Source organism: Sapajus apella, unplaced genomic scaffold (assembly GCF_009761245.1).
Source record: "Sapajus apella isolate SASKATOON/1434 unplaced genomic scaffold, GSC_monkey_1.0 scaffold40, whole genome shotgun sequence".
NCBI classification, from domain to species: domain Eukaryota; kingdom Metazoa; phylum Chordata; class Mammalia; order Primates; family Cebidae; genus Sapajus; species Sapajus apella.
Window position 1 is genome coordinate 1064826 of NW_022436980.1, and position 133005 is coordinate 1197830.

The window sequence follows — 133005 nt, forward strand, 5'->3', positions numbered from 1 at the left end:
AAGTACTCCCTTATCACTTGAACCCAAATCTGGGCCGGTATACCTCAGACATGGGTTGCCAGGCAATTGAGGGCTAAATGATGAGGCTGGCTAATCATTCCCCCAAAGCCCAGGCCTGCTTTGACCAGGCCATTGGGCTGTGACCAGAGAGGTAACTGGGGCAGTTGAGGTCATGCAGATTGATGACCTATAGACAAAACTGCTAGGCCCCTTCCTTGTGTCTTCTTCCTTTGGGTTGCAGATTCCTATTCAAAAATGCCTCAGTATGTTTATTTTTTATCCCATAATAAAAATAGTGAAGTAGAGAAGAGTGTTAAATCTGTCAGTCATCTATACTTTATGTTGTCATTGGGAAGAAATAACTTGCGGAAACGATTGCCCTGGGAAAGTCAGTCTTCTGTCCTGCAGTGAGGAGCTTTGTAGAGATGTAGAGATTAGCCAGAAATCTCTACGTAAAGATTAGCCAGAAAGCTCTGGAGTTCTGATGGTGAAAAGGGATTTCCTGGGTCAAGGATAGGAAAGGGCAAGAGAGGACCTTCACTTTTCTGCCCAGGGCTTTGCTGGTTGGAATTGCTATTCTGCTGCCATGGGTAGCGTGGGGTTTCAGTGACTTTGAAAACACCCCAGGAAAGTATGCTCTGGGTCTTCATGTTGCCATCCGCCTACACTGAAATGTCAGACCACTAGTCAGCACTGTCAGCTCTCCATCTTGATTTTCTAAGACTTGTTGGGAAAATCTTGAAAGGGAAGGCAGAAGTAGATGTCTTAATTAGGGAAATGCCAAGGGCCTAAACATGTGGTCTAGATTGAAGGTGTGGTAAGGGCCTTAAGGCACTGGTCTGTCAGGACTTAAGACCAACAAAGCCTTTCTTGGCTCTTATGAAAATATTCATGATTTTCTGTGTGAGGTGGAATCTCTGAAGTGCTGTGTTAATTAGTCTTTCGGCTGAACAGGTAAATAGGGTGCATGCTTAATTGAGTGTCTTTTTTTAAAGTTTCAGCCTCTATTTTACATTCAGAGGATGCATGTGTAGGATTGTTACATAGGTAAATTGGACCCAGGTCATAAGCATAGTACTCAATAGGTAGTTTTTCAACCCACAACCCCTCCCTCCCCGCTCTGGTAGTCCTCAGTATCTGTCATTCTTGTGTTTATATCCATGTGTGCTCGATGTTTAGCTCCCACTTATAAGTGAGAACATGTGATACTTTGTTTTCTGTTCCTGCATTAATTCACTTAGGATAGGCCTCCAATTGCATCCACATTGCTGCAAAGGACACAATTTCATTCTTTTTTATTCTGTGGTGTTTATGTAGCAAATTTTCTTCATCCAGTACACTGTTGATGAGCACCTAAGTTGATTCCACATCTTTGCTATAGTGAATAGTGCTGTGATGCACGTATGCATGCATGTGTATTTATGGTAGAATGATTTATATTTCTTTGAATATACACCCTGTAATGGGATTATTGGGTCTAATGTAGCTCTGTGTTTAAGTTTTTTGAGAAATCTCCAAACTACTTTCCACAATGGTTTAACTCATTTACATTCCCACCAACAGTGTGTAAGTGCTCCCTTTTCTCCACAGCCTTGTCAGCATCTGCTGTTTTTTGACTTTTTAACAACAGCCATTCTGACTAGTGTGAGATGGCATCTTATTGTGGTTTTATTTGCATTTCTCTGATGATTAGTGACACTGAGCATTTTTTCATGTTTGTTGGCCAGACTTGTATGTCTTCTTTTGAGAAGTGTCTTTTCATGTCTTCTACCCACTTTTTAATAGAGTTATTTGCTTTTTGCTTGTTGATTTAAGTTTCTTTTTTTTTTTTTTGAGGCGGAGTTTCGCTCTTGTTACCCAGGCTGGAGTGCACTGGCGCGATCTCGGCTCACCGCGACCTCCGCCTCCTAGGTTCAGGCAATTCTCCTGCCTCAGCCTCCTGAGTAGCTGGGATTACAGGCACGCGCCACCATGCCCAGCTAATTTTTTGTAGTTTTAGTAGAGACGGGGTTTCACCGTGTTGATCAGGATGGTCTCGATCTCTTGACCTTGTGATCCACCCGCCTCAGCCTCCCAAAGTGCTGGGATTACAGGCGTGAGCCACCGCGCCCGGCCTGATTTAAGTTTCTTATATATTCTGGATATTACACCCTTGTCAAATGCATAGTTTATGAATATTTTCTCCCATTCTGCAGGTGATTTACCCTTTTAATGGTTTCTTTTGCTGTGCAGAAGATTTTTAGTTTAACTAAGTCCCACTTGTCAATTTTTGTTGTTGCAGTTCTTTCTGGGGACTTGGCCATAAATTCTTTGCCAAGGTCAATGTTGTTAAGGGTATTTTCTAGGTTTTCTTTGAGGATTTTTATAGTTTGAGGTCTTACATTTAAATCTTTAATCCATATTTAGTTAATTTTTGTGTATGGTGAAAGGTAAGGGTCTAGTTTCATTCTTCTTCATATGGCTACCAGTCCCAGCACCATTGCTTGTTTTTGTCAGCCACATTGAAGATCAGATGGTTGTGGGTATGCAGCCTTATTTCTGAACATTCTATTCTGTTCCATTAGTCTCTGTGTCTGTTTTTGTACTAGTACCATCCTGTTTTGGTTACTCTAGCACATTCTTTGAAATTAATGAAAATAGGGACACAATTTACGAAGACCTCTGGGATGTAGGCAAAGCAATGTTAAGAGGAAAGTTTATAGCCATAAATGCCTTCATCAAGAAGTTAGGAAGATCACATTAACAATATAACTTTGCATTTAAAGGAACTAAAAAGAAAAGGGCAAACCAACCCCAACTCTAGCAGAAGAAAAAAAATACTAAAATTAAAGAAAAGCTTAATGAAATTGAGATACAAAAAAATCCATATGAAAGATAGTGAAACCAAGAATTGGTTATTTGAAAAAATAAATAAAATTGAAAGACTGCTAGTGAGGTTAATAAAGTAGGGAGAAAGAGAGGAAGGGAGGGAGGGAGGGAGGGATCCAAATAAGTATGATTAGAAATACCAATGATGACATTACAACTGATTCTACAAAAATACAAAAGATCCTTGGAGAGAACTATGAACAACTCTATATACACAAATTAGAAAATCTAGAAGAAATGGATCAATTCCTGGAAACAATCTCCCAAGACTGAACAGGAAGAGATTGAAGCCCTGAATAGACCAACATCAAGCTATAACATTGAATCAGTAATTAAAAAAAAAAAAAAAAGAAGAAGAAGATCCTGCCAACCATAAAAAATCCTGGACCAGATGGATTCACAGCCAAATTCTACGATATATACAAAGAAGAACTAGTACCAATCCTACTGGAACTTACAGAAAATAGAGGAGCAGGGACTCCTTCCTAATTCACTCCATGAAGCCAGCATCAGCCTAATACCCAAATCTGGCAAAGATATGATTAAGAGATATGATTTTTTGTGTCTGTGTTCAGAACAATATTCCTGATGAGCATAGACACAAAAATCCTCAACAAAATACTAGTAAACCAAATTCAGCAGAGCATCAAAAAGTTAATTCACTATGATCAAGCAGGCATTACTCCTGTGATGCATGATTGGTTCAACATACACAAATCAATAAATGTGATTCACGATATAAACAGAATTAAAAGAAAAAAACATATGATCATCTGTGTCATCTCAATAGACACAGCAAAAGCTTTTGATAAAATCCCAAATCCCTTCATAATAAAAACCCTCAATGAACTAGGCATCAAATGGACATATCTCAAAATAATGAGCGCTATCCCTGATAAACCTGCAGCCAACAACATACTGAATGGGCAAAAGCTAGAACCATTCCCCTTGAGAACTAGAACAAGGCAAGGAAGTCCACTCTCACCACTCCTATTCAAGGTAGTGCTAGAAGTCTGAGCCAGCACAGACTGGTAAGTCAAAGAAATGAAAGGCATCCAAATAAGAAAAGAAGAAGTTGAACTATCTCCCTTTGCTGATGGTATAATTCTATACTTAGAAAACCCTGAAAACTCTTCCAAAAGGCTGCTAGAACTGAAAATTTTAGCAAGGTTTCAGGATACAAAATCAATGTATAAAAATCTGTAGCATTTCCAAATACCAATAACATCCAGTCTGAGTCAAATTAAGAACATGATCCCATTTCCAACAGCCATAAAGAAAATGAAATACCTAGGAATACAGTCAACCAAAGAGGTGAAAGAATTCTGCAAAAAGAACTACAATACACTGCTGAAAAAAATCAGAAACAACACAAATAAATGGAAAAATATCCCATGCTTATCGATTAGAAAAATCACTATTAAAATGACCATACTGCCCAAAGCAATGTATATATTCAATGCTATTCCTATAAGACTACTAACATCATTCTTCACAGAATTAGAAAAAAAAATACTCTAAAACTCATATGGAGCCAAAGAAGAGCCTGAATAGCCAAAGCAAGCCTAAGCAAAAGAACAAAACCGTGTCATCAAACTACCTGAGTACCTTTTCTGAACAGACATTTCAATTATTCTGTGATTGTTCATGAGCCAGTGATGGCTGCCTGCTTTTGGATGCTGCTAGGTTAAATGCAGAAGATCAGAGCAAAGAGGAAGAGGAAAGCATAATAGCAGGAAAGAATAAAAGGGAAGAGAGTAGTAACATGCTGAGATCACAGAGATAGTGGGTACCCAGTTATCTGCAAGTGGGAAACAGGGATAAAAGATGATCAAATAACCGCCCACGGGAATCTTTACATGCGAATATTGCCGACTTCCAAGGCAGCTGTGAGGAGAAAGGAAGGGAGGAGACACAAAGGCAGCTGTCACAGTCAATCTGAGGAATAGTAATATAAACTTGACATAAAAAACACATGGCCATATCACAACAGTATGGGTCCCAGCAAGGATGTCTGTTCAGACCCCTCTTTCACATTTCCATATATTCATTCATAATAGTAGGTATTTTGGAAGACATTCATTTGCACTTGCAAAGATACACAAATGCAGAGAACTTAAAAGGGTAAACTATCCTAAAATATTAGTGGTGACATTATAAATGATTACTTGTATTTTTTCAACTTACCTGTATTTTCCATGATTTTAAGAAGTGTGAATTTCTATGATAATCAGAAAAACATTAAGGAGAAAAGAGGTTAAATAGGGAAATAGAGAAAGAGGCATGGGGTGGCGAGAGAAGACTGTAGAAAAGAAAAATATGTTGGAAGATGCATGAACAATTTACAAAGTGAATGTTTCACAGACTGCTAGCTTATGCATATTTTTTCTTTATTGTGGAAAATCATGTTTACCACCCTCCGAAGATTTGGAAGTATCGATTGGCATGAAATTGAATTGCAAATACTGAGTTAAGTATCACCTCTAAGACCACTGCCTTGACCAATGCCATTTTGTGTGTGACAGGTGGCTTCCAGTGGTGCTCAGAGTATTTTCCACCAAAGGCTAATACAGAACACTTCAAACCTGGGCAGCAGCATCTCTCCCACAGAGTTTAATATTTATTCCTGCAGCAACTGGGCCAGCTTTGTGTTTCTCATCTCTGAAGTATGGAACAGGAGCCAACAAAGGCTGTCAATAGTTGGAGTAGTGGGATTTTCCAAGACAAAAGCGTGAGTTATTATTCTCTTCCATGGGTTTGCTGGCTTCTCACTGGCTCAGGCAGCCCCTTGGGAAGCTCTGTGGCTGAAGCTTTGGATTAATAGATGTAGTTTTAGTTTCACAACTGCTGACATTTCCAGAGGCACTGTTGATTCTGGGCTTTAATTGGCTTCTGTTGAGTGACACAAGGTGAGCCCTATCTCCAGGAGCAGAAGCTGCTATCTGCCATTAACCACTAGGATCAATTCGAAGCAAATGCCAGAGGACCACATATCTCACTGAACTCTGGGATCTGGGGTTACTTGTAGTTACAAGTCTCAATAAATACTTTTTGTATTTTAACTTTATGGCATTTTTAAGTTGTAAAAGTCATACACACTCATTGTAACAAGTCTAGTAAGACAGCAGTATATAAAGAAAATATAGCCATGTGCAGTGGCTTACCCCTGTGGTCCCAGCACTTTGGGAGGCCAAGATGGGTGGATCACTTGAGGTCAGGAGTTCAAGACCAGCCTGGCCAAGATGGTGAAACCCCATCTCTACTAAAAATATAAATATTAGCCAGGTACAGGGCAGGTGCCTGTAATACCAGCTACTTGGGAGCCTGTGTGGCAGGAGAATCGCTTGAACCTGGAGGTCAGAGGTTGCAGTGAGCCAGGATCACACCACTGCGCTCCAGTCTGGGTGACAGAGCTAGACTCTGTCTCAAAAAAAAAAAAAAAAGTCATAACAGTTCTTCCAATTCAACTGGTATAAGTTCTAATTCACATGCCACCTTACTCGGCTAATGGTAAACATTTTTTGTAGAACCGTGGCCTCACTGTGTTGCCCAGGCTGATTTTGAACTCCTAGGCTCAAGTGATCTTCCCACTTCAGCCTCCCAAAGTGCTGGGATTATAGGCATGAGCCACTGCACTCAGCCCCATCACTTCTTTTCTATGTTCAAACAAACATAACTACGTAGACTTATTTTCTATTGTATATGAAAATGGAACCATATAATACACTACTCTGTTATTTCCTTCATTTTACTTAGTGTATATTATGTACATTATTCTAGATGAACACATATAATTGATCTAATATTTTTAATAGCTACCTAGTATTCCATTATGGGAAGTTCCATAATTTCTTCCCATTTATTACTTCCCCATTGATATTCATGTTTTTCTTCCAACTTTTTTTATACAACAAATTATGCCATAATCAACATTCTACATTTTTTTTTGTACATCAGTTTTTTTTTTTTTTTTTTTCCATAGGAGAGATTCCCAAAATTGGCATTTTTGGGTCAAAGGAAATACACAGTTTTAATTCTTACTGTAGGTCTCCTTTACAGCAGTTGTTTCTCTCCCTCCTTTTGTCTTTCTTTCCCCTCTCCCACCATATTTCGCCAGGAAGGCCTGTGTGTTTAGGAAGGAAAGCCTGCAGTGAGAACGCCTCTGTGCCAAGTGTGGATTATATCGGCTCAGTGGGGAATGGAGTCTGCAGTATCTCAGTTGCATTGTGTCTCTCTTGCTTTTTCTTGGCCAGACTGTTTACAATTCCCCTTGCTCATTTATTCCATGCTGTGGAATTATACATGGTCTTCATCCGTGGCAGGAGCATCTGAGGGGTGGATTTTTGGAAGGGGTGTCCTTTCAGAGATAACACGCTCAGTTACTGTATTTTCTCACAAAGCTATGTCTGGTATGTTGTTTGTTATGCCCTTTCTTTAATAGTTGGATTGAAAAATGTTCTTCAATTTCCATCCCGGTCTTCCGTCTTCATTTTGAGGACTTGGAATTTGGGGAGTTCTATGAGTATGTAGTCAATCAACTGTAACTGATTATTTGACATGAGGATAATTCGTTAAGAAGGTAGGGGTCTTGGAGCTTAAGAATCAGTGCCAAGCAACAGATGTGAACATTTTTAAACAAAGGATTTTAACAAACCCGGTATTAGGAGCAAGCTTCCCTGGAGTACTTGGCTTTCATTTTTAATTTTGCCCTCGCTGGGATGTAAAACTTCAGTCTAGTCCACCAGACTAGAGAGGAGTTGGATTCTCCACCACACCAGGGCTGGAGAGGAGAAAATGTCAAAGAAGCATTAAAGGAAGCTGGTAAGTACAAGTAAGTGAAATAAATATAAACACTAAACTGATAAAATAGCAGAAAGTAAATGAAATTTGAAAATTCTCAGCTGAAGATTATTATGTAACCAGTGGTCCTGTGAGCTAGTGGACACTTTATAAAAATCTGTGATCTCTTAAAACATATTAGAAACCCCAATGTGAATCTATGTTCAGAATGCAAACATTAAGCAAGAGAAAGAAATTATCAAGTCCTGTTGGCAGATATTTTGCTATTGGCTTCTATAACACATGCTACAATTTTTACTCAGCAGTTTTAGAATGGATTTCTGTGTCCTAGGTTGAAAACTAAACTAAAAGAAAAACAGAATAGAAGTTGTTGCAATTAATTTTAACTGTAGTTTTTTCATGTATATGCCTGCAGAATAAGCATTACCCTTTATGTTAATACAAACTTTACATGAATGTTTAATTTTCAAATATGCACTGACCAGTAATAATGGCAAAATTAGACTGTATAGTAGTCTTATATTTTATAACTTAAGGATTCTGTAATGTATCTTAGTTGGTCTCAGTTAATAGTAAGGATAGTTACCTCTTATACAGTTTGCATTGTCATCTGAGTAAAGATTGTCTTTAAACAGTTCTTGACAGTTAAAAAATTTTAAGGTTAAACATTATAAGACATTAAGCATCTGATTTTGGCTATAAGGGACTATCTGATAGATTTTTACTTTTATACAGGACATCTAGAAAAGCTGGGTTTTAAAAATATATTTGAAGGCATAGAAGACCTACTAGGGTAGCTAGTACTTGAGAGCTAAGACTTCAGAAAGAAGAGAAACTCACTGACTGTCCCTTATGCTAGGCTACTTTTTCCCTATAGACACTTAGCGTTTATTAAGTAGCACATGAGGAGAACCCAAACAATAAGCAGCTGCTAAAAATCAGAGAAGCCAGGCAGATTATTCTGCAGTCTGATAGGGCTGGGGAGGAAAAAAACATGAATTCAGGGAAACCAAATGATTCAGCACATGAGAAACCATGAGCATGGATGGAAAAGTGGCACAGAAAGATCAACTCAATAGTCTAAACAATTTTCCTTCCAAGTCATTCACTGATTTATAAGTAGCACAGACCAAGAGTTTGTAAAAATCTAAACACAAAGAAGGTGCTAAAAAGCTGAGAAGCCAGTCAGCGCTACTTGCATTCTTATTACGCTGGGAAGATAAAAATTTTATAGAATGTAAAGCCCACCAATGTGGACGGGCCTGAAAAACACCCTAAGCTTTCATTTGGGACCACTGATGGATTATGCCTGACCAGTTAAAGGAAACCAGAAATAGACCTAGTGTAATAAAATGTTGAAGTCCATTTCCCAATCAACTCAGTCACTGATTAATCTGTTTATTTTAGCACCCTAGCAGTAGCCTTCTCCATATTCGTTGGAGAAGAAAGAATGATCCAGAGCCTGTATATTTTTCGTACATGATTTCTGGTATTCAGCAAAACAAAACAAAACAAAAACAGGCATACCAAGATATAGTTTCCAGAATATAGTGCAAACAGAACCCAGATTTCCTGAGTTGAGAAGATAGAACTTCAAGTCTGGGAAGACTGAGGCAACTAGAATGTGTAGCACAGAGTATTGGAGAGCAGATAGCTGCAGAGAGAACTCCTGAGTTCCTCACAGAGTACATCTCAAGTATAAAGCTGAGTACTGAGCAGCACGAGCATGTAAGGCAACTACGTGGGATGAAGAAAGAACTACCCAAAAGGATTAGAAGAAATTGTGTTCATTGCTCACACAGGGCTGGGAATAAAACTCATAATTCACGGAGGGTTGGGTAGTATACTTTGAAAGACCATGCCTTAGTAGTAGGAAATAGCCCTAGATTGAGCACTGCACTGATCCTGTCTAACAAATATTTTTAAAAGACCCAAAAGGAGCAAATTGTTCCAGTTAATTTGACTGCATCCCAGAAAAAACTCAAAACTATTTAGAGATATTTGGAATAGCAATATTAGTAATATTGCAGAGGAAAGAATATTGCCAGGGATAAAGAAAATCATTTCATAATGATAAAGGAGTTCATTCATGAGGAAGACATAACAGTACTAAACATTTATGCATCTGATAACAGAACTTCAAAACACATGAATGAGAAATTTATAGAGTTCCAAGGAGAAATAGGCAAATCCATAACTGTAGTCCAAAGTTTTATTAACCTTCTCTCAGTAATTGATAAAACAAAAAGACAGAAAATAAGTATATGAAAGAAGGTAAAAATACAATCAACAAACTTGACCTCATTGATCTTTATAAGACACTCTACCCAGCTACAGCAAATACATATTCCTTTCAAGTGTACATGAAACACTTGAAATGGACCATATTCTGGACCATTAAACAAGTCTCCATAAATTTAAAAGGATTTTAGTCATAAAATGTGTTCTTGATCACAATGGAATTAAGAATTCAGTAACAAAAATTCTCAAATATTTGGTAACTAAATAACATACTTCTGAATAACTCATGAGCCAAAGGAGAAATCAAAAGGAAAATTAGGGCCGAGTGCAGTGACTTATATCTGTAATCCTAACAATTTGGGAAGCTGAGGCAGGAGGATTGCTTGAGGCCCAGAGTTCAAGATCAGACTGGGCAACAGAGTGAGATCCTGTCTTTACGAAAAATAGAAAAAAAAAAAAATTAGCTAGGCACAGTGGTGTGCACTCATAATCCCAGCTACTCAGCAGGAGGATTGCATTAGCCTAGGAGTTTGCGGTTGCAGTGAGCTATGATCATGCCACTGCACTCCGGTCTGGGTAATAGAGTGAGGCCCTATCTCTGAAAAAATTATTTTTAATAAAAAAAAGGAAAAGAGAAAATGTTTGGGGCTGCAAGTAAAAACTTATATATCAAAAGCAGTACTTAGGTGGAATTTTATAGTATTGAAAGTTTATAAGGTGGGGCACAGTGGCTCACGCCTTTAGTGCCAACACTGTAGGAAGCCGAGATGAATTGCTTGAGATCAGGAGTTCAAGACCAGCCTTGGCAACATGTCAAAACTCTGTCTCTATAAAAAAAAAAACGAAGAATTATCTGGGCATGGTGGCACGTGCCTATAGTTCCAGTTACTTGATGGGGGCTGAGGTGGGAGGATCACTTGAGCCCAGGAGATTGAGGCTGCAGTGAGCTGAGATTGTGCCACCACATTCCAGCCTGGGTGACAAAGTGAGACCCTGTCCTGCCGCCCCCAAAAAAAGGCTTATAAGAAGAAAAGTCTCAGATCAGTGTCCTCTGCTTTCATCTTAAGAAACCAAAACAGAAAAAGAGCAAATGAAATTCAAAATAACCAGAAGAAAATAAGAAATATTAGAGCAGAAATCAAACTAGATTTTGAAAAGTAGATAAAATTAATGAAAGCAAATGCTATTTCATTGAGAATATTAATAAAATTGATTAACCTCTTAACAGAAAATGAAGAGGAGGAAAAAGAAGAGATACAATTTACTAATATTGGGAATGAGAGAGGTGACGTCACTACAAATTCTACAGATGTTAAAGGATAATAAGGGAACATTATAGTGCCCGGCCTAGATTTTTAACGTATTTGTGTAATTACTTTAAGTATAGACTACTCCAATTTAAACACAAAGATTGTGAAACTTGATAAAGAATAAACATATTCAAAGTGATTATTAAATGTTTTAATTGGTGACAGAGTTTTTCATAGCCTTTTATCATTTCAGTGCATCATGTTTTATTTGTAGGTAGCCACAGAGAAATAGTTACATTTATAAGAACACCATGAAGAATAATTTAATTAAAATATTCTTTTTTTTTGAGATGGAGTTTCTCTCTGTCACCCAGGTTGGGGTGCAGTGGCACGATCTTGGCTCACTGCAACCTCTGCCTCACGGTTTAAGGGATTCCCCTGCCTCAGCCTCCCTAGTAGCTGAGATTACAAGCATGCACCACTACAACCGGCTAAATTTTTGTATTTTTAGTAGAGACAGGGTTTCACCATGTTGGCCAGGCTAGTCTTGAGCTCCCGACCTCAGGTGATCCACCTGCCCCGGCTTCCCAAAGTGCTGGGATTACAGGCGTGAGCCACAGTGCCTAGCCTAAAACATTCTTTTATCCCTGGCTTCAGCTGAGTTTAGTTTGAAATAGGCTTTTCATTTGTGGTGATTGAGCTTTGCAGGAAGGTTGGTGGGTGGCCTATGATTCCCCCCCATATTATATGAAAGATATTGCATGTTTGCATATGGTTTTTCAGGAGGGAGTCCATAAGCTTTCATCAGTCTCTCATGACCAAAATCTATTTAAGAATCATGGCTTGCAGGATGAAAGAATCGAGTGCCATGCTAAGTGTCTAATTTCTTAATCATACTTCCCTGAAACGAATTTCTAGAGAATAATTTAAATGACTTGATTTATGTATGTGTGCATGAGTCATCAAAGCAGCCTGGAGTAACATGTTAAAAGTTATCCTAAGGGTTTGTCTGGTTCAAATTCTGATGAAAGCCCTATATTTCTTATGCTGGACTGGGGTTCTCATGCTGTGATTCCCAGATCAGCATCAGCATCATCTAGGAACTTGTTAGAAATACAAATTCTCAGGCCTCAGGTCATACCTAGCGAATTACAAATTAGAGATGGGACCAGCAATCAGTGTTTTCTAAGGAGCTTTCCAGATGATTCTGGTGTGCACTGAAGTTTGATAACCACTGGGTTACTATACTTAGAAAATCCTATTCTCGGGCCGGGCGCGGTGGCTCACGCCTGTAATCCCAGCACTTTGGGAGGCCAAGGCGGGTGGATCACGAGGTCAAGAGATCGAGACCATCCTGGTCAACATGGTGAAACCCCGTCTCTACTAAAAATACAAAAAATTAGCTGGGCATGGTGGCGCGTGCCTGTAATCCCAGCTACTCAGGAGGCTGAGGCAGGAGAATTGCCTGAACCCAGGAGGCGGAGGTTGCGGTGAGCCGAGATCGCGCCACTGCACTCCAGCCTGGGTAACAAGAGCGAAAACTCCATCTCAAAAAAAAAAAAAAAAAAAAAAAAAAAAGAAAATCCTATTCTCCACTCTTGCTCCCAAGCCAGGTTTAGAACAGTTTGCTAAGCAAGTATCTGCAGAAAGACCAGTCTAATGTTGATAGCTTCTATTTTTCATCTTTATGGAAAAATCATAAAGCCTCAAAAAGCCCGAATCACCCTCACACAAGTGTCTTGGGTTGCACAGCAACACCAAACAACAGTTTAGAGTAATCGAATGTCCAGCTGAAATTGAAATTTAGAGACACAGCATGTGAGTTCACTCACAAAAATTCTGACCAGAAGGCTTTTTAGGGATGAGCCCAATAATTCCAAGGGTCTTGGCTCTCAGCCTCCTTTGAGGCATAGAACACTCAGTCTCTTGAACAGACTGACCCTCAGGAATGAGGTTTCCTTACCCTCTTCCAGCCGTGTGGCATCCTCAGAAGTATCTTTTAATAGAATGCTCAGTATCACCATGCTTCATTTGCAAAGTAACTTAATGAATTCACTCAGCCTATATTTTTAGTACCCAATGGGATAGGGATCTCAGCTGTAGCAGCATAAAACCTGAACTGCCCAAAACCAGTCTCTGAAACCTTCAAGTGTTTATTCTGTCTAGTCCTGCTGTTGCTTGAAGCTTGATTTGTTGTGACACCTTACTGTTTTGCTGATGAGAAATAGCACAGGGTACTTCTCAGCAGTTCTCATTAAAGGAGGGCAACCAAGTGGAATTCATTCTTGGCTCTTAATAGTTTTAAAATGAGCATTTTATTGCATATTAATGAGCACTAATTGACATTTGTGACTGGTTTTTATGGAAATCATGCATGTATAATTTGCATAATAGTACCTAAGTGCTTTTAGGTAACGGTGCAACTCTGGGAAGTTGAAGGTTTTTGTATGGTGCTTTTTTAAAAAGTTCCCAAATCCCAGCCCCTGGAATGGTATAGAATATCAACAGGTCTCTGGGATCCAAATATATGGCAGTAGAGACTCAGTTCATGTGGTTATACCAGCTTGTACCTGAGAGTCAGAATAAAGCATCAAGGCACGTCTCTAAAAGCAGGTAGTGCTTCCACAATAGCCAGGGAGGATGTTCCAGCCCTCCCTCTACTTTCATGTGTCAACCCTCCTGCTGCTTCTGAGTCTAGACAATGAGAGGATTGTTCCAAGGACTCCTACACTATATGATGTTTTCTAAACATTACTTGGTTGATATCAACAAACATGGATTGATCCCCTACTATGTGCCAGGCACTGTGCTAGGTGCTAGAGTAAGCCTATGTTGGCTTGCTGCCTGCTGCATCCCTAGGACTAGGCACAATGAGGCAACAGTTATCCATCAATGTTTATTGAATTAATGAACACGATCTCTGCCTTCAGGGATCTGAGGATTCATTATTCTTACAAAATCTGATGTTAAATACAGTATAAAATTCATTGCTCTTCATGTTAGTAATACTAATTATTCAGAACTTGGGATTCTGTTAGGAAATTTAGAGAAACAAGATAATCTTGGTGTTTTGTGCCCCAAGTCTATATCAAATGACCCTTTTAAATTGTGAAAATGAAAGAAGCCAATGTTTATTGAAGATCTAGTATGTATCAGTTACTTTTCGTACATCAACAAAACCTATGAGGTGTAGATAGTATTATCTGTGTTTAATTGAGCAAGCAGCTAAGAAGTGGAGTAGTAGCTAACCTAAGGCATCGCAGATTGGAAGTTGTGGAACTTCGTCTTAAAATTCAGCCTAGGCTTTGTCTGTTGTACTGTTGCTTATTACACTAAATGATCCTGGGATATGTGAAGCAAAGCCAGACTCTAAGTATTGCACTAGTGATTCAGCCCCAATGACTGGAGGAACACCAGGGTTCTTGGTCTCGAGTCAGTTTAGATCAAATGACATGGACACATGTGGAGTGGTTTTAAGAAGAGAAAAGTTTAATAGGCAAGAAAGAAGGAAGGAAGGAAGAAGAAAACAGCTCCCCTGTACAGAAACAGAAGGGCCGGGGATTCCAACAAAGAGAAAAACCCTGTGTGTCGGAAAAGTGGCTGCTTATATGAGGAGGCTGGAGGAGGTGGTGTCTGATTTGCACAGGGCTCAGGGGATTGGTTTGACCAGGCATGTCATTCACAGCCTGTGAAAAAATGGGCTCTCCCACCCTAGCCTTTTAATATGTAAATGAAGGGCACCATTATGTTTTATACCCATGGGGACATGTGGAGGTGGCCATGTTGCCAGACACATGTTGGGGCAAGGGTAAGAAGATGGCGGGCATCACCATTTTTGGGTGGACTCAGTTTCTAATGCCTTGTATTTGCATATCAAAGCTTGTTGGCCCGGCTCTGATGCTGGTGCTTTCCTCCTAGACAAGAAACATTCCTGGAGCTGCTTTAAAAAAAAAAAAAAAAACTTCCCAAGGACCTCTTCTTCTCTCTACCTAAAATAATTTCTTAATAACTCCTATAACACTAGGATGGAGGGGTGAATTGGTCCAGGAGTCTTGGTGTGTGCCCTGCATTCAGTTTACCTACTGTTTACAATATACCTACTGTTTACAACACTATTTTCTAGATCCTGTGGGAAACCCAAACCAAGTGCCGGTCTGGCTCACTAAAATTCCACCAAGCAGCCAGAAAAATATAAACGCTATATAGCAAAGGGATACATCAAGGTTTAGTAGAAGAAAAGTTATAGGTAATGTGGAACTAAAAGGTTGAATATAGTGTTCTATAATGTTGAGCACAAGTGTTCTCCAGATTGTGGAAAAATCGCTAACTGTAGGGTGGAAAGGGTTGGAGAGGAGGGGATTTGAAATACAGAGAACAGGCTGAGTGTGGTGGCTTACATCTGTAATCCTAGCACTTTGGGAGGCCGAGGCAGGTGAATCACAAGGTTAGGTGATGGAGACCATCCTGTCCAACATGGTGAAACCTCTTCTCTACTAAAACTAAAAAAAAAAAAATTAGGGCGTGGTGGCATGCCATTGTGTAGATTTACATTTTCTTTATTCATTCATCTGTTGATAGACATTTAGGTTGTTCCCAAATCTTAGCTATTGTAAACAATGCTGCAACAAACATAGGAGTGCAGACATCTCTTTAATATACTGCTTTTCTTTCTTTTCGATATATACCAAGCAATGGGATTGCTGGATTATACAGTAGCTAAATTTTTAGTTTTTTGAGGAACCTGCAAACTGTTCTTCATAATGGTTGCACTAATGTACATTCCCACCAACAATGCACAAGGGTCCCTTTTTCTCCACATCCTCACCAGCATTTGTTATTTCCTGTCTTTTGGATATAAACCATTTTAATTGGGGTGAGAAGATATCTCATTTTAGTTTTGATCTGCATTTCTCTGATGATAAATGATGTTGAGCATCTTTTCATATGCCTGTTTGCCATTTGTCTGTCTTCATTGGAGAAATTTCTGTTAGCTCTTTGGCTCATTTTAAAAATCAGATTATTACATTTTTTTCCTATGTAGCTGTTTGAGCTCCTTATAAATTCTAGTGATTAATCATTTGTCAGATGGGTAGTTGGCAGATATTTCGTCCCCATTCTGTAAGTTGTTTCCTGACTTTGTTGATTGTATCCTTTGATGTGCAGAAGCTTTGTAACTTGATGTGACCCTATTTTTCCATTTCTGCTTTGGTTGCCTGTGTTTGTGGCATATTGCTCAAGAAACGTTGGCCCAGATCAATGTCCTGGAGAACTTCCTTCAATGTTTTCTTGTAGTATTTTCATAGTTTGAGGTCTTAGATTTAAGCCTTTAATCCATTTTTATTTGATTTTTGTATGTGGTGAGAGATGGGAGTCCAGTGTCATTCTTATGCATGGGGATATCCAGTTTTCCCAGCACCATTTATTGAAGAGACCCTCTTTTCCGCAGTGTATGTTCTTGACACCTTTGCTAAAAATGAGTTTGCTGTAGTTTCTGGGTTCTCTGTTCTGTTCTATTGGTCTATGAGTCTGCTTTTATGTCAGTACCATCCTGTTTTAGTATGATAGCTCTGTAGTATAATTGAAGTCAGGTAATGTGATTTCTCATTTTGTTCTTTTCATTCAGATAGCTTTAATTATTCTGGGTCTTTTGTGGTTTCACATAAATTTTAGGATTATTTTCTATTTCTGTGAAGGATGTCATTGGTATTTTGATAGGGATTGCATTGAATCTGTAGATTGCTTTCGGTAGTATGGATGTTTTAACAACATTGATTCTTCTAATCTATGAATATGGGCTATTTTTCCATTTTTGGTGTCTTCTTTAATTTTTGTAATCAGCGTTTTATAGTTTTAATTATACAGATCTTTCACTTCTTTAGTTAGCTTAATTCTTAGGTATTTAATTTTATGTATGGTTATTGGTGGGCATTTGGGTTAATTCAATATCTTTGCTATTGTGGATAGTGTTGCAGTGAACATATGTCTGCATGTATCTTTATAACAGAATGATTTACTTTCCTTTGGGTATAGATCTAGTAATGGGATTGCTGGGTCAAATGGTATTTCTGCCTCTAGGTCTTTGAGGAATTGCCACACTGTCTTCCACAATGGTTGAACTAATTCACACTTCCACCAATAGTTCCTTTTTCTCCACAACATTGGCAGCATCTGTTATTTTTTTACTTTTTAATAATAGCCACTCTGACTGGCATAAGATAGTATCTCATTGTGGTTTTGATTTGCATTTCTCTAATGATTAGTGATGTTGAGCTTTTTCATATGTTTGTTGGCCAGATGTATGTCTTCTTTTGAGAAATATCTGTTTATGTCTTTTGCCCACTTGTTAATGGTGTTGTTTGTTTTTCTTGTAAATTGGTTTAAGTTTCTTGTAGACTCTGGTTATTAGACCTTTGTCAGAGAGATAGATAGATTGCAGAAATTTTTCTCCTATTCTTTAGTTTGTCTGTTTGTTCTAATAATTGTTTTTCTGTGCAGAAGCTCTTCAATTTAATTGGAGTCCATTTGTCATTTTTACTTTCATTGCAATCACTTTTGGCATTTTTGTCATGAAATCTTTGCCTGTGCCTATGTCCTGAATGGTTTTACCTAGACTTTCTTTTAGACTTTTTTTTTTTATAGTTTTAGGTTTTACATTTAAGTCTTTAATTCACCTTCAGTTAATTTTTGTGTATGGTGTAAGGAAGGGGTTCAGTGTCAATTTTCTGCACATGACTAGCCAGTTTCCCAGCACCATTTATTAAATAGGGAATCCTTTCCCCATTGCTTGTCTTTGTCAAGTTTGTCAACAATCAGATGGTGGTAGGTATTCAGTCTTATTTCTGAGCTCTCTATTTTGTTTCATTGGTCTATGTGTCTGCTTTTGTAGAACTACCATGCTGTTTGGCTTACTGTAGCCTTGTACTATAGTTTGAAGTTGGGTAGTTGATGCCTCAAGCTTCATTCTTTTTGCTTAGGATTACCTTGGCTATTCAGGCTCTTTTTTGGTTCCATATGAATTTTAAGATAGTTTTTTCTAATTCTGTGAAGAATGTCATTGGGTCAATGGTAGTTTAATGGGAACAGCACTGAATCTATAAATTACTTTGGGCAATATGGCCATTTTCACAATATTGATGCATTTTCACAATGTTGAGGATGAAATGTTTTTCCATTTTTTTGTGTCTTCTCTGATTTCTTTGAGCAGTGGTTTGTAGTTCTCCTTAAAGAGTTCCTTGACTTCCCTTGTTAGCTGTATTCCTAGATATTTTAATCTTCTTGTAGCAGTTATGAATGAAAGCTCATTTATGATCTGGTTCTTTCCTTGCCTGTTGTTGGTGTATAGGAATGCTAGCAATTTTTGCACATTGATTTTGTATCCTGAGACTTTACTGAAGTTGCTTATCAGCTTAAGAAGCTTTTGGGCTGGATGATGGGATTTTCTAGTTATAGGAGCATGTCATCTGCAAAGATAATTGACTTCTTCTCTTCCTATTTGAATATGTTTTATTTCTTTCTCTTGCCTGACTGCCCGAGCTAGAACTTCCAATACTATGTTGGATAGAAGTAGTGAGAGAGGGCATTCTTGCCTTGTGCTGGTTTTCAAGGGGAATACTTCCAGCTTTTGCCCATTTAGTTTAATATTGGCTGTGGGTTTGTCATAGATGGCTCTTATTATTTTGAAGCATGTTCCTTCAATACTTAGCTTATTGAGAGTTTTAAACATGAAGGGATGTTGAATTTTATCAAAGGCCTTTTCTGTGTCTATTGAGATAATCATGTGGTTTTTGTCTTTGATTCTCTTTATGTGATGAATCACATTTATTGATTTGCATATGCTGAACCAAGCTTTCATCTGAGGAATGAAGCCAACTTGATCGTGGTGGATAAGCTGTGCTGGATTTGGTTTGCCAGTATTTTATTGAGGATTTTTGCATCAATGTTCATCAAGGATATTGACCTGAAGTTTTCTTTTTTGTTGCTATATCTCTGCCAGGTTTTGGTATGAGGATGATACTGGCCTCAAGAATGAGTTAGGGAGAAGTCCTTCCTTTTCAATTTTTTTTTTTTTTTTTTTTTTTTGAGACAGAGTTTCACTCTTGTTACCCAGGCTGGAGTGCAATGGCGCGATCTTGGCTCACCGCAACCTCCGCCTCCTAGGTTCAGGCAATTCTCCTGCCTCAGCCTCCTGAGTAGCTGGGATTACAGGCACGCTCCACCATGCCCAGCTAATTTTTTTGTAGTTTTAGTAGAGACGGGGTTTCACTGTGTTGACCAGGATGGTCTCGATCTCTTGACCTCATGATCCACCCGCCTCGGCCTCCCAAAGTGCTGGGATTACAGGCGTGAGCCTTTTCAATTTTTTGGAATAGTTTCAGTGGAAATGGTACCAGCTTTACTTTGTACCACTGGTAGAATTCAGCTGTGAATCTCTCTGATCCTGGGCTTTTTTTTTTTTGGTTCGTAGGCTATTTGCTACTGCCTCAATTTCAGAACTTATTAGTCTATTCAGGGATTCAGTTTCTTCTTGGTTCAGTCTTGAGAGGGTCTGTGTGTCCAGGAGTTTATCCGTTTCTTCTAGATTCTCTAATGTATGTGCATACAGGTGTTTATAGTATTCTCTGATAGTTGTTTGTATTTCTGTGGAGTCAGTGGTGATATCCCGCTTAACATTTCTGATTGTGTCTGTTTGATTCTTCTCTCTTTTGTTCTTTATTAGTCTAGTTAGTTACCTATTTTATTAATTTTTTCAAAAAACAGCTCCTGGATTCATTTATTTTTCTGAAAGGTTTTTTGTGTCTATATCTTCATTTCAGCTCTAATCTTGGTTATTTCTTGTCTTCTTCTAGCTTTGGGCTTTGCTTGTTCTTGGTTCTCTCATTCTTTTTGTTGTGATGTTTGTTAACTTGAGATCTTTCTAGCCTTTTGATGTGGGCATTTAGTGCTATAAATTTCCCTCTTAACACTGCTTTAGCTGCATCCCAGAGATTCTGATATGTTGTCTCTTTGTTCTCATTTGTTTCAAGGAACTTCTTGATTTTTGTCTTAATTTCGTTATTTACCCAGGAGTCATTTAGGAGCGGATTGTCCAATTTCCATGTAGTTGTGTGATTTTGAGAGAATTTCTTAATCTTGAGTCGTAATTTGATTGCTCTGTTGTCAGAGAGACTGTTTGTTATTGTTTCAGTTGTTTTGCATTTCCTGAAAAAGTATCATGTAGCAATGAGAAGAACATATATTCTCTTGTTTTTGGGTGGAGAGTTCTGTAGGTGCATATCAGGTTCACTTGATACAGAGCTGAGTTCAGTTCCTGAATATCTTTGTTAATTTTCTGTCTTGATCTGTTTAATATTTTCAGTGGAGTGTCAAAGTCTTTCACTATAATTGTGAGAGAGTCTAAGTCTCTTTATAGGTCTCTAAGAGCTTGCTTTATAAATCTGGGTGCTCCTGTATTGGGTGCATACATATTTAGGATAGTTAGCTCTGCTTATTGAATTGAACCCTTTACCATTATGGAATGCCCTTCTTTGTGTTTTTTGTCTTTGTGGCTTAAAGTCTGTTTTGTCAGAAACTAGGACTGCAAGCCTTGCTTTTTTCTGTTTTCCATTTGCTTGCTAAATTTTTCTCTATCCCCTTATTTTGAGCCTCTGTGTGTCATTGAATTTGAGATGGGTCTCTTGAAGACAGCATACTGATGGGTCTTGGCTGTTTATCCAGCTAGCCATTCTGTGTCTTTTAATCAGGGGCATGTAGCCCATTTATATTTAAAGTTAGTATTGTTATGTGTGAATTTGATCCTGTCATCATGATGCTAACTGGTTATTTTGCTGACTTGTTTTTGTGGTTGCTTCATAGTGTCACTGGTCTGTGTACTTCAGTATATTTTTATAGTAGCTGGTAACAGTTTTACCTTTCCATATTTAGTACTTTCTTCAGGAGCACTTGCTTGGCAGGCCTGGTTGTGACAAATTCTCTCAGCATTTGCTTGTCTGAAAAGGATCTTTTTTCTCCTTCAATTATAAAGCTTAGTTTGGCCAGATATGAAATTCTGGTTTGGAAATATTTTTCTTTAAGAATGTTGAATATTGGTTTCCAGTCCCTTCTGGCTCTAGGGTTCCTGCCAAGAGGTCCACTGTTTTCTGTTGGGCTTTCCTTTATAGGTGACCTGGACTTTCTCTCTGGCTGCCCTTAGGATTTTTTTTCCTTTTTGCCTTGGAGAATCTAATGATTATGTGTCTTGGGGTTGACCTTCTTGTGGAGTATCTTACTGGGGTTCTCTGTATTTCCTGATTTTGAATTTTGGCCTGTCTTGCTAGATTGGAGAAGTTCTCATGGATGCTATCCTGATGTATGTTTTTCAACTTGGTTCTGTTCTGCCACTCTCTTTCAGGTACCCCAGTCAACCTGTAGGTTTGGTCCCTTTACATGATCTCATATTTCTCTGAGGTTTTGTTCATTCCTTTTTTTTTTTTTTTTTCTGTATTCTTTTCTGCCTTATTGGAGAAAGATAGTGTTCAAGCTCTGAAATTCTTTCCACTGCTTGGTCTATTCTATAGATACTTGTGATTGCATTGTGAAGTTCTCGTGTACCACAAGAACTTTATTTTTTTATCTTTATCCCGTCTGCCATTGATGGGCATTTAGGTTGATTCTATGTCTTTGTTATTGTGACTAGTGCTGCAATGAATATACATGTGCATGTGTCTTTATAATAGAATGATTCATTTTTATTTAGGTAAATGTTTGTGGATTTTGTATCCTGAAGTTTTACTGAATTTATCAGTTATAATTGTTTTCTTGTGGAGTCCTTAGGTTTTTCCAAATATAAGATCACATCGTCTGCAAACAATGATAATTTGAGTTATTCCTTTCCAATTGGATACTTTTTATATCTTTGTCTTATCTAATTGCTCTACCTAGGACTTCTAGTAGTATGTTGAATAACAGTGATGGCAGGGGATGTCCTTGTAGTGTTTCAGATTTTAGAGGAAAAGCTTTGTCCTTCCCCCATGTCCCAGCTAGGTCCAGGAGGCAAGGACTAGAGTCAAAATCCTTAGAAGTCTACCTGGTATTCTATTATATTGTAGCTGAGCCGGCCCTCAGACCACAAGACACAGTCCTTCCCACTCTTTCTTTCCCTTTCCAAATGCAGAGGAACCTCATCCTGTAGCCACTGACAACCCAGGCCATGAGGAGGACTGCCAGACTACTGCTGATGTTCCCTTAAGGCCCAGGGTCTCATAAGTCAGCTTGTTGTGAATGCTGCCTGGCCTGAAACTCACCCTTCAGGGCAGTGGGGTCCCCTCTGATCCAGGGCAGGTCCAGAAATGCTGCCCAAGGATCAAGTCCTATAATCAGGGTCTCCAAAGCCCTCTTGGTGTTCTAACCCCCTGTATTGTGCTGGTACCTAAGGTGCAAGACAAAGGCCCTTTTAGTTTTCCTTCTGCTTTTGTCAAGCAGAAGGAGTTTTGTCCTGCAGTCACCACAGCTGGTAATGTGAGTCCCACCTGAAGCCAGCAAGTTTCAGAGGCTCACCCAGGGCCCTCAACATAGTCCCTGGCTATTGTTGCTGGTTATTCAGGGCCCAAGGGCTCTTCACTTAGCAGGTGATAAATGCTGGCAGGGCTGGGTCCTTGTCTTCAATGCATTGGGTTCTCTCTGGCCCAGGGTGTGTCTAGAAATGTCACCTTGGAGCTAGGACCTGGAATGGGGGCCTCATAACTCTGACCAGTGCCCTATCCTGCTCTGGCTGAGCTATTATCCTAGATGTAAGACAAAGTTCTTCCTATTTTCCCTCTCCTGTTCTCAAATGAATAGAAGGGGTCTCTTTTGGAGCTATAAGCTGTGTAGCCTGGGGCAAGGGGAGGGGCTATATCAGCACTCTCTTGGCTGCCCCAGTTGGTGTCTCAGTAGGTTGCATGCACTCCCAGTCCTCTGTCTCTAGGCCTAGTTCAGCACGAGGACCCGCCTAACAGTTGCAGTCATTATTGCCTAGACTGCTTTTAAAGTTTACTAGGAGACAAAGAGCATTGTAGCCCTCACTGGTGAGATTTGCAGGCATTCAAGTTCAGACCACTGGGACTGGCAATTCCTCTCTAGCTAGAGCTACTTGAAATGCTCCCTCCATTTGCACATGTCAGCTGAGTTTGGTCCAGTTTTCCTTTCTTCTCTGATTTCTGGTTCTTATGAAGGGTTTTTGGTTTTTTTTTTTCCCCTGTGTAGATAGCTGTTCGCTTGGTGTCCTTGCAGGAGGAATGATCAGTGGAGCCTTCTATTTTGCCATCTTGATCTGCCACCATATGTCATTCTTATTAATCATTTTTCTCTTTATACACCTGGAATACACTAGTATACAAAATTAAGATCCTTACTTTTATAGAATTTGTGTTCTAATGGGGGAAGTCAAACAATAATCAATAGACACCAATATATAAATAAATTAAATAGTACATTAAAAGGTGTTGAAGACAGGCTGGGCATGGTGGCTCATGCCTATAATCCCAGCACTTTGGGAGGCCGAGGTGGGCAGATCATTTGAGATCAGGAGTTTGAGACCAGCCTGGGCAACATAGTGAAACACCATCTGTACTAAAAATACAAAAATTAGCTGGGCATGATGGCAGGTGCCTGTAATCCCAACTACTCGGGGTGCTGAGGTAGGGGAATGACTTGAAGCTAGGAGGTGAAGGTTGCAATGAGCCAAGATCACGCCACTGCACTCCAGCCTGGGCAACAGAGAGAGACTCTGTCTCAAAAAAAAAAAAAAAAAAAAAAAAAGATGTTGAGGACAATGGAGGAAAAGGAAGATCAGAAAATGATTTACAAAAGCCAGAGGGAGTGTGAAGCTGTGAAGCAATTTTAAACGAGGTCAGATTTTTGGATAATTTCTATTGCTATGTTTTTAAGTTAACCAGTTTCTTTTTGCAATGTCTGATCCATTATATTTTTATTTCAGATATTATATTGTTATCTCTAGAAGTTCCATTGGATTTGCTTTTTATCTTTCATTTCTCTCTTCATTTTTATCATGTTTTGCTTTATATCTTAAAGCATTTTATAACAATTGTTTCAAGGTTCTTGTGTGATAGTTATATTACTTCTGTTATTTCTATGTCTGATATTGTTGATCTTTTTAAAAAACTTTATGGTTATAGGTCATATTTTTTTCATTTCTTTGAATGCCTGGCAATTATTTTGAATTTTACATTGTTGAGCACTGGATCTTGTCATATTCCTTTAAGAGCATTGAATTGTGTTCTGGAATGCAGTTAAGTTTTTACGGATCACTTTTATCCAGTTGAGACTTTCCTTTATGGTCTATCCAGAGCAACCTCTAGTCTAGGGTTAATTTATTTTTACTACTAAGATGTAGCTTTTCCGAGGATTCTATCTGATGTGCTGCATATTATGGGGTCTCTCCACACTAGCTGATGGGAACACAGGGTAGTCTCAGCCCTGTGTGAGCTTCAAGAATTACTCAGCTATTGCCTATCAGTGTCTTTATTTCTTCAACTTCAAGTAGTTTCTTCCTACTCGTATCCAAATCAGTACTCAGAAAAAGACCGAGGGGATTCTCTACAGATTTCCCAAGTGCTCTCCTTATTCTCCTTATCTCCCTCTTCTTCATTACTCTGCCCTGCAAACTCTAGCCACCTCAACATCTTCAAATTCCAATCCATTCCCCTTACCTCAGATGGAATTCTAGGTTCTGATTGTTTTTCTCTCCACGTGCTGTGACCTGGAAATGACCTCCAGGTAGTATCTCTTAGGAAGATACCCCAGTCTTGTGGCATCTGTTGTACAATGCCTGAAAATAGTTGTTTCATGTGTTTTGTGTAGTGTTCAAATTGTTAACGGAAAAAAGCAATTCCCACAGCAGTTAATTCTTCCCATACAGAAGCAAAAGTTCTACCAACTGCAAAACAACTTGTTAAAAGATAGTATTTATATGAGTGTTTTTTTAAAGGTCATAAATATTGTGTAGAAGAATAGAGATTTTGTAACAAAGATATGGGCCTATATAGAGGGGTGAACTTGCAAATGACCATCTTGCACTTGGGAATAGTATCTATTTTTCTGATCCTAATCACTGGGAAGGATTCTATAATCTCTGTCAAATAAATTTCAAACACCATCCTGCACGGCCTTGGGTCTATTACTGTCTGTGACGTAAACAGTTTCTCCCTAGAGACTTTGTTGAGAGGGTAGAGGGGGAAGGTAGCTTTTGGAGGGGCCTGGAAGACCTTTCCCCTTGTGCTTTGAATTCTGTATATATCTTGTGGTCAGATGCCTCACCATGACCTTCTCTGATAATTCCCCACCCACTTTCCCAATCACTAAAACTTTTTGAAACCATTTCAATTCTCCTTTCAATGCCTGAGCCTTTCATTGTTTCATCAGCACCCCATGTGTGAATCTCTGTGAATGTGTGCCAAGTTTGGAATTTAATGCCTGTCCCATGTGGGAGCCCAATATCATGAAATATAAAGTTTCTACACTGGATAACCATGGACTGAAGAGGGGTCTAGCATTTAGAGTTCCACGCCAGTGAGTTTAGCTTATCCAAGGATACCTCTAGAATGTGCTCAGAAATTTATCCCAAGTCAGATTTGCATCTTACAGGACGTAGGCTCAGTGAACAACCTCATCATACTCACAGAATCCCTCAAAGATAATTTATGTTTAAGTTTGTCAGCCCATCTGGGATCCACAGTGTTGATCAGGGTTTCTCAACCTTAGCACTATTGACATTTGGGGCCAGATAATTCTTTGTTGTTCAGACCATCCTGTGAATTATAGTATGTTTAGCAGCATCCTTGGCATCTATGTACTAGATTTGAATAGCACCCTTCTCTTTATTTTGACAACCACAAATGTCTCCAGAATTGCCAAATGTCCCCTAAAGATACAAAATGGCATAGTTGAGAACTACTGGTATAGAGGCGCTATGGCATGCCATGCTCTAGGAAGCCCACAGAAATGCAGCTCTGGGAACTAAAGCTGAAGAAACCCAAGAGACCCATTGGTATCTTCTTGGAAGAGGTTAGTCCAGAGTGTCTGCACCATGTGGAGTATATATATTGGGATGACATTGACCTTGGAATGTAAACTCCTGGGATTCTTGCCTCTGCAGATTTGGAGCAGGGTTTTCCTCTTCTCTGCTCTTCAGTTTACTTATTTGAAAATGAGGAATGGTGTTGTTTATATCACAAAACACTGTAGTGAGGACAAAATGAGGTTTTTATATATACACACCCATACATATACATACACACTTCTTTCAAATGATATAGTAATACATAAACATGGAATGAATAACTGTTCAAATATAAGTGTACTTATTTGCCACAATGATTAAAAGGGCAATATAGGAAAAATACATTTTCTTCCAATCCATTATGTTGTAATAGTCCTCCCTGTGGTTTGCAATATGGCTCTATGCTAGAAGGCACAATAGGAAATGTCTAACTTTAAAAAAAGAAAGAAAAGAAAAAATACCTTTCTAGCAATTAAAATCTCAACTAAATTAGAATGCAAATAGGTTTTTATATTTGCTTCTTAATTTTGCATTCAGTAATCTGACCAGACTACACAAGAATTTAAATGCCTTAATGGGAGATGGTAGCTTTTAGTTCTCTTGGGATTTCATTATAATAAACCTGGTAAATAATTCAGGAACATGTGAGAGGCCAATGAATGGCCAGCACCTGGTGCTATATTGTTCGTGCCTAAGCACACAGACTCCAAAGATGGCACTCTCCACCTGTCACTGTTGTTCTGGCTTAAACATGGGCCTTATGTTCGGTGGCTGTTGAAATAATAGTAATTGATATTTTCGCCTAGTCCAATTTTTCTCCACAATCAAAGAAAACTGTGCTAAGCTGTTTAAAAAACAGAAAGCAGAAGTGGAAGCCTCTTTTAGATTACCATTGGTAAAATTTCAAATCTATTTTCTCTATTAAGGGATTGATTGCTTTAAAGAATTAGGGATCTGGCTATCTTTTCTACTGGTGCTAATTTGAACCTTTTTGCCTTTCTATCTTTGTTCCACAAGACTGAGCTTCTCTTTAGATCACATTATTCATATTGCAAGGGTTTTCTGAGAGAAATTACACCATCCTCTGGCTAGTCACTCACTCTGCGGGAGTTCCTAGAGCTCCCCAGTTTCTTTCCCTATTGCCTGAGTAGTCTATCTCACTCCTGTTAGTCTCACAGTTTAAATACAAAGACTCTTGCAGACAGCTTGGGTACCTTTCTGTGACCCCAGCTGACTGGACATAGAATGTTCCTCACTGAGAGAACAAGAGCTAGAGTGACCAACAGATCATGTGTGGAGACAGCATGGGACACCTGAACCCAGCACCATCCAGGATCAGATAGAACTTAAGCCATGAGCTGCATAAAAAGACCTTGTGAGGGCAGGGGGTTTCCCAGTATGGAAGAAAGGAAGATGTGCCTCACAAGTCTAAGCTAAGGCCTTTCCAGTACTGGGCCATAAAAAGGATCTGAAGAGAAACTGCAGAGCTTTATCCCTAGAAAATGTTAAATATGTTTTATCTTTGTTTTAAAAATATTGTTTATTATAATGGCTTAAAATATGTTTGCTTAAATATATTTAATACCTTTGTAATATATATAATAAAGAGTGTAATAAAATATAACTAATTAAAATAGATGTTATTTTAAAACCTCCGTAATAAACCATTTACATGTGTGTGTGTGTGCGCGTGTGCACATTTATTTAACAGGTTTAATTGCTTTCCTTTCTTCAGGAACCAGTGAGGTTACTTGGAACAGTGACTGCCATCTGGTGGTTAACTAGAATCATCACCTTGTGTAGCCTGATGGTTACTAAGCTGTCCACTCCTGACTCACATGGCATGCGCTGGCAGCAGGGGACCAGTTGAAGGATGTCTGATTTTGGAGGGTGACCAGTGAAGGATGTCTGATGAAGGAGCCTAGTAAAATAACCCTTTGCTTCTACCTGAATGGGTTTTCACTCTGGACTCTGAGGCTGGAGCCAGCTCCAAAATGGGGCCTCTGAAGAAAAGATTGGAGTTCCTCTTGTGTTTTAGTCAGAGATCTGCATCCCTTACCAGTGGGTAACCAAGACTGTGAATAAGCACACACCAACAGGGGCATGTAGTGACATGGAGCCTGAAATAAACTGCTCTGAATTGTGTGACAGCTTTTCTGGCCAGGAGCTGGATCGGAGACCCCTTCATGATCTCTGCAAGACAACAATTGTAAGTGAGCAGCCACAGGGTACCACTGGTGCTGCTGGGGAGGAGGAGGCAGAGGGAAAGGAGGATGAGGAAGGAGGGGAGGGAGAAGAGAAACTGCTCATGCAGGATACATGTTTCCCAGCATTGGTGATGATTGGGCTGTTTGTTTTTTACCTATAGAAGATCTTTCATTCCTTACAGCCTCTTCTTTTTCTGTCCTCAGACATCTTCCCACCACAGCAGTAAGACCATCTCTTCATTATCTCCTGTCCTCTTGGGTATTGTTTGGACTTTTCTCAGCTGTGGACTTCTGCTGATACTTTTCTTTCTTGCCTTTACAATTCGCTGCAGGAAGAACAGGTAAGCAGCCCAGTTTCTCATTGCATATAGCCTGAATCATGAAACCCAGAATGTTAGTATCTTTTGGCAGCAGAAGCTGCTAGCTGGTCTCCCACTACAGCACTAAGGCACATGAGAAGTTACCTCTGAAATAGTCCACCTATTGAGAAGGAGAAAGATCTAGGTCAGTATTGTGCTAACTACTGCAAGGGTATCCAAAGAAGAGAATGAAGAGTCTTCTCTATAATGGAGATAGAATCCTTCCAAGAAGGTGAGGTATTTATATTTAAAATGAAGACTATGCAGAGGATTCCAAAGCAACACAAAAGCTTGAGGAAAGCACAGTGGAACCAGTGTGGGTGAGTTAGGGTTTCTGCAAAAGCAATGAAGCACTACTTCCTAGTTATTTGCTAGATAATTCTGGCTGACTGGAAAGTCACCGGCTCATCAAGGTGAGTATGGCACCCAGGATTAGCAAAAGAAGCAAAAAGGTGACTTTTTTCTGAAGGTACTTACAGCATCTTGCCTTGGATGCAATTTCATCCTTCCTCAGGGCCCATCTCATCTCTCCCACTCCAACACTGTACCCTTATCCTACCACAGCTGTCCCAGGGTACCTCCTGCGAAACCCTGCTCCAGCCCTCTCCTTAGTCCACAGCTGACTTCTGGGTGGAACCCACAATCAGAAATTTAAAAATTCCTCAAACTGGCCAAACTCATCCAGCCCCACTCCAGCCTTACCCTGTGTGGTGATGAAGTGTGTCATGCTTCATTGCCTGTGGATCTGACACTCAGATGAGAATCGGTCAGTTGCATTTTGGTTTGCAGTTTTGCCATGTTAGGCATGGAGGACATGGAATTGTTAAGCAGCAGTGACTTGGTTGTTGAGTCAACTGCAGAATGGTGGTGATATGTGGCACTCCAACTAGAGTATACCCCAGAGACTGCCTCAGCCACTTTTCATTCTTTCCCTCAAGCACACTATGCTTACTCCCATCTCAAGGCTTTTGCACTTACTGTTCCTCTACTGTTCCCTCTGCCTGGAAGTCCTTCTCAGATCTTCCCATGACTAGTTCCTTCTCATCTTATAGGTCTTGGCTCCAATGTCACCTCTTCAGAGACAACTTCCCTGATCATCCTATCTAAAGTAGCATCTCTACCCATGGTTAGCCCCTCATTTCATTCCATATCCTATCACCCTGTTTTATTTTCCTGATAGCAAGCATAGTCTGGTGTTACCATATTTATTGATTTACCCGTTTGTTGATTGCTGGTACCCCCTACCAGAATAGAAGTCTGTGAACACATGGACTTTGCCTGTCCTGTTGTGCTCACCACTGTGTCTCCAGCATTTAGAACAGACTCTGGGATATAATAGGTGCTCAGTAAATATGCATTCAGTGATCCTGGGAGGAAAGAGATTTAAATTCCATTGGTGGATGCTGCCAAGAAAATGACTGGGAAAATCATGCATTTCAAGGTTAGAGAACTATGGAGTAGTCTTTTCAGCTGTAACATGTTTCTATAATGCAAAGTAATACTCAATTGGTATTACACGGTAATAATAAGAAAATTATGTCATTGTTTCATACGTTACTTTTCCCCCAGCACGTCAATAGTTTAAACATTCAGGGACAAGCTTTCTCAGAGCTAATAAAGGAGGCCTTAAGCTTGGCAGTTCCTTCCCTTAGGGCAAGTAGTGCCTGGCTTAATGGCTTCAAGAACTTGTGTCTTCTCTACAACATGAGGCTGTAGGAGTAGATGAAGAAGCGGAGAAGACATTTGTCTTATGTTTAAAAACTTCAGTTGATTGTTTCAGAAATCACAGATCCAGAGCAGATTTTTAATGTTTTGACAATGTTATCTATTGGAGGTGAATGCCCCTGAGGACCTGTCTTAAGATTTAAGACTGTAGAAGTTTGATCCTGAGTACAAACGATAGTGGACGTTTACTGGGTGGTAGTGTTTTAGCTGGAAGAATTAATATTTTATTAATATTCCTGTTACAAAGTTAACTTTTGAGTGTTATGACCCCATCCTATTTTTCCCATCACCGATTATTTTTACATATAATTTTTCAGAATACAAGGTTTATCAAGCATTTATATATCCTGTTAAAACAGGAACACCTGTAAACAGCATTATTCTAGAAACCCGTCTGTTTCTTTCATTCTGTTAAAGATTTTGCTACCTGTTTTGTTTGCAGTGGGAGCATAACTTGGCATAAAGAATAAAATATTAAGAGGCACTGTGAATAGAAACACGTTTTGCAATTAAGTGGCTTACAAGGTCAGACAAGGAAAGATAAAATAACCTAGTTTCAAAAGTGTTTTATTGAACAATAACACTTGTTAACAGATACAGCATCACAATCAGATTCTTTATATCATTACAATTCTGTGGTCTCTAAATTTGTTACTGTGTGTGTGTGTGTATTTATGTGTGTATACGTGCAAGAAAGAAGAGGAAGGAAAATATTTTAACACAATAAAAATAATACAATAATGTTTAAATCCAGTTGCAGATATTGAATTTTTGATAAAAATTTCGAATGTAGTCTACAACAAAAACCAGTAAAGATAAAGAAAACTTGAACACTATCAACCAGCTTGACCCAATTAACATTTATATTACCTTTGACCCAACAACAGCAGAATACATATGCTTTTCAAGTATAAATGGAACATTTACCAAGATATATCATATTCTGGACCATAGAAAAAGGCTCATTAAATTTAAAAGGATTCAAGCCGGGTGTAGGGTGGCTCACACCTGTAATCCCAGCACTTTGGGACACTGAGATAGGTAGATCACCTGAGGTCAGTAGTTTGAGACCAACCTGGCCAACATGGTGAAAACCCGTCTCTACTAAAACTACAAAACTTAGACAGGTGTGGTGGCATGCACCTGTAATTCCAGCTACTTGGGAGGCTGAGGCAGGAGAACCTGGGTGGCAGAGGTTGTAGTGAGCCAAGATCATGCCATTGCACTCCAGCCTGGGCGACAGAGCAAGACTCTGTCCCAAAAATCAAACAAACAAACAAAAACTTTTAAAGGCTTCAAGTCATATAAAGTATGTTTTCTGACAATGGAATTAAAATGGAAATCAATAACAGAAAGATCTCTGGAAAAATCCTGAAATATTTAGAAACTAAATAGAACACTTTAAAATTATGATCAAAAAAGAAAAGGAAAACTAGAAAATATTTAGCAGAATTAAAATGAAAATACAATCTAAGATTTATTGGATGCCACTAAAGCAGTACTTAGGGGGAAATTTATAGCACTAAATTCTATATTGGAAAAGAATAAAGGTCTCAAATCCATGATCTCAGCTTCCACCTTACAAACAGAAAAGAAAACAAATGAGACCCAAAGTAAGTAGAAGAAAGGAAATAATAAAGATCAGAGTAGAAAATAAAATAGAAAACAGAAAAACAATAGGAAAAAAGTCAGTAAAACTAAAAGCTGACTGTGAAGATGAGTAAAGCTAATCAATGTCTAGCCAAAGTGGTCAGAAAATAAAAAAAGAGAAAGATACAATTACCCAAATAAGGAATGGGAGAGGTGACATCACCATAGCTTCTACAGACATGAGGGTGAATAAGGTGATGTTGTAAACAACTATGGTAGGCAGCCTCTAAGATGTTCTTCAGTGCTTCCTACCTCCTTGTAGTCACACTCCTATGAAATCCTCTCTCCTTGAGAATGGGCTGAACATATTGACTTCCTTATTAATGAGATGTCACTTTTCGCATTAGGTCACAAAAACTGTGGCTTCCATCTTGAATCTCTCTCATTGTCTCACAAACTCACTCTGTGGGAGACTAGCTGTTATGTTATGAGCTGCCCTGTAAGGAGACCCACATTGGCAAGGAACTGATGTTTCCAGCCTGTAGCCAGCAAGTGCCTGGGGCTTACTAACAGCCATGTCAGTGAACTGAAGCAGGTGACACCTTGACTGTGTTCTTAGGTAAGAACCTGAGCCACAGGCATCCAGCTAAGCTGTGCTTTAGAAATATTACAAGTTCAACTTAAACTCTTCTAAAAAACTGAAAATAAAAAAGTAATTCCCAACTAATTCTATGAGGACAGCATTACCCTGATATCAAAATTGAACAGACATTAGAAGAAGAAGAAAAGCAAACTATAGGCTAATATGTCTCATAAACATGGATTCAAAATTTTAAACCAAATTTTAACAAATTGAGTATGACCAAATGTTAAAAAGAAAATGCATCATCATGACAATGTGAGGTTTGTCTCTGGGATACAAGGTTTGTTTAACATCCAAAGATTGATCAATAACTTATCACATTTACCAGCTAAAAAAGAAAACTATATTATTATCTCAGAAGATATGGAAAAAAATTTGACAAATTTCAACATGCATTTCTGATAAAGTCTCAACAAACTAAGAATAGAAGATAACTTCCTTCCCACAGCGCAGCACAGCTGCTGTAGCAGATCGTGGCCAGACTGCTTCTTTAAGTAGGACCTGATCCATTCCTCCTCACTGGGCAGGGCCTCTCTGTGAGAATTTCAGCAACTCCAGCCAGGGTTTTATGTACAGAAGTCTGATCTCTCTGGGACAGAGCCCTTTGAGGAAGGGGTGGCCACAGTCTATGTAGTTCAGCCAACTTAGCCTTTCCTGCCTGCTGGCTCTGGAGAGTCTGGTCAGTCTGCACAAAAAGGGATCCCCCCAGCACAGTGCACCTAATCCCCCAAGGGGCAGCCAGACTGCCTCTTTAAGTGGGTCCCTGATCCTATTCCTCTTGACTGGGTTGAGACTTCCCAAAGCAGTCTCCAGATATCTCTTACAAGAGTGTTCAGGCCGGCATCAGGTTGGTGCCCCTCTGGGACAGAGCTTCCAGAGAAAAGAGCAGGCAGCCATCTTTGCTGTTTTGCAGCCTCCACTGGTGATACCTCCAGGTGCAGGATGGACCCAGGTGATTAAGGTCTGGAGTGGACGCCCAGCAAACCACAGTAGCCCTGCAGAAGAGGAGCCTGACTGTTAAAAGAAAAACAGAAAGCAGCAACAGCAACATAAAAAAGACCCCACAAAAACCCCATTCAAAGGTCAGCAATCTCCAAGATGGAAGGTGGTAGATAAGCCCACAAAGATGAGAAAGAATCAATGCAAAAGTGCCGAAAACTCAAAAAGCCAGAGCGCCTCCTCTCCTCGAAATGATTGCAATACATCTCCAGCAAGGGCACAGAACTGGGCTGAGGCTGAGATGGCCAGATTGACAGAAGTAGTCTTCAGAAGATGGGTAATAACAAACTTTGCTGAGCTAAAGGAGCATGTTCTAACACAATGCAAAGAAGCTAAGAATCATGATAAAACATTGCAGGAGCTGATAACCAGAATAGCCAGTTTAGAGAGGAATATAAAACACCCAATGGAGCTGAAAAACACAACAGAAGAAATTCACAATACAATCACAAATATCAATAGCCGAGTGGAACAAGCAGCAGAAAGAATCTCAGAGCTTGAAGACTGTATTTCTGAAATAAGACAGACAAGAATAGAGAAAAAAGTATGAAAACAAACAAACAAAACAAAACAAAACCTCCAAGAAATACGGGATTGTATAAAAAGACCAGACCTACAAGTGATTGGGGTACCTGAAAGAGATGGGGAGAATGGAACCAAGTTGGAAAACACGCTTCAGGATGTTATCCAGAAGAACTTTACCAACCTAGAAAGACAGGCCAACATTCAAATTCAGGAAATGCAGAGAACCCCAGTAAGATACTCCACAAGAAGATCAACCACAAAACACATAATCATTAGATTATTCAAGGTCAAAATGAAAAAAAAAATGTTAATGGCAGCCAGAGAGGCCAGGTCATCTACAAAGGGAAGCCCATCAGACTAACAGTGGACCTCTCAGCAGAAATCCGACAAGCCAAAGAGACTAGAGGCCAATATTCAACATTCTTAAAGAAAGGAATTTCCAACCCAGAATTTGATATCAGGCCAAATTAAGCTTCATAAGTGAAGTAGAAATAAGATCCTTTTCAGACAAGCAAATGCTGAGGGAATTTGTCACAACCTGGACTGCCCTACAAGTACTCCTGAAGGAATTACTAAATATGGAAAGGAAAATCTTACCAGCCACTACAGAAACTCACTTGAGTACCCAGACCAGTGACACTTTGAAGCAATCACATAAACAAGTTGGCAAAATAAGCAGCTAGCATCATGATGACAGGATCAAATTCACACATAACAATACTAACCTTAAATGTAAATGGGCTAAATGCCCCAATTAAAAGACTCAGAATGGCAAGCCAGCTAAAGAACAAAGACCCAACAGCATCAGCAAAGACCCAGAGGCTATCTTCAGGAGACCTATCTCAAGTGCAGAGACACACGTAGGTTCAAAATAAAGGAATGGAAAAAAATTTACCAAGCAAATGGAAAACAGAAAAAAGCAAGGGTTGCAGTCCAAGTTTCTGACAAAATAGGCTTTAAACCAACAAAGATAAAAAAGGCAGGGGCAGTACATAGTGGTAAAGGGCTCAATTCAGTGAGAAGAGCTAACTATCCTAAATATATATGTACCCAATACAGGAACAACCAGATTCATAAAGCAAGTTCTTAGGGACCTACAAAGAGACTTAGACTCTCACACAATAATAGTGAAAGACTTTAATACTCCACTGACAATATTAGACAGATCATTGAGACAGAAAATTAACAAAGATATTCAGGACCTGAACAAAGCCCTGAATCAAGTGGACCTGATAGAAATCTACAGAACTTTCCACCCAAAAACAACAGAATATACATTCTTCTCATCCCCACGTGGCACTCTAAAATTGGACATATAATCAGAAGTAAAATGCTCCTCAGCAATGCAAAAGAACTGAAATAATAGCAAACATATCTCTGACCACAATAAAATCAAATTATAACTCAAGATTAAGAAATTCACTCAAAATCACACAGCTGCATGAACGACCTGCTACTGAATGACTCCTGGGTAAATAGTGAAATTAAGGCAGAAATCAAGAAGTTCATTAAAACTAATGAGAACAAAGAGACAATGTACCAGAATCTCTGGGACACAGCTAAAGCTGTGTTGAAGGAAATTTGTAGCACTAAATGTCCACATCAAAAAGCTAGAAAGATCTCAAATCAACAACCTAACATGACAACTAAAAGAACTAGAGAACCAAGAGCAAACAAATCCCAAAGCTAGCAGAAGACAAGAAATAACCATTATCGCAGGGGAACTGAAGGAGATAGAGACACAAAAATATTTTTAAAAAATCAACAAATTCAGGAGCTGGTTTTTTGGAAAAAAATAATAAAATACACTGCTACCTAAACTAATAAGAAAAGAGAGAAGAATCAAATAGGCACAATGAAAAATGATAAGGGTGATATCACCACTGACCTCACAGAAATACAACCATCAGAGAATGCTATAAACACCTCTATGAACATAAACTAGAAAATCTAGAAGAAATGGCTCAATTCCTGGGCACAAACACTTTCCCAAGACTGAACCAGGAAGAAATTGAATCCCTGAATAGACCAGTAATGAATTCTGAAATTGAAGTAGTAACAAATAGCCTACCAAACAAAAAAAGCCCAGGACCAAACAAATTTACGGCTGAATTCTAGAGGTGCAAGGAGCTGGTACCATTTCTTCTGAAACTATTCCAAACAATTGAAAAGGAGGTACTCCTTTCTAACTTGTTCCAGGAGACCAGCATCATCCTGATTTTCTTGTAAATGGATTTTATTTTGTCACCTGTGAGTTTTGTGTCTTCTACCTAGTTGCTCTGTTTTTATGTGGAGATTCAGGAATATCTAAAACCTGTACTACTACTGCCACTATCATCTTCCTGAAATTGTCTCTTTTTAAGTCTAAATAATTTATATGAACACTTTTTAAATTCTCTACACATACAATCAAGTGTACAACTTACATACACATAAGTTGTGTTCTCATACAATCAAGAATTGTATGTGTAAGTAATGTGTTTTCCTCCTTTCCAATCTTTAGTCAGTAATATTTGATAGTCCTTTTTTGCTCCAGTTTTTATTTTGTGGTCCACACTCTATTCAAGTGTGTACAAAGAGTGTCATCAGCAGTAATCATTTGTTACTTGCAGAACCAAATTTCTCTTGGCTTTAGATAAAGAAAGGCACTGCCCCTTGAGGCAGACTTTACTGCGTCTTGCCAACTTATAGCATCCCTGTGGCAAAGAACGCAGAGGATAAGAAGAATCCACGTGCACGGTGCTGTCCTCGGGAGCCCTAGCTTAGGAAGAGATGGTGTTGGTGCTTACCCACCAGGCATGAGCAGAGGAGAAACAAACACATTTCCAGGGTTTCTAAAATTCCACTCTTACCCATTTATGTACATGAATTGAGGCACTCCAAGGAGCATGACTCTATTTAAGGTAGTGCCACAGGTATCTCTTTTAAAATTTAAAGGTCTATTCTCAATGCAGCAGCTAGATTTCCTGTTAGATATAAGTCAAGGTATGTCATTCACAGCTCCCATTCCTGCAATGGCGCCTCATAACAGAATAAAAGCCCAAGTCATTATACTGTCCTATACGACCTCACATGATCTGGCCCCCATTACCTTGCTAACCTTATCTACTCCCACTCTCTACCTAATCTACTCTGCTCTAGTCACACTGGTCTCCTTGCTTTTCCTTGAACACTACAGATGTTCCCGTCCCTGGCCATTGCATTATTTGTTCCTTCTGCCTGGAATGGTTTTTACCTAGTGGCTTTTTCCTTATGCCTTTCCAGTCTATTTTTAAATGTTACCTCCTCAGTGAGGCCTTCCTTGGTCAAACTATCTTGAATAGCAGTTACCACTCTGACAGTCCCCATTCACTGTCCCTGTTTTACTTTTCTTCTCTGATCACTAACATCCCAAATATTTTACAATTTATTTTATGTCTTGCCTGTTCTCCCTCCAGGAAACCAAAGTCCATGAGGGAAGTGATTTTTGCATACTTTGTTCTTGGCAAATACTTACTCAGCAGTTAGTATCTGAAACATTGCTGGCCAATTCAATAAATATTTATTGAAACAATAGGTACATTTGTAAGAATCTATGAGAAGGCCTTCTAAAAGTATAGAACTCTGTGGCCGATAGTCCATCAAAAGCAGACAGCTTTACCTGGCATACTTAGATTGAAAGGATAGTTGAGAATGAAAGGCCACAACCAGGAGGGATGAGAATCCGGGCCTCTGGATGTCATGCTTTGGGCTTCTAGAGGGAGCAATCACCAAGAAAGAGAACAGCGGAAAGCAACTGCTTACCTAGGGCACAATTTTTACGTAAAGTTGACGCTATCTTAAACAGTTAAAGAATGAAAACAATGATCTTCTAAGAACTGACCTTTATCATCATAGTCTACCGTATTCTAGGCCAGTTAATTTGTTCATTTGGGAAACAGTGTGCAGTCCAGGCACAACGGAAACACAAAAATGAATAAACTCAAGGAGCTCATTGTCTGGTAAGGGAGACAGAGCCCCGCTTCTCTCAACCCAGTAAGTGCCATTAGCTGTGATGGGTAATGACAGCCATGACTATCTGTAATAGGAGGTGCATAAAGGAGGGCATGACCACTTCATCTGGGGCTGATATTGATATAGGCCTGACTGTGGGATGGACAGACAGCATCAGAAGACTGTGCAGAAACTATTCCTATGCATTAACCTTTAACCTACCTTATTAACTTCTGCTGACTAACTCATATTCCATCTGGCAGCCAGTAACCAAGAAGGACCTCATTCCTGTTCATAGTTCTAGATCCTTTTTTGTTTTTGAGACAGAGTCTCTCACTGTTGCTCAGGCTATAGTTCAGTGACGTGATCTCAGCTCACTGCAATCTCTGCCTCCTGGGTTCAAGCAATTTCCCTGCCTCAGCCACCCGAGTAGCTGGGATTACAGGCATGTGCCACCACGCCCAGCTAATTTTTTTGTATTTTTAGTAGAGATGGGGTTTCACCATGTTGGCCAGGATGGTCTTGATCTCCTGACCTCACAATCCGCCTGCCTCGGCCTCCCAAAGTGCTGGGATTACAGGTGTGAGCCACTGCGCCTGGCCAATTCTAGATCTTTTCACCTCATTTCTGCTTTGCACTGTCCTCCTGCACCATTCCTATATACCGGTAGCTTTGGTGTTTTTTTGTTTGTTTGTTTTTGTTTTTGTTTTTGAGACAGGGTCTCATTCTGTCACCCAAGTTGGAGTGTAGTGGCATGATCTTGGCTCATTAAAACCTCTGCCTCCCAAGGTTCAAGCGATTCTCCTGTCTCAGCCTCCCAAGTAGCTGGGATAACATGCATGTGCCACCACACCCAGCTAATTTTCATATTTTTGGCAGAGACAGGGTTTTGCCATGTTGGCCAGGCTGGTCTTGAACTCCTGGCCTCAAGTGATCTGCCTGCCTTGGCCTCCCAAAGTGATGGGATTACAGACATTAGCCATCGTGCTTGGCCAGCAATGGCTTTTGACCTCATGATATACCTCCTAATTTTGGCTCTATGCCCAATCCTCTGAAATTGATAATCAATACAATATTTTCTTTCTGTGAACCTTAGCTGCCTTTTTGGACAGGGCCTTGCAAGATCTGCTCTTGGTCACTCTGTCTCGTTCAGTCCTTGGTCCTGAAACACTAGCCCCAGATTATGCTGTATAGCTGGTAATTATTCTAGGCCTGACTAGTTCGCCTTCTTCCTTCTTGGCCAATAACCATCAAACCCAGTGACTATAAAGAAGATCCCAGAAATTCTAATAGTGCATGACAGTGTGAAAACTTTCTTTTAGCCAAAACAATCAGTGCTGCTTTCCTTTATTCCCAGTCACCTTCCCTTCAGCTCCAATTACTCAAACCACAAGGAGAATCAATATGAAAGCAGCACAGCTCCTATCACTGCAGCTAGGTATTATTTTTAAAATGCTATTGAGGAAAACCCCACCCGAATGTACTTTCTGGTTTCCTCATGTTTTTGCACCCAGGTGATGCATGTTGAAGCTCCTAGGAACCCTTAAATCATATTTGATACAGTATCTTGAGCACCGTGGGTGTTTAGTTCACTAAATATTTACTGTTGATAGTGATAGATAAACCTCACTTGGATGCTAATGTAAGGCTTTCAGGAATGCAAGAATAAAGAAAAGATGTGTGTAACTCTTCTCCAAAGCATGAAAATCTTGAGGCCTTTTACAATAATGTAAAACTATGTGAAACCTGGGGAGTCAGAGAGATTCTGAGAGGGTATAGCAATAATATACTGAGAACCATGACTCGTGTAGAATGTTGGAATTTCTGAAAGCAGAGAAGACAAACTCAGCAGGGTACCTGAAAGTATGTAACTCTACTCTGCCAGGTGCAGCCCAGAGGGCCTGCATTAGGACCCTAACTAGGAAGGAAGTTGTGGTGAGAACACATATTTCAGCCATTCAACAGTGTCTGTGTCTTTGACTCTCAGACTAGCCCAGGGTGCAGGCAGAAGTGGCAGGTGCCTCCATGCACAGTCCCCAGTGTTGGAGGGAAACCTAAGAGGGGCCTTGAGCAGCTATGTACACTCTTGCTAGGTATGCCAAGAAGCAAGGCTCTGACTGCTCTTTATCCAGGACATTTCTCAGGGTTGTGTTTGCAATGAGCAACCTTGAGGGATCAGGTAACATCTTCCCTTAGAGAAAGAACAGGCTTGTTACAACTCACTATAAAAGCAATGGATTTACCAGGCTCAGGATTCTTCTCCTTAAATGGTAGCCCACGGTTTGTGTGCAAACATCTATTATGGGACTTTCATTGCCCTCTTGAAATGTGGGGCATGGAACTAGTAAAAGTACAAGATTAAGTTCTGATTACTACTTTTGTCATGAGTAATCAAGTGTTTTTTCTCTGACCCAAGAGTCTCATGTCTTTAGCTAATATCCATCAAGCATTACCAAGCCAACTTGTTAACTTGCATGTAAGGTAAAAGCTCATATCCTATACAATTCTTGTTACTCTACCTTCTTGATTTCACTGCTGTGGAAATGCCACCTTTAATCATGAGAAGTAGCAATATGTAAATAACAGCTACCATCTATAATCATTATCACAAGTGATATTGAAATAAGGTCTCAGAATAAAAGATAGTTCTTTAATTGAACAAGTTTAGCTTTATGCAGAACTTACAACAATGCCCTGGTGCATTTCAGAGGAGGCACCAGATGTGCTTCCCTTTGGGCCTGAAATATTTGCATTGTTCTAAGAGTTAAGTTATTATGGCCCTTATCAAGCTGTATGAGGAATCTAGGAAAAAGAAAACATTCTCCCATATCAATCATTAGTATTGGCTGGGCATGGTGGCTTACACCTGTGATCCCAGCACTTTGGGAGGCTGAAGTGGGTGGATCACGTGAGGTCAGAAGTTTGAGACCAGCCTGGCCAACATGGTGAAAACCTGCCTCTACTAAAGAAAAAAAAAAAAATCATTAGTATCAAGCAAAGTGATCAGATAGGTTTTAGCACAACTAGCAAGGCCCTTTGAAAACGGACGCTAGGTAAGTGTGTTTTTTTCTCCATGAGAACCTGCTCAGAAAAATAAGAATATATAATAGTTTTACTAGCTTTATTGAGGTATAACTGACACACAATTTAAAGTGTATAACATACATATTTAAAGTGTATGATTTGATAAGTTTTGATATATATATGTACTTGTGAAATATCATAATCAAGGTGTGAACATAACTGTCACCCCCAAAAATTTCCACATTCCCCTTTGTAATCCTTCTTTCCTGACTCTTTACCAACCCTATTCATCCACAGGTAACCACTGATCTCCTCTCTGTCACTACAGATTAGTTAACAATAGATTAGTCTAGTTTTGTGGAATGGGATTTGCATAGCATGTAGTCATTTTGCCTGGCTTCTTTCACTCAGTGTAATTATTTTCAGATTCATCTTTGTTCTCCCAAGTATCAATAATTCATGTTTTAAATTGTTGAGTGGAATTCTATTGTATGGATATACTACAATTCATTTATCAATTCACTTGCTAATGGATATTTGTGCTATTTCTAGTTTTTGGCTATTACAAAGAAAACTACTATGAACGTTGGTGTACAAGTCTTTGTATGGACATGCAGTTTCATTTCTCCTGGGTAAAAACCTAAGAGTGGAATGGCCAGATCACATCATAGGTGTATGTTGAAACTTTAAAGAAACTGCCGCAACCAGGCTTGGTGGCTCATACCTCCAATGCTAGCACTTTGAAAGACTAAGGCAGGCAGATTGCGTCAGCCCAGGAGTTTGAGACCAACTTGGGCAACATAGTGAAACCCTATTTCTATAAAAAAAAATTAGCCAGGCATGGAATAAATAAATAAATAAACTCCCAGAATGTCTTCCACAATAAAGTGGTTGAATCAAATTATGTTCTCATTGGCAGTGTGTGCCAACATGCAATTTACTCAGTCTTTTTAATTTTAACCATTCTAATAAGTGTGTACTGGTATTTTAATGTAGTTTTAATTTGCATTTCCTTAATGACTGATGGTATTGGACATCTTTTCATATACTTATTTGTCATCCATATATCTTCTTTGGTGAAGTATCTGTTGAAATCTTTTACCCATTTTAAAATATTGAATTGTTTTCTTATTACAATAGTCCCCCTTATCTGAGGAGGATACGTTCCAAGACCCCCAGTGGATGCCTGAAACCATGGATAGTACTGAGCCCTAAATACACTGTTTTTTTCCCTATACATATATACCTATAATAAAGTTTAATTTATAAATTGGACACAATAAGGGATTGGCAACCACAACTAATAATAAAACAATTATGTATTAGTCTGTTCTTATACTGCTATAAAGGTACTACCTGAGACTGACTAATTTATAAAGAAAAAGAGGTTTAATTGACTCACAGGTCTGGATGGCTGGGAAGTCCTCAGGAAACTTACAATCATGGCAAAAGGCAAAGGGGAAGCAAGACACATCTTCATAAGGTGGCAGGAGAGAGAGAGAGCATGCAGGAAAATGGGCCAGATACTTATCAAACAACCAGATCTTGTGAGAACTCCCTCACTATCATGAGAACAGCATGAGAGAAACTGCACCTATCATCCAATCACCTCTCACCAGGTCCCTCCCTTGACATGTGAGGATTGTAATTCAAGTTGAGATTTGGATGGGGACACAGGGCCAAACTGTATCAAATTATAACAGTATGTCAGCATCACTACTCTTGAACTTTGGGGCCACAACAAAATAAGTTACTTGAACACAAAGCGCTTTGATACCATGACAGACAATCTGATACCAAGATGGCTACTAAGAGACCAACAGGCAGGTAGTGTATATGGTGTGGATATGTTGGACAAAAGGAAGATTCATGTCCTGGGTGGGCCAGAGTGGAACAGTGTGAGATTTCACCATGCTCCTCAGAAAGGTGTGCAATTAAAAACCTACAAATTGGTTATTTCTGGAATTTCCTACTTAGTATTTTCAGGCCATGGTCAACCACGGGTAACTGAAACCCTGGAAAGCAAAACCACAGATAAGGGAGCACTACTGTATTGCATTTTTAGAGGTTATTTTGTTTTTAGATGGAGTTTTACTATTGTCTCCCAGGCTGGAGTGCAATGGAGCAATCTAAACTCACTATAACTTCTACCTCCTGGGTTCAAACAATTCTCCTGCCTCAGCCTCCTGAGTAGCTGGGATTGCAGGTACCTGCCACTGCACTGGGCTCATTTTTTTGGTATTTTTAGTAGAGACGGAGTTTCACTATGTTGGCCAGGCTGGTCTTGAGCTCCTGACCTCAGATCCACCCACTTGGGCCTCCCATATTGCCGAGATTATAGGCATGAGCCACTGGGCCTAGTCAGATACACAATTTCAAATATTGTATTCCAGTCTGTGGCTTTTTCCTTATTCTCTTAAGATTCTCTTTGAAAGAGTAGATGTTCTTAATGATTACAACATCTGATTAATCAGTGTTTTCTTTCATGGACCATGCTTTTGGTATTGTACCTAAGAAATAGTTGCTTATTCCAAGGTCACAAATATTTTCTCATATGTTTTCTTTTATAAATTTTATAGTTTTAGGTTTTATTATTAGGTCTGTGATCCATTTCGAGTTAATTTCTTAATATGGTATAACATGTAGATAAATCAAAGTTCATTTTTGTATATGGATATCCAGTTGTTCCAGCACTATTTGCTGAAAAGACTGTCCCTTCTCCACTGAATTGCCTTTGCACCTTTGCTGAAAATCAGTTGACCATATACATGTGGGTTATTTCTGGAGTCTGTTCTGTTCTATTGATGAATATGGCTATCTTTGCTCAATACCAAACTGTCTGTATTACTGTTAGTTTTGTAATATGTCTTGAAATCAGGTGGTCCTAGCCTTCCAACTTCATTCTTTTTAAAAGCTGTTTTGGCTATTCTAGGCCTTTCATATTTTCATATGAATTTTAGAATCAGTTTTTTAATTTATACAGAGAAAGGAAATGTGATTATTATTGAATTGAGTCTACAAATCAACTAGGGAAGAAGTGACATTGGAACAATATTGAGTCTTCCAACCCAGTAACACAATATATCTCCATTTATTTAGATTTTGTTTAATCCTCTTAGTAATGTTTTAAAGTTTTCAGTGTACACATATTTCATATTGTGTGTTAGGTTATCCCTAAATATTTCATCTGTTTGATGCTGTTGTAAATGGTATTACTTTTAATTTCATTTTTTCAATTGTTTGTTGTTAGGATATGGAAATACAGTTGAGTTTTGTACATTGATCTTGTATCTTGCAACCTTGCTAAACTCATGTATTAGTTCTAGTAGTTGTTTTGTTTTGTTTTAGGCATAGGGTCTGCCTCTGTTACTCAGTTTTGGATACAGTGGTGTGATCTTGGCTTACTGCAGCATCAGACTCCTGGGCTCAGGCAATCCTCCCAACCTCAGCCTCCTAAGTAGCTGAGACTAAAGGTAGGCACTGCCATGCCCAGCTAATTTTTAAATTTTTTGTAGAGACAAGTTCTCACTCTGTTGCTCAGGCTGGTCTTTAACTCCTGGCCTCATGTGATCCTTTCATCTCAGCCTCCCAAAGTGGTGGGATTACACTTTGGGTGGGTGAGCCACCACGTCTGGCCTGTTTCTTCTTTTTAAATGTTTCACTGGATTTTCTACATAGATGATAGGTCATCTGTGGGTAAAAATATTTTCATTCTTACTTTTGTTAAAAGTAGGTGACTTTTATTTATTTTTCATACCTTATTGCACTGGCTAAAACCTCTAATGTTGAATAAAAGTGGTGACAGTGAACATCTTGTCTTCTTTCTGATCCTAATGGGAAAGGATTTGGTCTTTTACTATTAAAAATGATGTTAGATATAGATTTTTTTAGTAGATGCACATTATCAGGTTGAGGAAGTTCTCTTCTTTTTTTCAAATTAAAAAATTTTTTAAACTTTTAAGTTCTAGGGTACACATGTGGGTTTGTTACGTAGGTAAACATGTGCCATGGTGGTTTGCTGCACAGATCAACCCATCACCTAGGTATTAAGCCCAGCATCCATTAGCTATTCTTCCTTATGTTCTCCCTCCCTCTACCTTCCCTGACAGGCCCCAGTATGTGTTATTCCCCACTATGTGTCTATGTGTTCTCATCATTCAGCTCTCACTTATAAGTGAGAACATGCAGTTTTTGGTTTCTGTTCCTGCATTAGTTTGCTGAGAATAATGGCTTCCAGCTCCATCCATGTCCCTGCAAAGGACATGATCTTCATCCTTCTTATGACTGCACGGTATTCCATGGTAAATATGTATCACATTTTCTTTATCCAGTCTATCATTGATGGACATTTGGGTTGATTCAATGTCTTTGTTATTGTGAATAGTGCTGCAATGAACTTACACATGCATGTATCTTTATAATAGAATGATTTCTATTCCTTTGGGTATATACCCAGTAATGAGATTGCTGGGTCATACAGTATTTCTGATTCTAGATCTTTGAGAAATTGCCACATTGCCTTCCACAATGGTTGAACTAATTTACATTCCCACCAACAGTGTAAAAGCATTCCTTTTCTCCGCAATGTAGCCAACATCTGTCATTTCTTGACTTTTTAATAATCACCATTCTGACTGGCAAGAGATGGTATCTCATTGTGGGATTTATGTATGTATGTATGTTTTTATGTTTTGAGATATTGTCTTACTCTGTCACCCAGGCTGGAGTGAGATGTTTGGGCTGAGATGATGAGGTTTTCTAGAATAGAATGTATGTATGTATATACATATGTATGTATTTTTTGAGATATTGTCTTACTCTGTCACCCAGGCTTACTGCAACCTCTGCCTTCTGGGTTCAAGTGATACCTAGGTTCAAGCAATTCTTGTGCCTCAGCCTCCTGAGTAGCTGGAATTACAGGTGTGCACCACCATGCTTGGCTAATTTTTGTATTTTTAGTAGAGGCAAGGTTTGCCATGTTAGCCAGGCTAGTCTCAAACTCCTGACCTCAAGTGATCCATCCATCTCTCATTGTGGTTTTTATTTGCATTTCTCTTACAAACAGTGATGTTGAACTTTTTTTTATGTTTGTTGGCTGCATGTATGTCTTCTTTTGAGAAGTGACTGTTTATGTCCTTTGCCCACTTTTTAATGTTTTGTTGTTGTTGTTGTTGTTGTTGTTGTAAATTTGTTGAAGTTCCTTGTCTATTCTGGCTATTAGACCTTTGTCAAATGGATAGATTGCAAAAATTTTCTCCCATTCTGTAGGTTGTCTGTTCACTCTGATGATAGTTTCTTTTGCTGTGCAGAAGCTCTTTAGTTTAATTATGTCCCATTTGTCAATTTTTGTTTTTGTTGCAATTGCTTTTGGCACTTTTTTCATGAAATCTTTGCCCATGCCTGTGTTCTGAATGGTATTGCCTAGATTTTCTTCTAGGGATTTTGTAGTTTTGGGTTTTACATTTAAGTCTTTAAAACATCCTGAGTTAATTTTTGTATATAGTGTAAGGAAGGGATCCAGTTTCAATTTTCTGCATATGGCTAGTCAGTTCTCCCAGCACCATTTATTAAATAGGGTGTCCTTTTCTCACTGCTTGTTTTTGTCAGGTTTGTTGAATATCAGACGTTTGTAGGTATGTGGTCTTATTTCTGAGCTCTCTATTCTGTTCCGTTGGTCTGTGTATCTGTTTTTGTACCAATACCATGATGTTTTGGTTACTGTAGCCTTGTACTATAGTTTGATGTCAGGCGGCATGATGCCTCCAGCTTTACTCTTTTTGCTAAGGATTGTTTTGGCCATTGGGGCTCTTTTTTGATTCCATATGAATTTTAAAATAGTTTTTTCTAATTCTGTGAAGAATGTCAATGTAGTTGAATGTGAATAGCATTCAATCTATAAACTACTTTGGGCAATATGGCCATTTTCACAATATTGATTCTACCTATCTATGAGCGTGAAATGTTCTTCCATTTGTTTGTGTCCTCTCTGATTTTCTTCAGCAGTGGTTTGTAGTTCTCCTTGAAGAGGTCCTTCACTTCCCTTGTTCACTGTATTCCTAGGTATTTTATTCTTTATGTAGCAATTGTGAATAGGAGTTCATTCATGATTTGGCTCTCTGCTTGCCTGTTGTTGGTTTATAGAAATGCTAGCAATTTTTGCACATTGATTTTGTATCCTGAGACTTTGCTGAAGTTGCTTATCAGCTAAGAAGTTTTTGGGCTGAGATGATGAGGTTTTCTAGAATAGAATTATGTCATCTGCAAACAAAGACAGTTTGACTTCTTCTCTTGTTTCTTTCTTTCTCTTGCCTGATTGCCCTGGCCAGAACTTCCAATACTATGTTGAATAAGAGTGGCGAGACAAGGCATCCTTGTCTTGTGCTGGTTTTCAGGGGGAATGCTTCCAGCTTTTGCCCATTTAGTATGATACTGGCTGTGGGTTTGCCATAGATGACTCTTGTTATTTTGAAGTATATTTCTTCAATATCTAGCTTATTGAGAGTTTTTAACATGAAGAGATGTTGAACTTTATCAAAGGCCTTTTCAGTGTCTATCAAGATAATCATGTGGTTTATGTGATGAATTACATTTATTGATTTGCAAATGTTGAACCAGCCTTGAATCTCAGGGATGAAGCCAACTTGATCGTGGTGGATAAAGTTATCATCCTGATAACAAAACCTGGAAGAGATACAGTAAAAAAAAGACAATTTCAGAGCAATATTCCTGATGAACATTGATACAAAAATCCTCAATAAAATACTGGCAAACCAAATCCAGCAGCACATCAAAAATCTTATCCAAAAAGCACAAAAAAGCAAAAGAAAAATGTATTTGGTATCATCAAAATTAAAAATTTTTGTGCTTCAGATAACACCATCAAGAAAGTGAAAAGAACCTATGGAATGAAGAAAATGTTTTCAAATTATATATCCAATAAGATTATATAAAGAATGCCTACAACTCAATAATAAAAAGACAAATAAACCAATTTTTAAGTGGATGAAGAATTTGAATAGAAATATCTCAAAAAAGATATCTGAGTGGCCAATAGACACATCATTACCCCTAAAGGAAATAAAAATCACAATGAGATACCACTTTACGTCCTCCAAGTTGACTATGTTATAAAAATTAACAAGTGTTTGTAAGGCTGTAGAGAGATTAGAACCCTCATACACTGCTCCCAGGGATGTGACATAGTGCCTCAGCTAAGGAAATAGTTTGGCAATTTCCCAAAATGTTAAACATAGTGTTACCATATGACTCGGCAAATAAGCTCCTAGGTATAGACTCAAGAAAATGAGAACATAAGTCCATGTAAAAACTTGTACATGAATGTTGATAACAGCATTGTTTATAATATCCCTAAAATGGAAACAACCCAAACACAATCAACTATTCAATGGATATATGAAATGTGTTATATTGATAAAATGAAATATTATTCAGCAATTAAAGTGACATACTGACTCATGGATGAAACTTGAAAACTTTATGTTAGGTGAAAGAAGCTAGTCGCAAAGACCACATATGATTCCATTTATATAAAATGACCAAAATAGACAAATCTGTAGGGACAGAAAGGTGATTTGTGGTTATATGTGGCTGGGGAAATGCTAATTAAAACTACTAGGAGATACATACCAATGGTATGTATGTTTATCTTTAAATTTTTAAAGATAATGATAAGATAAAGATGTGAAACTATGAAACTCTAATTTACTCATGGGAAGAGTATAAATTGGTACAGCCACATTAGAAAAGAAGTTGGTATGTCTTTTCAGATTAACAACACATATACCTTGAGAGCCAGCAAATCCACTTCTAAATTCTACTCAGTGGAAATATGTCCATTTTTATACCAAGAAGTGTATAAAAATATTCATAGTAGCATTGTTGTAATCACCCAAATGTTCATCAGAAGTAGAAGGAATAAATAAATTGTGGTATATTCCTGCAGTGGGTTATTATACAGCAGCCATAGTTATACCCAGTAACATGTATGAATCTCAAGCATCAAACAAAAAAGCCAACCACAAAGTATCATCCATTATGATTCCCATTTATAAAGTTAAAAAACAGGCATAACTGAGCTATAGTATTAAAAGTCAATATAGTAGTTCACCTTTAGGGAGAAGGGAAAGAGTAAAAAGCATAATATGAGGTAGAATTTTGATGTTTTCTTTGTGATGATTTACTGAGCTATACATTTTTTATTTGTACACTTAAAAATGTTTTTTTGTGGCCCAAGATTATAGTTTTTTTTAAAGGCAGTCTGTCAGGGGTCTACAATTGTGTGAGTTATGAATAGGAAGTGACAATGTCTTCAGTGGACTCTTGAAATGAAAAGAAAGAGTTGACTGCAAATACCTTCTTTACATACAACCAGACATTATGGAATGAATGTGTTTCCCTCAAATTCATATGTTGAAGCTGTAAACCCCAATGTGTCTGTTTTTGGAGATAGGGTCTTTGGAGAGGTAATTAAAGTTAAATTAGGTATACAACCTACAGACTTGGAAAAAATATTTGCAAACTATTCATCTGACAAAGATCTAATATCCAGCATCTGTAAGGAACTTAAACAAATTTACAAGTAAAAACAACCCCATGAAAAAGTGGGCAGTTAATTTGTTCAGCAGCAATAGAAAAAAAATTTTTAAAGTTAAAAAGTAGGAAACAAACATGAATAGACACTTTTAAAAAGAAAACATTCATGCAGCCAACCGGCATATGAAAAAAAGCTCAATATCACTGATCATTAGAGAAATCCAAATCGGCTGGGTGCAGTGGCTCATGCCTGTAATCCTAGCACTTTGGGAGGTCAAGGCGGGTGGATCATGAGGTCAGGAGTTCAAGACCAGCCTGGCCAAGATGGCGAAACACCGTCTCTACTGAAAAAAAAAAAAACACAAAAGTTAGCCGGGTGTGGTGGCGGAGGGGCCTTTAGTCCCACCTACTCGGGAGGCTGAGGCAGGAGAATCGCTTGAACCTGGGTGGCAGAGATTGCAGTGAGCCGAGATTACACCACTGCATTCCAACCTGGCTAACAGACTGTCTCAAAAAACAAACGGAAAAAAAGAAAAAAGAGGGAAATGCAAATCAAAACCACAATGAGATACCATCTCACACCAATTAGAATGGCTATTATTAAAAAGTCTAAAAATTACGTGCTGGCAATGTTGCAGAGAAAAATGAACACTTATACACTGTTGGTAAGAGTGTACATTAGTTCAACCATTGTGGAAAGCAGTGTGGTGACTCCTCAAAGAGCTAAAAACAGAACCACTATTCAACCCAGCAATTCTATTTGTGGGTGTATACCCAAATGAATATAAATCATCTACCATAAAACACAGGTACATGAATGTTCATTGCAGCACTATTCACAATATCAAAAACATGGAATCAACCTAAATGCCCATCAATGGCAGATTGGATAAAGAAAATGTGGTACATATACACCATGGAATATTATGCAACCATAAAAAAGAATGAGGTCATATTTTTTGTGTGAACATGGATGAAGCTAGAGGCCATTATTCTTAGCAAACTAACCCAGGAATAGAAAACCAAATAGCACATGTTCTCACTTATAAGTGAGAACTAAAGATGAGAACACACACTGCACACTACCTGAGGGTGAAAGATGGGAGGAGGGAGAGAATTAGAAAAAATAACTATTAGGTCCTAGGCTTGGAACCTGTGTGACAAAGTAATCTGAACAACAAACCCCTCTGACACAAGTTTACCTGTAAAGCAAACCTGCACATGTACTAATGAACTTGAAATAAAAGTTTGTTTTGTTTTGTGTTTTAAGGCAGAAGTCACCACTACCTTAAAAGAATTTTCTACGTAGATGGCCACAGTATTACTGAGCCTTTTGTTTGGTCTATCCTAAATGTCATAGGAAAACTTTTAAACTGCTCTGGATCAAGATTAGTGCCTGTGGTATTTCATTTCTCCTACTCAACTGTTACAGTTACATGATCCTAGAAATTCTTTTTGGCATGTTGATGACTATATCATTCAAGGCACATCAAGAGAGACTTCTTCCTACGTGGAGCTATTAGGACTCTCTTTTAGACATATACACAACTTCAATTTGCATCGAAGACAACTTATTTTAATGAAATTGCTTATTTGTTTGCTTTAGTGCCTAGATTATAAGATCCTTGGGGCAGGGACTATTCTTTGAATATTTCCTGGCACTGTTTTGTCTCACAATACAGAGGGTCAAGGAAGAAAGAAAGGAAAGGAGGAAGGGAGGGAAGAAGGCATCCTTGCTTTCTGTATCCTAAACCTATAATTTTGTCAAAGAAGAATATTAAATTTGCCTGAAATGTTAAAAAAAAAAAATAGGTTATAATGGTGGGGCCGTAATTCAGTAGGGCTGTGTGTCTATAAGAGGAAGAGACATCGAAGTTTGCTCTCCCTGCGTGTACAAAGAGGCTATGTGAGGACACGGCAAAAGGACAGCTGTCTACAAACCAGGAACAGGCCTCGCCAGAAATCAGCCCTTGACAAAACCCGGATCTTGGACTTTTTGCCTCCGGAACTGTGAGAAAATAAATTTCTGTTGTTTAAGCCACCCAGCCAGTGGTGTTTTGTTATGGCAGCCTGAGCAGACTGATACAACAGATATTCACATGTATCCAACTGTTTCACCATAATAGCCTTTCTTACTTTGATCAAATTACTGCATCAGGATTTGATCTTAAATTTCCTGTTTCCTTTGCTTTTGGAAATGTAGCTGAGCATCCAAATTTCACTCAATTTGGATGCTAACAAGATTAGACAGTTATCTGACAGTAATCAGTGCCTCATCTTATTCTGTGTCTTCTTCCATCACCATCCCACTAAGGTACTTGAATTTTGTGGTTTCTTTTGGCCAGATAGTAAACATTTTTCAGGCATTTTGAATTTTGCCATTGTAAATGGTGAAAGATTCTTTCTCTCTCTCTCTCTCTCTCTCTCCCTCCCCCCCCCCTCCCTCTCTCTCTCTCTCTGTGTGTGTGTGTGTGTGTGTGTGTGTGTGTGTGTGTGTGTGTGTGTATTAGGAGGGGGTGGTGATTGGGATGCTAATCTATGCACAGTGACCTTTGTTTCTATCTGGCTGAGCAGATGTAGGAATTAATCATTGTCACTCCTGGATGGTGCCACTGCAGCTGTCCCCCACTGCCTTTCTGACCCTGATAGATTTATTAGTGTGTTCCATTTGCTGAAAAACATGCCTCAGCACAGAAAAACTGGCAAATTAAAGACGCTTATCTGTGAGCATAATTTTTTAGAAACATGGTTTTTTTCTACACATCTGTACCTATATACTTTGAGCTCTTTAAAAAAAAAAAAAAGAGGAAAAGACGAAAGAGCAAAAAGGAAAACAAACAGGTAATATTGTTTCTGTAACATCAGAACAATTATTTCCCAGCTGAGAACGTTCATTCTGGAACAGTGTCATGGCCCTGTAGCCTAGGATTGCAAAGAACCACTTGTTTTCTAATCTCTTTATCTTTCTTTTTGCAACTGCCCACCCCCTCCCCTTTTAACTGACAACTATCAGCCAGAATTTGGGCATACTTGGGCTCTAGGCACAAGAAAATAAGTGGTCTGGGTTACTTACTGCTAAATATATTTTATAGTAGGCATCACTACAACCTTCAGACTGTAACTAACACTTTCTAGATCCCAAGTAACCCCACTACGTAGATACCCCTGCAGTCTTATCAAATCCAACCCGTGGGGATATTGATACCGGCCTGGGTGAAAATCAAAGTAGCAACAGCCCTTTCAATGTTGGAAATCTGCCAAACAATCCAGTATGAACTTCCTGGGCCTGGGCTGTTTATTTTCATTCTACCCCATCCCCAAATCAGTCAGCACTCCCTAGGGCAGAGACTAAATAGCAGCCTGTGCCTATTCAGAGTTGGCTTATTCCTTTCTGGTGGCTCATCCCCTCTCCAAAATCCAAGACCTTGGCCTTAGATATCTTGGCTAGCTTGGGCCTTTCTGGTACCACCCTTCACTCTCTGGGAGCTCTGAGAATATTCTGCACTCCTCGACCCTCTTGATAGACTAACTCACAGTTTACTCTTTCATTGACTCTTTCTGTATTTCTATTCTTCAGAATGATCTTCTGGTTTTAGGCTTCCTTGCATGTTCAGTCCCTAAATCACCACTGCTTGTTATTACATTCATGTTCCCAATATCTGGCATATGGGTCCTAATACCATGGGTCCACCCAGACTCACGATTTTAAACTTTTCTGGTCTAAACTCTTCTGCCACCATTTGAGCCTCAATTCTGTGAGCATTTTTGTCTCTAAATGCCAAACACCTTCATATAAGAAGGCAGATTAATCCTCTGAATGTCAACCTCATAGTTAGGCCTATCTCCCAAAAAAGAGAAATGAAAACTCCTACTAGTAGCAACTCATTTTGATCATGTAATCAATTTTGGGACCATCTTCTTAAAACTATATTTTATTGCCTGTTACTATTTCCTGGAGGATAATGATCATCCTTAAATTACTATGTGTTTTGTGAAGTTGGCGCTTTACTTCTCATGTCCTAAATTTGCATATCTGAATCTTTAAATTGTAACTTCTCTTTCAAGTCTTCTAGGATTTCATTTGCCATAGTTGGGATCTCTTTGTGATTTGATAGGTTTCGATCATATCTTCACTAGCCTTCTTTCCAAGCCACAGAATTGTCTGTCTTCAGTAGAGACCCTGCCATTCTAGTTATCTCACTGGAATTTGTTTTCCTTGTATCCTTGAGCAAAGGTGACTAAAGCCAAATGTTTCATTCTGGTACTTTGTGAGACGCTACCCTGGGCTTTAAGCTCTCAGAAGAAGAGAAAAGAGGTGGCGTAGTTTTGTATGAGATATACAATGAACAATCGAACAATAGAAGTGTTCTTGGCAAGGAGAGTCTTTCTCCAATATCTATGAATAAGAATTCCTTGGACACATACAATAACAATAGGAATATACTTACTCTGTTTTCCTTTTGAGATATTCTTCACATACCATGAAGTTCTCCTTAAAGTTTGCAATTTCATAGTTTTTAGTATATTCACAAGGTTGGGTAACCACCATCACTATCTAATTCCAGAACATTTTAGTCACCTGCCAACAAAACCTTGTACCTGTTATCAGTCTGTCCTCATTGCTCTCTTCCTCCCACACCTGGAAACCACAAGTCTATTTTCTATCTCTATAGATTTGCCTAGTCTGGACATTTCATATAACTAGAATTATTGAACATGGGGCCCTTTGTGTCTGGCTTTTTTCCTGTAACATAATCTTAGCACAATGTTTATAAGGTTTCCCCGTGTTGTCGCATAAAGCATTACTTTATTTCTTTTTATGGCTGAACATCCCATTATATGGATATTCCACATTTTGTTTATCCATTCATCAGTTGATGGTCTCTGTTGTTTCTACGTTGAGGCTCTTGTGAATCATATGCTGCTGTGAACATTTGTGTACCAGCTTTTTCATGAACGTATGTTTTTAGTTATCTTGGGTATATACCTAGCAGTGGAGTTCCTGGGTTATATGGTGACTTTGTGTTTAACATAAGTGTAGAACTATTTTTCAAAATGACTATACCATTTCACAATCACACTAACAATGTATGAGGGTTTCAGTTTCTCCACATCATCACCAACACTTTTTTAAATTATCTGCCTTTTTAATTCTAGCTATTCTACTTCGTATCTCATTGTGGTTTTGAGTTATATTTCCCCTATGACCAATGATGCTTTTATGTACTTATTACCCATTTGCATATCTTCTTTGGAGAAATGTGTATTCAAATCCTTTGCATTAAGAAAATTCAATTGTCTTAGAGCTGGGTGCAGTGGCTCATGCCTGTAATCCTAGCACTTTGGGAGGCTGAGGTGAGCAGATCAATTGAAGTCAGGAGTTTGAGACCAGCCTGGCCAACATGGTGAAACCCCATTTCTACTAAAAATACAAAAATTAGCCGGGCATGGTGACACATGCCTATAATTCCAGCTATTCTGGAGGCTGAGGCAGGAGAATCACTTGAAGCTGGGAAGCGGAGGTTTCAGTGAGCCTAGATTGTGCCACTGCAATCCAGCCTGGGTGACAGAGTGAGACTCTGTCTCTAAATAAATAAATATATTGTCATGGAAATATACTTAAATCAGTTGGCCTATAGTCTCAGCCACTCAGGAGGCTGAGGTGGGAGGATTGCCTCAGCCCAGTTTGATGTTTCAGTGAGCTATGATTGCACCACTGCTCTTCAGCCTAGGTGACAGAGTGAGCCCACATCTCTGAAAAAAAAAAAGAAAAAAGGAGAAAAGAAGAAAAAAGAAGGAAGAATAAGGAAGAGGAGAGAAGGAGGAGGAGAAAGAAGAAAGAGGAAGAGGAAAAAGAGGAGAAGGAGAAGAAATGTTCTTAAATCAATAGTTCTTAAACTTGGTTCACATTAAAGTTTGCTAAAATCCTGAGGCTCAGGCTTTACCCTAGGCCAGTTAAATGATAATATCTCAGGGTAGGACCCAGGCAACAGTTTTAAAAACAAGTCTCCAGAAACAACAACAACAAGCAAAACAAGTCTCCAATTGATTCTAATATCTGAGAGTCATTGCTATAGACCACATGACTAAGCTAATGATACCAATATAAAAATGTTAAAGCTTTGGTAATTTAGAAGTTATGCCAGGTATTAAAAATGGGAGACTTGACTCAAATGTGAATTATAAAATGCCTAATCAGGTGAAAAAATAGAGGTAAGATTTTTAACAAATATTGATGAACTTTCCTATAACAGGAAGTGTCAAACCACCTATAGCTAGACAAAATTTTCCTGGCTGTGGTTCTTGCCTAGTGAGCAGGAGCTGGTTTTATGAGGTAACCATGGGGAGAGCCAATAAGTATGAGTGATCATGATAATTAAATCTTTAAGCCCAGATAATTTATGTCAATTATTCAATGTTCATTAAGGAAACTGAAAAAAATATGAGTATTAGCTAAAAGGAAATGGAAAGGCAGGCTTTTGGAAGGCATAAGAAGATTGGAGCCTATTTTAAGAGACTTTATTGGAAGCATAGGAAAAGAGTATCTGGGAATTTTTTTAATCCAATCACATATAAATGTGACAGTCACAGTGGTTATTGTGGAGGGAAAATGACATCTCTCAAAGAATGTAAAAAGCTCCCCAGAGGAGCGCAGGAAGACCACAGAGTGTATTAGGTTAGGTACAAAATAGGACAAAAGACTTTGAGAAACACTTTTGAAGAGAGTCCAAAACACATAAAGGGATTATTTAAAATCTATTAAAAGGAAGAGGCTGGAATAGCAGTGGGATCTTTTACTGAGAATAAGGGGGCACAGGGAGTGCTCAGGTACCAAAGACAATAGACCAAACTAATTAAATGCCTCTGAATGTATTGAGAAAGATAACAGAGTGACAGCACATTCAAATTACCTACTACTAATGGATCCATAGCAGGTAATTAAATAGTTTTTTGTGTTTTGCATATTTCAAGTCTAGTAGGCAGACTAGATACTGATAAATCACTGGAAACTCTTGGTGTTTCTCTTGAGATTTCTGAAGGCCTCCAGAAAAACCTTTTTTCTTGTCTTGCCTCTCCCTAAAGCCACTGCTCTTGTCTTCCTGCTCCTATTACCGCCAAGCCTCCTAAGTGCATAGTCTTCCCTAGCCACCTCACTTTCTCTTCTCCAATTCATTCTTCAACCCATTCTGCTAACTCCATTGAAAGGTCACTAAATCTGAGTTGTTACCAAAGTCATTAAATCAACAGATCTCTTTTTAGACTTCATTCTTTTTAGCCTTTAGATATATGACACCATTAACTGTCTCTTTTGTTCCTCCTTTCTGAAACCTCTTTTCTTAACTTTTAACATATGTGAATGTCCTGGTTTTACCTCTCTGCTTCTTACCAGCGACCTTCACTGGCTCCAGAATTACTTAGGTATTTCTTTCTTTCTTTCTTTTTTTTTTTTTTTTAAAGGCTAGTCAAATGAAGCAGTGGGAATGGAGAAGTAACAAAGAAATCTGTAATTGGTTGTGATCAATTAATTGTAAACACTACTCCATTCAGACAAGCCTTATCTACTTAATTTTGATAACACTCTGGGTTCCAGTCTCTATCCACTTCTTACACTATATCCTTCACCTTGTTTTAACCTCTCCTGTGACATATCCTAGCCCCGCCTCTCATCCCATTTTCTAATTCATAGTTGATATAATCATATAGATGTTGTATAGTTGATTCTGATCCAGTAAGCAAAACCAGATTAATATATTACCAGCAATCTTTCTCTCACTCTGTGTAATTCCTGTTGTGGTTAATAGCATTATTATCCACCCATTCTCATTCTGGATTCCTTTGTCTCCCTACACATCCAGCTAGTTACCAGATCTTAGATATTTAACCTCTGAAATGTCTTTCAAATCTGTCTCCTATTGTCCATCTTCATTGCCCAACTATGGTCTTCATTTGTTTTTCATCTGGACTATTGCAATAGTCCCCTAACTCATCTTGCCCACTTTTACAGCTACTGATCTCTTGCCAGCATTTTTTTTCCCCAAACACAAACTAGTTTTAAAACCCAGACTTCTACTGCCTACATAACTCCTTAGGTAAGCATTTAACGTTTTTTGTAGCCTGGCCCTAAAATAAAATTTCCACTTTTCCCCTTTAAATTAAGTTTCCCCTGTATGACCAGTGTCTGGTCATACAGGACACTGGCCATTCCTTGAGCATTCCATGCACATTCATTACCATGTCTTTGCTCATACTCTTCCTTGTTTCACAACTCTTCTCATTTCTCACCTGACAAACTCCTATCCTTTAAGACAAATTTCTGTCTTCAAAATACGGGCCCTGGGCCAGCAGCAGCAGTATCACCTGGAAACTTGTTAGAATGCAACTTCTTGGGGGCCCCACTTTAGACTCTATTTAATCCAAAACTTTGTGTGATGAGGACCAGCAATGTGAATTTTAACACATCCACCAGCTGATTCTGATGCATTCTAAAATTTAAGAATCACTGTTCTAGGGAACAATTTATTTATCAATGGCCATATCACTTTACATATACCTGTATTACTTATTGTATTATTTAATAACCGTGTTTACTTGTTCACTTATTTATCTGATCTGCTAAGTTGTGAGTCTTCAAAGTCAAATACAATGTTTTGTGTTCTGACACCTGCCATAGTGTCTGGCACATAACAGGTGCTTGATAAGAATTCAACATACTAAAATATACCCAATTCCCTCTAGGATTCAGTCTAGTTAGAGGACATAGAGAGAGCTAAATCAAATGGCATCCAAGACATTTACTCTTAAAGGTTGATAAACACCACATAAACCAAAAACATACACACTGACAATAACAAATGTCAGCAAGGTAATAACCAGTGGGTACAAGGATTAATACCTGTGTGATGAAATCATCTGTACAGCAAACTCCAGTGATACTAATTTACCTATGTAACAAACCTACACTTGTACCCCTGAGCTTAAAATAAGTTTTTTAAAGAACAATAAAAAACAAAGCAAATGTCAGCAAGGATGAAGAGAAGCTGAATTTCTCATACATTGCTGATATACCTACTCTGGAAAACACTTTAGAAATTTCTTATAAAATTGTTCCCTCACTATGTGATTCAGCAGTTGTACTCCTGTGTATTTACCCTAGAGAAGTGACTACCTATGTTTACACAAAAACTTGTATGCAGATGTTTTTAGCAGCTCTGTTTGTAATAGCCAAAAACTAGAAACATTAACAATCAAAAAAGAAATCAAGAAAACAATTCCATTTATAATCACATCAAAAAATGAAAACTTGGGAACCAATTTAACCTAAAAGATTAAAGACCTGTACACTGAAAACTATAAAACACTGATGAAATAAATGAAGAAGACACAAATGAAAGATATCCCATATTCATGGGTTGAAAAAAATTTATATTGTTAAAATAGCCATACCACCAAAGTAATCTACAAATGCAATGCAATCCTACCAAAATTCCAAAGGTGTTTTTCACAAATATAAAAAAAAAATACAAATTTTTATGAGACCACAAAAGACCCCAAAGAGCCAAAACAATCTTCAGCAAAAAGAACAAAGCTGGAGATATCACTCTAGGCTACCTGATTTCAAAATCTACAAATCTGTAATAATCAAAACAGCATGATGCTGGCATAAAAACAGACATATAAATCAATTGAACAGAATAGAGAGCCCAAAAATAAATCCATGTGCTTACAGTCAATTGATTTTTGACAAAAGTACCAAGAAAACACAAAAGGGAAAGGACAGCCTCTTCAATAAATGTTGTTGGGACAACTGTGTATCCACATGCAAAAGAATGAAATTGCACCTGTTACCCCAGCATTTTGGGGGGCCAAGGTGGTTGGATCACTTGAGATCAGGAGTTCAAGACCAGCCTGGCCAACATGGTGAAACCCCATCTCTACTAAAAATATAAAAATTAGCCGGGTGTGGTGGCATGTGCTTGTAATCCCAGCTACTCAGGATGCTGAAGCAGGAGAATCTCTTGAAACCGGGAGGCAGAAGTTGCAGTGAGTGGAGATTGCACCACTGCACTCTAGCCTAGAAGGCAGAGTGAGACCCTGTCTCAAAAAAAAAAAAAAAAAAAAAAAAAAAAAAGAAAGAAACTGATCCTTATACCATATACAAAAAAATCAACTCAAAAATGGATTAAAAGCTTAAATGTAAGACCTGATACTAAAAAACTATCAGAAGAATGTGTAGGAGAAGAGCTTCTGCCATTCGTCTGGGCAATGATTTTTTTCGTTATGGCCCCAAAAGCTCAGGCAACAAAATAAAAAATAGACAAATAGGATTAAACTAAAAAATTTTTGCACAGTAATGGAAACAATGAAGAGAGCAAAGAGACAACCTACGGAATGGGAGAAAATATTTGCAAACCATCCATCTGGTAAGGGGTAAACATTCAAAGAATATAAGGAACTCAACAGCAAGAAAAAAAATAATCCAATAAAAAGTGGACAAAGTACCTGAATAGACATTTCTCAAAAGAAAACATACAAATGTCCAGCAGGTTTATGAAAAAAATGCTCACATCACTGATCACCAAGAAATGCAAATTAAAACCATGAGTTATTATTTCATACCTCTTATTATGAAAAAGATGAGAGACAACAAGTACTGCAGAGGATGTGGAGAAAAGGAAACCCTGTACACTATTTGTGAGAATGTACATTAGTACAACTATTATGGAAAACAGTATAGAGGTTCCTCAAAAAATTACAAATAGAATTATATAATCAAGCAATTCTACTTCTGGGTATATATCTAAAGAAAATGAAATCAGTGTATGGAAAAGATATCTGAGCTCCCATGTTCACTGCAACATTATTCCCAATAGCCCAAGATACGGAACCAACCTAAGCGTTCATTTACTAATGAATGGATAAAGAAAATGTTATACACACACACACACACAATGGAGTACTATTCAGCCTTAAAGAAGGAAATCCTGTTATTTGCAAAAACATGGATGAACCTGAAAGACGTTATGCTAGGTGAAATAAGCAAGACATAGAATAACAAATACTACATGATCTCACTTATATGTGGAATCTAAAAAAGTTGAACTTGTGCTCGCTTCGGCAGCACATACAGGTATTGATCGACTTACGACCTATGCAACTTATGACTATTCGACTTTACGACCACAATCACTAGCCACGACTGTTCCACGTCTGGCAGCGCAAACGTTGCCCAGCTGGGCATACGACAGTGCGGACCAGCTTCCGGAGCACTACCATCTCCGCGTGCATATAGCCTACTCAACTTATGACCAAATCGTGTTATGACTGGTCTGTCGGAACCAATCGTGGTCGTAAGTTGAGCACTAGCTGTATACTAAAATTGGAACGATACAGAGAAGATTAGCATGGCCCCTGCACAAGGATGACACACAAATTCATGAAGTGTTCCATATTTTTACCTAACACCATAAAAACCCTAGAAGAAAATCTAGGCAAAACCATTCAGGACATAGGCGTAGGCAAGGACTTCATGACCAAAACACCAAAAGCATTGACAACAAAAGCCAAAATAGACAAACGGGACCTAATCAAACTCCACAGCTTCTGCACAGCAAAAGAAACAGTCATTAGAGTGAATCGGCAACCAACAGAATGGGAAAAAATTTTTGCAGTTTACCCATCTAACAAAGGGCTGATATCCAGAATTTACAAAGAACTAAAACAGATTTACAAGAAAAAACTAACAAACCCATTCAAAAGTGGGCAAAGGATATGAACAGGTACTTTACAAAAGAAGACATATGTGAGGCCAAAAAACATATGAAAAAATGCTCATCATCACTGGTCATCAGAGAAATGCAAATCAAAACAACATTGAGATACCATCTCACACCAGTTACAATGGCTATCATTAAAAAATCTAGAGACAAGAGATGCTGGAGAGGATGTGGAGAAATAGGAACACTTTTACACTGTTGGTGGGAGTGTAAATTAGTTCAGCCATTGTGGAAGACAGTGTGGCGATTCCTCAAGGACCTAGAAATAGAAATTCCATTTGACCCAGCAATCTCATTACTGGGTATATATCCAAAGGATTATAAATCGTTCTACTATAAGGACACGTGCACACGAATGTTCATTGCAGCACTGTTTATAATAGCAAAAACCTGGAACCAACCCAAATGCCCATCGATGATAGACTGGTCAGGTAAAATGTGGCACATATACACCATGGAATATTATGCAGCCATCAAAAACGATGAGTTCGTGTCCTTTGTAGGGACATGGATGAACCTGGAAACCATCATTCTCAGCAAACTGACAGAAGAGCAGATCAAACACCGCATGTTCTCACTCATAGGCAGGTGCTGAACAATGAGAACACATGGACACAGGGAGGGGAGCACTACTCACTGGGGTCAGCTGGGGGGAAATAGGTGAGGGACGGTGGGGGGTGGGGAGTTGGGAAGAGATAGCAAGGGGAGAGATGCCAGATGTAGGTGATGGGGAGGAAGGCAGCAAATCACACTGCCACGTGTGTACCTATGCAACAATCTTGCATGTTCTTCACATGTACCCCAAAACCTAAAATGCAATAAAATAAATCAATGGAAAAAAAAAAGTTGAACTCATACAACCAGAGAGTAGAATGGCGGTTGTCACAGACTAGGGTAGATGTGATTGATAGAAATGGGGAGATGATGTTAGATCAAAGGGCACAAAGTTCCAGGTGGGATGAATAAGTTGTGGAGAGCCATACAACATAATGTCTATAGTTAGTAATAACGAGTCGTATACTTGAAGAATTCCAGGAGAGTCTTAAATGTTCTCGCCACAAAAAAATGATAAGTATGTGCAGTGATAGATGTTAATTAAATTGATTTAATAATTTTAATTATTTCACAATATATACAGATATCAAAATACCATGTCGTACACCATAAATATACAATATTTGTCAATTATACTTTAATAAAGCTGCGAGAAAAAAAACTGGAAACTCAAATATCCTTCAAGGAGGTGAATGGATAAACTGTGGGACATCCATACAATAGACTACTAGCTACCAATAAACATGAAACAAAGTATTGATACATGCAACAACTTGGATGGAGCTCAAGAGCATATGCTGCATGACAAATGTCAGTCTCACAAGCTTATACAGTGTAAGAGTCCAGTTCTACACAGCATACTCAAAAGACAAACTTATAGTGATGGAGAATGGATTCGTGGTTGCTAGGAGTTAGGTTGGGGAAGTGTGTGACTATAAAGGAGAGCGTGAGAGAGTTGTGTTTGTAAGTGAGTATGTGTGACGGAATAGTTCAGTATTGACAGTAATTACGTGAATTTCATAGAAATCTATATATGTGATAAATTTCATAGAACTACACCCACAATACACATAAACACTGGCAAAATTTAAATAGGGTCTGTAGTTTATATAATAGTATTGCACCACTGTCAATTTCCTGATTTTGATTATGAACTCTGGTTATGTAAGATGTTATTGGTGAAAGCTGGGTAAAGAATACACGGGAACTCTCTGTATTGTTTTTGCAACTTCTTGCGAGTCTTAAATAATTTCAAAATGAAGTTTTTGAGGAAAATAAAGCACAGGGATTTCTGATGAAAGCTAAATTAAAAAGCACTGCTTGACATAATGCTAACACAGGGCCCAGGAAGTGGAGTGCTCACTGCCCAGTGGAGGTGGAAAAAGGGGTACAAGGAAGTAGAGATTCCTAACCTGAAGAGCATTTGGTAGATCATAAGCCACACCTCTCAAACTTGTCACTCCTGGCTTGGGGAGGTGCTAATACTAAGGTGGATAGGAAAATGAAAGCTTCCTTCTCATCAGCTTCCCACATGGGGAATGAGGGGAGGGAATCTCTCCTCAGTAGGCCTCCTCTTTCTCAATAGGGAAAACAGAGAGGAGGGGAAGAGGATTCCTTCTTAACAATGGTCACAAAAGGTTATGTGTGCAAACAGTGAAAGATTAAATAGTGTAAGAACTCAGGCTTGGGAATCAAACCAAGCCTCAAATCCAGTGGCTTGGTTGTTCTTTTGAACTTTGCTAAACCCTGTTTCTCTATTTAAAAACAGGAGTAATGATACTATTTATCTCAGAATGCTGATTACATTAGATTTTCTACGTAGAGCACCTAGCAACCACCTAGCACATTTAATACTATTCTATGCCATTACCAATTTTCTAAGAAGTAACAATAATACACTCAGATGATTCTGACCATAATGTAATTTTTGATGAAAGTTTCTTCAGGATCCTTCAGTACTTCAAACTCATAAATTATATCAGCCCTCAGTCCCTATACATGTAAATACAATTTAAAATTAATAGTTGTTACTTTCTATTATATGTCTTTTATGTGCTTTGCACTTTAAATACATTATCTCTAGCCTTTATATCATGCAGGATAAATACTATTTTCCCCATTTTCAGATGAGGAAACTGCTTCAGAGTGGTTAGGCAAATCTCCAGCATCTATAAACACCACAGTAAACCTGGCCAGTCTGATTTCAAAGCCCAAGCTCTTTCCACTACAGTTACTTCAGTAGTAATCCATAAAAGACACTTAAACACATAACCAATGCCTATTAGTTGTTCTTTTTACATCACATTACATGGCAGACTATGGAAGTCCTGCCACAGCCTGGCGCAGACCCTTCCAGGTCATTGCTGGAGCCAATGGAGACACTAGACATGACAGAAACCAATAACCCAGAGCTGACTGTAGCAAGAATTCAGTCTGGAGTTCAGTCAGTAGGTAAATCTAGAGGTGTCATGGAAATTGTGCCAAGGTCCAAATTCCAAGCCAGCAGTCAGAATCTAAAGGGACAGACAAAACCCATCAGAAGGCTCTGGAAGCTCTGTGCCCCCAGGGGATTCGTGGCTTCCTCTCTGTCTCCTCTTGATGACACTACCGGCTATAAATAGGGACTTTGTGGATCCTCAGTCGAAGAGGCAGATGAAAATTCTTGGCCTACCAGCACTACCACATGATGTTAAAAACCAGAGCAGGAAGACCCTGGGTGTTCATTAATCAGTGTGATGGAAACAGGAGTCAGGACATCTGAATTTACATGGTCCTATCTGGCCATAAGGCAGCATGTAGATTTCTTCATCTTAAAATGAAGGAGTCAGGTCAGATCACTGATTTTCAATCTGTGTTCCTCAGAACCCAAGGACTCCAGTCCTGCCATGGAGAGATGGTGGGTGTAGATAGATGGGAGCAAGCAAGTCCTTCCTGTAGAGCACCCTTCCTTTCATCTCTTCCAAGTACTGAACCTTCTATTCTAATGATTTATCCAGTGTAACAAGCATTTAATAAGTTTCTATGAGGCTTGGGGCCTGGTAGAAGGTGCTGATGGGGACAAAACTGAGTAAAACCCAGTCCCAGCATCATGAATTCCTAGATTCTGGCTTAGTGGGGAACCATTCCAGCAGCTGTCATTGTTCAGGATTCCTCTCCAATACCAAGATACACCAAGGCCCAGAGTTCTACCGCTGACCCGAAGATAAGAAAGAGAGGAAAGAGGCTAGGTGTGGTGGCTCATGCCTGTAATCCCAGAACTTCGGGAGGCTGAGGTGGGCGGATCACCTGAGGTCAGGAGTTCAAGACCAGCCTGACCAACATGGAGAAACCCTGTCTCTACTAAAAATACAAAAATTAGCTGGGCATGGTGGAGCATGTCTGTAATCCCAGCTACTCAGGAGGCTGAGGCAGGAGAATTGCTTGAATCTGGGAGGTGGAGGTTGCAGTGAGCCGAGATCATACCACTCACTCAAGCCTGGGCAATAAGAATGAAAGTCCATTAAAAGAAAGAAGGGAAGGAGGGGAAGAAAGGGAAGGAAGGAAGGAAAGAGAAAATGGAAACTTCCCCAGAATGGCAGGCAATCTCTTCTGCCTCAGAGAGATCTATTAACATGTCACCTGGTAGCCCACAATATTCAGCTTTAGCAGTGACTTCTTGTAATTGGATGTTTCCTATGGCCAATTGTGCTTGTGCTTCATGCCCTACTTAAAATCAGGACATCTGCTCTGCCCTTTGGAATAGCTACAAGTCTCCTGCCAGGAATTGCTCAAGGCCTTTTCCTGCAGCTAAGCGGAGAAAGGAAGTTGAAATCACTGCCTCATAAATTACGACACATGCCGGGGTTGTAACCCTAGAGCCTGAGGTTTTAGGTGAAAAGACGATTTTTTTGTGCTTACGGCATTTAAAAGCACATTTAAAATATAATTGTATGAGATATGGCAAAAATAATAGAAAGTAATTTTTTGAAAGCAAACCAAAAAAATGCAGAATGTGCCCATAATAGTCCTAAGTAAAGCCACACAAACTTCCCTTCCAGTAAAGGTATCCTTTAGGACTTTTCCCCCTCCTCATCACCAACTTATCTTGAATTTATCAGTCTGCTTTTTCACCACTGCTCCTAAACTTCAGCCATGATAATGAGATAATGGGCATTTAGTCTTATATCCAAATTTCCGTATTTCAGCTTTTAAAATAGTTGCAAGGATGCTTTTAAAGTTGATCCTGGCCAGGAGAGGTTGCTCACGCCTGTAATCCCAACCCTTTGGGAGGCCAAGGTGGGAGGATTGCTTGAGTCCAGGAATTCGAGACCAGCCTGGGAAACATAGTGAGACCTTGTCTCTACAAAAGAAATAAAAATTAACTGGGTTTGATGGTGTGCACCTGTAGCCCCAGCTACTTAGGAACCTGAGGTGGGAGGATCACTTGAGCCCAGGAGGTGGAGGCCGCAGTGAGCCAAGATCACGCCACTGCACTCCAGCCTAGGTGAGAGAGTGAAGCTTTGTCTCAAAAATTAAATTAAATTAAATTGAAAAGTTTAGACTGCTTTTAAAGTTGAACCTCCTGGCTAGGATCAACTTTAAAAGCATCCTTACAACTATTTTAAAAGCTGAAATATGGAAATTTGGATATAAGACTAAATGTCCATTATCTCATTATCATGGCTGAAGTTTAGGAACAGTGGTGAAAAAGCATACTGATAAATTCAAGATAAGTTGGTGATGAGGAGGGGGAAGCCCCAAAGGATTCTAGCAAACTAACACGGGAACAGAAAACCAAACACCGCATGTTCTCACTCATAAGTGGGAGTTGAACAATGAGAACACAACACACAGAGAGGGAACATCACATATTGGGGCCTGTCAGGGGGCAGAGGGGAAGGGGAAGGGGAAGGAGAGCTTTAGGACAAATACCTAATGCATGCAGGGATTAAAACCTAGATGATGGATTGATAGCTGTAGCAAACCATCATGGCATGTGTATATCTATGTAACACACCTGCATGTTCTGCACATGTATCCCAGAACTTAAAGTAAAATTAAAAAAAAAAAAAAAGGAAAGAAAAAAAAAGTTGATCCTTAGGCCTGTTTATAGTCCAAGGGAGCTATGAATGCTGAAATTTGTACACTGTCAATTTATATGTATAGTCACATATTAATATCTATAATATACATAGATTTAGGATCATAGATTTTTGTCAGATGGCCTAGTAGACACTGATAAAACAACTTCTAACATTAAATTAAAATTTTATTCTGTTTTAAAGAAAAAGAATAAGAAAAAGCAATGAAAAGGTCAGAAGCCAAGGAGGTGGTGTCCTAATAAGCTGATAGCAGAGATTATACCTCCTTTGCCTTCCTATCTCTGGCTCCTAATACCTTGGCAAGTTGGTATTTAGGAATTGTTGAATTAATATTTGGCACATGAAGATCATTAAAGCGATAACTCATAAAGCATGGGGACAACAGTTTATTTGCTAAAGGAGAATTTAGGGGCACGATATTTAGCAAGTCTGCCTTCACACTTAACTCTAAATTTCTTTTTGTTTGATTACTTGATTGATTTGGATGTAAATTCTATTGCACCTCTGGGTAAACCAAGCCAGCCTGTTCTTCCTGGTTAAGAAAGAGAGCCAGAAATGAAGTATAGCTAGCTTATTAATAAGCCAAGGACAGGGAAAAGAAATTTATCTGGGCTGGGAGCAGTGGTTCATGACTGTAATCCTAGCACTTCTGTGGGCAAAATATCTTTGTTCTTCCAAGTGCTCTCCAACTTCAGCAGCTGTGGGCCTGAACTGGCAATGTGGGATAAGGAGCTCACTCTTGGCCATGTAAAACAAAGCAGGACTGCAGGAAAGCAGGCAGATTTGGAAAGGCCAGGCCCACCCAGGACAAGAGGCAGTGCTGCTGTTTACAATAGCAAAGACCTGGAACCAACCCAAATGCCCATTGATGATAGACTGGACAGGGAAAATGTGGCACATATACACCATGGAATATTATGCAGCCATCAAAAACGATGAGTTTGTATCCTTTGTAGGGACATGGATGAACCTGGAAACCATCATTCTCAGCAAACTGACACAAGAACAGAAAATCAAACACCGCATGTTCTCACTCATAGGTGGGTGTTGAACAACGAAAACACATGGACACAGGGAGGGGAGCATCACACACTGGGGTCTGTTGGGGGGGAATAGGAGAGGGACAGTGGGGGGTGGGGAGTTGGGAAGAGATAGCATGGGGAGAAATGCCAGATATAGGTGATGGGGAGGAAGGCAGCAGATCACACTGCCATGTGTGTACCTATGCAACAACCTTGCATGTTCTTCACATGTACCCCAAAATCTAAAATGCAATAAAAAGAAAAAGGCAGTGCTGAGTGTGTGGCTCATGACAAAACATAATTTACAAATTTATTGGCTTCAAGGATGTAAAAAAATATAATTTACTGACTTCAAGGATGTAAAAGGCATGCTTCCTAGCCCATCTGCAAGCAGCAATTCAATCCAACATCAGCACATTTTCTGAAGCCTGGGGGTGGGATGCATGTTGTTAACCTCAGATGCGGTTGCCTGCTGAGAGTCTGTAATCTGTGTGATCATGAAGATGAGATCTCATCCATCAATTGCTTGACAAGGGCTACATCGTATCTCTGGGCCTGTATGACCCTCAACACATGACATAAGAAATATATTGGACAAAAGCATTTCCTGGGAGAATTATCCAGCAAGAATTCAGCCAATGGCAAGGAATTTTTAAAGTGGCCAGATCTCATTGGAGACAAGTAAACATAGATATTCATGTGCATATGTGAATATACACTCCTTTAAGGTGCTGCACCTTCCTAGAAACAAAGAGAATGAGAGGAAAAAAAAGCATTACAGGCATCCTGTTAGGATCCTATCTCTATTTATTTTTAGACTCCTTTCAGCTCTATGCTGAGAGGGGAAGCAAAGGAAGGGCTCACCCAGAATGCAAAGCTTTTTAAAGAGGGTTTGGGGTGTACAGATTTGCTAAGTGGTGGAAACCCAGTGTCTGTGGAAGTTCACAGTATTCATAACACTCAGAGCCCCCCAAATATCTCTGACCCTTGTATTCACTAATTCCAGAAAATTTTCAGCTATTCCGGGGTACTCTGGAGATCTCCCTGAAACCACTACAGTTACCCAGAATGCACCCCTGCTAACATGCAGGCATTGAACCAGTTCCTGACTCTCCCCCGACTCGTACAGATCTCTGGCACTTTAAGAGCCATATGGCACACGTGCCTAGCCATCAGCTTTCTGCCTAACAGAGGAGTGCTTTCCCAGGGAAAACTAAGATTAGGGAAGAGGACAAAGAAAAAAGCGATGGGGTTTCCATATCCATTAATCAATTCATTCAATAGATGGTTATGGAACACTTAACCATTTTCCAAAGACTGTGCTATGGTGTGAGTTATAGAATAAGAAACAGCTTGGCTTTTGAGGAGTAGAAACTGTCTAGTGGAACTAACATTAAAAGGCAGTAATATAACATGATAATTGTACTGATGCACATAGACCCTGGGGTGTACTATAGTTGAATGGAACAGCAAGGAGGCCATGTGGCTGGAGTGGGGTGTGCTGTTCTGCTGTCCCTTGGAAACACCAGGCACTTACACACCGCGAGGCTTTGAAATGGCTGTTCTCTCTGTCTGGACTATTTCAATACATGTGTCTGCATAGTTCATCCTCTTTCTCTCCTGATTGCTTGTTCATATGTTACTTTCTCAACCAGGGCTGTGATGACAACCCTATTTAAAATTATAAACTATCCTCAGAACTCTGAATCCTTATCCTACTCTATTCTCTTCTCCTGCCCCCATCCAGCCATAGTACCTATTACCTTTTAATATACTACATAACTTACTTGTTTATTATTATGATTTTGCTTATTGTTTTCTCCTCCCAATAGAATTGTTCATGATATACTCCCAGAACTAGAATACTACGTGAACATTGGAAATAAAAGAAAAAAGAAATGAGGTCTAGAAACAACAGCTATCAAATGTGTAGGCTTTGTAGACTGTGGTGAAGACTAGCTTTTCCTCTGGGAAATGGAGAGTCATTGTGGGGTTTTGAGCAGAGAAGTGACATAATCTTATTTATCTTTAATGGATTACTCTAGCTGCTATGTTGAAGATAGACTTGAGGGAAGTGCCAGGGTAGAAGCAGGGAGACCAGTTAGGAGGCTATTTCAACAATCCAAATAAGAAATGCAAAGTAAGACTTTGATCAGGTGGTGGCAGCAGAGGTGGTGAGAAGGAGTTAGATTCTGGATGTATTTCGAGGATAGAGCCAACAAGATTCATGACAGATTGGATGTGGGTGGTCAGCAAGAGTCAGGATGACTCCAAGGTTTTTGGTCCAGGCAAATTGAAAGGTGGAGTTGCCATTATCTGAAATGGGGAAGAATGTGAGCGATTGAGGGAGAGACTCAGAGTTAAATTTTGAACAGATTGTAGTCAAATTGGTGTTGGGATATTGGTGTTTAGAATTCCTGAGGGGAACCATTCTGAATGACCCTAAGACCCAGAGTGTAACCTGGGGACAGGTGTCTGAAGAGAAATAAAGTGAAGTCATTATGATTGAAGAATTGAGAACTCTGGAGGCTGAAAGGCTAATGAAATCTCCTAGGATGTTCTACTAGGATGGTGGCCCAGGCCCAAGAGTAAGGAATGGGGCCAGACATTATGATAGACAGTTTAAATACAAATAGTTAGAGGTCACACTAATATTAGCTTGAGGTGTGAAGAATTTTAATTGGGTACAGATTGATGTATACATTAGAAATAAGAAATCAGCCGGGCGCGGTGGCTCAAGCCTGTAATCCCAGCACTGTGGGAGGCCGAGGCGGGTGGATCACGAGGTCAAGAGATCGAGACCATCCTGGTCAACATGGTGAAACCCCGTCTCTACTAAAAATACAAAAAATTAGCTGGGCATGGTGGCGTGTGCCTATAATCCCAGCGACTCAGGAGGCTGAGGCAGGAGAATTGCCTGAACCCGGGAGGCGGAGGTTGCGGTGAGCCGAGATCGCGCCATTGCACTCCAGCCTGGGTAACAAGAGCGAAACTCCGTCTCAAAAAAAAAAAAAAAAAAAAAAAAAGAAATAAGAAATCAAAAGGTCAAATTTGCTGAAACATATCAGATAACATTATGATAAAGCTCTTTGGAGTTTTGAGATAGATTTATAGTCCCATTATAGCATGGATCAAAAATATTAAGTTTGGAAAGAAATTGGATAAATTTTTACAATTTAAACCTTATTTGTTTTATTAAAAAGCATTTTGGAAACACATTCATACTTGGCTTTGGATAGGTTAAAGCTCAGTGATACCATTTATACCAACTCTTGTAGCATTTTAGAAAGCATGGTCTTGTGACTTCTTAGGAAAGTTTTCTATTAGTCACGGCATGCAAACAAGTACCTTGTGCTCCATTCTCTGGCCATGTTTTCAGACTCAGTAAATCCAAGTTCATAAATCAACATTTGATAATGTTTTTGCAACTCATACCATTGAGCTGGTAGTTGTCACTTGAGCATCCAAATTCATTAGAGACTATTGAAATGATAATGCAGAATTATACAGGTTTTGCAGATGTAGTTTGATAATTATCTATATGTATTGAAACCTCACTTGAGAATAGAAAAATCAAGAAAGTTCTTGTCATACATTTCCACTCAAGAAATAAAGAGGAAGAGATAACAAGATAGCTATATAATCCTTTAAAAAAAATTTCACTTTGTTTCTGACTGACAGTAATCCAATTCAAGCTTTTTACTCTTCCTAAATGGAAGACAAGTAATCTAGATAGTACTGGCTATCTATAATTAAGTATACAATATTTGAATCTATTTGTTTGTGGAAATTATGTGTTTGTGGCTGATTAAAATATTCAGCTATGTAGGCTTCATCTTTTAGCTCAATAGAAAAATAGAAATGACATTGGTGGTTGAATTCCTACCAAAGTGGCAAAGACATTCCCCAGACATACATAATTCACCTGCCGAATTGGAGATGATTCACCTTTCAGTGACTTCACAGGTGTTAACTTGGCCAAACAAAAAAGGGAAATCATCTTGTATTCATCTTTTCTTCCCTGATGCAAGTTTTCAGTAAGATTGCTCAGGAAAAACATCACACTATAGATATATAAGTCCATAGTATGTCTGTTTGAATAATGAATTAACATCACTGTCTGAGAGGTGAAAACTATTCAATGTATATTTCATGGAAAATAACTAAATTGAGTTCCTCTTAACTAAATCAGAAAGGGAAGGAATCCTCAATCAGGATTTCATGCAGCACTGTATCACTCAAGGAAACCTGATTTTATAGCAGTACTAAAATAAAATGGGTCCATAGAAAAATTATGACAGAAACTTACCCATCAGTGATCTAAACAAAACAGACCAGTGGCTGTGAAATCCAGGCAGTTGCTTGGTGAGGAGGTCACTGTCAGATAGTCATGACTCATGTGTAGGAACGTGAGAATGGCCATGGGGAGGAATGGCCACAGTTATGGTCTCACAGGAGTCCACTGACCGCTTCTGCCATTGCTGCAGCTTCTGACTGCACTCAGCAGCTGGTGCCAGGTCAGCAGTACTCTCTGCTCTCAATCAGTGTCAGCACTGGTCTTGCTAATGTAGTACTTTTCTTTAAAAAATGCTTTGTGAAGGTGCTGGTTAGCACTGTTCTTACTTCTGTAGTTAATATTCACCACATATTCCCGTTCTTTTGTGGTGAGACAAAAAAATTAAGGAAAATCACTCTCCATAAGTCCATAGTCTGAAGACATGGAGGCTGAGGAGGCAGACCTGAATGAATAAGTGGACTATATGATAGGGCTAGATCTTAAATTTGGATACAGGAGACTTAGGTAAACCATAGAAGATTGTTCTTTATACATGCAGCTCTTTTGCTAAGTGATAAAGGTGGTATGTTAAGATTAATAAGTCTGAACGTAATGTACAGACTGTATTAGAACAGGGAAAAATTGGTGTTTACTGAGAGCTGAAGGTTATGTCAAAAATCTAAAAAGTAATCTTTTTGCATCATCTTAAAGTTTGCAAAGAGTTTTGGCACACACATCATCCCATCTTTGCAATAACCTGTGGGGTAGATATAAAGGATAATATTTCATTTTACAGATGAGGAAATAGGAGCCTGTTTCCTGGTCAGACAGGCTCAGTCGTCTGTGAGTGGCAGAGCTGGTATTCTCACCTGTCACACTTGACTCCGGTTCCATTGCTCCTAACATGATTATATCCTGAATAAACATGGTATCAAGAATGGAGAGGCCAGGTGCAGTGGGCTCATGCCTGTAATCCCAGCACTTTGGGAGGCCAAGGTGGGCAGATCACTTGAGGTCAGAAGGTGGAGACCAACCTGGCCAATGTGCTGAAACTCCATCTCTACTAAAAATACAAATATTAGCTAGGTGTGGTGATGCATGCCTGTAATCCCAGCTAGTAGGGAGACTGAGGCATAAGAATTGCCTGAACCTAGGAGGCGGAGGTTGTAGTGAGCCGAGATTGCCCCACTGCACTCCATCCTGCACAACAGAGCAAGACTCTGTCTCAAAAAAAAAAAAAAAAAAAAAATGGAGAGTGAACTTTGGAAGGCTAAGGCAGGCAGATCACTTGAGGTCAGAAGTTTGAGACCAGCCTGGCCATCATGGCAAAACCCTCTCTCTACTAAAAATACAAAAATTTAAAATTAGCCAGGCATGGTGGCATGCACTTGTAATTCCAGCTGCTTGGGAGGCTAAAGCAGGAGAATCACTTGAACCTAGGGACCAGAGGTTGCAGTGAGCCAAGATCATGCCACTACACTCCAACCTGGGCACAACCTGGGCAACAGAGTGAGACTCCGTCTCAAAAAAAAAAAAAGATGGAGAGTGAGAGAAAACTCAGAGACTTTGAAATAAGAAGTGAAAGAGGCCAGGCACAGTGGCTCACATCTGTAATCCCAGCACCTTGGGAGACCAAGGAGGGCAGATCACTTGAGGTCAGGAGTTCAAGACCAGCCTGGCCAACATGGTAAAACCACATCTCTAATAAAAATATAAAAATTAGCTGGGCATGTGGCAGGCACTTGTAATCCCAGCTACTCGTGAGGCTAAGGCAGGAGAATTGCTTGAACCTGGGAGGTGGAGGTTGTGCTGAGCCAAGATCGCGCTACTGCACTCTACCCTGGGTGACAGAGCGAGACTCTTGTCTCAAAAAAAAAAAAAAAGAGAAAAAAGAAAAGTGAAGGAAACGTGGCAATTGATTGGGTATTTCTGATAAAGAAACAGAAGAAGGAAAATGTGATTCCTAGGTTTCTAAAACCTGGAAGAGGAGGACAGGGAGGTTACAATATAAGCAGCTGATGTTGGCAACATGCCTATTATGTGCCAGGCTGTGTGCCAAGCAGTTTGCCATATTGCCTCATTAAATATTCGCAACTCTTTGAAGGTAGATATTATAATTATTATTCTCATTTTAGAAAGGGTGTGTGTGAAAATTGTTCTCACTTTTAGAAAAAGAAAAATATCTTCCCTCCAAAACAAGGTTAAGCTTGACCGGACTCATTGGCCTATTGTACCTGGGGTCTGGGACAGTGGTTTGGTGTTCTTGTGTGTATGGATGTATCACAATGCCAGATACAGAGTAACTAAGCTGGGCTCGTGGTGGTTATGATGTTTGCAAATCCAGCACTGCCAAATTGTTTAATACCTCCTAGGTGATTTGCCTGTCGTTAGAATAGACTTCACTAAGTGGATAGTTTTGCCTTGGCCCTGGCCTTTAAGGTGGCCTGCCAGGTCATCAAGAGACATAGGTAGGAATGATTTCCTCCTTAGTTATGATTTAAAAATAAAAGTATAACAAAGTATAATTATCAAATGACCATTAGTAGAAATATTGCATTTATGTATACTGTTTAGATTACAATGCCTTTCCTTCTCATTACTTGTAATTAATTAGTATTAGTCACTGTCCAGTGTGAGCCTGGTGTTCTCCTTAGGTTAATCAGATCACATCCTGAACCTCTGTTGGTGCCCAGGGTATTTGTCTGAAGCCCTGATTGTTCACATCTCCCTCTAACTTTTAAACTTGTCTCTAATCGCGTCTATTAATACTTGAGAAAAGGCCCTTCTCCAATTTCCTGCTTCTGATCCCTTCCTCCTCTTTCCTTCTGGGTCAAGGAGAGAGAGGAAAATGGTTTACGTATCAAATAAAGTAAATAGTATATGAAAAAAAAAAACCCAAACCTCTTTCCAAATAGTAGTTTACCTTACAGCTCATTTCTAAAGGCTCCAAACTCTCTATGGGTATCTACCTGCTGGTTATTTATTCACTAAACTGCACATGGCAGTCCCCTAGCAACCGGACTTCATGAATAAAATCCCAACTCCTCTCCAGTACCACCTGTTTGTAGGTAGTCAGCCTTCTTTTAAAATACTTGGAGTTATACAAGCGATAAGTACCAGAGTTTAGTTCTTTTTGAAAATGAATGTAAAGAAATCATAAGTTTTCACAGGGCTGTAAAGTGGTTTCTTCCCAGGGGTCCTTCACTCCGAGGCTGCACTGGAGATTATGCTGGTGAGGAAGCTTTGATCTTGCAGGTCTTAGGCCCCAAGGCAAAAGGTCATGGCTGTAAGTGTCTTTCTTCCTGATCTTCTCTAGGATTGTGAAGATGTCCAGTCCCAATCTGAACATTGTGACCTTACTGGGCAGTTGTCTGACTTACAGTAGTGCTTACCTCTTTGGGATTCAAGATGTTTTAGTGGGGAGCTCAATGGAAACTCTCATTCAGGTAGGTTAAGTTTTAAAATTTGGTTTTGACTATAATGTTAAAGTTTTAATGATTTTCCTAAATCAGCTGCTTCCATGGGTGGTGGTTACCTTTATCCTTGGTGTGGGCACTTTTTGAGCAATCCTAGAACACTTGGTGAGGTTCACTCTGTACCCCGTGCCCTCTGTGGGACCCAGACCCTATACATCAGAGCGTGTTGCGAACTGACAAAGGTTACTCTTGTGACTCTTCTGTCCCCTTCCACCTATAGACAAGACTGTCCATGCTGTGTGTTGGGACCTCCCTTGTGTTTGGCCCCATTCTGGGAAAGAGCTGGCGACTCTACAAGGTGTTTACCCAAAGAGTCCCGGACAAGAGAGTGGTGAGTAGGCAGCAAGTACGCAATGCTTGACTGTAGATGGCAGCTTCACTGTTGCTTAACAGCTAGAGAAGCTCATGTAGATTATTGAGCCTAGCCCCTTTCAGGACATCCAAAGTTCTTGTTTCTCATTCCAAACCCTGGAATCATGTGACCTCATAAGGCCCCAGTCCTGAAAGGCTGTGGATCAATGCTGCTGAAGATAGGTCTTCAAACATGGGCTCTGGTTTCTATGTACCCCAGGCCCTGTGGGGACATGTGAGCTGGCCAATACCTGGCACCAGTTTGAGGCAGAACAAGATGCCCAGAGACTGTTGTTTGGCACAGGTGTGAGCTGGAAGTGAAAGGAGGAAGAGTGATTACAGAGAAACTGTAGCAAGTAAGTAGTTACTTCCTTTCTTGAAGCCCAGTTCTTTTTTTATGTAGAAGGTAGTTCTCTGTACTGAGAAGGATGTGCCTGGAGCAGTGAGCAAGGAAGAGCAGATAGAATCAACCCTAAGTTGTGAGGCAGCCAGATCACTGACTGATATTTATCAGTCATCAACTTAAGCACATTTCCCCATTTTATCAGGTTGTCTGATGAGACTGTGCAAGCCTCAATTCCTGACCAATGTAGGCCCTGCCCAGACCCAGTATGTCATTCAGTTGGTGTTTACTTCTCTGGAATGGTAGGGTTTTTTTTGTTTTGTTTTGTTTTTTTGTTTTTTTTTTTTTAGCAAATGTTATTGAATCATGGTGCATTCTTACCAAAAGCTCAGCCGTGAGCAACCATACATATGAAGACGATTGCCTAAAAAGACAAAAACTGCATTTATCACTCAAGAACACTGATTTCTTTTTTAAAACTAGCTTCATTGAAGTATAATTAACATGCAGTGAACTGCACATATTTAAAGCATATGTTTGATAAATTGTGACATGGATATACAACCAAGACACATGGTGCATAATGAACATATGCCTCATCTTCAAAAGCTTCCTCACACCCTTTGTTATCTCCCTCTCCTGTCCAATCCTTATATCCCCTGTTCCTGTCCTCAGGAAATCATTAATTTGCTTGCTGTCACTGTAGATGAGTTTGCATTTTCCAGAGTTTTATATAAATCAAACCATACAGTGTGGACTCTTTTTTCCTCTGGCTTATTTTACTCACATAATGTTTTTATGAATATTATAGTTATATATCTATGTTGTGTGCATCAATAGTTCTTTGTTATTGCTGAGTAGTATTACAATGCATAGATATACATTTGCTTATCTGTTGATGGATGTTTGGGTTTTTGCCAGTTGTGATTAAAAATAAAGCTGCTATGAACATTCATGTACAAAGTCTTTGTTTAGACATAAGCTTTTATTTCTCTTGGGTGAAAACCTAAGGGTAAGATGGTGGAATCAGAGGGTACGTGTATATTTGACTTTTAAAGAAACTGTCAGACTGTTTTTCAAAGTGGTTGTACCATTCTGCATTTCCACCAGCAACGTTATGAGAGTCCATTTCCTTCACATTCTTGCCAATATTTGTTTTGATCAGTCTTTTTCATTTTAGGCATTCTAATAGGTATGTATGGTAGTATCTCATGGTTTTGAATTTGGCTTTCTCTAATGCACTATTGAGCATTATTTCACATATTTTTTTGTCATCTGTATATCCTCTTTGGCAAACTGTCTGTTGAAATCTTTCACCCATTTTTAAATTGGATTTTTTGTTGTCTTATTATAGAGTTTTGAGAGTTCTTTTTATATTCTGGATACAAACCCTTTATCAGATGTAAGATTTGCAAAGATTTCTCTTCCAGTTCCTTTTAATTTACTTCAGAGTGTCTTTCAAAAATAAGACATTTCTAAATCTCATGAAGTTCAATTTACCAATGTGTCCTTTTTTGGGGGATTTTGTTAGTTTATTTGTTTTCTGTATTTTTAGTAGAGATGGGGCTTTACCCTGTTGGCCAGCCTGGTCTCAAACTCCTGGCTTCAAGTAATTAGTCAGCCTCAGACTCCCAAAGTGTCAGAATTACAGGCATGACCCACCATGCCTGGCTCCATGGATCATGTTTTTGGTATTATATTTAAGAAATTTTTGGCTAAATTAAGGCCCCAAAAGGTTTTCTCATGTGTTTACTTTTAGAAATTTTAGAGTTTTAGCTTTTATGTTTAGGCCTGTGATCCATTTAGAGTTAATTTTGGAATATGGTATGATGTATTGGTTGAATTTTATTTTTTTACATACAGATATTTGATTGTCCAGCACCATTTGTTTAAAAGATTGTCCTTTCTTCAGTGAATTACCTTTGTACCTTTGTTGAAAATCAGTTGTCCATAGGTGTGCAGATCTATTTCTGGACCCTCCATTCTGTCTCACTGATGTGTTTATCTCAACAGCAATACCATATTACCTTGATTACTGTAGCTTTATACTAAATCTTGAAATCAGGGAGCATTAGTCCTCCAACTTTCTTCTCTTTCAATGTTGTTTCGGCTAATCTGGGTCCTTTGAATTTCCATGTGAATTTTTGAATCAGTTTACTGATTTCTGCAAAAATTATTTGGGTATTATGTTGAATCTAATAGATCAAATTGTGAAGAATTGGCATCTTACTAATGTTGTGTCTTTTGACCTATGAACCCATTTTTTTAGGTCTTAATTTTTCCCAGCATTTTTTTGTACTTTTCAATATTGTTCTTTCACATCTTTCATCAAGCTTATTTCTAAGTAGTTTATATTCTAATGCTATTTTATATGTTATTATTTTTTAAATTTTACTTTCCAGTTGTTTGTTGCTAATATACAGAAATATAATTTTTTTTTTTTTTGAGACACAACCTTGCTCTGTCACCCAGGCTGGAGTGCAGTAGCACGATCTCAGCTCACCACAAACTCCACCTCCTGGGTTCAAGCGACTCTCCTGCCTCAGCCTCCCAAGTAGCTAGGATTACAGGCGCCTGCTACCACACCCAGCTAATTTTTGTATTTTTAGTAGAGATGGGGTTTCACCATGTTGACCAGGTTGGTCTCGAACTCCCGACCTCAGATGATCCACCTTCCCCAGCCTCCCAAGATGCTGGGATTGACAGACATGAGCCACCATGCCTGGCCACAGAAATACAATTAATTTTTATATGCTGAGCTTGTATGCTGCAAACTTGCTAAACTATATGTTCATTCTAGCAGCTTTTTTATAAAGCCTATTAGATTTTCTACATAGATGATCATATCATCAGTGAATAAAGATAATTTATTTCCAATCTCTTGTGTGATTGCACTGGCTAGAAACAATAGTACAATCTGAATAGAAGTGGTGAGAGCAGATATCCTTGTTATTCTTGATCTTATGGGAAAAACAGTCAGTCTTTCAAAACTAAGAATGATATTAGCAGTAGTTTTATTGTAGATGCCATTTATTCAGTTGGAAAAGTACTATTCTATTATTTTGCTAAGAGTTTTAAACAAGAATTGATGTTGGGTTTTGTCAAATGCTTTTACTGAGTCTATTGAGATGATCATATAGTTTTTTTGGTTTTTTTTTTTTAGTTTATTCACATGGTGGATTACGTTAAATGTTTTTTTTGAAAATCCTTATACAATAGATTTTGTTTTTTAGAGTGGTTTTAGGTTAACATAAAAATTAAGCAGAGGGTACAGAGGTTTTACATATACCCTCTTTCCCCACACATGCATAGCCTCTTCCATTATCAATATTCCCCATCAGAGTAGTATATTTATTACAATTGATGAACCTACATTAATATGTCATTATTGCCCAGAGCCTGTTCTTTATATTAGGGTTCACTTTTGGTATGGTACGTTCTATGGGTCTGGACAAATGTATGACGACATGTATCTACCATTACAGTATTATACAGAGTAGTTTTACTGCCCTAAAAATCCTCTATGCTTCTGCTCTTTCTCTCTTTCTCTACCCATATGTTAAATGATTTAGGATGTCAAACCGACCTTCCATTCCTGGGATAAACTCTACTTGGTCATGATACATTATCCTCTTCATATATTGTTGGATTCATTTGTATAAAACTTTGTTTAGAATTCGTACATTCATGTTTTTAATACATACTGCTCTGTAGTTTTCTTGTAATATATTTTTCTAGTTTTAGTATCAGGGTAATGTTGGCTTTATAGAATGAGTTGAGAACTGTTCTCTTCTTTTCAATTTCAGGAAGAATTTCTATATAATTGCAAAATTATATAGCCGAGATTGCACCATTGCACTCCAGCCTGGGCAACAAGAGCGAAACTCCATTTCAAAAAAAATATATATATGTATTATATATATAAAACACATATAATATGTATAATATATAATGCATATATAATATGCATTATATGTAATTTATATACATACATATATAATATGTATTATATATAATACATAATTATATATAATACACATATAATTATATAATACCTATGTAAAATATATTTTTTGAGATAAAAATATATATATATTTTGAGATAAAATATATTTTTAAATATATATTTTATATATATATTTTATTTCTTTATTTTTAAGACCCAGCCTTAAAAATAAATTGCCCAGGCTGGAGTGCAATGGGGCGATCTCAGCTCAGCGCAACCTACAACTCCCAGGTTCAAGTGATTCTCCTGCCACAGGCTCCCAAGTAGCTGGGATTACAGGCATGTACCACCATGCCCAGCTAATTTTGTATTTCCTTTAATGCTGAATTTTTGCTGAATTTTGTTATTTTCTTTAATGATATTTAAGTAATGAAAACTAATCATGTATATTTCTGTTTAGCTACCATTTTCAGTGCTCTTAATTTCCTGTATAGATCCACATTTTTATCTCAAATTATTTTCCTTTGCCTGAAGGATATCTGACATTCTAGTGTGGGTGTGCTACTACTGAATTCTTTCAGCTTTTGATTATCTGAAAAAGTTTTTATTTTAACTTTGTTTCTGAAAGATGTATTACTGAGTATAGAATTCTAGACTGAAATTTTCTTTTCTTCTTCCAGTACTTTCAAGATATTCTTGCATTGTCTTCTCACTTGGCCTTGTATCTGATGAGAAGTCTCATTTTTTTTTTATGTCTACACAAAATATGTCTTTTTTCACTGTTTGCTTTGAGTAGTTTCCCTTTATCACTGGTTTTGAACAGTTTGATTAGGCAATTGGTTTGTTTTTAATTTTACAAACACCTTGAATCATGTAACTGGTTATGCTTCTTTCTTTCCATTGGTTTTCAAAAGCTCAGATCCACATTTCTTCTGCTCAATTAATAAATGCTATTATATATACACTCTTCATCTGAGCCTTCATAATTCCCTTTATTTTCTCTCTTCCCTGATTTTTAATGTTTTAATTCTGTCACAGTACATGTTTTTCTCAATTTTATTTTTGTAGTCACAAAGTAACTAACACATTCCCTTCATTCTAAGTCAAATATGGATGGTCCCTGACATATAACAGTTCAACTTACAGTTTTTCTATTTTACAATGGTGTCAAAGCAATCTACATTCAGCAAAAACCATACTTAAAATACCCTTACAACCATTTTCACTTTCAGGACAGTAGTCAATACATTTCATGAGACATTCAATACTTTGTTATAAATTAAGCATTGTTTTAGATGATTTTGCCCAGCTGTAGGCTAATATAAGTGTTCTGAGCACATTAAAAGTAGGCTAGGTTAAGCTGCAATGTTTGGTAGGCTAGGTGTATTAAATGCATTTTTGGTTTATGGTATTTTCAACTTACAATGGGTTTATCAGGACATAACCCCATCATAAGTCAAGATCCTAAGTCAATCTGTATTTCTTATGTATATAAAGAAAATGCTAATGATTCCTCCTGCATCTCTGAATCCCACCCTTTCAGTTAATAGTTATTAACAGTATGGTCTGAAAATGTCCATATCTATGTGCTCATATAAACATCTAGAAATAACAGTTTATTTATTTTGTAAAGCACCTTGAGCCTTTGTGGGGAAAGGTAGGATATGAAAAAGTTAAACAAATGGAAATGTTTAATGGGAATAATGATATAAACATAGAAGTCATTGTAAATATTTGGTGTCTGTTTCATTTTTGATAACTACATTTGAAGCACCTTGGGAGGGCTGGCCTTGGAGCATATAGCTGAGAGTGCATGGGATACTCTAGCCCCTGTGTCGTATAGCCAGTCAACAAGGAAAAGTTTTGACCTTGACTCTTTTTCAGATTATTAAAGACCTGCAGTTGCTGGGGTTGGTGGCAGCCCTGGTGATGGCTGATGTGATCCTGCTCATGACATGGGTGCTGACTGATCCCATCCAGTGCCTCCAGATCCTCAGTGTCAGTATGACGGTAAGGGGCCAAATCCCTAGGGAATCTCATCCCCAAACTGGACTGACCTCTGGATACACAGGAGTCATCCTTGCAACAGGAAGATAAAGGACTCCAAGAGGAGGGAAAGTCAGGAGCTGTGCCTTCCATGAACTCCTTGCCCTTGTCTGCTGCCACTCCCACTGCTCCTCATGCCCAAGTGTCTCTTTGTGGACATCCAGTGAGATGTCAGCATGCTGGAATCTGCCTGGCAGTTACCGCCACTTCCACGTTATCAATAATGAGAACTTTCAGCTATGGGCAGTTATCTTCCCCTAATTTTAGAGGTGGAGGTAGTAGTTTGAGGTGGGCTTTGGAGTCAGTCAACCCTGGTTCAAATCCCAGCTGTGTGACCGTGGGAAAAACTCACTAAGTCTGTTTCCTAATAGGTAAAATTGAGATAATACTAACTACCTATTGTATAGGGTTGTGGCAAAGATTAAGTGAAACAGTGTAGGTGAAAGACTTAACCATGTCAGTACATAGTATTCAATTGTTAAGTATGGCTGGGCACAGTGGCTCACAGCTGTAATCCCAGCACTTTGGGAGGCTGAGGCAGGTGGATCACTTGAGGTGAGAAGTTTGAGACCAGCCTGGCTAACAATGGTGAAACCTCATCTCTACCAAAAATACAAAACTTAGCCAGGCATGGTGACACATGCCTGCAATCCCAGCTACTTGGGAGGCAGAGGTTGTAATGAGCCAAAATTGTACCACTGCACTCCAGCCTGGGTGACAGAGTGAGACCCTGCCAAAAAAAAGAAAAGAAAAGAAAAAATATAAAGCATTATACATCTCTAGCCTCACAAGAGGCTGAGGAATACAGTAGAATTGTGGAATTGTGACATTACAAGATTAATGTTTATGGATTCAATGATTTACAAAAAAGCAGGTGCAAAATGAAATACGTTATTATTTTCTTGAGGCATTAATTCGATTGGGGTAGCAAAGCACATAACTGAAGGGTAAGCCATACTGTCACCAAGCACACAGCTGTTAGTCCAATTTTATAATCTCTTCTCCTAACACGTGTCACTCTCATTTAGGTTCTAGTGGAGTCACCTAAATGCTAGTTTTTACATGCTAAGGGGGAAATCATGTGCTATAGAAGAATTCACGCTCCAGGATATTCACAAAGATCTGCTCTGTTTCTGGTAATTGTGGACACCTTCAGTTCTGACTCTGTGTCCTTTCTAGGTGACAGGGAGAGACATTTCCTGCACTTTAACCAGCACCCACTTCTGTGCTTCCCGGTATTCCGATCTTTGGATTGCTCTCGTTTGGGGATGCAAGGTTGGTAACCACATCTCCTTGGGATATGGTCTCTGTCACTAACAAAATGGATATGAAGAGGGAATTACAGGAATTAACAAGGTGTTGTCTGCAAAGAATATTGAACTCAGAGGAGATCTCTGTTGATACATAACCTCAAAGCCATGACCATTTTTATTTTTCTATTTTTATTTGGGGAGACTTTCCCAACTCTTTAGACTCCCTCATTCAGTCCTCCCCCAAATCATTTGGAATTCAACCACTGTCTCTCCCATTAATTGGTCTGTTTTTTTAATGATTTGACAATACCAGTTTTCCCTTCAGCTTCTCTGCAAGGGGAATTATGAGGAGACATTTGACCCAGCTTTATTTGTTCTCCTAAGTGCCTTTAGATTTGGGTCAAGGTGTCCTGCTGCCTTTCACCCACCTGACTTTCTTGCTCTGGTTGGAAGCAAGGCTGGCTCTGAGACAGATGGCAGCATTCACTGTGCCCTTTGAGGGGTTCCAGCTATCTTAAAGTATCTCCCATACTGCCCCAAATCTCTCACCATTAGACTCATTTGTCTCTGTTAAATGGGCAAAAGTAAGATATTATTTCCAGAAGGTAGAGTATACCTGCACAGAGCCCTGAGGAAAGTCCTGAGAACAGGACAGCTGGTTTTCAGCTTAGAGGGACAGAGAACTGCTGCTGAGGGGTACAGGGCAGTCCTAATTCCTAAACAAGCAAGCCCTGCCTGACAGCAGGCTACCTGTTGACTATCAAGGCACAGAGGTCTGGTTGACTGATTACTGACAGAAGAAAAGAAGTTTTTGTTGAAATAAGTGCCCTTTAAGGGTAAACTCTGGCTAGAAGCAGTGGCTCACATCTATAATCCCAGCACTTTGGGAGGCCAAGGTGGGCAGAACACTTGAGGTCAGGAGCTCGAGAACAGCCTGGCCAACATGGTGAAACTCTGTCTCTACTAAAAATACAAAAATTATCTGGGTGTGGTGGCGTGTGCCTGTAGTCCCAGCTACTGGGGAGGCTGAGGCAGGAGAATTACTTGACCCTGGGAGGCAGAGGTTGCAGTGAGTCGAGACTGCGCCACTGCACTCCAGCCTGGGCAACAGAGTGAGACTCCATCTCAATTTAAAAAGGGTAAACTTTACCACTCCACCACTAAGAAAGTATTGGAAGTTGTTGCTTCTGAGGAACAGCTCATGGGGTGGGCAGGACTAGGGCAGGGAAACATTGATTTTTAACTATGTGCAAATGTTACTTTGACAGGAATTTTTTTTAAAAAAGACTCTAGGAAGTGAACAGCTCTTGATCTTCAGAATTTTGCTAATGGTTAAAAAATGAGCTTCAGATGTGACAGATCAGGGTTTGAATTCTGACTCCACCCCTGCCTAGCCGACCCTGAGCCTCATTTGACCTCTCTGAGCCTCAGTTTACTCATTTTAAAATGGGGGTGGTGATAATATCCCTCAGAACTGTTGTGTTTCTAAAGAGTTAATGCTTGTTAAGGGTTTTCAGCCACTTCTGGCCCATAGCAAGAGCTCAGTAAATGTTAGCCGTTATTATTACTGTTCTTCCCTTGCCCCCTAGACACTTCTGGAAAATACATTGCCTCTGTCGGTTCCTCAAGTCCCTGTAGAAGAACATGTCCTCCCCAGCCCAGAAAGCCACCACTTCCTGCATAGCAACTTACTTTGTGGCTCAACTCGATTTGTTTTCTCCATTGCCTTTTATATACTCCCATTTCTATTTTATTTCACTGTAATATCTTTCCATAGGACAAAGAAAGAAAAGGAAGGAGCATTAGGAAATTTACTGAGCCAGACCCTGTAGACTCCCTGGTCGGTGAGAAGCTCAGGGGAACCCCAATCTCCACATTAAGTACTAGGAACCCCCACCTGAACCTGTAAACTGCCCCATACCGCACGCTTCTCGGCAGTTAAGGCCAATGATATGCAAGGATCAGACATGACTAACTCAAACACCAGCCAAGAACATATAGACACTTGATTCACACATATTTCCCCTTTAACAAGAATTTTAATGGAATTAAAATATTTTAATGGAATCGTATCTGAACATTTCAAAATCACAGAATTAATTTCATTTGCCTTTGATTAAATTAGCAATGATCCAACTCTGCTGAATACCACCTGATGGCGTCAGTCACCCAAAAGTTGGGCTCCCCTCATCTCCTGACTTATGTGTCCTCTAGTTATTCAAGATCTTAGGGTGGTCACATTTGGCCCTCAGGCCCCATATGGGACACTGGGCATTAGGGGGACCTGTAAGGCATCTCTTCCATGTTGACTCCTTCCATCCTGGCACAGCCAATTCTCCAAAATATTTTCTTTAAGGCCACCCCTGAAGGAAGAGTTGACCACATTGTATTATTTCAGGGTCACCAGGAGGTGCCCTGCTGATACCTGACCTTATTTTTATCATTAGCTCTCCTTCTGAATCCCACAGTTCCACCCCCACCTCATCTCCCATAGCATCTTCATGTTCTGAGTCATCAACATTAACATTTTTAGGCTGGGTGCGGTGGCTCCCACCTATAATCCCAGCAGTTGGGAAGCCGAGGTTGGTAGATCACCTGAGGTCCAGAGTTCAAGACCAGCCTGACCAACATAGTGAAACCCCATCTCTACTAAAAATACAAAATTAACCAGGCGTGGTGGCACATGCCTGTAATTCCAGCTACTCAGGAGGCTGAGACAGGAGAATGGCTTGAACCCAGGAGGCAGAGGTTGCAGTGAGCAGAATCATGGCATTGCACTACAGCCTGGGCAACAAGAGCAAAACTCTGTCTAACAAGAGAGAAGATAAAAAAAAAAAAAACAGGCCGGGCGCGGTGGCTCAAGCCTGTAATCCCAGCACTTTGGGAGGCCGAGGCGGGTGGATCACGAGGTCAAGAGATCGAGACCATCCTGGTCACCATGGTGAAACCCCGTCTCTACTAAAAATACAAAAAATTAGCTGGGCATGGTGGCACGTGCCTGTAATCCCAGCTACTCAGGAGGTTGAGGCAGGAGAATTGCCTGAACCCAGGAGGCGGAGGTTGTGGTGAGCCGAGATCGCGCCATTGCACTCCAGCCTGGGTAACAAGAGTGAAACTCCATCTCAAAAAAAAAAAAAAAACAAACATTTTTGTGCTTACCTTAAATCCACCTACCAAACTGAGTGCCTTAAAAGCCAGGACCATGACTTCTTTGTGTCACTATTTTCTGCCCTATACCTACCATAGCCCTGTGCACATAGTCAGAAAGGTGAACCTATATTGAATCTATATGTTATATGTTATTGACTAAAGCTTTGATTTCTGTATGAGTGCAGCTCCTATTGGGGAGCAGGGCAGCATTTTAAGCTGCTGCGAGTTATTTTCTCCTTAGTACAAATGACAACTCAGAGGGCAAGTTTATATTCATAGGAAATAGAAAAGAATAGGGCACTGGGTTTCTTGTAGGGGAAACTATAGATAGAACTTTTGCTGCCTGTGGTGCGCCACAGTCTTGCCTAGGTCCCAGCCTGCCTTTGTCTTCCCCTTTTTTTACCCTTCATCTCTCATAAACACTCATTGGCACAGAGCCGCTGCTAGCCTGTAGAGATCCTTTGTGTAAATTTTTAAAAGTCCCATCCCTTCTAGTCAGATGCAGTCTTGCAGGTTCAAGGCTTGGCAAGCATGGTGCCTTTGGGCAAATTAGAGAAAAGAGCCCCTTCCTCTGGGCACTGCCCGGCTGTGGCACGTGACTTGACAAGCAGATGACAGGTCACTTTCAGCTTCTATGTGCACCCTCAGCTGAGCAGGCCAACACTGACAATGGCTGTAGCAGCAGTCACTACCAGAGGTTCTTTGAGCCCACTGCCCTCCTAGTGCCCGACAGCTCTTTCTGTAGGGATTCTAACCCACCCACATGATCCAGTACTATGCCTTATCTCAGAAGAATTCTGTTTAATGGCTGACTTGCTGACTTCTGGTAAACTAATTCTCAGTAAAGGAGAGGAAAATAACATTTACGAAGTACCTAGTAGGTAAAAGGGGCTGCCCTGAGGGTTTTCCTATGTGGTATCTTAGTAAATCCTCATAGCAGTCATTAAGGTAGGTATTATTATCCTAATTTTACAGATGAGGAAATTGGTTGCAAACCTACTGCTCTTTGACCTGTTGTTCCACTTTTCTGAGCCTCCATCACCTCTTCACCTCCTAGGGCCTGCTCCTGCTGTACGGTGCCTACCTGGCTGGCCTGACTGGCCATGTCAGCTCCCCTCCTGTGAATCAGTCCTTAACCATCATGGTAGGGGTCAACCTTCTCGTACTGGCTGCTGGGCTTCTTTTTATAGTCACCAGATACTTGCACTCCTGGCCCAACCTGGTCTTTGGACTCATGTCTGGAGGGATCTTTGTTTGCACAACTACAATCAACTGCTTCATCTTCATTCCCCAGGTATGGATTTTGCGGGGCTGGTCCTCTTAGTCACTCCAGAGTTTTTTACTGACAAATTGCTCATTTTGTTTTCTGCTGATACCTTTCCATGCCACTTATTGGAGAGTCAGAAAGCAGACAGGGGATCCTAGTGAGCTGGTTGTCTTTGTCCTTCCTCATTGTCCTGGTCAGCAAGGCGGACAGGCCAGAGTGGTCCAAGTGGTGGTGGCTACCCCCGTTTGCACTCTTCACACCTGTGGTGCCCGTCCCTTGGGGGTGGTCCCTCACAGTCCCACTTCTCCACCTACCCTTCAGTCTGCTGTGCTCATTCCCAACCCTCCCCTCATTTCCGTCACATTATTAATATTCCCTTCACTAGCCTGGGAGCAAAGAACCTTTATATTTTTCCAATTGAGGATTGTAGACTCACAGGGAAAAATCCATTTGGAACTTTATGATTTAAAATGCTTTTTCTTTCTTTTTATTGGAGGAAAATAGAGAACATTTCCCTGCTTTTTACAATAAAGAGAAGTAGAAACTAAATAAAAATGTGTTTCATATTATGGGGATTTTAAAAAATTAAATGAGGAAGGAAGACAGAAGCAGAAATAGCCAGAAAACAAGAAAAAGGGAGTTAGAGGGATCGGAGAAGGAATCCTAGGCTCAGAAAGGAAAGTGATGTGGAATTGTTCATGCTATGCCCTGGGGACCACATATATCTAGGTTAATGAACTTGGCATTAGGCACTTTCTTGTTTCCCTCCTAGTTCTCCTTTTCTTTCCTCTGAGGCCTCCCTCATCCCACTCCTTCCTTATGACCCTGTCCAGATCCCCATTGCAGCTTCCAGTTGACTGTAAACTAATTCCTCATGAGGGAGCTAACTGATAATGTAAGTGTTGCCTGATGGCAGGTTACAGTGTATTTGTGAGAGGGAAGAGTGCACTTTGGGGCATGATGGTGTGACACAGGCATAGCCCTGTTACAATTCTCCTCATTACAGTACTCAACAGAATACATAAATATGGAAAAATCTGCATCAACAGCATTAGAAACTGTGGATGGATATTGCCTTTGTGCCAAAAACTGGAGGAATTTTTGCCAAATCTTAATGTTGTAAAAACTGGAATGAAGGAAGCCATTGAGAGCTGAGGCTTATTTGTCTGGGATGAGGCAAAAATGGGCTCTGAGAAGAAAGGACTGTTGCTCCCTGGGAGACAGGGGAAGGGAGTAGGCAGGGGCCTTTTGGGAAGCCCACCCCTTAGGCCCTGTGGCCAACACTGTCGATTGGTAACCTCTTTGCCAATGTCTTTCTTCCTTACTTGCCTGCAGTATAGAGACTGAAACAGCTAAACTCTTCCTTTGCCAGCCTCCCATATAGATAAGGGTGCTTATATGGCACCATTTTGAACACTAGAGGTTTTCTGGGAAGCTTCTGAGAAAGCTTTCACTTTCCTGAAAAAGATCATAAGCATAGCAAACATCATCCCTTTTACCTTCTTCCTGCCTTGAAAGTATGTGATTCCTGGAGGTATGGCAGCCCTTTTGTGGCCATGAGGAAAAGACCAAGAGAATATAGTTATCATACTAGGAAAATATAGCTCTTTCGTTGTAAGACTATAAATTCTGGAGGAAATGATCTGTGAAGGGAGTCTGCAGTTCACAAGAAGAGGACTACAAATGTCTCAAGATTTAGAGAATCTGCCTTCCTCTGAAGTAGAAGGGTTTAGAAGATACCGGACTTGTCAATAGAATTCAAAAGATATTGTCTGTGTTCAACTAAAGCAAACCAATATGAAAAAAACCTACTCTTAATAAAATATTGAATAAGGATTAAAAATATTGTATTAAATCTAAAATCTCAATAGAAGCATTGACACTACAAAATATTGAATTAGTGAATTACTTTAAGGAAACAGAAAATAAGAAAAAAAAATGAGAGACTAGATAAGAAAATATGGAAAACAGCTGGGCCCAGTGGCTCATGCCTATAATCACAGCACTTTGGGAGGCTGAGGCAGGCCAATCACCTGAGGTCAGGATAGTTCGAAACCAGCCTGATCAACATGGTGAAACCCCATCTCTACTAAAAATACAAAAATTGGCTGGGCGTCATGACATCTGCCTGTAATCCCAGTTACTGGGGAGACTGAGGCAGGAGAATTGCCTGAACCCAGGAGGCGGAGGTTGCTGTGAGCCAAGATCATACCATTTCATTACAGCCTGGGCAACAAGATTATCTCAAAAAAAAAAAAAAAAGAAAAAGAAAATATGGAAAACATCTAGGGATACAATTGAGAGCCGATAGGAGCCTCTGAAGGAAAACAAAATTATTTGGGGCAGAAGTCATTATCAAGGAACTATCAGAGGAAAGCCTTTCTGAACAAACAAGGCCTTGGTCAGAAAATTGAATGAACTGGCATCTCCATGATGGCACCCTGCTTACGGTTCCGCTCTCCACCCTCACCTCTCACCACTGCCCTCCTTGCATCCCAGGCCTCAGCTGCATCACTTCCACTTTGCCTGGTGTTGGAGTCCTTAGCAGCTAGGACAGTTGTGATATCTGGGTACTCTCATATACACACAAAAATGCAGGGTGAAGTGCTGCTTGAAACCTGCCTTCCAGGTTTTCACTAAGCAATAAGCACTTGATTTGTTGAACTGGGAATGGAAATGGAATGATTATGAGGTACAGGAATTGGGTGGATGGACGGCGCTGGCCTTTTTCCCTCCTAGCTTTCTTAAGCTTCCTTTCTCTTACTCTGTCTTTCCTCTTCCATTTTCTGCCTTGTGCTTTTTTCTTTTTCTCCTCTGAAACTGACTGTGATGTGAAACTAAAAAATACTTTTTGTAGTCTGTTGTATTTTAGGTTTAGAAGGTGAGTTCTTTTTCAAAAATAGAAGTAACTGAGGTCTGTTAGGTTTCTGTCTGTTCCCCCTCTGGCTCAGAGGTCTTTGATAGAAAAACAATTCTTTCTGTGATACTTGCACTGTGTATTCGTAGAAGAGAAGGACAGCTGAGTAAATTTGGTAAAGTGCGTGAGGGGAGCTATCTGGGTAGGAATTAGGGGTTGCAGCAAGATGGGATTCCTTCTTGCCAGTGAGCTTTTAGTCAGGACTGTGATGGGAAGGGTTTGTGAAAGCAAAGGCACAGATACTTCCCAGGGCAGCTAGGCAGCGCCAGAGAGCGGATGAAATGGATGACATTACTAAGGAGGCAAGGGGGACCCAAGAGGCCTTCTTTGACGCAGGCACTCAGGAAATGCCTGAGTGTTTATGCCAAGCACTGAGGTCATCCCTAGGAGTCAGCTAGCCGCTGCTTTTCTGACCTGAATATAACCCATCCCGCAGCACTCCGCTCCCTCGGAGAGACAGGCAGGTCCTGAGGTAGGACATTATTTTCTCTCTCCTCTAACTCCCAAAGCATTTCGTCTGCTCCTCCCTGAAGATGCGTAGGCCTTTCTAATCTGCCTTATAATTATCCATATATGTCCCAGCACCCCTACGAGACCAATGAGCATTTTAAGGAAAGCTTCCTTCATTTGTTCATGCATCCATCCAGCCAGCCATTTATTAACTGCTGGGAACCTGCACTTAAACACAGGGCCTGCCTCTAGGTCTAGTGGGGAGCAGACATGAAAGGAATTATAATACATGTGTTGAGAGCTTTGAGAAAGGCCTTCCCCAGTCCATCTGGGAACTCGGTGGCACCTTCTCAGAAAATGAGGCTGGGCATGGTGGCTCATGCCTATAATCCCAGCACTTTTCAAGGCTGAATTAGGGGAATCGCTTTAGCCCAAGAGTTCAAGACCAACCTGGGCAACATGGCAAAACCTGGCCTCTACAAAAAATGCCAAAATTGGCCAGATGTGGTGGCTCACACCTGTAATCCCAGCACTTTGGGAGGCCAAAGCAGTTAGATCACTTGAAGCCAGGAGTTTGAGACCAGCCTGGTCGACATGGTGAAACCCCATTTCCACTAAAAATACAAAAATTAGGTGGGTGTGGTGGTAGGTGCCTGTAATCGCAGCTACTTTGGAGATCGAGGCAGGAGAATCACTTGAAACCGGGAGGCAGAAGTTGCAGTGAGCTGAGATCATGCCACTGAATGGCCTGGGTGACAGAGTGAGACTGTGTCTCAAAAAAAAAAAAAAAAAAAAAGCAAAAATTAGCCAGGGACGGGGGAGAGAGAGAGAGAGAGAGAGAGAGAGAGGGATAGAGAGAGGGAGAGAGAGAGGGAGAGAGAGAGGGAGAGAAGTTATGTTTGGAGCACCACAGTCTTTATTATTTTGAAGCCCAAATGGAAACCAGAGGAAGAATGACAAGAGCGGGGAGAGGCACACCTATGGAGCTTCTGAGGCCCTGCTGGACCCCATTAAGAGTTGACATTCAGTCCCACCATATTAGTTTCTTATTGCTGCTATAACAAATTACCACAAGCTCAGTGGCTTAAAATAATACAAATTTATTATCCTAAAATTTTGGAGGTCAGAAATCTGAAACAGGTCTTATTTGGCTAAACTTGAGGTGTCAGGAGGTCTGTGTTCCTCCTTGAGATGCGAAGGGAGAATCTGTTCCCTTGTCTTTTTCAGCTTCCAGAGGCCATCTGCATTCTTATGCTCATTGTCCCCTTCTCCACCTTCTGAGCCAGCAGGGTTCAAATCTGCCAGAAGAGATTCAAATCTCTCTCACCACTGTTTCCATTGTCGCATCTCCTCCGACTCTGGCTCTCCTCCTTCCCTCCTATAAGGAATTCTTAGGATTACATTGGGCCCACCTGGATAATCCAGAATAATCACACCTCTCAAAATCCTTAATCACATTTGCAAAGTGCCTTTTGCCACATAAGGTCACATACTCATAGGCTCCAGGGATTAGGATGAGAAGGAACATCTTTGAGAAGCTCCTATTCAGCCTGCCACACCCCCTATAGCCCACAGGCTCAGAAAACCAGAATCTGTGTGTCCTTCTGCAGGAAGGCAGAGGAGAGGCCCTGATTTGTGAAATTTGTAGCTGGATTCCAGAAACCCTGAAGGGTCGAGACTTAAGGATCAGTATCTTCACAAATAAGGAATGAGGGGCTAGAGTAACCAAGGGGTATCTTGGCTCTACTTGGCCAGTTTGGGGAGAGAAAGACCAAAAGCCCTGGGAGAGTCTTTAGGCCAGTGCTGAGCTGCTCCTCTGCCAGCCTTGCAGAGAGGCCTCAGGATGAAAGTGCTGGGGGAGACAAAGGAAAAACTGCACCACCACACTGCCAGGGTCAGTGTGAGGCGAATAACCCTAGGAGGGCTGATTCATCCACCCAAGGCCACAGATGACCTTGTGGTGTTGGCTCCAGTAGCTCCCAAATAGGGTGGTGAGCTGAGAGCATCCTTTTGTGGGGAGGAAGTCTTCAAGAAGGGCATCTGAGAGGGGGCTACCAGGCCTGACCCAGCACAGGTCACACAAATTCCTGATGCCATGAAAGACTCATGATGAGTCAGCAGAGAACCCAAGAGAACTTGGGTGATAATATCAATTTCAGTGGTATTAAAGTTGATGGCAGGATTCAGAATTCTATCTGAGATTTACAAAATTTGGTTTATACCACATGGTCAGAGCTTAATAAATGTTTGATGGATGAGTAAAGAGATCCCAGGTTCCCCTTGAGGCTACCCATGGACACCACAGCATCATTTCTAGAACCAAGGTCCCAAGGTCCCCAGTGTCCATCACTAGGCCACTTAGTTATGAGAATTCCTGAGGAGAAAACAGAGGCCTTCCGCACCATGGCTTCCTGTGTCACTCATATTACTGGCATTTGGCGGGTCAGGAGTGCCCCACAGACACAGGCAGAGGCTCCTGTTTCTATGTTCAGCTTCATCCTTGTTAAACTAAAGCAGCCCAGGCTTCTGCAGAATGTTCCTCAAGACCAGTTTCTCCTGAAGAGCCTTCCCTGCACTGCCATGGTTAAGTCTCTCTCTTCATCAGCTGAGTGAGGATGTGCAGCCTGGCATGGTGTCCTGCTTACAGCTGTGGTTCTGCTGCTAAGTGGCTGTGTGAGCTTAGACAGCCACACTCCTGAGCCTTTCCTAGTTGGTCAAAGAAATTAGATGATGAGCTAGAGCATCCCACTGTGGTGAGGGGGCCTCCCTCAAAGGCTCTCTGAGCCTTGATTATTGACTTGAGTTAGAAGTCCACCCAGGGAACTGAATTTTCAATAGCAGCAAGCACACCATTAATGAACAAATGAAAAAGAATTAAATAGCTGAATACAACTAGAAAGTTTCATTTGAAACATATAGTGTTCAGATTGCTTAACCCCAGGCTAGCTCCTAACTCTAACTTTAGAATGTGGTGGTAGAAGATACTTCAGCTCTAGTCTTTTTTGATCAGTTTGGCAATGAGTAGGCAGATGGGCTAAGGCTGTTCTGTTTTATCTACCTGCCTTATTCTTCCTTTGGAGGTTTTTGTTTGTGTTTGTTTTTAGAGTTTTTTTGGGTTTTGTTTTGTTTGTGTGTTTTTTGGAGATTGGGTCTCACTCTGCCACCCAGGCTGGAGTACAGTAGCATAACAATAGTTCACTGTAGCCTCAAACTCTTGAGCTTAAGTGATCCTCCCACTTCAGCCTCCTGAGTAGCTGGGATTATAGGAGTGAGCCATTGCTCCTGGCCCTTCGGCATTTTAAAAATTATAAAATCTTAACATTCTCTATACCTTTTGTCATTACCATCTCTGAGCCCTCCAGAGCAAAATACATTTTAAGGAGAGAATAGCTCATGCATGTGTGTGTGTGTGTGTCTATGATAGTGTCATTCCTTGGTGTTTACAAGAAAGATTGAGATAATGTGTTTCTGGGTGTGTGATTAAATAAATAACATGTGGTCTTTTATCTAACAGCTGAAGCAATGGAAGGCATTTGAAGAGGAAAACCAAACAATCAGGCACATGGCGAAATATTTCGGCACTCCTAGCAAAAGCTTCCATACCCAGTATGGTGAGGAAGAGAACTGCTACCTGAGGGAAGAGAAAAGCTCCATGGAGAGGCTTCTCACAGAAGTAAGCTCCGCCCCTGCCTGGAAGATTCCTTGTAAAGGATCCAATCATGCATCGGTGGCCCCAGAGGCTCTTAATGCTAATGTTCTCTTTTCCTCTCATTCTCCCACATCCCTTAAAAGCAAGCAAAGCCTCACCATTTCCCCAGTGACATGCATCTACTTCATTCATTCAATGGACAGATATAAATGAGTCACTCCTATGTGCCAGGCATTGTGCCAGTGAACAGTGAACAAAAGCATAGTTCTTACCCTCACCGAGCTCACAGCCTAGTGGAGGAAATAGATATTCATTCATTAAGCAAACATATCATTATAAATTGTCATAAGAATTATGAAAGAAAGCCGGGCGCAGTGGCTCAAGCCTGTAATCCCAGCACTTTGGGAGGCCGAGGCGGGTGGATCACGAGGTCAAGAGATCGAGACCATCCTGGTCAACATGGTGAAACCCCGTCCCGTCTCTACTAAAAATACAAAAAATTAGCTGGGCATGGTGGTGCGTGCCTGTAATCCCAGCTACTCAGGAGGCTGAGGCAGGAGAATTGCCTGAACCCAGGAGGCGGAGGTTGCGGTGAGCCGAGATCGCGCCATTGCACTCCAGCCTGGGTAACATGAGTAAAACTCCGTTTCAAAAAAAAAAAAAAAAAAAAAAAGAATTATGAAAGAAAAATCAGAATGGTAAGACAGACTAATGTGTAAAAAGGGCAAGAAAACCTAATTTAGGGCAGTCCGAAAAGACTCATTTTGCTGAGAGCTAAAGGTTAAGTACAAATTAGCCAGACAAAGAGTACAGGGAAAAGTATTCCAAGCAGAGGGAACAATATCATAAAGGCCTTGAAATGTAGTGGACACTAGCTTCTGTGTGATACATTTTCTCTTTTCTTTTTCTTTATTTTTTTTTTTTTTTTCGAGATGAGATCTCTCTCTGTTTCCCAGGCTAGAGTTCACTGGTGCCATCTCAGCTCACTGAAACCTCCACCTCCCAGGTTCAAGCAATTTTCATGCCTCAGCCTCTCAAGTAGCTGGACTATGGGCACACAACACCACGCTTGGCTAATTTTTGTATTTTTAGTAGAGATGGGGTTTTACCATGTTGCCTAGGCTCGTCTCAAACTTCTGACCTCAAGTGATCCACCTGCCCTGACCTCCCAGAGTGTTGGAATTACAGACATGAGCCACCATGCCTGGCCTCATTTTCTCTTTTTACATAGAGTAGTGTCTTAATCTCCAAGATCTCATGGGGTCCTTACTGTCTTTTCCAGGTACTGGCTACAGATCTTAATCAGCCCATCGTCGCTGAAAGTCCAGGCATGTCTACAGATGGGGTCGGGGACTAAATAAGGGCTTCTGAATGGGATTGTGGTGCCAAGGGAGAACCAGGCAGCCCCCTAGGCTTTTGTCTTCTGTATTTGAGCCAGAGTTGGCCCCTCTCCCAGACTTGGGCAGTGTGGTGCAGGCTTGAAGAAAGCACGTGGAAAAGCTTGAGGGCTTCATTGACTCAGGAAGAAGGCACAGGGCCCAAGGGAATTAGTCAGTATTTTGACACTAACTGAATTACATTGCATATTTTTTTTCAGTTTAGAATCTATTTCAGTAGGTGTTATTTAGGAAACTGGGCTTTTTTGGAATAGGACTGCTGCCTAGGTATTAATAGTCCCTGATGAGAGGATAGTGTGATGAGGACCTAAAAAACACAACAGATGAAAGAATTCAGCATGCCCAGGCACCCACTGTTCATGCCCCTCTATGGTTCTGAACCTTTTTTGTCCATCAGAGTAACACCTCTCCATTTCTTTACTATTTAGTATTTCAAAGCCAGATTTCTTTCCACCTGGCAAGGAAGTAATATTGCCTTTAACACTCTGTGAAGTCCTGGCTGCACAGAAGGCCAGAAACTTGGCTAGAACAGCCAGGATGGTTTTCATTCACAGTCAGCTGATGCTGGAACAACCAAGTGGACTGACTCTTTAGCCTTATGGTAATTTGCAACGTGCTGTTTGTACTTCTGCCATGCTACCCATTTCCCATGCAGGGATTCAATCTGCTATGTCCAAAAAGATGCCTTGAGTCTGCAGAGGAAGCCCCTCAATGGGCACAGACATACAAGTGTTAAGAAGCTGGCCTCCCCAGTTCATGCTACACCTGGAATGTCTTTCCCAGAACAGACGTGAGAACTAGGAGCCAGTCCTGGGGCCCCATGGCAGGTGTCAAGAGGGTCCAGCATCTGCATCCTCAGCTCCAGCACTGCCTATTAGATAAACAGGATTATCTCTCCTGCCTTGACATATGCACAGACCTTGATTCTGGCTCATGGTATGCAGTAATCTTCTGTGCAGGCCCCACTCCCCCACTAAGGCCATCCTCTTACTTTCCCATTGTCTGGGCAGCCCATCTTCTCACACTTTCCCCACTTGCCCCTATAGCCAGGGGTCCCCTAGAAGCTGTTTGGGGTAGCATCTATCACTGACTGACTTCCCTGTCTAAGAGAAGGCCAGCAGATAGAACCTCCCACAAGGCTGAAATGCCTTCCTTGTACACTCTGCAGCCAAGTGAACACACCTATTACGTTTCTTCCCTGAACCATAGAAACAAGAGGCTGATTCCATGTCTCCTTATGGCTTACACCCTGTGAAACATGCAGGTGGGCAGGTGGATGTTTTGCTTCCCTCAATGTGTCAAAAATAATAATTAATAAGCTCATTGAAGTGCAGCTGCCATGGTAGGTCAGATTTCAGTCTCATAATGGCAGTGCCTCACACCACACCTCTAATTAGTATGCAGCCATGGTAAAAACAGAGTCTCACTTCTTTTTCTGGAAGAAGGAAATTTTCTGTTTAGGTTGACATTTCTAAATCTGTCACCAGCCAGCTTCAGATGTTTGGCTTGCTGGGAGAAGAATATTCTTCCCAACTCCATGTTTATATTATCTTTCTATACTCAAAGGAGTTTATGGGTAAGGCATAAAAAGGTAGCACTCAGATTTCACCCACAGGAGTAGTTGCCATCAGCAGATGGTCCCTTCCTAGCTCTGTGGGGCTATAAAGGCCTTCAGAAGCCAACATGAGAATGTGCATGATGGGCTTCGGGAGGAGAGGCTAGTGGAGGAGGAAGAGAGTTGAGGTCCCCTCATGAGATCCTCAGAGAGATACCTGGCACAGCCCAGTATCACAAACACCTGAGTGTTTTCCTGTTACTCATCCATTCTGCCCCTGGCAAGTCCTTGAGTCATCTGCATGCACCCAGCAACACCCAGACCTTACCACTCTGCAGGTGGAAGGAAGGGAGAGAGGACAGGCATGTATGTGCTCACCTGAAAGTCCCTTACACTTTACTCAGCAGTTACTCACTGGCCCTGGTCTTTCTTCTGATAGAGTAGACTCAACCAGGGTGAAACTGGCAATACCAACTATCAGAAAAATCACCTTCCCACTTCTACAAGGGAAGCAGTGGATCTGTTTGGAGGGTTGCTGGTCAGAATATTGGACTATTTTACTTAAGCTACTGCTCCCTTAAAGGAGCATTTCTAGGCAACTCTCCCATGTAAACCTGAGATGAAACCACATCTCACTCCATATGAGACTACTAGTTATAGAGGCTCACTCCATAACTAATAGTCCTCATTAGCAGTTGTGGACTGGTATAACTAGGCAATTTGTATTAGTTATCTTAACACAGGGAACATCCTTTTGTTTCTAGGGCATAATAAATGGAGGTCCAAATGCTCATCCCCAGCTTCTAAAGATGATAGTAACAAAGAGGCAGCATTTTGGTGTTCAGACAAGCACTTTCTAGAACATTTGCTTACATTATTGCCTTCCCAGAGCCCTCAACCCATGTCATCTGCCCCAAGTCCAGCCGTTCCCTTTGAAGATCTCATCCCTGCTCTGCCTTTGAGGGTCAGAAGTTTCCAGAGGTGGACCCATAGTCTGAGCTTAGAGAATTAGCTGCTGCACCACAGAAAGATGTCTGGGCTGCAGTCGCTCCCTGTAACCTACCACCAATGCTCCTACTCCTACTTCATGCCCCGTCGTCTTGCAGTTAGGGCAGGCACACCTCTGTAGCTCTCACCTGCTAGCCCTCTCCTGCACAGCTTGTTTATCAGCTAACATCCACGCAGTGCGTAGGCAGCTCAGTAGCAGAACTGCCCCAGGCTCCTTCATCTCCTGGGCTCCATTCTAGGGCTGCTGAATCAAGCTAGCCAGGGCTTAGGCCCAACAATCCTTTCATTTTTTTAATGCTTCTTCAGTAGTTCTGATGCTTGCACTCCTTTAGGTCAGTGGTCCCCAGAATTTTTGGCAACAGGGACCAGTTCATTGGAAGACATTTTTTCCACAGACAGTGGCAGGGGAATGGTTTTGGGATGAAACTGTTCCACCTCAGATCATCAGGCATTCACTTCTCATAAGGAGTGTACAGCCTAAACCCCTCGCATGTACAGTTCACAATAGGGTTTGCACTCCTATGAGAATCTAATGCCACAGCTCATCTGATGGAAGATCAGGTGGTAAAGCTTCCTTGCCCATTGCTCACCTCCTGCTGTGCAGCCTGGTTCCTAACAGTCCATGGACCAGTACCAGTGCATGGCCCAGAGGTTGAGAATCCCTGCTTTAGGTGAAATCGACATCTGGTAGTACCACATGGTAGCTTTGACCACTCACTACCAGAGGTCCAGCCTAGGGAGGTGATAACACCAATCTGAGATTCTCTTTGGCCCCTCTCAGCTCCAATCTTATTTGATTGTCTCAGGAATCTCCACACTTATCCTTGTTCTTCTCATTTTCTAGGCTGTTTAGTAAAGCAAAATACTTGTTTCCCTATTTGTTCATCCCCTGGAGATATGCCTCACATTAATCTAAATTTTTGCAAAAGTGTGATAAACCACAAGTGGGACCATTCTAAACATTATTCAGCTTGTGCCTGCAGAGTGACCTGACCCTCTTGGTTCTGGGAAAGGTGAGAGGGCACTGCAGTGGCCAGCAAGCACTCAGGCTGTGCCTCCTTGCTTTTCATAAGCAATGCCTCACAGTGTGGGGATGTAAGGAGGAGACCGAGATAATGACAATAAATCACAGTTGGCCTTTATTGAGCACCGTATATGTCACTTATTGTGCTAAGCACTTTACATGCACCAACCCATTTCACTGGAGGGAGGTACCTTCTCAGAACCTGAGGGGAGAACTGAGATTTAAGCCAAGGTTCTTCCAAAGCCACACCTTCTCCACCATGGTGGGCACTATGGAACCCTCAGTGACATCTTTTGTTGATGGTTTTGCTTTAATTTTACAGAAAAATGCCATGATTGAAAGCCTGCAGGAACAAGTAAACAATGCCAAAGAGAAGCTTATGAGGCTGATGTCAGGTGAGTGCACCTATGACCTCCCAGAGGGGGCTGCCCCACCTGCCTCTTCCCTGAGCAAGGACGACCAGGCCATAGCCTCTGTCCACAGCCTGGCAGCTACTCAGGGGCCTTCAGGATGCCTCTCTGACTTTCAGAATGATCCCAGCATGGCTGCCCAGGACTCCCAGTGCACCTCAGGGCCCTCGTCACATGCACAAAAACTTGAGGGGCCTGGGAAGGACATCAGCCCCTCCCTAGGGAAGGAGGAGAAGATATCTGACTTGAAAGACTTTTCTGATCGTTTAGACTCAGGTTGTAGCCAGAAGCCATGGACTGAGCAAAGGCTGGGTCCAGAAAGAGGAGACCAAGACCCCATGGCCCCCACCCACAGTTTCCTACCAGGCAGAGGAGGCTCAGATCCCCAGAGACAGAGGCATCTGGAGAACTCAGAGGAGCCCCTAGAGCGGCAGTCAAGGGTCAATTCAGTGATCAGGGAGAAACTTCAGGAGGTCTTACAAGACCTGGGCCTGGGCCCTGAGGCTTCCCTCCCCACTACCCCCTCTTGTCGCCAGCAACCCTGGAGGAACAATGCTGCCTTCAGCCCCCAAAAGATGCCCCTCTCCAAGGGGCTGGGCCTCAGCCCTTATATGGTGAGGAGAAGGCAGGCAGCTCAGCAGGCCTGCTCACGCTTTCCTGGCTCTGCACCCTCATCTGTGGGGCACCGGACAAACAGAACTGTTTCTGGGGTACACAGCAGGCTACACGTGGAGAATGGGGACAGCCCCAGCCTGGCCCCACAAACTGCTGATTCCAGAGTACGAAGACCTTCTTCCAGGAAGCCTTCACTACTTTCAGATTGTCTAGGTACCCTGGAGGGCAGCAAACAAAGTCAGACAGAGCCAGAAGGGGCTAGAGGGAGTGAAGCAGCCTTTCTTCCGCAGCCTTCTGGTTCTGGCCAGGCACCAAGTCCTGCTGCCCCATGCCTCTCCAAAGCCTCACCTGACTTGCCTGAGCAGTGGCAGCTGTGGCCCCCAGTCTCCTCAGTCTGTCCCTCCCTGTCTTCTCGACACAGCTACTTTGACACTGAGTCCAGCAGCTCAGATGAGTTCTTCTGCCACTGCCACCGGCCCTACTGTGAAATCTGCTTCCAGAGCTCTTCTGACTCTGGTGACAGTTGCACATCAGACACTGACTCTGAGCCTACTGGGGGGCTGGCTTCCTGGGGAAAGCTGTGGGCCCGCTCCAGCCCTATTGTGAACTTCAAAGATGACTTGAAACCCACACTAGTGTGAAAAGCAACAGAGCTGGTCTAGACACAGAGGTCAGGCCAGGAGAAGCTGTACCAAGGTCCACAGGAAGAGAGCCAATTTCTGGTCTTCGGGGAACAGATTAGTGCCCTGCATTTGACCAGCCCAAACCATGTTTCAGCTAGGCTCACTGTGTTACTTTGGGCACTTCTTGATCTATAAAAAGAGGGGCATTGCCTGTCCTGTTACTACCTTGCAACCTTACTATAAAAGACTCCAGATGAGTGACTATAAAAGATACTCCTTGGATAAAAGTTGCTGCATGAACACAGGATTTTCTGTCCAGGTCAGCCTGCATTCTACAAAACTCTTAATATATTCAGATAGATGGCTGAATGGACAGACAGATGAAGAAATGGGAAATTTCTGCAGAACCTGAGGTGTAGACTGTGACCCATCAAACTGGCCTTTCGGTGGACAGACCTACCAGGAAGATAAATCTCCTGCATCCTTGGGCCTCCTACTCCTGGAAAGCAGTGATTTTGTTTCTACTGAATGTTGTGAATAGCACCTCCCTAGATTCCAGCTTCTGGCCAGACTCAGCTCAGAGTCACCCCCATACCACTGTTTCTTGTGTCTTTTCACCATTGTGGCACCTCACCCTCCTCTCTGAGATAGATCTCCATGTACCCACAGGCTACCCAGATCTCACTCCTGGGCTTGGATGTATCTGATTTCCTGACTGTCCCCACTATCCCCTGGTCCTGTGGCTCATCCTCTTGATTCACCCAGTGGTGTAGTTTTGTGCTGCCGGGGGACACACACCAGCAATTTCTGTCAGGGTGTGGGAGAATCTGTTGGTCAAGAGGTGCTTTTGGTTCCACTGAAGTTACATGAGTACCAACAGACACATAAACCTGGAAACCAAGTGGGGAAATAAAAAGGAAGGCATGGGGCACAAGAAGACAGGAAGGAAAACAGGATTTGAACATTTAACTTGAGTCTGGCACACTACGTGGCAATATCCTGTTTCTGTGATTCCTTTTGATAACCCTGTGAAGTAGACTCTCATTTTTACAAACGGATTATAAGGCTTAGAGAAATGAGATGACTTCCCCCAACATCACACTGCTGGACAGAGACATAATGCACAGCTCCTGGGACTCGAGTAGGTGGATTTCGCCAGGACACATGGCTTCACTCATTCCTCTGGGAGTGGCAGGCAAGGCTTGGCAGATGAGACAACAAAGCAAGGCTCATGTAAAAAAAGCTGAGATGTGCTCCCTCAGTCCAGAATAATAGACCTGTGTCCTCGCCTTGGGAAATGGGCCTCCACTTCCCCACTGCCACAGGGCACACTGGCACCTCCCAAGGGAGCTGGGGAGCTGGTGAAGAATGAGTACCAGGAACTCAGCCACTACCAGAGCCACTGGGAGAGCACAGCTGGGTCTGCTGTGCTTGTTGCTGAGCCAGCTGTCATGTCCAGGCTGTCCCCTGCCCCGAGGCCTGTGTGTACATCTATCAGTGTGCACATGTTTGCATGAAGGAGTTCAGACCTTATTAAAATATGCTCAGAAGGGGGCATTTGGCTCTAAATGTATCATCAACTTATCCTGGAATCTTGGGGCTGCTGACACCCCAGGACTCTCCAGGCACTGAACCATGAGACCCTCCTGGTAGCACAGCTTCTTTTGTCATCTACTTTTAAATAGGAATTTTATAATTTATTCTGTGCATGGGTTTGTATTTTCCTCTTATGCTGGGTGTGTGCTGTCCAAGTGGTACTGTAATAAAAGATAAATGACTCCCAAGAGGAGTCTCTTAGGAAATTATAGTCCTGGGCTGGCTGGGAGGGGCTGAACCACCTAAAGAAGTGGAACCACAGAAGCCATCAGAGCTGCTGCTGGGCTACCGTGGGTTCCAGGGTACTTTCTACCAAATTTCCATTTGAACAGATTCTTCTATGCTCTCCCTAGGAAACCTCTTATCCCAGAAATACTCCCTCAGTGGACAGGGGAAACCCCGGAGACCCTGGTCTCTTCCTGTCCCCGGGGGTCCTGTGGCTGGGCTCCCCTCTTTCAGCTCCCTTCCTCCCAGCATGCCATCACTAGCAACACACCGTTCATTAATGTGGACTCCAAATCTGGCAATCCTTCTAGCCCTCTCACTCTGTCTGCTTCTAGACCCTTAGTCCCACCATCCCACCCCTTCTACATCTCCATCCTTCTTTTTAGAATTTTTTTCCCTACTTTGTGCACTCTGTGAATTATTCATCTTTTAAGGCTCAGGTGGAGCATATAATCTCTCTTCAGCTTTTCCCAATCATCCCCAAAGAAAGTTGATTGATCCCCTAGTTAAATAAGGAAGGATGGGCCGGACATGGTGGTTTATGCCTATAATCCCAGCACTTTGGGAGGCCGAGGCAAGTAAATCACGAGGTCAGGAGTTTGGCCAACAAATTCAGCCTGGCCAACATGGTGAAAACCCATCTCTACTAAAAATACAAAAATTAGCCAGGTGTGATGGCACATGCCTGTAATCCCAAATTCTTGGGAGTCTGAGGCAAGAGAATCGCTTGAACCTGGGAGGCAGAGGTTGCAGTGAGCCAAGATCATGCCACTGCACTCCAGCCTGGGTGACAGAGCAAGACTCTGTCTTGAAAAAAAAACTAAATAACGAAGGATATCTTAGGGTCTGTATTTTGGACTCAGATGTACAGAGGCTTCTGTTACCCATTTGACCTAGAATGACTTGGTCCTTGCCAGACCTGATTGAAAAGGTGGAGAATCTACCTTGTATTTTCCTTATTTATCATTTGTTCAAAAGTAATGTGCGAACGCTGTAACTGCGCTCAACAAAATGTTGTCTCCAAATGTATCGTTTACTCTGTGCATCACCCCTACCCTTCACCACCTCCTTTCCTAAATCTTTTACCCAGGATCAGCTAATCCAATGATGACATTCTTAAATGGCTGAATGTGCCATGACTTTTGGCATGCTCTTGGTTGTTCTGCTTTTGAAGAAAGGGCAGTAAATTGTGCAAAGGAATCCTGGAGAAGTAAACATTGCCTCTGTTGCTGTCATCTGGACTGGACATGTCTCCGTTGGTCCCAAGGCATAGCATGGAGCCAGGACTGATTCTGACTCCAGCATGTCTTCTGCTGATTGAAAATCTTGGAATTGGAGGTCTCCATCCTGATCCCAATGTCTTTTCCCTGTCCTGGCCTGCTCCAAACCCTCTTTCCTTAAAGAACCAACTTGGCCTTCCTAGAGTTCATAGAGGAGAAAAAAAGCATCTGGCCGGGTAAGGTGGCTCATGCCTGTAATCCCAGCAGTTTGGGAGGTTGAGGTGGGCAGATCATGAGGTCAGGAGTTCAAGACCAGCCTGGACAACATAGTGAAACCCCGTCTCTACTAAAAATACAAAAAAAAAAAAAAAAATTAGCCAGGCATGGTGGCAGGCACCTGTAGTCCCAGCTACTTGGGAGGTTGAGGCAGGAGAATCACTTGAACCTGGGAGGCAGAGGTTGCATTAAGCCAAGATCGCACCACTGTTCTCCAGCCTGGGCAACGCAGTGAGACTGTCTTAAAAAAAAAAAAAAAAAAAAAATCATCAGATGTAGGAGGCCCGTTTTTAAAGAACAGTATCACTTTGAATGAGGAAAAGAGAAAAGTCAATACAAGTTCTATAAATCTCTTCTGTATCTATGTTTATCATATTGTCTTTACATGTGTCTCCTCCACAGATTTCAGGTTCCTGAAAGCACTGAGCATGTCTTCTCCATATTTGTTCTCCTCTAGAGTAGCCATTAGAGATCTTTGCACAATGGGTGATTTCTGGGTAGATAAATGGGTGAAACAAAGGAAGGCAAAATTCCTGTTTTGGGGCCAGAGCAGAGGAGCAGGAGGAGAAACAGGCATCTGGTTCTACTGCCTTCCAGTGAGCTAAGAGCATGAAACTACGTCACTTACAGACCCAGGAGTAACTGAAATTTGAAAATGACAGTACTTTAAGTTTGTTGGGGGGAGAGGTAACAGGCAATGAAGTTTATGGAAGAGAAGCACGAAGTTCTTGATAAAGTTCTGGTCATAAAGACGCTTTCTTTGAAGGCTTGTTAATGGGTAACAAGCAGTATTAACAGAACAATCTGTCTCTATCACCATCACCTTCCTGAGTATCCTTTCTCAGAACTCCAAACAAAACAGTTTCTCTATTCCCTCTGGCTGCTGCACTTTTCCCAGTAACACGATCTGGGCTCTGTTAAGTGGGGTGGGCGGGCGGGGAGGAGGTACGTTCATTCATTCATTCATTCATTCATTTTGAGACTGAGTCTCGCTCTGTTGCCCAGGCTGGAGTGCAGTGGCATGATCTCGGTTCACTGCAACCTCCACCTCCTGGATTCAAGTGATTCTCCTGCCTCATCCTCCCAAGTAGCTGGGATTACAGGCGCCTGCCACCACGCCCAGCTAATTTTTTGGATTTTCATTAAATAGGGGTTTCACCATGTTGGCCAAGCTGATCTCAAACTCCTGACCTTTTGATCTGCCCACATCGGCCTCCCAAGAGGGAGGATTTAATGCAGGCAGTGGTGTTTAGGAGGCTGAAAGCAGGAGAGAGCTTACCACTTTGCCCTGAGAGTTTGCTCTTCCTCATCCCTGGTATTCTCTCTGATGTCTTGCTCCTTGAAACATTCTTGATCTTAGCATTCCCCAGTGAAGCCACATTTGAATAAGAGAACATCTTGAGATGTTTTTTTCATCACTTAGGTCACAAGGAGGCAGGAAAATGCCAATGTCACAAATCAAAATAACCTGTTGTGAACTTGACCAGGTCTGTGTCAAGGTTTCCCAAGACACATTAGGCTCAGGGAATAAGTGCCTGGGAGATGCCCTGGAAAGGTCTGTGGGTGACTAAAAGCAAAAGGCTAGGAGGGAAAAGGGAAGGTAGACAAGAAGTTCAGGCAGGGTACCATGGCTCACACCTGTAATCCCAGCACTTTGGGAGGCCAAGGTGGGTGAATCACAAGGTCAGGGTCAGGAGTTCAAGACCAGCCTAGTCAAGATGGTGAAACCCCATCCCTACTAAAAATACAAAAATTAGCTGGGCATGGTGGTGTGTGCCTGTAATCCCAGCTACTCGGGAGGCTGAGGCAGAGAATTGCTTGAACCTGGGAGTTGGAGGTTGCAGTGAGCCAAGATCGCATCATTGCGCTCCAGCCTGGGGGACAGAGAAAAGACTCTGTCTCAAAAAAAAAAAAAAAAAAAGGAAGAAGGAAGAATGGCCTCGCCAGAACTGTCTTAAGGGGCACCCCAGTGAGGCATAGTTCACAAAAGTTCCAGTGGGAAGTTGGGCTTAGGTATCTCTTAAGCTTATGCGATCGATGGCAGTGTTGCTGCTTCATTTAAATTTAAATCCCCTGTGATAACATCTGAACGCTTTGCGGAAAAAAGGCATTTTAGATGGGCATTTTTATACAATAATTTTCTATCCCCACTGCGATGCCTGGGTTTTAAGTCACCTGCATGACTATGTTGCTTTCAGTAAGTTCAGAACCTCTTTGTGGCTCAGTTTCCCCAACTGCAGCCAGGGATAACAACACCTGCCTCATGAGGTTGTTATGAGGGCTAAATGAATATTTTTAAAACAGTTTGAACTGTGCCTGGCACATAGCAAGCATCATATGTTTGTTGAATAAAAATAAGTAGAAAAAAAGTCAGGAAAACACAGATTTATATGCAGAAATCCTCTTTATGTTTTGTTGCGTTACACCAAAATTCCTCATTTTGGTCTTCAATTTGTTCCTGAGGGAAGAGATCTAGAAAAGCAAGGGTGGCCTTTTGGCTTAGCCCACTTTTGGGGCGATAGAATTTTCTGCCTGAACCCTTCTGAGCCAGGTGCATTTACTCAAATATCAGGGTGAGGCCAGAAGGAAAGGTGTAGTTGGAAAGCCAGGAAATCCAATTTTTTTTTTTTAACATGGAGCCAAGAGACACTAATTTCCTTAGTAGAAATATTATACACTTTGGCCAGGTACAGTGGCTCACACCTGTAATCCCAGTACTTTGTGAGGCTGAGGTGAGTGGATCACTTGAGGTCAGGAGTTTGAGACCAGCCTGGCCAATATGGTGAAACCCTATCTCTACTAAAAATACAAAAATTAGCCAGGCATGGTGGCTTGTGCCTGTAATCCCAGCTACTCGGGAGGCTGAGGCAGGAGAATAACTTGAACCCAGGAGGCACAGTTTGCACAGAGCTGAGATCGTACCACTGTACTCCAGCCTGGGCAACAGAGCAAGACTCTGTCTCAAAAAAACAAAAAAAGAAAAATATTATGCACTTTGCAATAGAAAAAAATATATGTGAGATATCTGCTATGTCTCACTTAATACTCTTTTAATATTTATAACCACCTAGCAAAGTAGTTATCATCTCTGTTTCACAGATGAGGAAACTTTAACCAGGAGAGCTTAGGTCACTTGCCAAAAATCACACAACTGGTTAAAGGCAGAGACTGAGTTTGCACTCAAATTTGACTTCATTCCAAAGCCTTTTGTGGACTCCCTAAAGCTGGTCACAGAGCATGTGCTACAGGCATGCTACCAGAAGAGAGAAGGAATTTCAACCCGGCAGGGCAGGGACCCAGCCTGAGGTTTTCTTAGGACACCAAGGTTTCCTTAGGAAAAGCAAGCTTGTCTGGTTCTGTAAGCATATTGCAAAACTCCATTGCTGAGTCATTGCATCAGCGTCCTGGAGGCTGGAAGGGAGCTCCCTAAAGCTACTTTGTCCTCTCCAGCTTCAGAAAGTTCAATGCCAAATACAGGTGATACTAACAACAAGCAATCCCCCTGTTTAAAAAGACCATAGTCAGTCCTGCAAACTGAAAAAAATGTTTCTCAAGGATTGTGCTTTGTAAGTGGCACAAAAAGATGATTCTGGACAAGAGACCCAGAAGACCCTGTGACAAATGGAAACTGTGTCACTCAGATCTGCTGAGCTAAGGGAAGAGCCATCAAATTTCTTTTGTTTTCTTTTTGTTTTTGGAGATGGAGTCTCACTCTGTCGTCCAGGCTGGAGTGTGGTGGCGTAATCTCAGCTCACTGCAACCTCCACCTCCTGGGTTCAAGCAATTCTCCTGCCTCAGCCTCCCTAGTAGCTGGGACTATAGGTGCCCGCCACCATGCCCTGCTAATTTTTGTATTTTTAGTAGAAATGGGTTTTTGCCATATTGGCCAGGCTGGTCTTGAATTCCTTATCTCAGGTGATCCACCCACCTTGGCATCCCAAGGTGCTGGGATTACAGGCGTGAGCCACCGTGCCCGGCCCAGAATCCCTTTTCAATTCACACCCACTTTGCTAAAAAAAAACAAACAAAAAAAATCTTCATTCCTCCCTACTTCCTGCAGGATGAAATCTCACCTTGGTTTGGGGTTTGCAATCTCACTTTCCCCACTAGACTGTGAGCTCCTTGAGCCTAGAACTTGTCATAATTATCTTGAAATCCCCCACACCTAGCACTGTCCCTCGCACATGGTCAATGCCCAGCAAATGCTTGTCAAAAGAAAATCAAAGGAGGAAGACTGGACTCACCAGAACTGTCTTAAGGGGACCCCAGTGAGGTACAGCTCACCTTCCTACTAAATTTACATAAAATGCTCCTTGTTCCTGCCAGCTGAGTTTGCTGTATCTGGGGCACACCTAGGCCAAGGTCAGGCTCAACACTTTTGTTCACACCAGCTACACTCTCCTTCATTCTAACTACCCCAACCTGAAGTAGCCTTTCCTCTTTCTGACCAGTTCCAGCTGTCCTCAGATTTATTAGGCAATAAATCATATACTCTTGATATGCCCCCTGACAGCAATTCTACTGTTGTTTTAGGCTGCTGTATAAATCCTTTATTGTTAAGTTTTCACATGTTCACATCTTACCTGTTGAAATAGGTTATCAGATGCTAGAGGGCAAGTAACCTGTATAATATATGCAGTGCAGAGGCTAGCGTGGAAATGCAGTGATATACACTGTTGGTAGATCAAATGTTGGTGGATCTCAACCAACATTTCTAGGTTTATTTTGAAGATGGGCCAACTCTCTCTGTGCTCCCATCTTTCTGTATTTTACCAAGAGTGTCCTGAACAGACAAAAAGTAATTTGGTGGCAATATTCTGTCAGAACATATTTGAAATTAAGCATTTCTGAGAATCTCTGCTGTCTCATTGGAAACGAAGGAAACATTTGCTGAGGGCTCACTATGTGCCAGGCACCGTGACAGGAGCTTTCGTATACAGCTAGAAGAAATTGAGCCAACAAGCCCCAAGGAGGAAGGTTCCTGTCTCAGTCCATTTCTACCACTATAACAGAATACCATAGACTGGGTAATTTATAAAGAACAGAAAAGGATTTCTCACGGTTCCAGAGGCTGGGAACTCCAAGATCAAGGCGCTGACTGGTTCATTTTCCTGGTGAGGTCTGCATCCTAGAGAGGAGGAACATCGAATCCTCACATGGTGGAAGGCAGACAGGTCAACCACACAAATGCTGTATGAAGCCTCTTTTATAAGGGTCTTAGTCCCATTCAGCTGTGAGGAATCCTCATGACCTAATCACCTCTTAAAGACCCCATCTCTTAATACTATCACCTGGATTTTCGGGAGGTCACATTCAAACCATAACAATCCCTAAAACTCTGGACCCAATAATATCCTCAAAAAAACAGAAACAACAACAAAACACCTTTCTGGATGGTTTCTATCCATGAACATCTGCAGAAAGCTGATGGGGACAAAAAAAAAAAAAGAGGGAAACCAGCTTAATTATCCTGCTGCTCCCACAAGAAAATGTAGTAAAACTTGGAAGCAGGATACAGATCTGTCAACACATTCTTCTGATGTCACAAGCAGGCACTTTTACTCTCAGGACAAGGAGGTCATACCAATGGAATGCAGCCAGATGCCTTATTTCCAGCAATTACCCTCATCTCTCCAGAACTGCAGGTATCCCGTGACTGGGCCAGGGTAGCCTGAGCCTTGCAGTCAAGAGCCACTGCTGTCAATCCACATCCTAAAAGGATTTCTTTTCTCTCAGGTCCTGCCTGCAGACCCAGGGATGTACCAGGCCAAGGTAGGATTTTGACATTAGCATTTTTTAAGTTCCCAAGATGATTTTAATGTGTGGCCAGAGTTTTTGCATCTAAGCTTTGACCTCCTGGGATGCCAGAATGCAGATTCTGGGTTCTGTCCGTCATCTCCATCCCCAGGCCTTGATCAATTCTGGCCTGAGGCAACCCCACTCCTCCCTAAACATAGCCCCCAGGCATCAGGGAAGGCAATGGACTATGAACATTCTGCTACTCTATACTCCCTCCTGTTCCCCTCTTTTATCTGAAGTGCAGGCTCCTCCTTTCCAGGAGACTTTTCCTGCATACCCTAAGTACCCTGCACCTTCCCTCTTGGCAGCAGTTATAATCCAGCACCTGGCCAGCCCACACTCACCTGCTACCTGGTGGTAGAATACAGCTGCTCACATGGTCATACTTTATCTCCTCCCAGAAATCACAGACTCCTTGGAGACAAGAACCATTCCTTATACCTCTTTATGCTTTAACAGTGACGAGCATGGAAAGCTGTTTCACACAATAGACATAAGAGATGCTTAAATATTGAGGGGTGGAAGAGAGAGAAGGAAACAAGGAAGGATAAATTCTTATTCAGCATCTCTCATGAAGCTATTGGTGAAACAATGAACAAGTAAATAAAAGATAAAATAATTTCCAGAGAGTGGTATGTATAATTTAAAAATTAATAAATCAGGGTAAGGAGATGGGCAATGGATGAATAAATAAATGAATGTATGAATGTATCAAATTTCTGGTAAATATTATGCCCACCCAGGATTTTTCCCACCAGATGTATGAAAGCTAGAGGGAGCTACTAAATGTTTAAATTAGTTTGTGAGGGCTGTCATAACAAAATACCACAGACTGGGTGGCTTGAACAACAGAAATTTATTGTCTTACAGTTCAGGAGGCTAGAATTCTGAGATCAAACTGTCAGCTGGGTTGGTTCCTTCTAAGAATTGAGGGAAGTATTTGTTCCAGATCTCTCTCCTTGGCTTGTAGATAGCCATCTCTTCCCTGTCTTTTTACATTGTCTCCCTTCTATGTGTGTCTCTGTATTCAAATTTCCCCTTTTTATAAGGACACCAGTCATATTGGATTAGGGCTTTGATATGGCTTGGCTCTGTGTCCCCACTCAAATCTCATCTCCAGTTCTAATCCTTATAATCCCCATGTGTTGAGGGAGGGACCTGGTGGGAGGTGATTGGATCATAGGGGTGGTTTCCCTTATGCTGTTCTCATGACAGTGAGTGAGTTCTTATGAGATAGATGGTTTTATACGTGTTTGAGTTCCTCCTTCAGATTCTCTCTCTCTTTCTCACCTGCTGCTATGTAAGATGTGCCTGTTTCCTCTTCCGCCATGATTATAAGCTTTCTGAGGCCTCCCCAAGCATGTAGAACTGTGAGTCAATTAAACCTCCTTTGTTTATAAATTACCTAGTCTCAGGTATTTCCTTATAGTAATGTGAGAACAGACTAATACAATAAATTGGTACCAGGAGTGGGGCACTGCTATAAAGATAATCTGAAAATGTAGAAGCAAGTTTGGAACTGGGTAACAGGCAGAGGCTGGAACCGTTTAGAGGGATCAGAAGAAGGCAGGAAGGTGTGGGAAACTTCGGAACTTCCTAGAGACTTGTTGAATTACTTTACCAAAATGCTGAAGACAATGTGGACAATGAAGTCCAGGTTGAGGTGGTCTCAGATGGTGATAAGGAACTTCTTGGGAACTGGAGCAAAGGTCACTCTTGCTATACTTTAGCAAAGAGACTGGTGGCATTTTGCTCCTGTGCTAGAGATCTGTGGAACTTTGAACTTGAGAGAGATGATCTGAAATTGGAACTTATGTTTAAAAGGGAAGCAGAGCATGAAAGTTAGGAAAATTTGCAGCCTGACAATGGCTATCTATCACATTTGATAGAAAAGAAATTTTCTATCACATTTGATAGAAAAGAAAACCCATTTTCTGAGAATTTCAAGCAGCTGCAGAAATTTGCATACATAATGAGGAAGCAAATGTTAATTACCAAGACAATGGGGAAATGTCTCCAGGCCATGTCAGAGACCTTTGCCCCAGGCCCTCTCATCACAGGCCCAGAGGCCTAGGAGGAAAAAAATGGTTTTGTGGGCCTGGCCTTGGGCCCTGCTGCTTTGTGCAGCCTTGGGATTTGGTACCCTGAGTCGCAGCCACTCCAGCTCCAGCTGTGTAACAAAGGCCAAGGTACAGCTCAGGCTGTGGCTTCAGAAGGTGCAAGCCCCAAACCTTGGCTTTCACATGGTGTTGGGCCTATGGGTGCACAGAAGTCAAGAACTGAGGCTTAGGAACCTCTGCATGGATTTCAGAGGAAATGCCTGGATGTTCAGGCAGAAGTTTGCTGCAGGGGCAGAGCCCACATAGAGAACCTCTGCTAGGGCAGTGCGAAAGAGAAATATGGGGTTGGAGACTCCACACAGAGTCCCCACTGGGGCACTGCCTGGTGAAACTGTGAGAATAGGGACACTGTCCTCCAGATCCCAGAATCGTAGATCCACCTACAGTTTGCACCATGTGCCTGGAAAAGCTGCAGGCACTCAATGCCAGCCACAAAAGCAGCCAGACTGGGGGTCTCTACTGTGCAAAGCTAGCCTGTGAAATAGCTGCCCAAGGCCATGGAAGCCCACTCCTTGTATCAGCATATCCCAGAAGTGAGACATGGAGTCAAAGGAGATCATTTTGAAGCTTTAAGATTTAATGGCTGCCCCGCTGGGTTTTGGACTTGCATGTGGCCTATAGCCCCTTTGTTTTAGCCAATTTCTCATTGAAAATGGGAACATTTATTCAATACCTGTACCCCCATTGTATCTAGGAGGTAACTAACTTTCTTTTGGTTGAGGCTCATAGACAGAAGAGACTTGCATTGTCTCTGATGAGACTTTGGACTTGAACTTTTGGGTTAATGCTGGAATGAGTTAAGACTTTGGGGGACTGTTGGGAAGGCATAATTTGTTTTGAAATGTAAAAAGAATGTGAGATTTGGGAGGGACCAGGGGCAGAATGATATGGTTTGGCTCTGTGTCCCCATCCAAATCTCATCTTGAATTATAATCCCCATAATCCCCATCTGTTGAGGTAGGGACCTGGTGGGAGGTGATTGGATCATGGGGGCTGTTTCCCCCATGCTGTTCTTGTGATAGTGAGTGAGCTCTTAAGAGATCTGATGCTTTTATAAGTGTTTGAGAGTTTCTCCTTAAGACTCTATCTCTCTCTCTCTTGTCTGCTGCCATGTAAGACATGCCTGTTTCCCTTTCTGCCATGATTGTAAGTTTCCTGAGGGTTCCCCAGTCATGCAGAACTGTGAGTCAGTTAAACCTCTTTTGTTTATAAATTATCCAGTTTTGAACATTTCTTTATAGCGGTGTGAGAATGAACTAATACAGGCCCACACTAATTACCTACCTTTAACTTCATTATCTCTGTAAAGACCCTGCCTCCAAGTGAAATCATGTTCTGAGATATTGGGGATTAGGACATCAACATACTAATTTTTGGAGGAGCACAATTCAACTCATAACAGTGTCCAAACAAAGTTTTCACTTTTCTATCAGGATCCACAGAGTATTCAGGGTTTGCCACTTGAAGATTCCTTTACTCAGTTGTAAGCTCCTTGAGGGTAGGAACTCTGTTTTGTTCACTCCTATGTCTTGAGTCACTGGAAATAGTGCCTAGTACATGGAAGATGCTTCATCTTCCATGTCACATTGAATTTACCTCTGTCCAATAAAACTCAGGGCAGGGGGTGAAGTCATTTAACCCAGGAAACTAAGAAAGGTTCATAGCCTGCAGCAAGTCCTGGAACTCTCTGAGTCAAAGGAAATTATGTTTCCATGACACAGAATCTAACTCTGGATTTCCTAATTAGGGGTATTTGCATGATGAGAGGAGACTTGTTTCTGAATAGTCATTGCCCTCCTCCTCTCAAATTAATGGCCATTGCTTCTGACATCTGCATTATCTCTACAACAACTACATGAGTCAGAGAGAGAATGTTTGGCTCTCAGGTGGGAAATGAACAGGAAAGAGGGAAGCCTCTTAAAACGTACTGGAGAAAAGGTGACCTCACAGCTCAGCCTCTCAGTTGCCAAATACAGCAGAAACACAAAATAGCTTTTGACCAAAGGTCTTCTCACCTCAGAATATGTTGCCACTTCCCTTCCAGCCACTCTGTAAAGGTACCCACAGTCCCACACCAGCTGGGCCCCCTGCCCTCAGTACCTAGACCAACTGTGAGCAGCTCAGGACCTAACCACCTTGAGAGAAGCCACCCTGGGTGTGAGAGCTGTGGGCTGTCACCACTGTGCTTATATGCATTCTTTGACAACTGAGGTCCACCATGTGCTGTTATTGTGACCTAAAGACTTCAGATACAGTGTCTCAATCTAGCTATCCTGAATTCTCTAAAGGAGGTATTCAGAGACACCTGACATGCTTCCCATGTCATCTTACATCACTAAAAATTTTGAACGAAGATCTCAGCAAAGGCTTTATCAGAATGGGCAGTATTCTTGAGATCTACCTGTTTAGTTAATTAGGAATGAGAAGTTTGGCTGGGCACGGCGACTCACACCTGTAATTCCAGCACTCTGGAAGAGAGAGGTGGACAGATTGCTTGAGCTCAGAAATTCCAGATCAGCCTGGGCAACATGGCAAAACACTATCTACAAAAAAATCACTGGGCATGGTGGTGCACGCCTGTAGTCCTAACTTCCCAGGAGACTGAGGTGGGAGAATAGCTTGAGTCCAGGAGATAGAGGCTGCAGTGAGCAGAGATCACACCACTGCACTCCGCCCTGTTTTTTGAGACAGAGTCTCAAACAAACAAAAACCAAACAAACAATGACAATTTAGCCAGACATGCAGGCTCACATCTATAATCCCAGCGACTTGGGAGGCAGAGGCACGACAATCACTTGAGGCCAAGAGTTTGAGACCACCCTGAGCAACACAGCAAGACCCAGTCTCCAAAAAAAAAAAAAAAAAGGCATTAAATAGTTAAGCAGGAAAAGATTCCCATGCTTTCTTTTCTACCACCTGGCAGCTGGCATCAGGTGTCCAGTCTTCTAGATTGAGCACCAAGCAGCCTGTCCATTCCTCCAGATTAGGCACCAAGCAAAACTCGACCAATGATTTTTGGAAGATGACTCACAAATTGAGGAACATCAACCAGAATTCTAGACAATAATAAGAAAGAAGAGGACCTTTGTCTCACACTGCTGTGAAAAGGCTGCCGAAGAACCACAATGCGACTGAAAATGGTTAAGAGTAATTAAGGGCCTTTAGTAGTGTCTCTGAGAGCAAGACAGAGAGATGGCCAAGACCAAATCCTTGTACTACAGCTTCCTAAGGGAGTGCCAGGAGAGGACTGTTGCAGCAAATGCACACTGCTTATGATGACAGGACTTGAGACCTTTGCTCAGAAAGTCGGGCTGGACACTGCTTAACGAAATAGGAGAGGACACAAACAGATGGAGAAACATTCCACGTTCATGGTTAAGAAGAATCAATATTGTGAAAATGGCCATACTGCCAAAAGTAATTTACAGATTCAATGCTATCCCCATCAAGCTACCAATGACCTTCACAGAACTGGAAAAAAAACACCTTACACTTCATATGGAACCAAAAGAGAACCCGCATAGCCAAGTCAATTCTAAGCAAAAAGAACAAAGCAGGAGGCATCACATGACCGGATTTCAAACTATACTGCAAGGCTACGGTAATCAAAACAGCATGGTACTGGTACCAAAACAGATATATAGACCAATGGAACAGAACAGAGGCCTTGGAGGCAACACAACATATCTACAACCATCTGATCTTTGACAAACCAGACAAAAACAAGCAATGGGGAAAGGATTCCCTGTTTAATAAATGGTGTTGGGAAAACTGGCTAGCCATGTGCAGAAAGCAGAAACTGGATACCTTCCTGACACCTTACACTAAAATTAACTCCAGATGGATTAAAGACTTAAACATAAGGCCTAACAACATAAAAACCCTAGAAGAAAATCTAGGCAAAACCATTCAGGACATAGGCGTAGGCAAGGATTTCATGACCAAAACACCAAAAGCATTGGCAACAAAAGCCAAAATAGACAAATGGGACCTAATCAAACTCCACAGCTTCTGTACGGCAAAAGAAATAGTCATTAGAGTGAATCAGCAACCAACAGAATGGGAAAAAATTTTTGCAGTTTACCCATCTGACAAAGGGCTGATACCCAGAATTTACAAAGAACTAAAACAGATTTACAAGAAAAAAGCCCATTCAAAAATGAGCGAAGGATATGAACAGACACTTTACAAAAGAAGACATACATGAGGCCAACAAACATATGAAAAAATGCTCATCATCACTGGTCATTAGAGAAATGCAAATCAAAACTACATTGAGATACCATGCCAGTTAGTATGGCAATCATTAAAAAATCTGGAGACAACAGATGCTGGAGAGGATGTGGAGAAATAGGAACACTTTTACACCGTTGGTGGGAGTGTAAATTAGTTCAACAATTGTGGAAGACAGTGTGGCGATTCCTCAAGGACCTAGAAATAGAAATTCCATTTGACCCAGCAATCCCATTACTGGGTATACATCCAAAGGAACATAAATTGTTCTACTATAAGGACACATGCACACGAATGTTCACTGCAGTTTACAATAGCAAAAACCTGGAACCAACCCAAATGCCCATCAATGATAGACTGGACAGGGAAAATGTGGCACATATGCACCATGGAATATTATGCAGCCATCAAAAACGATGAGTTCGTGTCCTTTGTAGGGACATGGATGAACCTGGAAACCATCATTCTCAGCAAACTGACACAAGAACAGAAAATCAAACACCACGTGTTCTCACTCATAGGCGGGTGTTGAGCAATGAGAACACATGGACACAGGGAGGGGAGCACTACACACTGGGGACTGTTGGGGGAAATAGGGGAGGGACAGTGGGGGGTGGGGAGTTGGGGAGAAATAGCATGGGGAGAAATACCAGATATAGGTGAAGGGGAGGAAGGCAGCAAATCACACTGCCATGTGTGTACCTATGCAACAATCTTGCATGTTCTTCACATGTACCCCAAAACCTAAAATGCAATTAAAAAAAAAAAGAATGTTGGGCTGGATCGTGTGAGAGCGAGGAGGATTGTTGTTAGCCCCTCTGTCCTAGGACTTAGATCCGTTTTTCTCAAATGGAGTAGACATTTTCAGGGATCTAGAGAAATTTGAATTTTATTTTAATAATAATGTAAAAATACTTCTTGGCTTGTTCTGAATCATCTGTATGACTGCCTTGGAATGCTCCATGAAATTTCAGTGCCTAAGGTTGTGTTTGAGAATGTTTTCCCAACAAATGAACCTCAAATGACGTCAAGGCCTGCTGTATAAGTGACAATTTTGAAATGATTTTGAATGTAAGAAAGTGGTGGGAGAATTGAGTCATCACATGGCAAGTGGTAAATGTGAAAGATTATCTTTTCGAAAAATGAGCAAGCAATATTCCTGGTCCTATATGCTCTTCCAGAATCTTGTCACTATCCCATCAAGAAATGAAGTCTTATACTTCTTCCCCTTCAATCTGGATGGGCCTTTGTGATGGCCTCAATAAGTAATGTGGTAGAAGTAATGCCCCGTGGTTCTTCAGGCTTGGTTATTAAAAAGACAGGGCATCTGCTTGGCTCTCTCTAAACACTTGCCCTTAGATCCCAGCTCTATGTTGTACAGAAGCTCAAGCCCCATGGAGAGGCTAGATAAACAAGTGTTCTGGCTAGAAGACCCAGTTAAGGTCCCGGACAACAGCCAGTGTCAACTGCCAAGCATGTGAGTGAGCAAGCCTTTAGATCAGGGGTTGGCAGATTTTGAACTGTGGGCCAATCCTAACCTGTTACCTGTTTTTGTAAATAAAGTTTTATTGGACTACACCTATGCCTACTTACTTGTCTATGACTGCTCTTGCACTACAATGGCAAAATGTATTAACAATGGAGACTACATTGCCCGCAAGGCTGAAAATCATTTACTATATGGTCCTTGACAGAAAATGTTTACTGACCTCTGCATGAGATGATTCCAGCCTCTACTCTTTGAACCATGCCAGGTAAGGTCTAGTAGAGTAGAGATAAGCTATCCCCAGGAAGCTCTGCCCAAATTATAGACTTGTGAGACACATATTGTTTTAAGCCATTCAGCTTTGGGATGGCTTGTTTCATAGCAATCAAGATAGTTTTATAAGGACACTGAACTCAAGAGAACCTGGATATTGCTGGTGATTTTGTATTCAGAGTCCATTGTTTAAAGCTTATCTTTGTATATATTGACTTGCAACAGTTCATTAGCAGCAGCAAGCAAAGTAGGTAATCACAATAAGGGATTTTTCTCTTCCCAATTCTAACAAGAATCAGAGTAGATGCCCCTTTAATTCATATTTCAGTAATACCACAATACTACTCTATCTCCAAGAAAAGATAATTTTACATTATTAACAAGTAATGCCTCATTAAAATTGGCCTCCAAGAACTCCTGGCTGTCAATATTATGGTTAAGTATTTGGCCTGATTATCCTGCAGTATCAAACCAAGCTTTCATGTTACTGGTAACATCTTCTACAACATACGTACGCAGTTATCCTCTGCATTAAAATAGTTGGAGCCAAAATGCAAACACAAATTAAATGTAGAAACCAGACCCAAAACTATTTCTATTATTAAACACCTTTGGGGTTTTGTTTTAACAAAACATTATCTTTCACATTAAACTTAATAATACAAGATTTTGTGGATTTTTAGGTTTAGTTTGATTATTTTATAATTGCATAAGCTGTAAATGGAGCTGTAAGCTTAGCATTTTATATCTACCTTTACACCTGTGTGTATGTGTATGCAACATCAGAATACTCAGTAGAGCACGACTATAATATATTTCTCCTTTAAAAGAGGCCTGTATAAAACACAAAAGGACAAGTATGATTCCATTTATGTAAGTTAAACCTAGAATTCAGAGAGACAGAAAGTAGAAGAGCAGTTACCAGGGACTAGGGGGAGAGTGGAATGGAGAGTTAGTGCTTAATGGATATGGAATTTCAATATGGGATGATGGAAAAAGTTCTGGAGATGGATAGTAGTGACGATTGTGCAACAATGTAAATCTACTTTTTGCCACTGAACTTTACACTTAAAAATGCTTCAAAAGGGCCAGGTACAGTGGCTCATGCCTGTAAGCCCAGCACTTTGAGAGGCTGAGGTGGTAGGGTCCTTGAGCTCAGGAGTTTGAGACCATCCTGGGCAACATAGGGAGACCCTATCTCTACAAAAATAAAAAATTAGCTGATTGTGGTCCCAGCTACTCGGGAGGCTGAAGCAGGAGGATCACCTGAGCTGACGAAGTGGAGACGGCAGTGAGCATGATTGTACCCTCCTGGGTGACAGAGTGAGACCTTGTCTCAAAAAAAAAAAAAAAAAAACTTAAAATGCCAAATTTTTTGATATGTGTATTTTACCACAATTTTTAAAAAAGAGGATTGTGTGTAATCCAAATATGAGAAATCCCAGAATCGGGCTAAGAGCAGCTGGCAGTTTTTCTAAAACTCTCCTTTGGGCCTAGCTGCTTAATCTGTACCTTTAGGTTTTAACACTCAGATGGTGAAAAAAGCCCCTATGGAAAAGGGAACAAAATAATTAGTGTCTCGAGAAAAAGCATCCCTCATTTGGCCTCAGAGCAGCATCAGCCTGAACCACCCACACCTAGTTTTGTTAAGGGGCCCCTGGCATGAGAGGGAGGAAGAGATTCCAAAGAGAAGCCAGGGGATTCTGAAAGGAGGGGCCCTCCACCTGGTATCCCAAACATTGAACATCTCTTGGCCACTTAGAAGCTTCAGCCTTCATACATCTTCATTGTGGCTTTGTTCCAACCACCTACCCACCATGAGAACTCCTCCTTCTAGAAGAGGGGGATCTCTGAGCAACACTGGAGGCAGGTACCGTGCCAACAGGAAGTGGGAGGCACAGGGAAGGAAGTAGTGCACTCAGAAGGGAGATTTGGAGGTAGGCATTGGAAAAACACAGCATCTTTTTTATGTCCATTTTACTGACAAAGACATTGAGCCTAGAAAGATCAGCTAACTTGCCTAAATTGTCACACAGAGCCACGCACTGTGGCTCACACCTGTAATTCCAGTGCTTTGGGAAACTGAGGCAGGAGGATCACTTGACACCAGGAACTCAAGACCAGCCTGGGCAACATAGCGAGACTCTGTCTCTACAAAAAAAAGAAATAGCCAGCCATGGTGGTGCACACCTATAGTCCCAACTGCTCAGGAGGCTGAGGCAGGAGGATCACTTGAGCCCAGGAGTTTCAGGCTTTCCTGAGTCATGATTGTGCCACTGCACTCCAGCCTGGATGGCAAAACCAGATCCTGTCTCTAAAAATTAAAATTAAAATTAAATTGTCACACAGCTCATAAGAAGCCAGGATGAGACCTGTGTCTGTCTGACTGTAAAATACTTGATTGCAGAAATCCCATTCTGCCTCTGTGTTTTATTGATCTTGGCCTTCTTCTGATTCTGGCTCTCACCTGCTCTATAATGGCTCTGCTTTGGTATATGACACTCTTCTTATCTGAAAACAGCTTCTCCCAGTCTAGAAGGAGCCCTGGGACTCTCTCTATGTAATGTAAGAATTTGGCAAATAATAAGGGGCCCTGGAGAATTGGAGCCCAGTATGAAAATTGATCCCCTGTCAGACACTGGCAGAAGACCATGCCCTGGCCCTCATGGTACCAAAGGAGCTACCTCACATCATCGAAGAAGCACTGACAGGGGATTCCTTCCTTCAAAATGTTTAATTCAACATGCTGGTGCATCTAGGAACAAAGCCGCTCTGTGACAAAATTAGCCATGCTGAACACTCTTGCTAGCAAAATAGCACCACGGCCCTTTCTAGCCACACTATCTGAAAATAGCTCTGAAAATAATATCACGAGTAACTTCTATTTGCTTCTTCCCAGGAGAAGGTAAACAAAATCAAAGGCAGCTGCTCCCACAGAGCCTCTTCCTGTATTTGTTCCTTCTCTAAGGCACAGCCCATCTCCACCCTATTCCTGCTCTTCCTGCTCTCCTGGTCCCTCCACCAAACCCTCTTCTCTCTCAAGTTAGACATCAAGGCAGCATCAGTCATTCACATTCGTTTGAGTGGTTCTTTACATTTTAGTATCAATTTATCTCTTGCATAATACTGTTCATTTGACATTTTCCTAGTTGGATCAGTCTTCTGCAATAACCAAACTAAGGGGCTAGGAACTAGAAGAGAACAGAAGAGGGTGTATAGGCCATAACAATTTCTTACCTGAAGAGACTACAGATGCCAAGAGTGGAGCTCACACTTGTGGATTTGTGCCACTAGATGGCAATTATGCCCTTTTGCAGCTGGCCGCAGGCGACAGACCCACCCCTGCAGCACTGTGGTCTGACTTTGATCTTTTTTTGGTGCAAAGATCTTTTAGAAGCTCATAAACACCTCTTTCATTACAGTAATCAACTCTTTATCTACTTTTAACTTTCTAGAAATACTTATAAAATCCCTCAGAGAAACATTAAAGTGAAAAGAGAAAACCTTCATACTGTAGTAGGCACTCCATCTACCCAATCATGTATCTAATATTCAGCAAGAGCCTTTGCTCCTCCTTCAGTCACCTTCAGTGTGTCATATGTTCTAAGAATCGTGGCACCGGGGCTCCCCTTTGGAGCTGCTCTCTCTTCCTGGCCTTTCCCTGAGGAAAATGCTGGTTAGAAAACCCTTCCATGCCTCCTTCTTCACTGGAAAAAGTCCTAGCTCCCAGCCTACTCTTCTGAGAAGTCTTTCTAGAATGCCTCCCAAACCTCATTTTCCACCGTCTTGCTAGGTACATTCAATACAGATATTAGTCATAAGCCTTTTAGAGAGTTAGCACATCATTCTGGTATTTTTCCACTTATGTCTCCCTTACTTGATAAGAAGAGTCTGGAGAGCAGGAATAAGCTTTTATTTATTTTAAATGTTTATTTTTACTTTTCTTTTTTCTTTCCTTTGTGTGTGTGTGTGTGTGTGTGTGTGACTCATTTTATCGCCCAGGCTGGAGTGCAGCAGCACAATCTCGGCTCACTGCAACCTCCATCTCCAGGGCTCAAGCTGTCCTCTCACCTCAGCCTCCTGAGTAGCTGGGACTACAGGCTCACACCACCATAGCTAGCTAATTTTGTGATTATTTGTAGAGATGGCGGGGGGGGGCGGGGGTGGTCTCACTATGTTGCCTAGGCTTGTCTCAAACTCCTGGTCCCAAGCAATTCTCCCATCGCAGCCTCCAAACGTGCTGGGAGTATAGTCATAAGCCACCTCGCCTGTCTTATTTATTTATTTATGATTATCACAGTGCCTTGACCAGCGGGCTGCCAACTACTACCTGGACAGCCAGTAGGGACTGAAGAGAAGAGAACCCTGTTGCCTTCTCTAAGAATCCCAGCTCTCCAGCTGGGATTAACCCTTGTTTAGTTACTGAGCAATGTCAGATCCTCTCTTCTGCCCTATCCTAGGGCCTAAAGACTGAATCAGTCAGCATGACTGGATGGGTGGGTAAGGGATGGGGTGCTATGAGAAGTATTTGAGGGGGTATATGTGCAGTTGGGCAGAAATACCTACATGTGTGTGGGTTCCTCTTGAGCACTGATCAGTTTCCTTATCTCTGCTTGCTTATAAGGTAATGTCAAAAGCTATGCGGATCAAGACTATTTCCATTTGTCTCAAAGGTACGTTCCCTTCTGACTGCAAGAAAACTATATTCACAGAAGGGAATCTGAGTTCTGGAGTGTTTTCCATCCACACTGCTGCCTTCAGAGTCTTGCCACATGAAGCATGATCCTCAGGGGAGCAGTATTGGCATCACCTGGGAACCTGTTAGAAATGCGGAATCTCAGGCCCCACCCAGATCTGCTGAATCAGAATCTACATTTTTTACAAAATCCCCAGATGACTCACATGCACATTAAAGTGTGAGAAGACCGATCTAGAGCCTGCCCTGAGGCCGTAGTATTTCATGCTGGGTGTGGTGTCTTTGCAAATTCTGGGATGTCCGGTCTGGTCCCAAAAGTCAGGATCGCAATGGGATTAATGAAACTCTGCAGGCTCCAGGTGTTCAACAAAAAGCTTGTTATTTGGCAATGCTGGGGCATTAAACAGCTGTGATACTTTTTCAAGATATTGGGAGTTAACCATTAATTCTCAGCTGGTGAAAACCTGGAACCTAGACTAGGGTTTCTGTCAGGCTACCAGAAGTTTCCTTTAGGTTAACCAGGCCAGGAATCCCTGGAGCCACCTGTAATAGCATATGGACCAAGTAAAGACAAAAGGAAGGATTTCTCATAGGGTCTGTAAAGGCACAGTACTCTGAGTGGAGTTTTCTTAGTGAATGCATCAGACGAATCTGAGAATCAGCAAGCCACTTGGGATGAGTGTGGGGGAGTCTTGTGACCTGGGAGCCATCTACAGCCTGGGCTTACCTAAATGCTATTCATGGAGTCTGAAGACACCCCTGTGGTTAAACCACAGTAAAGCCCAGAAATGTTCCACAGGGGAGTAGGCCCAGAAAGGATGGCTTGGGCCTGAACCTCAACCACACACTACTTTCTTTAGAGACAAGGTCTCACTCTTTCACCCTGGCCGGAGTGCAGTGACACAATCATGACTCACTGCAGCCTTGAACTACTAGCCTCAAGTGATCCTCCCCATCTCAGCCTCCCAAGTAGCTAGGATTAGAGGCATGTGCCACCACACCCAGCTCATCTGCTTTCTTTAAATGTTCTCAAGCCTTCCTGAAGTCAGATAAGTTATGGATCAGAGCAGAGCATGTTCTCAGGGATGATAGGAATGCAGTCTATCCGGGAAAGGAGCCCATGTCATTCATGAGACTATACTGATTGCCTGGGTCTGCACCAAAGCTCATCCTTGGTAGATGAACAACCATACGGCAATACAGCAGGCAACAGCCGGGAGTTAGGCCACCACACAGCCAGCTTAATGTGAGGGAATCTTCTGAGGCCTAAAAAGGCATAATGTGGAGTCCAAGATCCCCCAGTTGGTGCTTGAAAGTAAAACCAGAACTGGAGCTCAAGAACTCACAGGCAGAAGATGAGGTCTTGTGCTAAGAGAGCCCCAAGAAACACAAAGTAAGGCAAAGAAATGAGGCATGCTTTCATATATTTTAATAAGGATTTGAAATGAGCTCCAAGGAAATGAGGGTGGAACTGAATTGGACTGAAGACCTGTCTACAAGCTGATCTTACCCTAAGCTGACCCCGATTTCTAGAGAGCTTGTATCATTTAGTTTTCTCTTTTATCTTTGCCTTGGTGAACAGGTAGTGACTTCTCATCTCCCATCTCCCTGTTCATGTCCTGATAGAAGCTTTTCTTCCTGCCTCCAAGCACATTGGCTTTTCCACAAGAAACTTCAGGCCTCATGTGGAATCTGTGATTGACTCATGAAGTGTCCAGTCAGAAATTGTTTCCAAAAGAATGTGAAGAATGTATGTCGGCTAGGTGTGGTGGCTCATGCCTATAGTCCCAGCATTTTGGGAGGCTGAGGCAGGAGGATTGCTTGAGGCTAGAAGTTTAAGACCAGCCTGATTAGTGAGGTGGCCCATGCCTGTAATCCCAGCATTTTGGTAGGCCAAGGTGGGTGGATCACCTGAGGTCAGGAGTTCAAGGCCAGCCTGGCCACATCGTCTCTACTAAAAATACAAAAATTAGCCAGCCATGGTGGTGGGCACCTGTAATCCCAGCTACTCAGGAGGTTGAGGCAAGAGAATTGCTTGAACTTAGGAGGCAGAGGTTGCAGTGAGCCAAGATCATTCCGTTGTACTCCAACCTGGGCAACAAGAGCAAGAATCCCTTTCAAAAAAAAAAAAAAAAATCTTGAACCTTCCAGCCAAAAAAAAAATTGATCTTGAATCTTCAGACAAAAAAAGGAAAAACTGGACTGATCAACATAGCAAGACTCTGTCTCTAAAAAAATAAATAAAATTAGCCAGGTGCAGTGATGTGCACCTGTACACCACCTACTCGGGAGGCTGAGGCAGGAAGATTGTTTTGAGTCGAAGAGTTTGAGGTTGTAGTGGGCTGTGATCCACTGCACTCTAGGCTAGGTGATAGAGCAAAACCTTGTCTCAAAGAAAAGAAAAAAAAAAAAAAAAAGAATGCATGCCTTAACTGCACACACTACATATATACTGACATACCTCAGAGATATTGTGGACTTGGTTCCAGACCACTGCAGTAAAGTAAATATTACAATAAAGTGAGTCACATAATTTTTTTTGGTTTCCCAATGCATATAAAAGTTATATTTATACTCTACTGTAGTCTATTAACTATGCAATAACATTATGTCTAAAAATAATGTTTGTACCTTAATTAAAAAATACCTTACTGCTTAAAAATCCTAATGATCATCTAAGCCTTCAGCAAGCTGTAATTTTTTTTTGCTGGTGAAGGGTCTTGCCTTAGTGTTGATAGCTGCTGACCATTCAGGGTGGTGGTTGCTAAAAGTTGGAATGGCTGAGGCAATTTTTAAAAATAAGATAACCATGAAGTTTGATGCATCGATCGACTCTGCCCTTCACAAAAGATCTCTCTGTAGCATGAGATGCTGTTTGATAACAGTTTACCCACAGAATTTTTTTCAGAATTGGAGTGAATCCACTCAAAGCCTGCCACTGCTTAATCATCTAAGATTATGTAATACTTTAAATTCTTTGTTATCATTTCAACTACGTTCACAGCATCTTTGCCGAATTCCATTTCAAGAAACCACTTACTTTGTTCATTCGTAAGAAGCAATTCCTCACCCATTCAAGTTTGGTCATGAGATGGCAACTTCTAATTCTAGTTCTAGTTCAAAGACTCCATTTCTAATTCTAGTTCTCTTGCTAGTTCCACTGCATCTGCAGTAACTTCCTTCACTGAAGTCTTGAACTCCTTGAAGTCATTCATAAGGGTTGAAATCAACTAATTCCATATAAGTACCGCGCGCTAACCGATTGCGCCACTGGAGCACCCGAAATCAACTACTTCCAAACTCCTGTTCATGTTGATATTTTGACCTCCTCTCATGAATCACAAATGTTCGTTTTCAATTTACTTTTCCCAGATCCATCAGAGGAATCACTAGCCATGGCAGATACAGCCTTATAAAATATATATTTTAAATAATAAGACCCAAAAATCAAACTTATTCTTTAATCCATGGGCTACAGAATAGATGCCTGTTACCAGGCATGAAAACATTAATCTCCTTTTTTTTTTTTTTTGAGATGAAGTCTGGCTCTTGTCCTCCAGGCTGAAGTGCAATGGCACGATCTCAGCTCACTGCAACATCCACCTCCTGGTTCAAATGATTCTCCTGCCTCATCCTTTCGAATAGCTAGGATTACAGGCGTCTGCCACTACACCTTGCTGATTTTTTGGATTTTTAGTAGAGATGGGGTTTCACCATGTTTAGTAGAGATGGGGTTTCACCATGTTAAATCTGTTGTTTAGTGTAGCCATCTTTATCAATTATGTTACTAGATCTTCTGGATAACTTGTTGCAGGTTTTATATCAGCACATGTTGCTTCACCTTGCACTTTTAAGTTATAGAGAGAATTTCTTTCCTAAAACCTCATGAAACAGCCTCTACTATTGTCAGACTTTTCTTCTGTAGCTTCATCACCTCTCTTAGCCTTCAAAGAATTGAAGAGAGTTAGGGCCTTGCTCTGGATTAGGTTTTGACTTAAGGGAATGTTATGGCTGGTTTGATCTTCTATCCAGACCACTCAAACTTTCACTGTATCAGCAATAAGGCTGTTTCACGTTCTTATCATTACACTGTAGTGTGTTCCTAGAGTTGCACTTTTAATTTCCTTGAAGAACTTTTCCTTTGTATTCACAACTTGGCTGTTTGATGCAAGAGGCCAGATTTTTGGCTTGTCTCAGCTTTTGACATGCCTTCCTCACTAAGCTTAATTGTTTCTAGCTTTTGATTTAAAGTGAGATATGCGGCTGGGCGCAGTGGCTCACACCTATAATCCCAGCACTTTGGGAGGCCGTGGAGGGCAGATCTCGAGGTCAGGAGTTCAAGACCAGCCTGACCAACATGGTGAAAACCCGTCTCTACTAAAAATACAAAAATCAGCTGGGTTGTGGTGGTGTGCACTTGTAATCCCAGCTACTGAGTAGGCTGAGGCAGGAGAATCACTTGAACCTGGGAGGTGGAGGTTGCAGTGAGCCGAGACTGTAGCACTGCAATCCAGCCTGGGCAACAGAGTGAGACTCTGTCTCAAAAAATAAAATTAAATAAATAAATAAATATAAAGTGAGAGATGCGTGTCTTTCTTTCACTTGAACACTTAAGAGGCCATTGTAGTGTGATTAATTGACCCAATTTCAACATCATCATGTCTCAGAGAATAGAGAGGCTGGAGAAGAGGGAAAGTGATGGGGGACTGAGCAGTTGGTGGAACAGTCAGAGCATACACAATGTCAACTAAGTTCACCATTTTATATGGGTACAGTTCATGGCCCCCCAAAACAGTCACAATAGTAACATCAAAGGTCACTTATCATAGAGTACCGTAACAGATATAATAATAAAGTTTGAAATATTATGAGAATTACCAAAATGTGACACAGACATGAAGTGAGTGTATGCAGTTGGAAAACGTGCCAAAATACTTGCTTGACCCAGGGCTGCTACAAACCTTCAATTTGTAAAAATGCAATAAACATATATGAAATGCAATAAAGTGAATCACAATAAAACAAGGCATGCCTTGTACGTGTATATGAAGATGTATTTATATAAATATATACATATATTCACTACATATTTTTTTTTTGGAGACAGAGTGTCACTCTGTCACCCAGGCTGGAGTGCAGTGGCTCGATCTTGGCTCACTGCAAACTTCTCTTGGGTTCAGATGATTCTCATGCCTCAGCCTCCTGAGTAGCTGCGATTACAGGTGCATGCCACCACACCTGGCTAATTTTTGTATTTTTAGTAGACGGGGTTTCATCATGTTGGCCAGTCTGGTCTCAAACTCCTGGTCTCAAGTGATCCACCTGCTTTGGCCTCCTAAAATGCTGGAAATAGAGGCATGAGCCACTGCACCTGGCCCATATTTTTTAAGTATATAAAATTTTATGGTAGCAATTTGATAACATTTTTATATTAATATTTGTTAATTCTTGGGTAACTGGTTAATAATAACTATATATGTTGTTAAACAGTTACCACAAAAATTACTCCTAATCCTATAACCTAAACACACTATTTTAATCTCCCTGCTGTTTCTGTGTGCCTTAAAATGGCAAATAAACACATCTGAATATAACCCATGTTGTCCTAGGCCACACCTGTCTGAAATAAAATAGGGTCACAGTAATGGTAAAAATGTCATTTCTCTGACTCTGCTATCACCTTCAACTCTGGGAAATCTGACCACTCTCAAATACCAGCAAACTATTTCTGGGAGTCCCTAAGCAGGGGTGGGGATAGGGTGGTCTCATGTGTTTTCCCAAAGTGTTCTCTATCATCCCTCTACCACTGCCTGTCCTGGCAGCTTCCGTATTGCCTTCAGCATGTCTCTACACCCAACTATAACTCCTTTCCCAACATCACCCACCAGTAACTGCTGAAGCTGCTAGGCACATCATAGATTTAGAGTCTCTCAAGGGGTTTCCCCTCCCCTAAATCCATGCACGGGGACTCAATATTTTAGTGGTCTCTGATACTCCAACATGAGCCCCCAGTACTGATCTAAAGGACAAGCTGAGTGAATGGCAAAGTGTTGCACTCAGACGCATTCAACAAGACACACTCCCAGGCAGATACCAGGTGACATGCAGTCACCAGTGCTGTAGAGGTGGCTCCCCATACAGAAAGCCCAGCCAGACTCAGGTGAGGGACAGTGGCATTCATGTGGGAGATAATCTTAAAAATGCTTCAATTAATTAATGACTTTAAAATTCATAATCTTCTGCTTTAATGCTTCGTGTTAACAAGTGGTGACACACCTTACAACCTAACAGCAGTATTAAGAACCGGAACGTGAATGCTTTTTGCTATAACAATTAGAAAGATTGACTTGAGGAGCTAAGAGTCAAAGAAATCTTCACATAGCACAGAGGATATGAGCCTGGTTTTTAGAGATAAGTAAAATTGATGTAGATAGAGCTGGTGAAAGTTTTGTAGGTAGAGAGGATGGTGCGAACGTAGGCATAGCACCAAGAAAGAGCAAGACTTGCTGAGTAACCCAATTGAATAAAGTACACACACACACACACACACACACACACACACACAATTAGTACTTTCGGATGCAAGTAACAGAAAACCCAACCCATATTGTCTACAACACAGCTGTGGTTCTTGGCATCCTGACCTTTAACCTTACTGAGGCCTTGTATACCTCAGAGTACAGACTGATATTCTGGGCACTGTTAATGATCCTGGCTTGCCTGCCCCTACTTTAGTCTACCAATGTCATTTCATAGAGCCGTGAGGTCCTGCACTCCACTGATCACAGTGGAATGGCTGACTCCTGACTGAATGTGGCATTAGCAGCTGCCTGCAAAGCTGCAGGCTTTGAGGACCAGCATAGGCCCATCCACAGGAGGACCCTCAGAGCTCCAGAAGAGCTTCATGATGGCAAATGCTTCCTGGGCCACACCAACTGGATCTATGACACATCCACTCAGGTTCTCTTCCCTGGTCACTCTTCACTCCATTCTGCCTAAATCTAGGAGTTTCTCTTGGATCTTGCTTCTCATACTTGCCCTTTATCGGGCCTGATATCTATGGCTGTCTTGAAATCTGGTCTTAGACCACCTTTAGTTCCACTCTTCCCTCTTGGACTTTCCTATTTGTAATTATTCCATTCCCTAACCTCAGCCAGCTCCTAATTTATGCCATGATGTTTCAGGTCCCACTACTGGACTCATGTCAAGATCCTTGGTTCCTAAGCCTGGGGCCAATAATTATGTCAAAGTGCCATTTCTCCTTATACCAATGAGTATTCTATAATGCTGACTAGTCTAGAAAAAATAAGTAGCAGAAAAATTACAGAGGCAATCTGGGGAAAATACGAACCAATTTTTTGCTTTTCTCTTCGTAGTTTTCTATATTGAAACATATTTTTAGGCCAGTCATGGTGGCTCACGCTATAATCCCAGCACTTTGGGAGGCCCAGGTGGGTGGATTACTTGAGGGCAGGAGTTTGAGACCAGCCTGGCCAACATGGTGAAACCCCATCTCTACCAAAAATACAAAAAATTGGTTGGATATGGTGGTGCACACCTGTAGTCCCAGCTGCTAGGGAGGCTGAGGCATGAGAATCACTTTAACCCTGGGAGATGGAGGCTGCAGTGAGCTGAGATCACACCACTGCACTCCAACCTGGGAAACAGAGAGAGACTTCATCTCAAACACATATATATATATTTAAATAGTGTAATAATTTTGATCACATGTAATCCATTGACAGCTAAGCAGGGCTTATCTACATTAATGAATCCATATTAGAATACTAATTTTTAAGTATAAATTAAACCCAACTGACCATGGAGTTTTTTGTTTTGTTTTACCCCTTTAAGGGAGTGGTATGAATTTTTCTCATTGGTACAAGAGAAAAAGAAAGATTGATAGGTCAAAATGTCTGTCAGTTGTTGGATGATACTAATTGCAGGGACCAAAAATGAGGGGCCTCTTTGTTTTAGCTGGTTTTCATGGTTTATTTATTTATTTTTTTGAGATGGAGTTTTGCTCCTATTGCCCAGGCTGGAGTGCAATGGCTCGCTCTCAGCTCACTGCGACCTCTGCCTCCTGGGTTCAAGTGATTCTCCTGCCTCAGCTTCAGGCATGCACCACCACTTTTGGCTAATTTTGTATTTTTAGTAGAGATGGGGTTTCTCCATATTGGTCAGGTTGGTCTCAAACTCCTGACCTCAGATGATTCGCCCTCCTCAGCCTCCCAAAATGCTGGTATTACAGGCCTAAGCCACCGCACTTGGTCTTAGCTGGGTCTTTAATGATTCTAAATGACATCATCTCTCTTCCCACTATGCTGAGGGACCTTGAGTTTGGGTTGGGGAACTAAAGGCAGAGGAGAAAGGAAATCAGAATAAGCAATATCTAATAGCTTCCACTTCACCCTGAGTCTTTAGTGAAACTTCACTTCACCCTGAGTCTTCAGTGAACTCTACTGCGTACTCAAATATCTCATAGGAGATTTAGAAAGGTGGGGAAAGGAAGGAAGATATCAGGAAAAAAACCCACAAAAAAAGATTTAGGCTCCCTATAGGATAGGATAGAGGAACACGGGAAAGAAAGAGCTGCCAAAAGTGAGATGCAAATAAAATATCAGAAATCAGAACTCGATTGAAGTGACCAAGACAATAGAGGTGCCTGGCCCCTCCCTTTCGGAATGGCAGAGGGCTGGGCCATCTCCTCAGAATGCAGGATGCAGGTGGATAAGGGGAAGCAGCCAAATGTTTCTACTTCTTCTTCTTCTTCTTTTTTTTTTTGAAACAGAGTCTCACTCTGTCACCCTCGCTGAGCGCAGTGGTGCAATCTGGATTCACTGCAATATCTGCCTCCTGGGTTCAAGTGATTCTCCTGCCTCAGCCTCCTAAGTGATGGGATTACAGGTGCCTGCCAGCACTCCCAGCTAATTTTTTTTGTGTGTGTATTTTTAGTAGAGATGGGATTTCACCATATTGTCCAAGCTGGTCACGAACTCCTGCCCTCAAGTGATCCACCTGCCTCAGCCTCCTAAAATTTTGGAATTACAGGCGTGAGCCCCTGTGCCTGGCCTATTTCTTTTTTCTTTTCTTTTTTTTTTAA

At 41.0% G+C, this 133005-nt stretch overlaps 1 protein-coding gene and 1 non-coding gene across 2 annotated transcripts; both read left to right on the plus strand.

Moving 5' to 3' along the window:
• Window positions 1-27931: 27931 nt before the first annotated feature.
• Window positions 27932-103762, plus strand: GPR156 (G protein-coupled receptor 156). The gene is made up of 9 exons (XM_032298952.1): window positions 27932-28402; window positions 28605-28741; window positions 75815-75944; window positions 76195-76305; window positions 82499-82624; window positions 83840-83935; window positions 88121-88357; window positions 95212-95370; window positions 100653-103762. Exons 1-9 carry the CDS (start codon window positions 28307-28309, stop codon window positions 101994-101996), a joined length of 2436 nt encoding a protein of 811 aa, XP_032154843.1. The 5' UTR covers window positions 27932-28306; the 3' UTR covers window positions 101997-103762.
• Window positions 61142-61244, plus strand: LOC116565618. The gene has a single exon (XR_004275537.1). It is a non-coding gene; the product is annotated as a U6 spliceosomal RNA (small nuclear RNA).
• Window positions 103763-133005: the final 29243 nt, after the last annotated feature.

Bases quoted from the DNA above. Each gene is read 5' to 3' on its own strand.
- GPR156 (XM_032298952.1), top strand. From the start codon at position 28,307: ATGGAGCCTGAAATAAACTGCTCTGAATTGTGTGACAGCTTTTCTGGC. The intron at 88,358-95,211 runs GTATGGATTTTG...TTTATCTAACAG, and splicing joins GCTTCATCTTCATTCCCCAG to CTGAAGCAATGGAAGGCATT. The intron at 95,371-100,652 runs GTAAGCTCCGCC...TTAATTTTACAG, and splicing joins TGGAGAGGCTTCTCACAGAA to AAAAATGCCATGATTGAAAG.